At 47.9% G+C, this 144,179-nt stretch overlaps 1 protein-coding gene across 1 annotated transcript; it reads right to left on the reverse strand.

Moving 5' to 3' along the window:
- Positions 1-26,756: 26,756 nt before the first annotated feature.
- Positions 26,757-72,410, reverse strand: LOC144100586 (uncharacterized). The gene is made up of 7 exons (XM_077633487.1): positions 71,934-72,410; positions 71,253-71,371; positions 70,361-70,618; positions 37,578-37,818; positions 34,041-34,276; positions 32,395-32,621; positions 26,757-27,099 (listed from the first exon to the last, which is right to left on the reverse strand). The coding sequence occupies exons 4-7, from the start codon at positions 37,781-37,783 to the stop codon at positions 26,992-26,994; spliced, it is 777 nt and encodes a 258-aa protein (XP_077489613.1). The 5' UTR covers positions 37,784-37,818; positions 70,361-70,618; positions 71,253-71,371; positions 71,934-72,410; the 3' UTR covers positions 26,757-26,991.
- Between the last annotated feature and the right edge of the window lie 71,769 nt (positions 72,411-144,179).

Genomic DNA, 144,179 nt, shown 5'->3' on the forward strand with positions numbered 1-144,179 from the left:
ATTTCTGCTTCGGAAGACGTAGATGTTTTCGCCCATCAGTATACGTGTTGCATAGCTGTTTTGTAAAATAGCGTTGACCCCCCCCCCTTTTTTTTTTGTCACCCCTTGCCGGTCTGCGCTCTGGCGTTTAGGGTCCCGCGTCTAAAATTTCTTGTTAATATTGCTGGCGTCCTGTGCTGTGCATCAAATTGTATTGCATTGCGTCATGTGGTATTTAACTGTGCGTCTTCCGTATGTTTACTGCGCCAGTCTTCCAGCGATTTTATTGTTTTCTCTGGAAAGCAGAAGCCAGCGCCACTTTCGAGCACCAACCTCTTCCTCATATGTTCATGTCATTAAAACATTGGGAGCTTTATGAAATCAACATTTCTAACGCAGATCATTAAACTGAACTTAATTTCAGCGCAGGCCGCCACATATACCTTCGTGGCATCCTCGGTTTCTACACTGAGCGGCGTGTGGTTCGGCAGTGGTATGTGCATGAGGCGAGGGACGGTTCACTCAGTCATCCGTTGCCGCTCTCTGCATTTTGCCACACACAGGAAAAAGTGGAGCGTTTGCCGGCCCCTTACAAGTCGAACTGCATAGACTACATCTCCAGAGGAAATCAGAAGAAATATTTCGGATACTACACTCAGGACGTAAGACCACTCGTGTAGTTTCCTTTTTTTTTCTTAAGGGGGGTGAGGTGAGCAGCCGTGTTCAACACACATGTTGAATACCACTGCTTACGTTGGCCACAAAAATTCTGACTTCTCGCCGGCGAACTGGTATTCTGCAAGTCGCTCAGTTTGACAGACTGTCCCCGAGTACTATTCGAAACGCTGTAAAATGGTTAGATACTCTCTTGGCATTCTCATGTACAAACTTGTCAACAATATAATTTCTCTTCCTCTCATACCACAGTGTTAACTTGTAAACGACAACATAACCCGGTTTGCACTCAATAACAAGATTGTCCTGCCTAAAGTGCGCACTAATTACAAGAAACAGGCAATTAATTTCTCGTCAGTTGCTGTCTGGAACACTATACCATTAGAACTAAAGAATGCACATTCAATCTTCAGCTTTAAAGCCCACTTTAAACGAGCAGTTCTTGGCTAAGAGCCCTCATTGCGATGAATTCGATTCCTTTTCTTCTTACATGTATTTTGCACTGCCTCCTAACCCTCGTTATAATTCAGTATGATATATAATTCAGTATGTTTCGCTGGTTTTATTTAATAGCTTTTTAATAGTGTTTATTTATCTCCTATGTATCTCCTTTATGTTGTACCCCATATGTATATATTAAATTTCTCATATTCGTCTGATCTGTCGCAGCAGTTAAATGTTTTACACGGTGTATTTGATTAGGAGGTCCCATTACAGTCTTTGACTTCGGGACCTCCTTCTGTATGATATACTGTACGTATGTAAAATATTATCAAAGACTGATTCTGATTATTACTATCTTCTGAGTGTCTTACGTTGGTGCAGCAGTTACCGTCGCATTATGTTCTTGCTCAAAAAAAATGTGTAAAAGGGAACAATCAAAGATGCATATCGAAGTTTTCCTTATTGTGCAATTGGGGGTCTCTGTTGTACATGAGCACGCAAATGTGTTCGTATACCCATGTGGCAGCATTGCAGCACAAGCAAGTGCTGCAATTATGCCATATCTGAGCGGCAGTAGCGAGAGCTGTGACCAACAGAGCGCATTTAGCTCTCTGACGACACTATATATTCTGTCTTACGTAAATTGTGCAGCGCTTTTAGCTGTATGCAGCACTGCAGGATAAAAGCGCTTGCTTTAGCTTTCACCACGCTACACGTTCGTAGTTCCACAGCAAAGGGGTCGCTTCGAAGACATTCAGTTGAGTGTCCCTGCTTATTCTCCCGCAGGGAGATGAGTTGTGCGACTGTTTTCCCCGATACTCTCGTAACGTTATTCACCGAGCGGCTATCACATGATCCCGATGGCGTGAGATATTGCACTGCGTTGCGGCGCAGCTGACATCACCGGTGCAGAGCTGATTCTTCGCTAGCTCCAGCGTCATACCGGCTATAAAAAAACCTTTAGTATAGCAACCCTTACCGTTAACAGAAAACCGCGGCCACAACTGCGCGTTTTCGATATTCACCAGAGGCGACGACGGTGTACCGAGGCGCACTTTTTACCATGATACCGTAACAACGGACGCCTTACGCATTTGACCGAGTAGACATTCGCAGTTACTGCCCGATCATGAACTTGACCAGCCATGAAACTTAGCGGTTGCAGTAAAGTGACCAAATGCGGGCCGAAACTGCTACACGTCTGTATAGGGTTGTGCAGTGCTGAACAAGTAAGCTATCGGTGTTTCATTAGACATGAGAAAGGCCATGAGACAAGCCACGCTTATGAGTTCGTTTTGGCCGGTGTCTGACCCGCATTCGTTTCCCGGCGTGCATATTTCGGACAGCCCGATTGCGCATCTCATCATGCATGTCGCATGCGCGCGCTGCTTCTGAATTTTTATGCATTCTTCACATCGTCTCAGTGGTTGTGACCTTTATCAATGTTTTATGCATTTTTCCGTCCAGATATGTGTCCAAAACTGCGAGATGTCGCTGGAGATGAAGCACTGTCAGTGCGTTCGCACGCACCACGAGTTTGCTGCAACATTTGGAGGCCAGGTGTGCGACATCATCAGGGACGGTATGGAGTGCTCTACATTTCGGCCGGATTTGCATGTTGAGCCAAAATAACATATGAGGATTGCATTCGATGTATTTGCATTCCTTTCGCTAATCGTCATTGGCTGCAAGGAACACCTCCCTCTTATGGTTGGTTGATATCGTCCACCGAAGCCGTCAGCTCATTGGGTAATAAAAATGTATTAATTTGGGCTGAACAAAGAGAGTCGCCGTATTATAAGGGCCATTGTGATTCACATTTTTTGGGGGCGATCCCAGGGTGCGAATCCACTTGACGGGGCGTCGTTACCAGAATCGCAGAGCGGTGTCGCCCGTCTTTCGGTTTTATGTAGTTTTTTGGCTTATGCAAGCGCTGCTCGCGATAAAAATGACATACTTGGAATCTAGTGACCCTAATTGCTCAATTTAGCTTGACTTCTGGTGTACGTTTAAAGGGATAGAGGCACCAACATTTTTGTTGTGCATTTTTGCTCTGGAATCATGCGTAATACAATCGTAAACATGAATCACGGCGTGAAATCTGCCTACGCTCAGAATGTTTTTTTTTTGTTTCAGTTTCAGCAGTTGGAAGACAATTGCGATGCCACAAGTGAGTACCAGACCACATGAGGCATACAAAAGCTGCAGTATAATAGCTATTTAATCACTTGCTGTCATTCCGGCTTCTGGAGCAGTTTGGCATAAGAGTTTTTAAGCCACAAAGCAGCGTTAATATCGCAGTTTTTTACGCCTCACGTGATCTCATACTCACTTGTGGCGTCGCAACCATTATCTGACAACTGAAACCGAAACTGAAACTACAGAGGAAAAAAAATCATATTAAGAATTATTTGTTAAGCCCTGACGAATTCCACGTGGTGATGCATGTTTACTAATGTAGTACGCATCATTCCAGAGCAAAAAACATTCCTCAAAATTTGGTGTCTCCACTCCTTTAAAGGGGAACTGCACAGGTTTTAAATTCATCGAGCTTAAAGGGGTCGAATGTGTGAAACTTGCAGGTTAAGCATGCAAAGTTCTTTTGGGCTAGCATTTGATGTGGTGACTTAAAATCCGCTTGAAATCGCTATGGCCTTGAAGATTCATCGCAGCGCCAAGTGGGAGGTACATGATGACGCGGTCTACGGTATCGGTACATTTCCAACGCATCAACGCTTGCTTTGAATGACGAAAATCAACGCCACCGAAGGCAGAGCCCACCGATCGTTGTTTCGTAGTAACCAACGACGCATTGCAAGGTGCGGTTGCCGACAGCTAAAAATTGAAATCTTACCGTCCGTGAAGTCAGAACGAATTTCTATGCACTCCTCCGGTGCAGTGAGGAGAAACCCGAAATTTAATTGTCGATTACGTCATTATCTTAAAGGCTAGAGCAAAAAAAAGCTTAGCATTATTTTCCTGCAGCCTATATAGATACGAATCCATGAAAATTGCAGAATTTTTATAAATTAGTGCAGTTGCCCTTTAACAGACAGCTTAACGAGTAAAGCTGGTTTTTCTGCATTTTTAGTCTTTGTGGGGCAAAGCACTTGTTCCAGGATGAGAAAACATGGAATCAGCCCGTAGATTCAAAGGGCACCGTGGCTCCTGGTGATGGAGGCACGTACCCGGTAGTTTTAGAGTATTTGTCGCAAGGGCGAAAAAAAAGAGACACAGGACGGAGAAGCAGAGCAAAAACAAGAAAAATATTACGTCCAAGGTGTTTAGGGGACTAACACCGTTCCCACTTTGCGTTGTTGATCTATTCGGCCTTATCGTGCTATCTGCTAGCCCTCCTAGTTAGCTCAGTTGATAAAGTGACTACCCCGGGAGGAAGTGTGAACCCGGGTTCGAACTCCAGATAAGCACAAATTTTTATTCAACTGCAATGCTTCTGTAAAAGCTGTATAGCTTTACTTTGCAGCCGTACCGCTGCCCTTGGGTGGATTCTAATGAGTACTTGCGCTCTTAATACAACATGATTGCGCATGTTCACATCTCTGGCTCTGTGATATGTTTGCCTCACCATTTGGAAAGAGTCCGGTTGAAACATGTACTTTGTTTGCACTTGTCACGTTGCGCAATATACGTTCAGTGTTCTGCGCTAGACCTGATATGCAGCGGTACGCCGCTGTTGAGGGGGAAAAGAGGAAAAGGGAAGGACTACTATACCAGGTGTTTCAGGGAAGACTTTCTGAATTCTTCTGTGTCCTCACGATCCGTCTGTCACCCTCTCGCCCTTTCTCTGAAAGACAGACGTACTGTGAGGATTGTCCTGCACGTCGACGACTACATGGTACTATGCGCAGTGAAGAAGGAAAATGAAACGGAAACGCTAAAAGACATCGCACTGACCATCTTTCAAGGTAGCTACCCGGGGCTCAAATTCACAAGGGAGCTTCCAAAGCACGGCTCCTTGCGCTTCCTTGACCTACGGCTTGTATTCTCCCCGGGGCACCTATGCTCGAGCCTCGAGCAAATAAGCTGTTTCTCCCTTTCAAGTCAAGTCACTCCAAAACGTTGAAAAGAGGAAACGCGACGGCGGCGTTGCAGTCTGCTCTAAACAAGTGATGTCCACATCAGGTGGGCCAGCGCCTTCAGCGTCAAATCACGGCTTCAGGAAGCGGGGTTCCCTATGACAATGCTGTGCAGCATAGCAGAAAGCCTCGTGCTGCTGAACAAGCGTGGCAGAGAGGGGGAGAGCGCACCAGAGGAAACCACGCAAAGAAGTTTTCCGTGGTTCCCTATGCCCATGGGCTGACCCATAACCTCAAGAATATCGGGAAGAGGCATGGCATCAAGATCATTTCTACAGCACCCAGCAAGGCGAAAAACATGTGTGCGCAGCTTAATGGACCGGATAACAAATCCCTGTGTCAAATCGGACACCGTACGAAGTACTCTGAGTGCATTCAAGGCATTGTTTATCGGATCTCTTTATTCCATGGAAAGCATTACTTAAGGCAGACGGGGAGATGTTTAAACGACAGAACCAGAGAGCACGCAACGGCTATGGCCGGAAGTCCGGCATCAACCTTGCGATGCCTTCAGGGAATGTGGGATATGCGAAAAGCAATCAAGTTCTGCCTACCTTCACCACGTACTGGAACTGAAAAGAACACAGACAAGCTGACTCGAAAAATCTTGGAAGCCGGGGCCATTCGTAATTCTGGAGAGCAATGCGTCAGTTCTCCATCGGTTGGCCAACGAAGAAAGAAAGGAATTTCCTGCGTGGCGACGCATGCCGATGCTGATCATAAATCATTCAAAATGCTGGCAGTTCCTCAGTATGAATATGCGGCTTTTCTCATTAGTCTTCAGTTGTCCGTGCAGAATCGTGCTCGTCATGTGTGTGCTACTTTTTGGTCTTCGTTTCTCTCTGCTGCTGTTTTTAATTGAAGTGACCTGGTCATAAGAGTTGGCGTGCTAGACGTTTGAACTATCTGTCATGCATAGCAGTGAAGGTGTGTGTTGCGAGGGGCGGTTGTCCCCTGCGTCAAAGAAGAGAAAAACTGCAGTGTGCCCTTCATAACTGACGAGCTCTTAGGTTTTCGTTCTAAAAAAGGCACATTTTATCTTTATGCTAGCCTCGGCAGCGCACGCTGGCAACGCGGCCTCTGTTGGATAACCGCCTATCCGCTGGATAACGGCTCCATTTTTGAATGTCATGGACAACCCCGCGAAGAATGAGGAACCTGTGTAGAAAGCTGTCGAAAGAGTGTTGACGTCTCGCACCGTCTAAGCACACGGCTTAAAATGTGCCAAAACTTCTTTTTGTACACAGTAGACGATGCATGACAGCTCATGCGCTACATCTGCAATGCTAGAGGACATTTGAACTCATTGCCAGGTTGTCTTATATCTATGTCAATGTGAATGGTGCGGTGGAAGTGGTCGGCGACCAGGAGCCTTGTGCGTCGATGAAAGAAAAAAAAATAGGGGCGATCAATTAGATTGACGCGGAGGAAATGCGATACCATTCTTCTTTCACTCCCCTATTTTTTCCAGTTCTGATTCTATTTCGATTCTGAGTCTATTGTCTTTCACTCCCCAATCTATTCCAATTCTGCTTCTATTTAAATTCCGACTGCGTAATGAAAAATGCACCACATTCTTAGGTCACGGCAAGTCCTCATATCACTACCGACGCAGTGTCGCAGCGGTTAAGGGATGCGCTACTGCACTGGCAGGTGGATGTTTCAAACATAGCCACCGTTCGGGATTGTGAGGCTGAGGTGGCTCTTCCCGAGCAATGCGACAAGGACTGTAGCTTCTGCAAGCCTCACGCTTGCTTTATTCTGCGTGTAAGCTTGCTTTTGCCCGAGTCATTTTATCCTTAGCTATTTTCATCTTTGCTGAGTCATTCTTTGTTCGATGTCTTCTTCCTCTCCCTGACAATTGGAGAGGGGCAGGGGAGAAGGAAATGGTTGACAGGTGGCAGATAGATAGGGGCAAATTCCCCTAAACACCACGTGGTAGGTGGAAGCTTCACACAGACGCCGCCGGACAGTTTTCGCCCTCATGGCTCCCTAATGCTATCGGATCAAAACAGTTCCACAAGCACTGATGAGCGTCGAGTGCCCTTTGAAGATGCGGCAAATTCAGTACAAAGCCAGAAAATATTTTCTTCCAAGCTCTGACCAGCCAATTCACAATGTGTTGGGGCTGGAATTTCGAGAGCTTGGTTCCCCGTGCCAGCTTCACTTTCTTAGAAAACATAGCGCAAAAGGGACACGGACGACACAGAAGTGGACAGGACAGGACATAGCGCCTGTCCTGTCCACTTCTGTGTCGTCCGTGTCCCTTTTGCGCTATGTTTTCTAAGAACTGTTACCAACTAGCCCAAACCAAGCTACTGTTACAGCTTCACTTGCTGACTAATTTCCATAGGTGGCCAGAAATTATGCAGTGGAGCACACGATACATTTTAATTCTTTTTTTCTTTATCTTGACAGACGCGAGGATCGACCGCTAGTTGTAGCATTTACGTCGGCAGTGCAATTTCGTTGCTCTTTGTTTCAGCGATGTGCAGGGCCTGCATCTCGCAGAGAACGCCATGTCGCTACGAAAACGTTTCCCGAAAACATTGTGAGCAGTGGTGTCGTTGGCTGCGGTAGCCGCTCTCCAACAAAAAGGAAGAAAATCGAAAACGTCCAGACAGTCTCTCTGCAACCCAAAATCCCCGAGAGAGCGCTTCAATGACAGCGAGAATGCGCTGCGAGAGGCTATGGCGTGCTTGCTGTGTGCCCAGACACTACTGCTGCGCGCATGTATACAGACTGGCTCTCCAGTGGTTGTTAGAACAACGGCGCCTGCACCGTGTCGCCTTTTGAACAAAAATATGCGCTAGACGTTACGTGATACGCCCTATGCTTTCGCGCGTCAAGCAGACGGGTGAGGCGTCTCTTTCGGAAGAACTTACTAGCCTGGGGTTCTTGCCGCTGTTTGCGCCTTTTGCGCTGTTAGACTAGATGCGATTTAGGTGCGCTAGCGCTTCGGTTTTCGCTTTGGTTCCGATGTTCGGTGTGCGTGTGTGTGCGTGTGTGTGCGTGCGTGTGTGTGTGTGTGTGTGTGTGTGTGTGTGTGTGTGTGTGTGTGTGTGTGTGTGTGTGTGTGTGTGTGTGTGTGTGTGTGTGTGTGTGTGCGTGCGTGCGCGTGCGTGCGCGTGCGCGTGTGCGTGTGTGTGTGAACTGTTTACAAATCGTTAATTTAAACCCTGCGAGATGTACGTCGGTGTGGTCTGTGCAGCTGGATAGCTGGATTGCACAGCAAGGCGGACATGTACGTGATAGAGCTTAGTGATTAAACGATTAATTAAAATTAAGTACTCAACTTTATTACTTTTTATTTTAGAGGCCAACATTATATTACGAAATTGAAGGCCTTGGACATAAAAGCTATGTCCTTTTCCTAAATAGTCTTTATCGGCCATACAGTTCGAAGTATTTAACGCGGAAAATATGCATTTTTTAGATCGTAAAGTTGGCTTTTCGCAACGAAATTTTTAATATGGCGTCTGTCGCGTTTTTAGTACAGCAAATACGGAAGATGTTTGTCTATTTTATGCCGTGGAAGCAGTTAACTGGATTCCGCAACAATACTACGCCCAGCGACGCCATTTTTAAAATGTGCATTGCGGGAAGCCAACTTTACGAGCTAAAAATTGTGCATTTTTGTCGTAAAATATTTCGAAATGCATTGCCTATAAAGAAATTTAAAAACTGGACGCAGCTTCGATGTTGACAGCCTTCAATTTCTTAGTATAATGTTGGTCCCTGAAATCAAAAGTAAAAAAAGCTGATTAGTTAATTTTAGTTAACTACTCGTTTAATCACTGAACTCTATCACGTACATAATATCCGCCTTGCTGTACAATTCACCTGCAAAGACCACACCGACGTATCTCTCGCAAGGTTTAAAAAATGATCTGTAAACAGCTAAAAAAAACACCCGTTATATATACGCACATACCTCTAGGCAAGTTGCCCACAAACCGGTGGGCAAGTGGCCAGCCTGCCACAAAGAAAGATTCACACAAACACACAACGGCTAAATGCGGGGAACGGCCACTCTGAGTGGTATCGCACTAACAGTAGCAATAATAATAATAATCACTGCACCATTTGAGAAGCGAAGCTCGCACAAGTGAGGATGTCTGCCTTCTTCGTGTTTCAGACATATGCACGAGAAAAGTTGAAAGCTTGGGGACCTACCAGTTTTGCCTGAGCCAATGCCGCGTAGCCTGCCAGTGAGTACGAAGCACTCTCAGCACGCACGCCTTCAGCACACGAGCAAAAATGTTAGAGGAGGATGTGCGCTGAGGGCTCGCATGTTTTCTTTTTTCTATGCGCAAAACTTGTGGTTTGGTGGTAATTCTTATGTTCGCGTGTTATCCTTTGCTTTGTTTCGGCGCAATCTTTTCAGTAAAAGTGGCTCTTGATGAAAATTCTGATGTTGTGCTTGTGAAGCCTAGTGAGTGAAGCCTCCACCCTCAAGAAGCACCTAACCCCCACCGCCACCCTCGGCCACATCCCCACCTCACCTGCATCCTCCGTATAAAAATATAATTAGAGTAAAAGTATCACAGCAACCATCGAGAGTCAAACGAACCGCATCGCAGATTTCTTGCATCAGGCTTCATTATCGTCCCGTCAGGTTTTTCTCTATCTTTATTTCCTTCGACATAAATCAGTCGAGAAGAAGGACATATTCTCTGTTGAATGCATCAGATTTGCTCAATAATACGCTTCTTTTCTTTTTCACGCTTAATGTCTGGCTACGGACTTTGCGGTCGTCATTTTAATTGAAGAGAAACGAAGTACGACGTGAGGTTGAGCAGCCTCGCGGTAGACAAGGTAGGTACAAATACGGCGCCAATGCTTGCAAACCCAACCCTTAGGGGTTTGTTGTTTACACTAACGCGCCTACAGTGTTTTTTGTGAAGCTACGAATCGGTCCCTGACAAGTAGGTTACTTTGTTTTATGAGTGAGAAGCCACTGCACCCTTTGCCTGGTTTCTACAGCGGCACTTGCTGAAGGGACACCCGAAGTTTGCCTTGCGCGGCGACCCACGAGGCCACTTTTTTTGTGGCTTCGCTGCTTCACTCGTCGCACACACGACTTCTCCCCCGTGCCCGTGCTCGCACAGTATCGCCGGCGCTGGAACAGCAATATTAAAATACTCTCACATTGCGCAAGGTTCCCTTAGCCTCCACTTTCAATTCACGTATATACGTCTCGTTGTCTCCCCGGAGGCTGTTCCCGATTGGAAGTTTAAATGGTTGGTGTCGCCCTTTAAACTTTATATGTGGAAACATTTACTCTATCAATATGGAGTAAAATGTTTAAAGTGACCTATTTTACTTCCTGCACTGAATAATGCAGCATAAAGAAGGATTCTCCTCCTTGTAACTTCCATTTTTGAAATGTAGTTTCTTGGTCTCAATGCTCCACAAGTCCCCAATGGAGTAAAAAAAAAGCCACTTTGCGCCGTCCGCACTGCCACATAGCGTCTCGTCTGCTTCTGGTCAGTCGTGCGATAATGGCGGTGAGTGCCGACCCCTTGGCTGCCATCGTCGCTGGATCTCTGCTCACTTCTGCTCCTTTACGGGTGCCTGCCGCGGTACACAATATCGGTTTGTCGCCGTTTTCCGCTGCATAAGTGAACTGCTCCTGTGAAGTCTCCAGCGCTCCGAGCATACCTGACCTTCCTTTGTTAATGTCGCCACCCCGTTAGAGCCCCCGCTTAGGCCTCGTTCCCACAGCTTTTTTCGGTGTGGTTCTCGCGGGTGCGTTGCAGCAGGCTATAGTGTGTTGCATCAGCAAGGAACAGTGGTAGAACATAGTTTCAACTCCGAGCTCTTGGTTGATCTGATGAGGCTACATTTTTCGTCAGTCATATTAAGAAACCAAGGTTTAAAGAAGTGAAGATGAAAGAGAACACTGCCATACCATAATACTTTCAGGGGTGTTCTGATTTTAAACTTTTTCTGCTCTGGTTTTTAGTCGACTATATCGTGGTGAATCGTCGTGAAAACTACTCTAAGACGCCTTTTCAGCGTTGAAACAGTGATTCTAATGTTACATCGCTTAATTTACGATCATAGGCAACCAAACGAGCTCGTAAAGCAAAAGTGGACGACAAGCAGACGACTCCTGGTGCCTCCGCCTACGCCGCCGCTGGGCTTGCAGAAGGCGAAAAGAACGCGTGACGCGGGGTCACATTAGGGCAGAACAGTTTCCCAAGCTGGGTTACCGGTGGCCCCCGCAGTTACCTGTCAGTTTGTGGCGCTGGCAATGCTGTAAGAATGAGTTTGAATGAGGAAAAATGAACATGATGCCATTTTGGGTTCCGTTTCTGTGGGTAGTAAAATTTTACTCCCTTGTACTCCTAAATACTTCCCTTGTTTAGGTGAGTATAAAAAATACTCCTTTTATATAGAGTAAATACAACCTCCTTTTAATGTGCTCTAGAGGAGAAGCCATTTACTCTCATTTGGGCGTTTCTTTTTTTTTGTTAGCAGCGTAGGGGGCATTGGCACAATACAGGGGCGCCTAAAACCACATTTAAAAACACACAAAAAAATGAAGAGGACTGAGTACGATACGTTAAAGTGTGCTAAGCAAATTAGCTCAACTTGGCTAAAAAAGGAGGCCCTCCAATGAATTTATAGCTTATATGGGCAACGTGCAGTGGTCGCTCTTGAGAAAGTGTCCTCTGTGGTCGCTTGATACTGGTCGTCCTGGATGAAGACGCACTCATCGGAGCGACGGGGGGGATGTGGTGCAAATGTTCGTGCCAGCTGTATGCCCCGAGGAAAAGAGAAAACGAGATGATTCTTTTTTTTTTTTTGCACAGTTAGAAAATTGAAAACTGCAATAAGGAATGCGCCAAATCAAGGTGCGCATATTGCTATTCTGATTTGAATATAAGAAAGATAAAAAAGAAACTCGAAAACAGTCCATACGCTTTGCCTCATTTGAATAAAACAATGATTAGTACGAGCTCGGCACAAATATAATCGTGTGTTACTTCACACTTTCACTCCCAGTCTGACTTTGGAAAAGACATGTAAGTATGAGTCAATTCCTATTATTTATTTTCTGTGATAATTAATTCTCTGTGGCTGTGAGCTATTGCTCTGACTTGCAACGTTAAGCAGCAAGTTAGACTTTCGACGGGCGTTAACCCTTTCCAACTTTCTTCTCTGACGGCATCTGCAGGGCATCCCAGAGCGCTTGGAAGTATCCGTGATTTCAGGTGCTTTCTATACGCCTGGCGCGGTCACAAAATCTAAAAAGTGCGCCGGTTACAGCGAATAATTTGTCTTTCAGTGCTCAACTACTCATACCCACTTTTTTCACAAGGTAACCTCCAGTTAATGTGAGCCAAGCGTTCTAAGAAATGTCATGCTCATCGTCGTGCACGTGAAACACTCTCTGTGTGCATGATTACCACTGACTTCACCAGTCAAGAGCGAAGGCAGACCGTCTGGCTAATATATTTGTTATTTTAGACTGCAGTGTCTTATAAGAAAATCGCAACAAAGCGGGAGTTAATGTGACATGCGCCATTCGCTTATGCATGCACGTGATCGGGGCTCTCCGCAAAAGTAGCTATGCACGCAGCGCCGACACGGCTCTGTTTAAGCAAAGTTCCAAGGACTCCGGAACTTTTTTTTTGAGTGGGGAAGGCGGTAAAGAGGTGGGGCCAAGACTTCATACTTTTTTTGTTATTTATTTAAGGCTCATTTACGTAATAATTTTCATTATCTATATATTTTTTATTTTTTCAATGTTCAATGGTTGGTCTAAACTGTCACGTTCGGGTGACGACACTCTAGCATTCAGGAAGACAACGAAAAGGCTTCCAAAAGACACTGTTTAAGGGGCTGACTCGCGCCGCCCACTAAGAATTGAATGGCCCGGTGGCAGCGTTGGCCATAAGTGTGTTCAGCGGTCATCGAACTGAATGCATGCAGTTCTTGGCCGCGCTCAATTTAAAGCTGACAAGGAACATTCGAGATAAAGAACCAAAAGCAACTACTACAATCTGGAACAATGTGGAAGCCTTTGCACGCGGCCACGATCAATGGAGATAAGTCTGGTCGCACCTCGCATTACAAAACAAAATAATAAAGATGCGTGCCGGCGGTTTTGAGTGCAAACGAACAAACGGCACGAAGATTCGCGGAAATATAAAACGAATTTAAAAGGGAAGCTTTATGCACGAGGAGTGATCAATTGCATTTAAAAAGTTTGGCATGGTTTGTTTAAATTCTGCTAATCATGATCATGTGTACGGGTCAGTCTAGTTCTGTTGGGACATGACTGGTTTAGGTTACTCATATACGAAATGCTTTACAACTGGCTACGAAGATAAGTAGCTCAGCCTCACTGTACTTTGCATTAAAAGAGTACTAGAACTGAACTAGAACGTGTTTCAATTGTCAGAAATCTGATCCAAGTGCAAGCAATTGGAGACGGGGGGGGGGATCGTCTCCCCCTCCCCCTGTTCCGGGGTCCTTGCAAAGTCCTAAGCACGAAATATGCGGACGATCTGACCTTGCGCAAGTTCATGTCCCTCTGCTAGCGTGCCTTGAGATGGAGGCGGCAAAACTTCACCTTACTTTCAGAGGGGGCCGGAACTATGTTCAGTTCTCCGAAAGCCATTTTGCAATACGGATGCGAATGAAAGGACATGCAACGGTGAATCCTGTGCGGCCCTTTTAGAGAAACTGCAAGCTGCATTCATCGTATAGGCGAGAACTTGAACAATGCCTTCGGAGACTCCGTTGATTCCCACCTTTTACCGATTTGTGGTATCTGTCATGCCCTTTACAGTCTTGCGGTTAGCTTAAATAGACTTTTACTCCTCTCATCGCAGGAACAAGTTCTCATTCATAATAAAGTTTTCGTCCGACACGCAACGTGTTCTGCAGTATCAACCTAATCTTTCGGTAAGAACAAGTTAAAATGCCTTAAGTATACGGCCGAAGTAAGCCTCCTCCGAAGCTCGCTGCATGCGAGTCTATGCACTGAGCGCATTTGCCTCTTTACCTGCTTTGCTTCGTCGCAGTCTGTGCTTTTCGTCTCGGTATAACTCTGGTTTCTTATTGGGAGGAGGAAACTCGCCTGTTCATTTTTTGGCCATCAGAAAGAACAGGTGGAAATACAGCACTAATGCCGAAACCAGCGATCGATCAAGATTTAGACGACGCTGTTCCCAGGTGTGCACCTTAATTTTCACCAGCAGCCGCCCACCCCCTCCCCTCGCCCCTACAGAGAGAGAGAGGAAACAAAAGTTGGAGGACACCTCATTGCAATTAGCTGTGACAGCTTTGCGCGGTACTCCGAGCTTTGCGTGCGCATCAACGAAAGCACGCTGGAGGTTATCGCGCTGCAGGAAGCATATGTGCGGGTCCACGATGGGGAGCCGCAACGGCGGCTACCAGGTTATGTTGGTTATCATTCGGCAACTACATGTGAGGAGAAGTCCTGTGCTGCAGTGCCCTGTGTGGACCGCTCCCATCGGCCTGGGAAATTGCGATGTGCAGTGTATGTGCGGCGGGATGTACAACATACTCTCGTTGGCTCGGCGGCGGCGACAACTGATGCCCAGGATTGTGTGGTGGTGACAATGCGCGTTGGTGCTGTTGACACGTCGGTGGCCTGTGTTTACGTGCGCTCAGCTGTCGCGTGGAACGCGCTGTATTTTCGTGCAGTGAGTTCGTGTTGTGCCCCACGCCGAATCATCGGTGGGGACTTCTACGCTCGCCACAGTGCGTGGGGCAGTGCGCACCACTCCGCGCGAGGAGACGACCTGCACGACACAGCAATGCAGCTGGGAATCACACCAATGAACACCGGCGAGCCCAGCTTCCGACGACGCGGAACACCCGGCTCCTGCATCGACGTTGCCTTCGCATCCAGAGCCATAGAGGCGATATGGCACCGATCACCATCTCTCTCGGGCCCGGAACACTACTCCATCCTGATTGAACCCACTGCGACGGAGTCGCGCGCCACACGCACATATTCCATTGTCAACTGGCGTGCGTTCAGGCAGGCTGTAGACGAGGCGGCCACCTCAGGCGCCCCATTTTTCACCAGTCTGGTACGGAGCGCCCTCGCATACACCCGAAGAGCAGAGGTGAGGGTGGGGCAGCCCACACCTGGCAACAAACTGCTCGAGCTGCGCGAAAAAAGGGACTACGCAGAGCGAAGGGCGTGACGGACAGACAGGGGCGCCAACTGGACGGTCTAAAACCGTCTGGACGCGGCAGCGCGCCGCCACGTCCACAAACTGTACCGCCGGCAGTGGGCTTCGTTATGCCATAGGATGGAGGAAGACGCCAGCTCGCGGAGGCTGTTCGACACCTTGCGGCGCATCACGGAACCACAGGCATACCCGCAGCCGCTTTCCGCCCTGGCGATATCCAGCGGGCTCAGGGACGAAGAGCTCGCTGAGCGGTTTGCCGACCAGTTCGTGCCGCTAAGCCCCGCAGGTGCAGCTAGCATAGCTGCACTCGAGAGCCCCAGAAGCGGTGCCACTCCCTCTCTCGTCACCTCGGAAGGTCCCTGCGACGCGCCTTTCACCGCGGCGGAACTGAACAACGCGCTGCAGCGCTGCCGCCGCCGATCGGCGCCAGGACCGGACGGGTTGACCTACCAGATGCTGGGAAACCTGGATGCGGAGCAACGACAGATCCTCCTGCAGCAGATCAACCTTGTTTGGGAACACGGGGAGCTACCGGAGGACTGGCGCACCGCGGTCGTCTGTCCTGTCCGAAAGCCAGGGCGCCCACCTACGGAGCTAAGCGGATACCGACCAGTGGAACTAATATCGGCGGCGGGTAAGCTCATGGAGCATATGGCGTTGCAGCGTTTGAACGAGCGAGCCGCGGATGCTGATTTGTTTCCGTGGGATGCGGTGCACGGTAAATTCGATTTCGGACGTTGTCACGGCTCTGGAACGCGCCAGGGCGGCAAGACAGGTTGCGCTGCTGCTGCTGGACGTCTCGAGCGCTTTTGACAACGTCCATCGCGCACCAATTCTCGCGGTGCTCGAGGGAGCCGGTGTGAGCGGGCGCCTGTTGCATATGTTCGCGGCTTCCTGAACGGGCGCACCATGCGCGTACGAGTAGGGGGCAATTTCTCCGAGCCTCGCCCGGTGGAACTGGGCGTGCCGCAGGGCTCTGTCATATCCCCGTTTTTGTTTAACGTGGCCATGTCGGTGGTGCCGGCCTGCCTCCCTAAGAGCGGCCGACACCATGTGTACATGTCCATATATGCGGACGACATTGCTCTGTGGTGCCGGGGGCCACCGGGCGAGACGCTACGCGTGCGGCAGTGCCTTCAGGAAGCGCTGACAGCAATTGACGCCTGCGTGCGCGGCCTAGGTCTGTCGCTGAGCGCGGACAAATCGGTAGCCATGGCTTGCGTTTCCCTCTCGCGCGCGCGCCTTGCGCCACTGTTACTGGACGAGAGTCCGATTGTTTGGCGTAAATCACTGCGGTACCTTGGCCTGGACATTGACTGGCGCCTTTCCTTTCGCCCCGCGGCGACCAAGGCCTGTTTGCAGATGAGGAGGATCACCGCCGCCGTTCACAAGCTCACCGTTCGAGGCCAGGGCATCTCACAGCAAGCCGCGCTGCGACTGTACAACGCCGCAGCATTGGGGGCGGCACACTACGCGTTGCCGCTCGTCTCGGTGCGCAAGCCGTGCTGGAGGAAACTGGAGCTCCAGCACCGCAAGTCCCTGAGCGTATGCCTCGGCCTGCCTAAGAACTCCCAGTGCGCAGCAACACTGGCCGAGGCAGGAGCGTGGCCTCTCCAGCTACAAACTGCGCGCAGGGCATTGCATCATATCGACCGTCTCCATCGCGCACCGGACGGCGGCTCGCTTCTGCAACGAATACGCACGCACCCACGCTCACGAATGGGTGCGGCGCTACAGGAATATGAGCGCCTCACAGAAGCCCCCCCCCCCTCCCCCCCCCCCCCCTACGGCCACTGCCCGCCCTGACCTGCTGCCTCCGAGATACAGCGAGAAATCGTCGGCATCGCGGGAAAGCGGAGCACCCCCTGTGCGCTGTGCAGCTGCTGACCATAGCCGTCCTACACGAGGAGCTTCAGGACCATCTCGTGTACGCCGACGGCTCAGTCTTCCGCGAAAGCCACTCCCTCGCAGCGGCGGCTACTATACCCGCCCTGCAGCTGCACAGCCAGACACACACCACCTTCCTGGGATCCTCCACCACGGCGGAGCTGATGGGGATCCAGCTGGGATTGGACCTGCTGCTCTCCATCGTCCCTTCGCCACCCAGAACTGCTCTGCTGTGCGACAGTAGTGCAACGGCCGTGGTACTCCATTAGTGCGGCGCGACATCCTCGCAAGCGTCTTGTGCTTAGCGCAGCAAGGATGCGTCGTGCGCTTACAGTGGGTGCCCGGCCACTGCGGCATCACCAGCAAAGAGGAGGCCGCCGAACTCACGACCGCCGCACACCAGCTACCGCCACGAGATCTCCCCCTCGCGCTGGAGGACGTGCGAGCGGTCGTTCACGAACATCTCCGACGGCAGCACCCCGACCCACGCATCGCCGGAGGTGAGCGCATTGCCAGCATCAACGGCTGCCGCGCTCTATCGCGGTCGCAACGCGCAATGATCCTCCGTGCGCGCATCGGCTGCGTGTGGCCCGGGGACCGACGGATGCGTCACGGAATCGCGACGAGTGAAGTGTGTGATTTATGCGGTGCAGTGGAGACACTGGAGCACCAGCTCCTTCGCTGTACCGCGTTCGCTGATGCTCGTCGCAATATGCTCGCGGCCTACAGAGAGCTGGGCCTGCTCCCGGACTCGCTCAAGACACTACTGTGGCCGCAGGGCAGTGCGCGCACCCGTGAGCGAACAATGTGCGCGTGGTTTTTATTTTCCTTCTCTGACTGTACGCGCGCACGACCTGGACAACTTTATTTGGACTCTGTAAATAGTGTAAATATGACTACTCCCTATGTCCTTTCTTGCTATCCCCTCACCTCTTTCGTTTCTCTTCTTCATACTGCCTTCTAACCTTAATTTCCGCTGCCCCAGCTCAGGTGCCGCCGATACAGTGATGGCAGATGCCGGGGTGAGCAAAAATCTTTTAACTTCCTTTTTTATTATATTTTTTTTATTAAACACTTATACTACTACTACTACTACTATGCAACTTTCACGTATGACTGCTGGCCGACGTTCTATTTACAGCATCTCACATGCACGTTCTTATACTTCTTTCAGGGACCTGTCAAACAGTTCATTCAAATTCGCCGCTTGGTTATAGTCAAATTTAAATCAGGCCGTTGCAGAGGCTTGCGCCTCTACTATTTCTATCTCACCTTCCTGCAGTTATGTGATACAGATAATGTATCGGACGCACGCGCTAATGGAAGATCCCCCCCGGTACAGCCCCCGTCAAAAATAAACAGTCCAAGGAGTACGCTTCAAAGCTGTTTAGCGGGACTCCCTCCTCATACACGAAATATTTCAGGGAGGCTTTCAAAAATTTTCAAAAAAAGGCTTATTGGTTGGTAAAGACATGGCTTCTGCGGCCTAGTATTGTGGTGCTGCGCAGGACGACATCTCGATGAAGACTCGTGCCTCGCCTCCCCCCCCCCCCCCCCCCCAGGCGAACTCCAAAAAGTATATATATATATAATTATATATCCAGACACTGTGTACGTCACACGCACGCGACGAGTATCACAAGAGTACAGTACTCCAAAACCATTATAAACAATCGTGGCCGCTTTGCACTCTGAAGAACCACGCCTTTTCGCCTGCAGTCCTTGACCCGAACAGAATCACCTGGCACAAAAAGGTGACGGGTAGCATGCTTGCGATCATAATTTTGCCGCTGATTCTCCCTGAAAGCTGCGTCTATGTCCCGCGCTTCTTTCAGATTGGGCGTCTTAGCTGGCTACTCCTTTGGTTGGAGAGGCAAGGTAGTGCGGAGCCGCCGCCTCTTGAGTAGCTCTGCTGTCGTTTTGTGTAGGGGTCCCGGCGTATCCCTGTACTCTAAGAAAGCCAGATTTAGTTCACCAGAATTTAGAAACTGTTCTTTCACGGTTTTAACCATTCTTTGTACCTCCCCGTTTGCCTCCTGTACCTAGGGCCACACGTCACACTTTTGAATCCATCAACATGCGCGAACTGTTTGAACTCTTGGCCGACAAATAGACCACCGTTATCTGATACCAGCGTTTCCGGTATGCCGTGCGTAGAAAGCACTATTTTTATATGATAAATACCTTCAGTGCTGCTAAGAGAGGTCAGCGGACACAATACCGGAAATCAAGAAAAGTAATCTACCATGAGCAAGTAGTCACAGCATTTCACGTGGCAGATATCCGCCGCAACCCTTTGGCATTGCCGAAAAGCCGTCTCGGTCGGAATCATCGGCTCGCACGGCTGGAGGCGAAATTGGGAACACGCGCGGCAGACGGCATTGAATACCGCAAGATGAGAGCTTAAGTCTGGCCACCACACGGACTCCCATCCCCCTGTTCTACATCTCACAACACCCTGGTGGCCATCATTAACCAGCTTTAACATACTGCTCCTAAAGCTGTGTGGCATAACAAGGCGACGGCCGTGCATGAAGACACCTTTACATACGCTCAAAACGGCATGATCCTTCCTACAGGGCCTCCAAACGGCCGATAACGAAGGTAGACTAGGCCAGCCCTCACGGACATAGCGACGCAATTAACGTACGACAAGTCTAGTCCGTTTGTTCTTCGGCTAGTAGCCTGAAGTGCTCCGACTCAATTAACTCCAATACGGCAATGTTACAGTTGACTTCATCGACCGAAAGGAAGTTCGTCTTTTGGCCTCGCATTGGTGCTCTGGAGAGTGCATCAGCTATTTACAGAATTATGCCCGGGACATATTGCACCTCGAAATTAAACTCCATTAGCGGCATTCTGAACCTTTGAATGAGAGGCGGATCCAGATAAAGTGGAGTCTTTCCTAGCAAAGAAACCAACGGTTTGTGATCCGCTTCAAGAATAATGTGCAGTCCACGCCCATAGCTTTCGAGACGTTTTGCGGATCATGTTATAGCTAACGTCTCCTTTTCAGTTAGCGCATAGCGCATCTCAGTTACTCTCATTGACCTTGAGACAAAAACATCCGACCGATTTTTTATATTCGGCTGAAGCGCAGCGCAGACCCACTCAGTGTCCTCTTGCTGCAGTTGACCCAAAGGTGTCGTTTGTTCAGCCAACTCTGAAACCCTGATATGAATAGTGAGTAATGGTTAGCAAGATCTAAAATATGCGCATTTCTGCCACGTTCGATGGCGACTTTAAATTTTTAGTTGCGCAGAAACTTCGTTGTATCCGGGCGTATGCAATATTGGCTCACGCGGCACACCAGAAGACAAAGCTCCTTTACACTAAACTTTCTATTTTTTTTTCGTTTAGGGTCATGCCGCTTAAGGCCAAGCGTTCCAAGGCGCGAAACAACCGTTCGTCGTGTTCCTTCTGAGTAGGGCCAAAGATTCCCATTTGAAAATTTGTGTATGGGAACCGACTAGTTTGTACTGGTTCTGCTGGAACCAGCAGGAAACCTCCTGGTTTCCTGCTTGTTGTGCCGGTTTCAGCCCGGTGCTTATTCTAGTTTTCTGCTAGTCGTTCTGGTTCCAGCATAAGGATTTTTTGTTGTTCTGTTCGGAGAGCTTTTTTGTGAATAATATATCCTTCAGCTAACAGAAATTTGCAGCTATAGCAGAATACAACTTAAAAAAAACAGCAGTTGCGAACACTCGGCCATGATCCGCGGCGTACTGTATTACTCCGCTGGCCCATCGCTATAGTAAACAAAATAAACATTTTAATGTTTGACTACATTAAACAAGCAGGGCATTAAAATTGTAGATCCAATATTTTTTCTTGCAATTAGTTTGCTGCTTAGGGAACAAGAAAAGTTTTAACAACGGTCTACTTTTTTGTCGTGGAGGAAATCTGTGCGGCGGTCGTGAATTTGCGCGGTGCTTCACTGCAGACTCAAGTAGTATCAGGCTATTAACCTATCCGACTAGGAGCGCAAGATTTGAATTAAAAGTCAGAAATTTAATGAGATAACTTTTCATAATAAATATTCACCACTAACACCAGTGGGACACCCATCTTGGGGGTATATATCAGCAAGAACCCATGTGGTATTAGAATGTGAGCACAAGTCACACATGGAAGTTGTATGTATATTTTAGGGCTTTAGTGTTGCTAGTTGCTGCTTTTCAAGACGGGGTTTGAAGCTGTACTTGAGTTTCTACTACGGGCAGGTTTGCATGGTCCTGCAGGATGAGTTTACCAATTTACCGCAGGTTTCAAGTGTTTTTTTGCATGCTTAATGTTTAGGAAGTTTAAATTTGTTTTTATGCTTCAGAAATGTTCAAAAATTAAAGGATATATCCTACGAATTATTTATCTAAACTGAATTAAATGTAATGTTTCGATGCTATATGGACGCTAATGTCTCCAACACCTACTGATTCCATAGGCTACTGGTTCCATCAGCTGCTTGTTCCAGTAGCTGCTGGGAATGTGCTAATAAACCAGTACTACTGGAACCAGTAGGATTCCAGCAGCAAACCAGCAGCAAATTTTCACCTGGGTAAGGACATCGTTTGTTAAAGGGAAGATAAAATGGTTTTCTGAGAATTGGCGGCTATTGAAGAATTCGAATTAGGAAGCTTCTAGGTAAAGCATACGAAGTAGTTTTGCGCTAGCATTTAAAATTGTGACGTACTGACCAATTAAAGCCTCAACTACGGTGAACTATTATTTAGTTCATTCTAACCTCGACGGTGCTCAGGTTTCTCCTTTGTGCGATGAAGGTGCGCGGGGAAACTCATGGTGACGTCATTGCTGGTGAAACTTCATATGTGCGCTGCATTTGTCTGCATGATGCCCTTCGTCTTCCTTTGCACAATGCTTCGTGAGCTTCACATTCGCCGGCATTCGTTTTCTTCCTTGAAACAACCGTTTCATCGTGGGGAACATATTGCCGCTATGCGTTACGTGACCACTGCGGCCTCTGCCTGTCGCTGGGCACGGCAGAGAAGTCTGAACACTGACGCCACTTTAGTCGGCGGTTACGTCACCGTTTCAAATGCTGGCGGAAAAAGATTTCGCATGCTTTACCTACAAGTTCCAAACATTCGGCTGGTTAAAACTCATCGAATTCTTAAACCTGTTCACTTGCCCTTTAAGTTCATGACCCCCGGAATTCCATCAAGAATATCCCATATTTGTCTTTGAAAATACTCCGGAGCCGAAGTTACGTCAAATGGTGGCCGCTCACAGCAATAACGGCCAAACAGAGTATTGAATGTTGTGAGCAGTTCACCGTTCCTTGCTAACCTCACTTGTTTGAAACCAGAGTTCGCGTCGAGTTCGTAAAAATTAACTGACTGCACCAGTGAGCAACCAGCCTGTCCCAGCGTCGCAACCATTCGATAAGCTTCGGAACCTTTGCGTCTTGTAGTCCAAATACAAAGCGGTCGAAAAAGAATCACCCGCTTTTTTATCTCCCGTAGTCACATCTATCGGCCAGCGTATGTAACATGCTCGACTGGTTCTTGGTGGCGGCGATGGAAGCACCCGCTTTCGTAGGCCAAGTTTCGTGTGGCAACCAAATCGGTATCGAACTGCTTCTTCACAACATCGTATTTCTTCGAGTCTTCCTCGCACAAGATGAAAGTCTTGAAAATGCTGCGTGCCTGTCGTCCCATCGTGTACAGCAACGTACGCACCTGAGCCTCTTGAGGTCGCTCATAAAGTCCTGAGGCGAATCGGTAGTAATCGAATTCTTGTATCCACGCCGGCCATTCGGACGTCTTGTCAAAGATGAAGCTCGCTGGTGGCTGCACTAAAAAAGGCTGGGAAGAAACATTCGTTTCTTGTGACATTTTCCATTGCTGCTATCCGGATGGTATACAATGATGCTGGCGGCTGGCAACAGGCAGCGATATCTGCAGTGGGTACACTATATTTTGGACAGCGACTTCCGACAAAATGTGGTTTCTTGCTGGACGACACCTCGATAATGACTCCTGCGTCCCCCCTCCCCCCTGGCGAACGCCAAAGAATAAAGGACCCCGGTTTATTTCCACATGACAAATATATATGCAGACACTGAGTACGTCACGATTTTGTAGCTGCTCGTTAGTATAGCCATGCCTGTTTTAGAATTTCGAAAAACGCGATTATTCTCTGCGCTGTGGCTCAACAAAACTTGGCTACATCTTGCCAAAATACATGCGCTTTCGGAAAGCATGCAGGCAAACCACCCACCTTTCCATTCCACGTAATAGGTTAAAAAAGCCAAATTTTTTCCTGCAACATCTAGCGCCAAGGATAATTGCGTTTTCGAAATTCTAAAAGCCGGCATGGCTATACTAAGGAACAGCTACAAATCTCTAATCGAAACTAGGCGCGTAACTCTATAACTTAAAAAGATAATTATTAAAAATTATTTAGACACCTTACCACTTAAGATGATTTACCGGTTTTCTGATATCCTCCAACATTGGGAATAGTACGCCGGAAAACCCAATTTTTACTCCAAAATGCCTATTTTTGAAACTTTTTCCTGGTAGAAGTCTAAAGTTTGGGAGGATTGAGGACGCAAAGCCATTCCTCTTTAGAGAGGTTATGGTCGCTGAGGATGCATAACGAAGCATAATGTAGGCCTCAAAAGCAAACCCCTTGCGAGTGTAGCTCAAAGCGCGATTGAGTGTTCACTAACCCAAGAACCGAGTGCGGTTTTAGAGGGAAAATAGCATAGTTATTTAAGAGTTATCTCACCAAATGCGAACAGCATGTTGTAATGAATAACTTGATCTCTAAACCACAGGCCGTGCTGACTTGGGTGCCACAGGGCTCAGTACTGGTACCGAACTTTTTTTGCTTTACGTAAATGACTTTCCGTCAACCTTAAAATATTCCCAATCATTAATGTACGCTGATGACACAGTGTTAGTATTTATAGGAGACCCAATAGGAAAACTAAACAGCAAAGTAAACGAAGAAGTAGTTTGGGTCTTAAAGTGGTTTACTACCAACCAGCTAACTGTTAATACCCAGAAAACAAAATAAACTGTGCTCAGCTCAAGGCGAAAAAAATTTAAACTACAACGAAATCCGCTTGCATGTAAACAATGAGCCGATACAAAATGTAACAAGCTTTAAATACCTAGGTGTGCATTTCGATTCTGACATGCACTGGAGAAATCACATAAAACAACTTTGTTGAAAACTTGCATATGGATGTCACATTCTCTTGAAAGCACGAGGATGTTTTGATTACTCGATTCTATGCATACTATAATTTGCTTTTATACATAGTCAGTTAAGTTACTGCAGAGAATCTTGGAGCAACACATACCCCACATATCTCGAACGCATAGTCCGACTACAAAAGAGAGCCCTAAGAATCATCACATATTCCAAACACAGTTGCCCTAGCAAGCCACGTTTTCAGACAGCCCGTATATTACCTTTACATTAAATTTATACGTTAAAAACTGCCCAGACAATACATAAAATACTGGAATCCAATAAGCCGTTTCACCAAAGTATTTTTATAACCACTAAAAAGGACACGAGCTGCAAGTTCAAATCATTTAAACTTATGCCGCAATACATACGGGAAAAGGATGACTGAGTACAACGGTGCACTAATACAGAATGGCTTTCCTAATGATGTTAAAATTAAAAGTAATTTTTCACAATCCCTCAAAATGTTCTTGCTGAGTCTAATTTTCAGGATGGTTGGAAGGGTGAATTTTGGACGGAATAATTTTGTTAAGGTTATGTGCAAAGAAAGTCCGCATGAACAGCAATTGTATATACTGACATTTTTTAATAAAATTGATGCGCAAAGTGTGTGTTGGGATTTTATTATTTTGAATTTATTTACGTGAGTATTCTCTCCACTTGCTGTATTTGCAAGGTATCTTTGTGATGGACCAGACACTAGCCTTGGCTATGGGTTCAGTACCATTGTACATAGTTTTCTTGAACTTATTTCAGTTTTGAAATAGAAAGAAAACAATTTATGCGCCTTTCATTTTCTCAAAATAAAGTCTAAACCTTCCGCTGGTATTCCGAAAATGAAAGGCGCAAAATTTCTCCACTTTGTACGTGCACGCCACTGCCTATTAACAGCGCGACTGATGTCTTCAGTGACACAGTGAGCCAGTTACACTTTCTCTGGCATTTACACATGATAAATGCATAGGTGCCCCTATTAATTTCCACATCGCTACGTAGCTGCTGAGGACTACACAGGAAGACGACTTATGTGTCCAGTGCTTGCCTCTGAACGGTGAACAGATACTCGCCTAAATTTAAATGTTAGTCAGTTCCATTGCGAGGAATGCCAATATTACTGTTATCCGTGCATTCCGAAATAGCGATTACCTTCGGCGAGAGATGATCGAGCAGGGTATTTAAAATCAAGCTTATAAACAGTTACGTTTCAGCACCTCTTTGTAACTTGAGGTTCGCAAATGAACGGCAGTAATACCACGTTTCGTTTTTGGAATAATGTAAATTTTAATTCTCATCAGCGGTCAAGGTGGGTTGAACAAAAACCACACCGCCAAAAAATGCACGCAACCACACCGAAGAGCACGCGTCACTGGCCGGCGAACTTGTCACTCCGTGATTTACTTTACACCTGAGCAGAAACGGAGAGCTGCTCAGCTATTACGACGCAGCCTATATCCAGTGCCAATTTCCAAGCAGCCAACAACATGATAAACATTGTGTCGCAGGGGAATCCTTGTGTCACAGGGATAGCGCGTGAAGGGTATATGTAAACATAGTGCACATCGCCCAGTGGCCTGTCCAATGGGGTGCGGCTGCTTGCGCTCCGCGGTGATAAAGTTTCGGATTAGCCGCCATACTTTATCAGTACTCTCACCTGAAAGCGGGGCTTCAGGAAAGCCACATCTTACCGTTTCAAGTGGTGGGCATGTGTTGTTCGACACATCAGTTGATTTCATACTCTTCCATTGTAGAGCCAGTCTTTTTTTCTCTGCTGACAAAATTTCATGCTCCGCCTGGTTTTATTGACATGGCCGTGTTCTTTTCGAAAATTCCGTGGATGTGGGATCAATGTATTGATTTGTACAAGCTTAAAGCACGTCGCAAAAAAGAAAACACACACAGAATCGAGTTTTTTATAACACCTGTTTTGAGTTAGTGATAACATGTTAAACATCACACATGTACGTATATGACACAGCCATGAACTTTTCGTTGCCAGGGCAGCATGCGAGATGCAAAAATGCAAAACTGTTTATGCAATGTAGTTTATAGCTTCCGACCTGATGCTCGGTGAAGTTTGACGAAAGTAAGGGACTGCAGATATCGGTAGTTTTCATTTCGAAGTGAGGCTACAGATGACGGAAAGAATGGAATTAACTGGAGCGACAGGTCAACAATACAAAGATCCAATTGAGACTACGGTATTAAATGAAGTGCGACAGCGGGACCATGACAACTTCGCCTGGTCATACAAAAATTTCATGACGACAGGAGTGACGAATCAAATCTTTGTTATTTTATTCTTTGGATTCCTAAGGCGAATCCACACCCTACACCAATCATACATCGAATTATACGTGTTTTTTCAAGAAACACCTAAAACAATTAATCTACGTTAAATTTAACACAGCTGTGCTGGCCATGCACACCAGCATGGCGCTGAATGGTCCTGCACCTTTACAGCACCATGCAACACCAGAAGAGCTACGCTCCGACTGCTGCCTGGCACGTCATGAAGAGCCGAAAGACTGCGGCTGGAAGTTCAGGTGTAGCTCGGGAGGTGCTTTTGCGGATCCCAGCGTCGGCGTCGCAGGTCCGGATGACGAGGGCACGACGAGCTGCGCAAACGAAGAGAGCTCTTGAACATCAGCTGGCTAACGCGGACTAAACGACGCGTTAGACAGGGGTCTCTTCATTTTGCGTATACGACAGTATATATGCGTCAACATGCCATATTGGAGCTGAAATACTCGGCGACTTGGTGACTGCTGATAGTGGTTTTATTCGTTCCCTCTGTTGTTTATGCTGAGGTTATATGTATCGCATTCCTGCAATCAATCCAGGGCATGTTTTAGAGAAATTACAAGTGAACGCGGTGTATGCGAATAGTACTTTCAAAATCTAATCGAATATGGATCATGTATGTAATAATCAAATAGAATACGAATGAAATCTTTCACAAAAATCAGGTACTAGCATGAAAACTCGCGCGAAACCAATTATCGTGTGTCACAGCGAAGCGCTAGCGGTGGCGCTGCCGTACTGCGCCATAACTTAAGAGCTTTATAACTATACCTTTCAAAGTACGCAACACTCATCTCTACAAAGGAGTACGTGTCATGAAGGCAGCGTAATAGATATGTGACCATCACCGTCCTGTGTATGCAAAAAATTCAATTTGCTACTGTTTACGACAGGGAATAAACTAATGCCACATCTCACTGCATGAGAATGGCGAGAACTACGTGTTAGTCATGGATTCCCAAACCTAAGGCAGGGCTTACAAACTCTGCCCGTGTCATGCCATATCGCCCAACTTTCAAGGCCATGTATGAATTGTAACGAACGAAGGCCACCTGAAGAGACCGCCTGGTCCCGCCGAAACTTCCCATCCCGAGCATATCGACTGCGGCAGCATGCTGTGCAGCACCGGAGTGCACCCTGTTGTGGAAACAATCCACGTCCAGCCTTCATCAAAGTTAGCGCCAGTTATTCGACAAGTATTCAAAGACTTGAAAACATACTTGATTCATTTCGAATATTTTTCTGAATGCACTATTTGATTCGTTCAGCGGATCGAGCAGGAACATGTGCAAACGGCGGATTCAAACATTCTACCAGATGCTTACTTCTTTTTCTTTTGAGTGTAGCAGAAATTACAGCCCAATCCAAACCCGAAACCAAGCCACGACAGTCAGACGATACCTAATGTCAAGAAGTATCGCATCACCATGTGGCGGCACACTCTCCAGCCTCGCGATGCCTTTATATACCTCTCCTTCTTTCCTAGATTAGTGATGCAGGAATCCCACTGCTCACATCGATAGATCACGCATACTCACGCATCAAACTGTTCAAGTACAATAAAGCATCTCAAAAATCGAATTAATGTGGTTGAATTATTTAATAGATAATTAGCCTACTCATAATTACCTATACATACATGAGCACTTGTCCTTAGGAACCACATCAAGTCAAAGACCACAACGCATTCATCAGGTCCACCTCTATCCCGCTTAAACCCTCGAGCGTTTGCGGCCTGGTAGGAGTAGCCTGCTCGTCTCGCATTCCAAGCTAGGTCGTGGCTTGAATCCCACCCTATTCATACCGATTCATTTTTCCCCGAAGTTACTTTACTTTAACAGTACCTCTTGCTGGGCTAGTTGGTGTAACATTGTGTAACAAAAGATAAAAAACAACGCTAATTTTGACACAAACCACACAGAAAGACCAGACAGGACGGGCGGTTGCATACATAAACGTGCTTCAGACGTTTGCGACCAATAAGATCACGCTAGCAACAATTGAACTCCTTCACAGCCTGCAGGTTCCGCGCGTAGACGGAGCAGCGTATATTTTATATGGGAAGAAAGAGTGTGATTGCACTGCCGTGTTTGAATTACCCACGGGAGGAAATATTGCTGCAACGTCACAACTCCATCCATTAGGAATTGCTCGAGGACGGCAACGACGGCACCGCTTCTTGTGTGACATGGGACCTTCAATGCTGGCGCATTAATAAAGAGGCCCCAGCCAACCCGTGCCGATGCATTCCAAAATGAATGCTAGCGCAGCCTAATGAAGCAATCCTGGTGTCGAGGATGGTGCACCAGCTGGCGACGATCACGAGCACAGAGATGCAGCGAGCGGGCTGCGTGAGTCTCGACAACAGGAGTGCTTCGTCAGGTCACGCCCGCATGCAGTTTGGCGTCGATTGGCACACGTTGGACAGGGGTCTCTTCATTTTGCGTATACGACAATAATATATGCGTAAACATGCCATCTTGCGAGCTGAAACACTCGGCGACTTGGTGACTGCTGATAGTGGTTTAATTCGTTCCCTCTGTTGTTTATGTTGAGGCATATGTATGGTATTCCTGCAATCAATCCAGGTGTTGATAGTCAGTACCCGTGTCATGCCCCTTCTCTCCTTCATCGTATTTCTGCGCTGCTTCTTCATTATGCATCAGAATCCACTCGACCAGCTGAACAATCTGGTGTAATTAATTCTTTGTGTTTTATTTCTGGAGCTTTAAACATTGTAAATGGTTAGGTTGAGAAGTGCTCATTCAATACACCTGTCGTTCATGTGCCGGGCCTTGTTTTGGGACACTATGAAGTTTTTTTACACCATTGGATCACCCCTCATTTTACGAAGTACATCATCATTTTTCAAACCGCAGGTATTGCTTCTGCCAAAACGTACAGGGTTTATTTTTGTCTACATATCTGGTTATAAAGCAGTGTTAGGTGACTTTTCTTGCAAACGATGCCGTTATTTCTGGTCCCTCACCTTTTGTATGTGTAACCTTTCTGTGAGTGTTTTTTTTTGGAAGCTAGAGCTAAAGCTTCGAGAAAGACACCGGCGAGATGCAACGCAGCAGCTGTTGGCAGTTCTCGTTTGCTGTGTGGGGATCTGCCCTGCAGTCCCCTGTGTAGACTTTCCGGCGATGCACCGTGAAGCAGCAGCCTCGCCTCGAGTAGGAGCACACTCCCTTGTTAGTTACCTTAACTAACGAGTGACTGCGCCAGCGCCTGCATGCACGCGGGAGAGGGCAGAAGGCGGTTCGGCTAGGATCGTCGGCGCGAGCGGACGTGTCGCTCGCGGCTCCGCTCTTCGCCAGCGGGGCGAGGAAGCGGGGGAAGACTGGCTCCCGTATCTCGTCCCGTCCGGCCTCGGAGAATATCCCTTGCCCTAGCGCTGGGCGAACATTCGCTCGGAACCTTGCTGGTGAGTCGGACGAGCTCGATTCGTTATCGTATCTTGTTGCTAGCTGGCGTTATTGTTGCTGTAGCAATAAATGCCTCTTTTTGTCATCCGCAGTGTGGTTTCTTTGTTCCCTCGGAGCAAGGTCCGCCGTGGTCGGCGTGCGTTCGGTAGCGTACGCGACCACCACGTGGGGTCCGGGCGGCTTTGAACTGTGTACGCCACGATTAAGTGCGAAGAACGTATTTATCTCTCCCCTATCAACCCCACATCTGGCGCCCAATGTGGGACCTGCTCTTTGAACTTTGCACGACTGTCGGTTCGATTCGATGAACGCTCTTTGTCCCGACTTGACAACTGCTAAACCTAGAGTGAATTTTGAGCGCTACGCCCTGCGGCATGCTTTCTTGAGAGCGAGGTGTATTGCGCTGCAGTATGTTTGAAGTTTTCGACATGCTCAGCACGTTTTTCATCGTTTCCCTGGAGTTTCTTCGGGAGAACCACTTGGTCCGCATCGAGGGAGCGCGAGGGCTTGTGCCCGCGGAGTTGCCGAGTCCGAAGCGAGTGAGTGTGGAAGCCGCGCGGGTGGCCCGAGTTTCTGTATATATTTTCTCTGCTGTTTCTTTTTTCGACTCTGGGAGTAGCGGCTCTGGGAACCGGGTGGCCTGGGTCCGCGGGTGCCGCTACGAGTTCGTTGGTATTAAAGCTCGGCACCGGGCGCCCCGACACAGTCTGATAGGGTGGGCGCCGACCCCTCATAAGCTGCTTTGTGCAGTGAGCCGGGTAGGACCACCCCACAAGCTGATGTCTCCTCGCGGCTGCGCGCTCGTAATCCGTTTCGGGTCTTAGTTGTGGTCACGGTCGTTGTCAGTGGTAGTCACGCCTATTGCTTTTCGGAGCTGCTTGCACCACGTCAGAAGAGGCACGACCACCAGACCGTGGTGTTGAGAGGGTGCGCACTTTCCTGCCCGCCCATTTTTTTTGTAACCTTGCACGAACTGAGCAGTCTCGTTCAACTCAAGAAAGGGCTTATTTCACTCGAACTTTGCGTTAGCACAGCCGCCCGACACGTTTTGCTAGCGAGTTAGGCATTGTGCCACGAGGCCCTTGCGGATATCGTTTCCCCTCCCGTGACCTATGTTAAAGGCACGCTGAGAGCGTTTCGGTAATTTTGCAGACCCGGTGGAGCAACCCAGGCATGCTGTCCGGTGCACATCGTCTCGTTGCAACATACTGCGACGGAGCGGCCTGTATCCTGTTCGCCGCATCCACCCGGGACAGCTGCGGCGAGACCAGTCAGCAGTAACCTCCGGCTGCTGCTGCCCTGGCGACTGCTGCAGAATCCTGGCCTGCAGTTTTCCCACCGGCCTTCTATTCGCGGGCCTGCGGACACGGTAATCCGCGGGCCATACCACTCGTCCCAGCGGAGACCTTCACGCCGCCTTCGGAACACCGCGGAAGTCTGCGTGGACGCTGACAGCGTGGCCTCCGCAGCAAGACCTGCCTCAAATGCATGAAAACCAGGAGACTCCTCCATATCATGTACTTTCAGGCGCGTGGGTGTTTTAGGTTGGGGGGGATGTGGGGATCTGCCCGGCAGTCCCCTGTGTAGACTTTCCCGCGATGCAGCAGCAGCCTCGCCTCGAGGAGGAGCACATTCTCTTGTTACCATAATTAACGAGAGAGGGCGCCTGCGTCGCAGCGCGAGAGCCTGCTCGCACGCGGGAGAGGGCAGATGACGGTTCGGCAGGGTTCGTTGGCGCGAGCGGACGTGTCGCCCGCGGCTCCGCTCTTCGCCAACGGGGCGAGGAAGCGGTGGGAACACTGGCTCCCGTATCTCGTCCCGTCCGGCCGTGGAGCATATCCCTTGCCCTAGCGCGGGAGAACATTCGCTCGGAACCTTGCTGGTGAGTCGGACGAGCTCGATTCGTTATCGTATCTTGTTGATAGCTGGCGTTATTGTTGCTGTAGCAATAAATACCTGTTTGTGTCAGGCAGAGTGTCGTTCCTTTGTTCCCTCAGAGCAAGACTCGCCGTGGTCGGCGTGCTTTCGGTTGCGTACGCGACCACCGGGTGGGGTCCAGGCGGCTTTGAACTAGGTCAGTCGCGATTAAGTGCGAAGAACGTATTTATCTCTCCCCAATCAACCCCACAGCTGTCACAATTAATACGAGGGAAGATCCCACAGAATGCCCAGAGCACTAACCAAGTCTCGGACAGTGGCCGGTGTCGGGAGTCGGATTGCACGCACGCGGGCACTTTGGCCCACGCCCGAGCTTGTTCCCGGTCCCGTTGCGACGCTAATGCCAGGTCGCGAGTGCGGCTGCGTGCCAGCGCCACGAGTGGCCGAGCCCGCGCTGTAGCTCTCCTCTGCCGAAGCACAGCTCGGAGTTCGGCCGACCGGTCTACGACGGCTTGCTCCGAGGACACGCCCTATAAAGTAGGTTGGAATGTTGAAGGTGAAATTTTAGTGAAAAATTAAGAACAATTAGTTACACAAGAAATACATTTCAAAAAGGCCCCATGGTGCAAGACCGCAGGTGGGACCTCGCATTCTGTTATATGCCCCCTTGCCCCTCACGTTGATCAGACCCTACACACCACTCTCCAGTTGCCTGCACGAAGCGCCGTCAACAACGACCAGTCCTAAAATTAAATAAATAAAAAATAACCCAATACATAAGCGTTGTCTGTTTCATTACCTCCAGTTTGTTAAATTGATTTCATTTTTGTAACCACTCCCCTCTGTAATGCCGTAGTGGCCCTGAGGGTATAATAAATTTTCTTTATTTCGGCAAAACTAAATACAACGTTTTGTATTGGACCCCAGTGGCTGTGCCCAAGGTGTTTTGCTAACTTAATGAAACCTTGCTAACTTAATGAAACTAAAATAAAAACAGCATCAAGAAACTCAAAAGTAATTTATGTAGCCGTCGAAGGAGAATACCCCATAAATCCAATGAACAGAAGCGTGGCCTTTTGGTTGGGTATCCGCGTCGAGTTCGGGAGGTGCTGGGTTCGATACCTTGTGCTGCCGGATAGCCACCGGTTTTCTAATGGTTATAAGATTTCCCCCATCTTGGTGCTTGGCTCTCCTGGGGTGAGATGCTTGGGAAAAGGGCCTCTTCGACCAAACCGTTGAGTTGACAGGCCAGTGGTTCGGTCCGCCGTCAAGTAACCCTACATACGCCTCGTGCCGAAAAAATTCGTCTGTGGCCCCTAATGTAAGTTATTATAAGGGTATTAATGTACATTACATTAATGGACGTTACATAACTATGTACATTAATGTCTCAACAATCACTTCACAGAAGAAAACACGCAAGCAGAAATACTCTTTTAATTAAGCGTACAATGCGGGTACAAAAAGCGGTTGTAGCTGTCAACGCAAACCCACTGATGCACCCAAAGACGATTCCCAATGAGCCAACAAAACAGTGAATGATAACCTACAATAGAAGACAGACAGCAGATCCTCAATAATTCTGATGAATAATAATGTTACAGTCCAGCCTACTGATCAACATTGTTACCATCTTAAGGTGAATTTGTCTTCATTAAACAGTATATATCCAACATTCCGCGTTTCATTGGGTTCAGTTTCCTAGTGCACACAGAAAAAAGCGTAAAAAAGCAGAATAACAATCATCACAAAGCGCTGGCATAGTGTATCAGAAAAAAACATCGTCTTTTGTGTGAAGCCTCATTGTAACGCTCAGCAGTCGCGTTTAAATATGCTATGAACCAGCCATAAAAGTTACGGTAAATATAAATTGTCCATGTATGATCCATTTAGAGAATCGAAAGCAAGCAGCCTGAGGTGTGCAACCCATTTCGAGAATGTCCACTTACCGGGAGAAGGAGCGCAGGAACGTCTACGCAAATCAGCGGCCCTAGACGCGACCCAGTTGGAGCCAGGTGCCGCCACGTCACGTCCGTCCGTTGTACCCACTGGAGCCGCAGCCGCAGAGCAGGGTGTCGTGTGCCGCGCTAGCAGCGGCAATGCACGGTTCAGCTTCCTTGTCGAACGGGTGTACCAGCAGCAAGCAGTGTGTGTTGCTGCAGACGCCGCAGCCCTTTGGCCCCGTCTGTAAGGTGCCAGAAAGCGTTCTGCTTTCGAAACGGACGATGCTTTGCTCCTTAATTATATCTGGCTGAAAAAGGGCCTGCAAGCCGTGAGTCTAGAACCTTTCAGCAGCTGCCAGATGTTGGGGCTCTGCCGATTGCCCGAAGTCGGCAGCGCGTGTACTGTACGTCCTCACTTGAGATCCATTAAGAAACTCAATGTGAATGAGCGGCCAAAAATGCCTGTTCAAGGTGCACCGTAGAATATATTCAATGCGATCCTGAGGATTCTGCTCCCTCTGGAAAAATGTTGGGGGGGGGGGGGGCAGAGGGCTGCCCCCCCCTGATCCGGGGTCCCTGAACACACCTTAAAGTGCGTTAGCCGCGCTCCAAGGGAGAACTACAGACTGAACAAGAGCTATTCGTTGCTGCGCCGTTATGTGTGTTTGCAATAATGGGCACTTTGAACAGGTTCAGGACTTCTTCCTTGCCTATAGTTCACTCTGCAAACTTTTTGTGCATATTTGGTTCTTTTATTACTGGTTTCCAAGGACGAGAATTCACACTTACTATGCAATCTGGCAGTGATTGGCAGCTACCTATTTTGCGCAACTAGACCTTATGTATGGACAGCATTTTTCTTTGTGGAAAATTTTTGAAATAAGTTGTGAGAAGCCACCCATTATTTACGAATTGCAAGCAGCCTGGATACCTTGGTGAACGGGCTCTAAGCCAGTTGAAATCGAGTTCTAACGCGATCAATTCATGTACAATGCTCCCAGAACAACGCGAAGTAAAAGGGGCACGCGAACCCCGGTATATATATCCAGTGTTGTAGGCGTTACCGAAAAAAAAAGTAACTAAATACGTTACTCGCTACTCTAAAATAAAAGGAACGCGCTACCGTTACCGAAAAAAAGTACCGCACGTTACTCTGCCGTTACTTCATGGCCACTAACTTTAATTAGTCTTCGTCTTATGAACCGATAACGATTTTATAAAGCTCACATTTCACATAAAGCGTCTAGCTCAAACAACGATTTCACGCGAAGTCCTGATTTAACGATTATTTTGCACAAATCTGCAGGAGCTTAGCAATGTTATAGTGGCACATGGTGAAACCATTTTCTGCATGTGACATTAAGCACAAAATGACACATCGATATTTCTAGCTTCACAAAGAAAACCTCGTCGCACTATCAACCAATTTAAGGTAATTCTGAAAAATGTTATATTCCAAATGCTCCGCATGCTTCCACTCTTTAGAGAGTTGTGTGTGTGTGTGAGTGGTTTGGGAAGCGGAGGCTGTTGAAGGCAATTGTGTGAATGAGTGTTCATGCACGTGTTTCGTGCTTGATGCGTATTCTGTCCTTTTAAAGCGAAAACTTTACTGGTGGCGAACTTCCGATTTCGCCGTGGCGGTGCTCCCAGGAAGCACATGACATCACAACGCGCGCCTCGCCGCGGAGCCGAACCGGGGTTGCGGCGGCTGGCGCACTCGGCGCGAAATAGAGACGCTCCAAGTCTCCGCCATTGCGGTCAAAATGCGCCAAAGCCGCCGAACGCGTCGGCAGTCAAGCGCAGTTGGATATAGAGGGTTTCGCTTTTGCCCACGTGACGTCGCCGTGCAGCGTGCGCGCGCGTTACGCCGGAGTATAAACGCAACAGAGCCTGCGCTTAACCGCTAACCAACGTATCCAGGTGGCGGGATCTATGGGTGCCACTGAAAACCCCGCACACTCACTGATTAAAAAAAATCAAACCTGTGCCGAGGCTCCGACTCGAACCAGGGCATTTGGCGTTTGAGAGGGAGACGCCCTTTTTTTTAGTTGCTGCGTCGTCAACGGCAGGTGTTTTCTGGCATGCATTCGAGCCGCAACATGGGTCGTCGAGAGCACCTATACGTGTTGTTTATTTACAACATTACTTTTCGTGCTCTGCGCTTTTTGAGAAAAAGAAGGGGGGGGGGGTGGAGTGGATGATAATTGGAACAAACAGTAACTGGTAACGTGACTCCTCCCGTTACCAAAAATGTTAACGGAGGGACATTACCCGTTACAGTTACGAAGTGGTAACGAGTACGTTACTAAGTTCCCGGAAAAAGGAACACGTTACCGGTAACGCCGTTACTTGTAACGCGTTACCGGCAACACTGTATATATCCAGCACCGCATAGAGATGCTTTGCACTATAGCAAATGCCGAAATCACAGTGACGCACTTTCCAAGTGAAACCAGCGCTAAGCTAAATAGTTAACAGCACGCCATCCCAAAGCATCAAATTCGCAAATAGCCGCTCACTCTTAGACCGGCGTTTCTTCAGCTGTCAACAGGAGAGAACCATGGCTGGCTATACTGCGTTATTTACGAGATGGGACAAAATCCGGCAGTCGGGTTCCACAGCGCGCTCTCGTCGAGAATGTCAAGGCGCTTAAATTCAGCCTGCATTTAAAAGATCGATAGGCAATACCTGATTCGTCAACGTTTTTGCGTCTGAACTTCCTGGTAAGTCGTTAAGGAATGCAGTGCACGCTGGGCTCCCCGAGCCATGTCGCCTCCGCCGACTCACAACGGGTAGAGCCTATGAGCTGCAGGCGACCATGCACCTCCAGACTATGTACACTGTGGTTGGCTCATGAGCGCGTGAGAATAGCTCACTTGTGGTAGCCGTCGCGTGCGCTGGCTACTGCAGGAAATAGTCAGATGAAGTGTGGATTCCAGTAAGCTATTCTTCCTGTGCGCTGTGCTCTGGCCGCCGACGTGTCTCAAATCAAGGAAGCCCACGCTGTCCTTACGTTATCAAAATAGCTTGGCGGTTGGACCCTGCAGGCACACCGTGCTTAAAGGGGTGCAAAAAGGGGTACAGAGTTGCGGAGGCATCCGCATTTTCCCTTTGAAAAAAGTCTTTGGGCCCAATTATCATGAAATTTAGCTCAAAACATAAGCGCGCAGCATTAATAATTACGAACAATTTTGCTCCGGCAGTTTCGGACTTGGTCGGCGCCAGCGCTGAAATGAACATTGACGTGACGGTCGACCGGCCAACACCGTCGACGGCAAGCGCTGCTCATTCCAGCGAACAACCACTGGGTTCGGTTACGTCACAATAATTGGGGGCAAGTGAACCATGACTTCACTTCATTCAGGTCCATATGCCGAGCGGCTCCTCAGACAACATTTAATATCGTAATTATGTTCGACTCAATGCTTTCGACAGGAACTTGTTAGAAGGTATCGCCCATGAAACAAAAATATCGTTTGTGTGCGTTCTAAATTTTGTGTCTGTACCCCTTCAAGCGTTCCAAGAGTAGACCGAGATTCTTGCCTCTGAATGGATCCCGAAGACAGCTTCCTGCCTGGTCTGCTGGCATTCGCCAAGGACACCGTGGCTGCCGCGTGGGACAAAAGTGGCTGTGCCAGCTGACTACTCTGCATCTTGCTGGTGATGACTCGATGACTGGTGATAGAGCGGGTGGTCCCGCGTGTGGCTTCTTTCTTCGGAATGTCTCGCCAGAGGTGACGGCGGCTCATGAGCACCAAGCCTTCCGGAAACGAACAAAAACGACCTGGAAATTTGAAGAAGCCGACATGAGTGCACTGTAACAATTGGGCTGATCTGCTGGCAGATATAAGTATATCTTTCTTTAATTGAAAGGACAGTTGCAGGCAAACATGAGTTACAGGTAGTCTGGGGGAATAGCGTTGCAAAATTTACGAGTATATCACAACAAAAAACAAGGATTTGGTAAGCTAGGAGTGACGTCGAAGTCAAGAGCGAACAGTGACATACATGTTTATGTTGCACATGTTCGTGTGAGCGCTGTTCCGAGTACAAAAACAAAGAATGAAGTGCGCTCTGTGGTGCGGTGGAAGACACGTAAAGAATGCTATGCTATATCAGTATGAATGTGTATTGTACAATGTAAATGGAGCAAAAACGGACACGAGCGGATTGAGGCACACTGCGTGCGCGGCGGGCTGCATGCACATGAGTGCGAGGTCGAGGGATTTGCTTGGTGCTTCGAGTGGTCAGAACGGAAACAACGCAAGGATGACGGAGCAAAGAAAAACGTCTCCGGCTCACTGCCAGAACTGCAGAGCGCATTGCCAAATGTGAAACGTGCAGTGCGCGACGGGCCGTGCGGTGAGAACAGCGACAGGTAGACTTAGCGAGTATAATGGCACGTGTGGCAAACGCCAAAGGCGCAAGGACTGCAGCAGCGAGGAGGCGACATGTACAACGCCTGACAAAAGTCTATCGGCTACAGTGTTTGCTTCCAGCCATTTAGTGGAGGAGTTTAGGCACCCGTAGAGCTTTAACATTAATTTAGGCGAGATCTTTTTAATCCGGAACACATTTTTGTTTTTCATTGTATAAGCCACGATTCACGCCACCAGACAGACCTGGACACGAGGCACGTGAGTTCCCGCCGCGGCCGCCTAGGTATGACGCGTGGAGGGCTGCCGCGCGTGCGATACGGGCGGCCATGTATCGCGCTCTGCCCAAGGCACAGTGAGCCTAAACGTCAGCGTGACCAGATCAAGTCGAGCGCACGCAGGTTGGTTAGGAAAAACCTTTTCAGGCGCACCAGAACGAGACAGTCAATCAGGCTAGCGGGTGTATATTGTCTCGCTTTTGACACGTCAGAAATGGTTTTGACGATATATTTTCGGTTTCATTCTGCCGTGGAATAACCACAGCACCACCCAGACAGGGCAGGCGTTTTAGCATAGAGTTTCAGCGTAGTGCTATTTAGTTGAGCAAAGGAAACCGTCAAGAAAACCAAAGTTGTTGAAAATTTTACCAAGCGCCATCGCCTCCAATGTCGCATTGCATGCCTAGCGGCTTCTGCACACCAACGCATGTCAGAAGCCATGCGTGCAATCTGCCCGCACTCTCCTCATCGCTTCCCCCTTTTTTTTTACTGCGGTAGCAGTAACGTAACTGGGAAAATTACGGCGTCTGTATGAAGCCTCTATGCTCCAGAAGCACAACCTACCAGCAACCTCCCCGCCACACCACTCCACACTCGTAAACAACTTCGTGTGCCTATGCAATGGAGAAGGAGGAAAGAACATTTATTGAGCTCTCAAATTCGTTTTTGAAGGCTTCAGACGGTGTCTTCCTTCTTCGGTTGACATTCCATCTTGTTACAGGATTGGGGCCCTAGTCTAAGGCTCCACTGAGTATGGCTGCGCCTCGCAATCTGTTTATCCGACCCTTTTGAGTCTCCAGGTGTGTGCTGGTCAGCATACCCTCCCACTGTTCCATATTCGGGTTATTGACTATCGTAATGATCGGGGGCTCTCTTTTTACAGGCCCATGACGTATGATAGAGTGTTGGTTTATCACCTCACCATGGGCATCTTGCCTCGTACTGTGTAGGAAACATTTTCCTTAAGATATTTAGGTTGGGGAAGGTGTCTGGATTATTCTCCATCCAGCTGCATCTTCAGTGTTTAGTCTTGCGTTGGGTGGTGGATATCTTCTAACACCTTTGTAGTAATTCAGTATATATATCTCTGAATATTTTAGAGTTACTGGTTCGGGTTCCTCGTAGCTCTATGCATACGGTGCTCGGCTTGTAGGCCCTCGAGCCACTCTATCAGCCACTTGGTTTCCCTTTACCGCTGTATGCCCTGGTATCCAGACAATCGTGTGTTTAATGTTTTTTTTTGTCGGCTGGGTGGGTGTGTATAATGCGTGGCGCTCTGCTCCCTATTCTGCCATTCATGTAATTTCGACTTGCCGTTTGCGAGTCTGTTACGATTGTCAGGGATCTGAACGGTACGGTTGCCTTCCGAGATTGCTAGAGCTATAGCCGCCTCTTCCGCCTCCACAACCGTGCAGTCGTTTAGTGACGCGCTTGTAACTTCTTGTAGGTTTTCGTTTACAACTGTGGCCAGTGCGCCGTTGTGGTGGTCGTATCTCGCAGCTTCAGTGTATGCAACGTTGCTTTTCTAATCTAACCTTTTTTTGCATGTGTTCGGCCCTAGCTTCTCTTCTTGCCTTATATAGATTTGTATCCACATTTTTTGTATGGGCGCGACATGTATTGTGCTCCAATAATTTTCAGGTATCTCTTTTGTGGCCTCGAGTTCCTTTACTAATCCTTCGCTGCAGTATCTTCTTAAGAGTACCTTTCCTGCTTTGGTTTGGTTTAAGCTTCGGATTTGGTTGCTCATTGTTGCCTCCTTTAGCTCGAGAAAGGTATTATGTATCCCTAGCGCTAATAGTTTTTCGGTTGATGTGCGTTGCGGCAGGTGTAATGCTCTTTTGTATGCCTGCCTTATTATAGCGTCAATTCTTTTCTCTTCCTGCTTGGTGTAGTTATGGTAGGGGAGGCTGTATGTTACTCTGCTGATAACGAGGCTTGTGACCAGCTGGAGCGTGTCTTCCTCCCTCATCCCGTCTTCTGTTTATCACGCGTGCTACTTGCGCCGTGGTGTTCTTGAGTAGCGCCAGAGTGTGGTTGCATCTTTGATTGGACTGGAGCCACATTCCTAGTATTTTTACGGTTGTCTTCTCTGGTATCGGCTGCCCTTCCAGATAAACCCTTAGCTTATACGCTTCTTCTTGCGGCACCGTCTGGTTCATCTAGCCTCTCCAGACTCTTAGCAGTTCTAATTTCTCTGTAGAGCAAGTTAGGCCTCTTGCTTTTACGTATTCCTCTATGCATGTGGCCGCTTCTTGCAGCTTCTCTTTTTCTCCGAGCGCGCCTCGGTTTATCCACACCGTGATGTCGTCGGCGTACATCGCGTGTCTGATTCCTTCTATCTTTTCTAGTTGCTTGGCCAGTCCGATCATTGCTATAATGAAGAGTAGTGGTGAAATTACTGATCCGCAGTTTGCAATGGCAACTACGAGCACGAGGCGCAAGGCTTGCACAAGGGCGCTCTTCGCACGCGCTCAGGAGCGAAAGGGTTGGCAACCTGGGGCCGAGGAGCGCGGATATGATTCACGTCGGCTCCGGAAATTCTGTCTCGTTGTACCAGAAACGTTTATCGGATGTTGGATTCAATGATACCTTGTGCGTGGGAACACGTCAGGACCACGTGGATACCAAATTTGTGACTGTGAGTGCAACCGTTTGTCTGTTGCTATCGATTTTGTGCGAAATGCAGCGATGGCGTAGAGGTAGAACATCCGCCTCGCGTGCAAGAGGACCGGGGTTCAAATCCTGGTGCCGCGCAATTCTCCGCCGGGTTTTAAAAAAATCCGCGTGTCGATGGAATTGCATAACCAGGCCTGGAGTGCGGCCTGATCTCGGTGACCAGAACCGACAACGCACTTTCTCACCAGAGCAGGATTTGGCCACCCTGGTGTAGTACTTGGCCACAACCTTCTATGATCAAACCAATTAACCCTCGGCCCTCAGTCCCCAGCGGCTGCAGAGCAACTGACCACGGCGGCGGTCAGACCTGTGACGCAGCGGAGGGTGCTAAGAATCTCTGGCTCCGGACAGGCCGCCATTGGAGTCTGAACCTGGCAACGTTTAACGCTAGAACTTTAGCTAGTGAGGCTAGCCTAGCAGTGCTGTTTGAGGAACTAGCGGGAATTAAATGGGATGTGATAGGGCGTAGCGAAGTTAGGAGGACAGGTGAGGCGTATACAGTACTAAAGGACGGACACGTACTGTGCTATCGCGGGTTAGAGGATAGACGAGAACTAGGTGCGGGATTCCTCATTAATAAGGATATAGCTGGCAACGTAGAGGAGTTCTACACTATTACCGAGAGGGTAGCAGCTATAGTAATTAGGCTGAATAGAAGGTACAAGCTGAAAGTGGCGGAGGCCTACGCACCCACATCCAGCCAAGATGACCAGACCGTTGAAAGTTTCTATGAGGACGTACAATCGGCAATGAATAAAGTAAAATCGCAGTACACTGTACTGATGGGCGACTTCAATGCGAAGGTGGGCAAGAAGCAGGCTGACGACCACGCGGTAGGTGACTATGGGATAGGCTCTAGAAATAGCAGGGGAGAGTTATTAGTCGAATTCGCGGACAGAAATAATTTACGGATCATGAATACCTTCTTCGGTAAACGAGAAAACAGGAAGTGGACCTGGAAGAGCCCCAATGGTGAGATTAAAAATGAAATCGACTTCATACTATGCGCTAAACCTGGCATCATTCAGGATGTGGCCGTCCTCGGAAAGATGCGTTGTAGCGACCACAGAATGGTAAGGTCTAGAATTAGCTTAGACCTGAAGAGGGAACGGAAGAAGCTAGTGAAGAAGAAGACCATTAACGAGTTAGCCGTAAGAGGGAAAGCACAGGAGTTTAGGATAGCGCTGCAAAACAGATATTCGGCTTTAACTGAGGAAGATGATCTTGATGTTCATTCAATGCACGATAATCTGACATCAATAATTACAGAGTGCGCAGAAGAAGTAGGCGGTAGGACAGTTCGAAAAGATACCGGGAAGCTATCTCAGGTGACGAAAGATCTAATTAAGAAGCGCCAAAACATGCGGGCATGTAACCCTACAGATAGAATAGAACTAACGGAGCTATCAAAGTTAATAAACAAGCGCAAGGTAGCCGACATAAGGATGTTTAATATGGAGAAAATCGAGCATGCTATAAAGAACGGAGGTAGGCTAACAACAGTGAAGAGGAAACTAGGCATAGGTAAAAACCAGATGTATGCATTAAGAGACAAGCAGGGCAATGTCATTAGCAATATGGATAAGATAGTTAACGTAGCCGAAGAGTTCTATACAGACCTGTACAGTAGCCAATGTAATCAGAGCGTTAATGAGACAGACAGCAGTGCACAGCAATGCGTCATCCCGCCAGTAACGAAAGATGAACTAAAGAAAGCCTTAGAAGCAATGAAAAGGGGAAAAGCAGCTGGGGAGGATCAGGTAACAGCAGATCTGTTGAAGGATGGAGGGGACATCGTGCTAGAAAAACTAGCCACCCTGTATACGCAATGCCTTATGACCTCGACTGTACCAGAAGCTTGGAAGAATGCAAACATTATCTTAATTCATAAGAAGGGAGACGCCAAGGACTTGAAAAATTACAGGCCGATCAGCTTACTATCCGTTGCCTACAAAGTATTTACTAAGGTAATCGCTAATACAGTGAGAGCAACGTTAGACTTTAATCAACCAAATGATCAGGCAGGCTTTCGTAAAGGATATTCCACAATAGATCATATTCACACTATCAATCAGGTGATAGAGAAATGCGCAGAATATAACCAACCTCTATATATAGCTTTCATTGATTACGAGAAAGCATTCGACTCAGTGGAAACCTCAGCAGTCATACAGGCATTGCGTATTCAGGGGGTAGAAGAGCCTTATGTCAAAATACTGGATGATATATATAGCAACTGCACACCTACTATAGTCCTCCATAAAGTTAGCAATAAAATTCCAATAAGGAAGGGCGTCAGGCAAGGAGACACGATCTCGCCAATGCTGTTCACCGCATGTTTACAGGAGGTATTTCGAGGCCTGAATTGGGAACAGTTGGGAATAAGAATAAATGGAGAATACCTAAATAATCTGCGATTTGCTGATGACATTGCCTTGCTGAGTCACTCAGAAGGTGAACTGCAAATCATGATCAATCAGTTAGACAGGCAGAGCAGATCGATGGGTCTAAAAATTAACATGCAGAAAACCAAGGTAATGGTTTGGTTTGGTTTATGGGAATTTAACGTCCCAAAGCAACTCAGGCTGTGAGAGACGCCGTAGTGAAGGGCTCCGGGAATTTCGACCAACTGGGGTTCTTTAACGTGCACTGACATCGCACAGTACACGGGCCCTCTAGAATTTCGCCTCCATCGAAATTCGACCGCCGCGGCCGGGATCGAACCCACGACTTTCGGGCCAGCAGCCGAGTGCCATAACCACTCAGCCACCGCGGCGGCTAAAACCAAGGTAATGTTCAACAGCCTAGCAAGGGAACAACAGTTCACAATCGGCAGCGAGAGCCTAGAAATTGTGACGGAATACGTCTACTTAGGGCAGGTAGTGACAGCTGATCCGGATCATGAGAGGGAGATAACTAGAAGGATAAGAATGGGGTGGAGCGCATATGGCAAATTCTCGCAGATCATGAGTGGCAGTTTACCAATTTCCCTCAAGAGGAAAGTGTACAACAGCATAATCTTACCGGTACCCACCTACGGGGCAGAAACGTGGAGGCTAACGAAAAGAGTTCAGCTTAAGTTAAGGACAACGCAGCGAGCCATGGAAAGAAAAATGATAGGTGTAACGTTAAGAGATCGGAAGCGGGCAAGTGGGTGAGGGAACAAACACGAGTTAATGACATCCTAGTCGAAATCAAGAGAAAGAAATGGGCTTGGGCAGGGCATGTAATGCGAAGGCAAGATAACCGCTGGTCCTTAAGGGTAACGGAGTGGATTCCAAGAGAAAGTAAGCGGAGCAGGGGGCGGCAGAAGGTTAGGTGGGCGGATGAGATTAAGAAGTTTGCAGGCAAAGGGTGGATGCAGCTGGCAAAGGATAGGGATAATTGGAGAGACATGGGAGAGGCCTTTGCCCTGCAGTGGGTGTAGTAAGGCTGAAGATGATGATGATGATGATGATGATGATCGATTTTGTGCGGGCCGCTTGGGACGCGCTAGGCGTCCGTTAGGCCTAGCCCATCTTCGGCCGGAGACGCCGGCCGGGAGGCCCCTACGCCGCCGGTCAACCGCCGATTATGTGGACCCACCATGTCGATGGAGGTGACCGTCGAAGGTACGGACCCCGATCCGGAACATTATGACAGTAGCTGGGTCAAAGTGCTCCAACGAAAGGTTGAAGCGAAACACGAACGGAAGCTTCTCGAAGGTTCCATGGAGAACGCCAAGATGGAGACGCACCGTGTCGGACGCGGGGAAGCCGGAGACAAATTTGCAGGTGGGGCCGTTTTAGGTCCTACCAAAGCGGTCCGGAGGAAAGCGGCTGAACGATCGATCGCTATGAATCTTCCGAGATTCCCGGATGAAGGCATCAAGGTGATTATTAGACCTCGTGAAGGTCTGGGCGTGATTAAACGCACGTCGGGCCCGCTGATCAGTCAGGCCCTCGCCAAGGCTGTCGGACTCGGCTGGTCGGAGCAGGTTCGATGCAGCTTCGATGCAGCTGCAGCTTCGATGCAGCTTCGATGAGCTCTTCCCGAAAGCGCGCGTGATCTCGAAGGGAGGGCCCCTTTTGATAGTCGGGGACTTTAACGCGCATCACCCGGCATGGGGGTATAAGTACACGCAAGTAAAAGGACGCGAACTATGGACTAGTATTCAGCAGAATGGCCTAGTGCTTCTGACGGATCCCCTAAGACCTACCAGGCAGGGCAACAGTGTTTCGACAGACACGTCCCTGGACTTAACTGTAACCGGAGGCCGCATCTCTGCCACCTGGTGCAACACGGACGAAAACTTGGGTAGCGATCATAAAATTATCGAAATTGCAGTCGACAACGGACCACCGGTTTCCCGCACCAAGAAGGTGGCTTCGGTGAACTGGGAAGGTTTCCGAAATGGCCGCACGGGTCAGGAGGAAGGCGTAAGCAACATTGATGAGTGGAGTAAAAATGTCCTTCAGTCGGTCCGCGAGGCAACAGAGGAGGTAGAGGTTGACGAAGAAGTCGAGGGAGTAGATCGTCACATGGTCCGTCTCTGGCGCAAGAAGAAAGATCTTGAAACGCGAATCGCGCACAAGAGGGGGAACAGGAACTTGCGAAGACAATTGGCCGTGCTTAACAAGGAAATCGAAGAGTACGCGCTCGTTTTAACAAGGCAAAACTGGAACAACATTTGCGACAAACTGGACCGGAACATCGGGAAAGCAGGCACGTGGCACTTGCTTCGGCATCTTCTAGATCCGGACAAATCCATACTGGAGGCCAGGCAACAACTTCACCGGCTAGTACATACACTTGACGGGACCACCGATACGCTCATATCCCAAGTCCGGGACCGGTACTTGAGCTGCGCGACGGGTACAGCTGAACCATTACCAGATTACGGGGGGCAGGAACACCCGGACTTCGATAAACCGATAACGGTTGCCGAAGTCCGGGCAGAAATAAACAGATTGAGAACCAGGACTGCCGCGGGTCCGGACAAGGTCAGCAACCGAATTCTAAGAAATTTGGAGGACACGTCGATCCGACATCTCGCTACCTTTATGCAGGAGTGTTGGGAAGCCGATCGACTACCGACAGCATGGAAGGACGCGAACCTTGTGTTCCTCCCGAAGCAGGGAAAACAGCCGGGTTTCGAGCACCTGCGTCCCATTTCGCTCACGGCCTGCGTGGGCAAACTGATGGAACATGCGACTCAGACCTGGCTGAAACGATTTTTTGAGGACAAGTGTTTCTATACAAATACCATGACTGGATTTAGACCGCATTTGTCGGCATGTGATGTCATGCTGCAGCTAAAAGAAGAGATAATAGAAAATTCAACGCTAGACACCAGGGTGATCGTTGGTCTAGACGTGTCGAAAGCTTTCGACAACGTAAAGCACTCGGCCTTTCTGGAGGGTATGGCTGCGTTAGACGTGGGTGTTCCATTCTGGAGGGTATGGCTGCGTTAGACGTGGGTGTTCGTACCTACAACCACATACGCGATTTCCTTACAAACAGAACGGCATCTATAAGCGTGAGGGGTAACACACTGACGGGTATTCGACTGGGCAAGAAGGGCACACCGCAGGGATCGGTGTTGTCCTCGACCCTCTTTAATATCGCAATGCTTGGCCTCCCCGCACAACTGGACAAAATTCCGGGGCTGAACCATACGTTGAACGCAGATGACCTGACTCTCTGGATGTGCAGGGGCAGTGATAGCCAAATTGAACTGACGCTTCAAAGAGCTCTAGATGTAACAGAAAAATACTTAGAACCAATCGGTCTCAGCTGCTCGGCCAAGAAATCGGAAGCGCTATTTCTCGCGCCCATGCGGTCGCCACAGCGTCGGCGCATAGAGCAGGACGGACCGTATAACGCGGGAATCACACTCAGGGTCAACGGTAACGTAATACCAGCGGTGGAAAGCATTAGGGTTCTAGGATTACGAATTCAGGCGAACGGCAGGAACTCGGAAACGATTCAGAGACTAGAGACTAGCACCAAACTTGCCGACTCCTAAAACGAATCGCTAACAAACATGCGGGTATGAAAGAAGCTAACCTCCTTAGGCTAGTGCAATCTTTTATAATCAGCAGGATAGTCTACGTGGCACCTTATTTGCGGCTTTACCAGGCGGAAAAGAACAAGCTGGATGTTTTAATCCGTAAAGGGATAAAAACAGCACTAGGTTTACCACCCTGTGCGCCAACAAACAAGATTTTGAGTCTAGGGGTTTCGAATACCCTCGAAGAGCTCATTGAGGCTGCAAGGACCTCGCAGTATCAGAGACATTTACGCAGTCGTACTGGTCGCAGCATTCTGCAGAAGCTGGGGCACGAGCCTCGAGCGTGCTCGAGAAATACGGACCCGGTTCCTAGACAGGTTAGGGACAAATTAAAGATACCCCCACTCAACAAAAACATGCATCCCATCTACCATGAGACCCCGCTTCCAGGGCCGGCAGGATGTCTTGTATACGGATGCCGCAGAATGCACAAACAGTTCAGGGCACATTTCGGTAGCCACTAGGGAAAACGGAGGCCCGGTAGCGTGCTGCAGCACCAGACACTCGACAGTAATGGAGGCGGAAGAGTTGGCCATTGCGCTGGCTCTAACTCAACAACAGGTTAAAATTATCGTGAGTGACTCAAAATCAGCGATTAGAAACTTTGACGCGGGCTGCATTTCAGCTACAGCAGCACGAGTGTTGGCCGGCAGTCCACCACCGGCAGAACTGGTAGCGCTCATTTGGACACCCGCGCACCAAGGGTTGAGGGGAAACGAGAAAGAGCACGCACTGGCCCGAGGATTAGCTACTTTCCGGGATCCCAGTGGCGTCTTGTGCACAACCCCGTCCCCCTCGCGCGATGAGGAGCTCCTACAGTTCGATGACGACCTTAACACGTATCAGGAAATCCTAAACCATTACAAATTAGGCCGAGCGGTACTTCCAAAAGCAAGTAAGCAGCTAAACAAAAACGAAGAGGTTGTATGGCGCAAGCTCCAAACCGGAGTATTCCCTAACACTCAGCTTTATAGCAAGTGGCACCCTGAGATTTTCAGCCCCGGGTGCAAACGTTGCGACGGCATAGCGGACATGATCCATATGGCATGGACATGTCCGAGCTTTGGACAACTTGACCTGAACCAGAGCGCACAGATCGTGTAGGAAACCAATTCAGACTTGCTTGCGAGTGCCACATGCTGTGCCACCGTTCTGGTAGAAAAGTCACAGTCGCAAAGCGTACACGCACAGATCGTGTACGAACTCTGAATCTCTGTCGGAGCATGCGCCGCCAGGCCGAATATTCCAGGCGCTTGCAGAGCGGTTACGTGAAGGAAACGGAACCTGAAAGCCTTCTGGCTTCCATCGACCGTTGCAAATGGTAATTGTATTTTATTTATTTCACATCATACATACGCAACAGTACATGCACATTACATCCTCAGGCCATTCGCGAGATAACAGCTGCTTGATCGGCACCGAAACACGCCTTTAAAGCTTGACCAGTGTAGTTCCCAGCCAGTAAGTCTCCAGATGACACTGTCAATACGATCCACGAAAACATTTCACTATCGCCGTGCACACCCAGTTTTTCTTTCATTGCTTCCACTGATTAACACCAACGCTGCATTTGCAGAGCACAAAACCAGACCACCGCGGCAATGATCAATCGTCAAAAATTTGCAAATCCTAGTGCAGTCACCGCCGCGAACATATCAGTGCTCAGTGCTGCTTACGCATCAGTGCTACGTGGTCAGCGCTGCTTACGTACCGCGAAGGAAAGGTCCGAGACTCCTATTCATACTCCTTAACTTCGTCGGCTTGAACCTTTTGCAGAACTCGTGCGCACGAAGCTCATAGCACTGCCACTTCGCTACTTCATCGTCGGGAATCGGGCGACTGCGACCGGCGGCGCAGCGCTGAGATGGGTAAGCTTTTGGCGACGTGCTTCTAACGGCAGCAAAAAGGATCATGTAAAAAATTATCTGCTAGCTACTTCTTGCCTGTCCAATGCGCCCTACGGCCTGTTTCATCGCAGTCGCCGTGCATAATGGCTTTGTCTATTCAATATTTTTTTTTTCGTGCGTCGTCGTCGATGCTTGTATACTGCCCCATCGCAGGACGAGAGCATGCTGCGTATGTGCATGACTTGAGCGCAAACAGTGATAGTCGCCAAAGGTTAGCCTGTGCTGGTATGGTTAATACGTCGCCGTAGTCTGGCTACTGCGCGTAATCGCTGCAGCTACTTTCACGTGCGTTTGAACGATTTTAACGGACCATGGTTTCTTTTGCCGCAGCGACCGTGAAGCGCTGAAACCTGTCACTTGAGTAGACGGTGTGTGTACTTTTCCTCACACCGTGCAGATGCTGTCAGTGGGCTAGCACACGACCGTTATGTGCCAGTGCGCGCCTCAATACATCGCATATGTCGTGCTCATAGAAAGCCTTGTCCTAATTTTATTATTTTGGTTGCACTGCAGCTGACATTTGGTGCGAGAACACACCACGAAGCAAAGTCGAATCGAGGTTCTGTCGGTTTTGGTATGGTGCATGCATAATCAGCGATATTTCTAAAAAAAATAATTAGTATAGAGAACGATATCGACATAGCGACTGCAATGATACAGGCGAGCAGGGGGAGAAAGTAGTAACCGCAAATACAAATAGCGACAGCAGACAATTTTCTCAGGAATATTTGCTTCAACATTGGTAACGCACTTCTCCCATTGGTGGCATGTACCCCATGTGATCCGGAGAACCCGAACAAGAGCTCTTCTTGGCCCGACCACTCTGACTTACTTTAGGCATTAAATTCTTTTAGCTCTAATCTCGGCAAACTCCGGCGAACATCGTAAAAAGCTGAAGAATACGAAGCCGAACCAGAAGAATGTTAGCCCAGACCTGAAGAGCATGAACTCGAACGTATCCGAAACACGTATCTTGTCTGTCCGAATGGGATTGGGCAGAAAAATAATTATTAGGGTTTGAACTAGGTTAAACCTATTATATTGCGAAAGCATTCCCAAATCACCAAGGAGCCGCCGCGGTGGCTCCGTGGTTATGGCGCTCGGCTGCTGACCCGAAAGACGAGGGTTCGATCCCCCCGGCCGCGGCAGTTGAATTTTGATGAAGGCGAAATTCTAGAGGCCCGTGCACTGTGCGATCTCAGTGCACGTTAAATAACCCCAGGTCGAAATTTCCGGAGCCCTTCACTACGGCGTCTCTCATAGCCTGAGTCGCTTTGGGACGTTAAAACCCCATAAACCAAAAAAAAATCACCAAGGTCCAATTTTGGCAATTGTCCGGGACTATTTCGGGGACTGCCAAATCTGCCAAGGTCAAAACTCGAAGGTGGGTGGACCAAATTTCGGGACTAGCCCGGGCCAAATTTCTATGTGATCACCTTCGTGTTGGGCGTGGTCAATTATGGCTAGACATTTATTTTGGCCCAAATCTGCCAAGATGAAATTTTTGGGCGTGGGTGGGCCATGCTTTGGGGCTGGCCCGGGGTGGTCAAGGTTCACCATGTCCAGCGGACCGATTCTCGATATTCGCCGATCCCCCCAGAGCGGGGCGTACCCGTGACTTATACATCGGGGCGGCGCCAGACGAAATTGCAAAATAAAGAAGTATGAAATAATAAATACTGTCGTCTGCTGCCTGGTGCCAAGTACAAAAAACACCGATGCTCTAAAGTCATGCCTGAAGCCGAGCAGCTGCGGCGTGTACGTACATGCGTACGCGTCGCTCAGTATTGCCGAAGAGAGGGAAGTGAAACGCGTTGCGGCGGCGGTCCTCGCGTAACCGCCACACACTTTCGCTGGGTGATGGTGCTGAACGCGACGTGCTGATGGTGATGGGTGATGGTGCTGAACGCATGCGAAGACCTTACAAGCCGGTCGTCACGGAAAAAAAAAATGAGCTTCGGTTCAACTACTGCTAAACCTGGTTAGAGAGCGAAAGCTGAGGTGTATCGGGATACTATAGACGCGGCTTGGCGTCTGCAACGTTGTGTTCCGCACACTGGATAGGGAGTGCGTCCATCCTGCTACCCTAACAGGTGGCAGTTAAATTAATCGCTGATCGCGAGAGGTTGCTAACCCAATGAACGCTGCGGCCTATTGCTGCAGTGCCGCGTGTCTGCCGAAAAAGTTGCCTGCCCACATCTCTCTCTCTCACCACCGCCACGTACCTCAAAGCGCGATTGAGGCGTCCGTACTGTCCCAGAGAGCCAGTCACGCGCCTTCCTTTCCTAAAAAATCATCGGAGTCTAGAACGATGTCAATGCTAACGGTAATGAACACAATGAACGGCGACGGTCTGTAGCTTCAGTGCCGCGCTTCTGCTACAACGTTGTGAATGCCAACGCATGCAGCGCACATGTGTCGCTACCGCCATGTAGGTTAAAGCGGCCGTGAAGTCACTCCATTCCCCGTTTATCGCTCTCCCAGTCAGTCCGTGGTGTGTTGGTGTTGTTATGTTTTATGTTTTTGGAAGAGAACAGACTTTCTTCTTTTTAATGCCTTTACTTTTTATGACTAGGCTTCAAGGCTATCGCCGGACACTCCGTATTCAGTTTTTTTTCCCTCCATGACCGAAAGGGAAAGCCGGAGCCACCGTATAAGCGTTTCTGAAAGAGCAATGAAAAAGCACTTCATCTACGATGAGAATGCCGGCAAGACAGCGAGGCGCAATTGGCTTGGCCCTAAAACGTAACTACGACTCAAAAATACAATTTTTGGAAAATTATACGTTGCAAGGAAGTGTTGTTTTGCAGTGAGTATGCCCTGTAAAAAAATATGGTAACTGCACATCGCAGTAAACTAGAAGAAAAGAAGACAAAAAATGAATTTGCCCATAGCGAGAGAGGTCCAGCTTTCTCTTCATTCCGCGAAACGTAGCGAACCGTGGAAAATAATTGTTTTTTTTTTGCGTTTAACAGCCATGCTTATTAGCCAATATTCCTACAAAAAAAAATTTAATTCTAAAAATACTACACTTTAGAAGTCTTTTTCTCTTTATGAAAAATATAAACGTTTTATTAGTGTAGTCTGATAGTACAGGACGCGCCCTATGTCCGTGCACAGGATATGTTCGTGCCGCGAGAAACTTACCCTATCCCCGCACTAAAAGCCAGCTCTTCGCATGGCCTGGCGCTGCGTTTACAAATTTTGCCAAGAAAAACAGGAATTAGGAAGCGCAACTTCTATTACCACATCTCCATGCTGACAAGTGCAACACCTGGGTATTTGTATGAATTAATTCATGAAGTGGAAGTCGTTCCTCCACGCAATGCACAGTCACCGTCAGTCTTCGAAATGAATCTAACATAAGTTAAGCATGTAGAAGTACTTTGCACTTTTAAAGTGTCTCCGAGACTCCTACAAGAAACGTGCAGAGTGGTCACTGCAGCGGACTGTTGCGTTCTTAGTTCACAAAAAGAAACTTGTTCCCTTCTTTCACATTTAAATGCACAGGTACCACAGGTCCCCGCTGAGCAAAACCCTGCTTGCTGCGTAAATGGCTCCCAGTTAGGGGCAAGCGAAATTTATGCCTAGCAGGCACCAGACACTGTGCACAGCGGTGCACAGCTCACTTCGAGTCAAGCGCCTTTGGATGCTTCGGATCTAAAATGAACTGCGTGCGTAGCTGCACTAGACAAGCACAAAGTGCGCAAAATATCACCAAACCTACTGCAATGAAATCGAAACTCAAACAAAAAAAATCCAGTCCGTAGCACAGTCAACAAGCCACTAGATGTTTATCCGGTTTCGACGTCATCCCAGCATGCTTCGGGCGTCCATGGTGAATGTAGTGAAAAGCAAGACCTACTGAACTAGAGACCTGAACATTTGGTGGGGTCCTATAGGACTGCTTGCGCCAACTTTCGTTAACTTTTTCGCCGTTGAGGGCGCTCGGTTGACCTGTTCGTTAAGTATCTCAATGACGATATAAAGCAGTTTGGAGAAGGCGCCGATATTATTCTGCTGGGGGGCATGAATAACCACATCGAGGATCTGGATGGATATGCAGATTGGAACGGGAAGTTGATGCTAGACTTCTGTGAGCGACACAACCTAGTTATTGTAAATAGAGAAACTAAGTGTGAGGGACAAATCACTTGCGAATCCCGTAACAGGCACGCGACCATTGACTACTGCTTAATGTCGCAGGGGATGTATAGCAAGCTCGCAATAATGGAAATAGACGAAGAGGGGAAGTACAGCCTCGGACGTGATCATAAGCGTATTAGTCTACAGTTGGGAGCCTTGCTCAAAAGAGAAATGAAGGGCAGTCAAAAAGAGTACGAAAAATTAAACGACGAAAAAATGGCGCAAACAGCGGCCGGCATAGAGGAAGCAATAGAGACACATCCCATGGAAAAGTGGGATTATAATGAGTCAGAACTACTCATTAGTACAAAAATTAAAGAGGTAAAAGGAGTAAACCGCTGAAGAGAAAAGGGGAAGCCACGAAATTGGTGGAATAAGTAAATTAGAGAGGCCATCGAAAAACGACGGTTGACATCACGGGAACACAGATAAGCAAAGAGGGTGCAGTTATCTGAAGAGGAAATAGGCCGAAAATGGGTATCTTATCGACAAATGAAACAGCAAGTGCAGGTCCTCGTCCAGGCTGAAATAAAGCAGTCCTCTGATCGCTGGCTGGCTGAAGTTCGCAATGAATTTAAAGGGGGGCCAAGAAAATTCTGGGACCATATAAGCTGGCTGGGCAAAGCGAATCACAGAAAGCAGAAACAGATTCATCATGCCGAGGGAAAATGTTTAGAGGGAGATGACTACATCTGTTATAGCTGAGTCATTTAAGAAACACGATAGGATAATCACCCCAAATGAGGGAGCAACACATGATAGCACAATAGAAAACAGCGTAGAACTGACCAATCTTAACTGGAAAAAGGCGGAAGCAAACATTCCAAGATGTACGTCCGCAGGGATAGACGAAATTCCAATCCAGCTAATTAATGAACTTGGACCAACAAGCAAGGAAACTCTGATAAAAGCATTGGAGGCCGTTATAACAAATAAGCAAAATCCGCACAGCTGGAAACAGTAAAATGTATTTGATTTATAAAGGAAAAGGCGATAAGACGAACATTAAATCCTTCCGACCGATTACGATAACATCATTTATATACAGGCTGGCGATGCAGGCGGTGAAAATAAAAATGCAGTCATGGCTAGAAAGTAATAGAATACTCGGAGAACTCCAGAACGGGTTCAGAACTGGTAGGCGCTTAGATGATAGCCTGTTTGTGCTTATCCAGTGCATAGAAATAGCTAAGGCGGAAAACAGACCTCTGTATTTAGCCTTCCTGGACATAAGCGGTGCATACGACAACGTGAACAGGGAACTTCTGTGGAGCATATTAAAAGATGAAGGTGTCGGTCATGAGATAATTGATTTTATACAGGAAATATATCGAGAAAATGAAGCAGAAATAACAGGGAAGGAATTAAGAGTAAAACAACTGTCGAGGTACACAAAGGATTAAGGCAAGATTGTCCTCTATCACCACTGCTGTTCATGCTTTATATGATAAGTATGGAAAGAAGGCTACAAGGAAGTATCTAGATTATGATCTGTCGTACAGGTTAGACAGAAAGGTTGTTGAGCAACGACTACCGGGTTTAAAGTATGCGGACGATATTGAACTGTTAGCAGATAGCCAGGAAAATTTGATAACTTTGTTTAATTGCTGTGGAGACGAAGGAGACAGTCTAGGTTTCAGTTTTAGCGCGACTAAGTCAGGTGTGATGGTTTTCAACGGTGCAACTGATTAGGAGCTTACAATACAAGGCCATGAAATACCCTGAGTGGCCGAATACAAGTATCTCGGGGTATGGGTAAACGAAGGGCATATGTCCACGGAAAATCACGAATAGTCTCTCATAGCAAAAGGGCGAAGAGATTCCGGAATAATGAAACATAGGGCATTGCGGCGGTACAACAGGTATGAAGTACTGAGAGGTATTTGAATAATGGTGCCGGGGCTTACTTTCGGGAATGCGGGTCTATGCTTAAAGGCTGAAGTACAGTCGCGATTAGAAGTAAATCAGAGAGCCGTTGGAAGATTATCACTAAGTGGCCACGGGAAAACAACAAACGAGGTAACAGGGGGATATGGGCTGGGCAACGTTCGAAGCAGGGGAAGCTCAGAGTAAAATAGTATACGAAGAACGCCTGAGGAAATTGGACGATAACAGGTGGACAGCTAAGGTATTTAAATACCTATACAGAAAGAGCGTTAACTCACAGTGGCGGAAAAGAACTACAGATCTGCCCAGTAAGTTTGCCAGACACGAGGAAGGAGAAAGAGCATTAAACGACAGGTTAGAAACGTCGAAGGTAAAAATTGGATATATTCAATAGAAAAGAAGCATAGTGAAGAAGTATATCGATACTGGAAAAGGCAGATCAGGAAGGAAACGCTTTATGATAATTCAAGAGGCAGTGCCCTCCTCTTTGAAGCTAGGTCAGGGTGTTTTAGAACGCGCAGCTACAAAAAGAAATTTAACGAAGGAGATAGCACATTTGCTGTGTGTGGTAAATCTGTAGAAACAATAGAACACCTCATTCTAAAATGTGATGGTATCCATCCCAATGTCGATGCAGGCACAGTAACTCTCCCTGAGGCCCTAGGGTTTAGAGATAACAACAGTCATGTAAATAAATCTGCGGTGGAATTTAGCAATAAGCGATTGGAGGATTGGTGGCTCAAAAGCAGAGAGGTGACATAAGTATAAAACTGTAGGAAGACGTATTTTAAAAAAAAAGGCGAATTTTATTGACAACTTGCTGCAGTGTTAAACAAAAAAAGGAAAAAACTGAGCATGGTGGCAACTACCACCACCCCGTTTCAAAGCGGACGACCCGTCCGTCCGTCCGTCCAACCATCCATCCATCCATCCATCCATCTGTCATGATCATCATCATCGACTGCTTTCGACAAATAATTTCTCTTCTCACTGCCTCCCTGTGCATTTGTACTGTATTATTATTTTGAAACGTATTAATGAACAATGCAAATATGACATTTCTCAAAATCCTAGCGGTGAATATTGTTTTCGCGCATGCATGCGTGAGACTTTTCGGCATCCATGCTGGGCAATGGATGAATGACGAATACTCAAAACGTAGGCAAGTGACAAAACTATCACATCCTTGAAGTAAAATAACCGACGCCATCTTGCTCAACAGGTTAATTGTAGCGCCACGCCGCCCGTAGCTGCCCTTCCCTAGCGGCAAAAGGCATGAACTATAACATGCGCGCTGGAGCAGTGCCAAATGTGCAGGCCTCTAGTTCAATAGGTCGTGATGAAAACCCGCCAGCTTTCCCTCTAGTGTACACTAAGACACTATGGTCAAAAGCATCAAATCCGAAAGCGATATAGGGAATATTCACTATATGAAGACATAGCCTCATTAGCATGCTGTTACGTACTCATGCTTTGCTTTGTGATCATTAAATATGAAGTGTGCCTGCATGCAGACTTCACAAAAACTTTACATTAAAGGAAGTCACATATAACTGTGTAGAGTGGCAGGTACATTACATAATTTTAAAAAAAGGCTCTCAGTAGTGCTACTTGCTTTTTAATGTTTGGAAAAGCCCACAATCTCGTTTTGACTGAAATGAGCACATAGCACTTACCAAAAGCATATAGGAAGCTACACCGCTCGTGTAATGCCAGTACACAGCAAAATGTGAGAGGTGAAACAAAATTTGTCATGCACAGCTCTAAAATTCCTTTGCTGTAAGACAACACTATGCATAAGCCGATTATCGTGTATTTTCAGGACTACAAGGAAAAACCTCAGTCCTGCAGAGCGCCCACGAGCAAAAAGGAAGAGATTTTTCACTCCAGAATGATTAATGCGCAGAAACGCGGCACAAACACAAACTGCTTTGGACTAGTGCGAAGGCAGAAATAGATAACGTACAGAAGGTCCAGCTGATACACGACAGGCTGCGAATTTATGACTAGTATTTTTCTTCGGATTGTGTCTCGAATTGGCGCAAACAGATTTCCGAAACTGATAGCTCGCCGAGCCGCAAACAAAATTTTAGAACGAACAGCTTTGCGGCCGATAGCTAGCTCTTACAGTCGCATCAGCTCCGGCTTCTTTTCACGCAATGCCAGAAGTATAGTTCCACCGAACTATCATCTGTGCAGAAAAGATATGGGTTTTCGCGTCGGCGGTATTGCAGTCGTAACTAAATCCGGTGTTCGTGTAACAATTGCAGATCGAAAAATGAAACACGAAAATCTGTTCTTGAAGGGTATCTATCTGGGGAATGTGTTTTTGTGCTCTGCCAAGGAATCGTTTAAATTATGGTTTGTCGGTTTCTATGTTGACTTGGCGGTAGATATAATGTTCACTCTTGGCCTCCAGCAGGTTGTTAAAGGGTCCCCGAAACACATTTTCAGTGCATTCCTTTGCATGTATCTTGCATAGAATGAGTTATAGTGATGCTATTAGCATCGTTCGTACGGCGTATACTGCGGTTTTTAATATTTTAATTAGCTCGCAAAAACAAATTCGTGGCGTTGACGGTGTCACCATACAGTGGCGGTTTTTAGCAGCGGATATGACATCACTTAGTGGGAGCTCGATGATTGGACAAGGAGTAAATATACTGCAAATTGTGTTAATAACTAGGGATACGTTTTGTAAATTTTTTGCTTTATATTACATTAACTAAACCAACTTGTTTGCCATAGATAAAAGCACTGTAGAGCAAGTAAAACAAAAATACACCCACGAGAGGCTCTGAGTACTTTTTAATCGAAGGAATTTGCGCACTACGACCTAGCACTCAACACTTATGGCTACTCTCTACTTATCTGAGAGCGGCTTTGCGGATCAGCAGCGCTCGGCTGCTAACCCGAAAGACGCGGTTTCGTTGAATTTCGATGAAGGCGAAATTCTAGAGGCCCGTGTACTGTGCGATGTTAGTGCACGTTAAAGAACCCCAGGCCGAAGTTTTCGGAGCCCTTCACTACGGCGTCCCTCATAGCCTGAGTCTCTTTGGGACGTTAAAACCCCATAAACCAAACCAAAATACCAAGGGTCAAATTTTGGCAATTGTCCGGGACTTATTCGGGGGTTTCCAAATCTGCCAAGGTCAAAACTCGAAGTGGGTGGACAAAATTTCGGGACTAGCCCGGACCGAATTTCTAAGTGATCACCATCGTGTTGAGCGTGGTCAATTATGGCTAGACATTGATTTTGGCCCAAATCTGCCAAGGTGAAATTTTTGGACGTGGGTGGGCCATGCTTTTTGGCTGGATCAGGGTGGTCAAGGTTCACCATGTCTAGCGGCCCGTTTCTCGATATTCGCCGATCCCCCCAGAGCGGGCGTACCCGTGACTTGTACATCGAGGCGGTGCCAGACGAAATTGCAAAATAAAGAAGTATGAAATAATAAATACTGTCGTCTGCTACCTGGTGCCAAGTACAAAACACACCGATGCTCTAAAGTCATGCCTGAAGCCGAGCAGCTGCGGCGCGTACGTACATGCGTACGCGTCGCTCAGTATTGCCGAAGAGAGGGAAGTGAAACGCGTCGCGGCGGCGGTCCTCGCGTAACCGCCCCGCACTTTCGCCGGGTGATGGTGCTGAACGCGACGTGCTAATGGTGATCGGTGATGGTGCTGAACGCATGCGAAGACATTACAAGACGGTCGTCACGGAAAAAAATGAGCTGCGGTTCAACTACTGCTAAACCTGGTTAGAGAGCGAAAGACGAGGTGGATCGGGCAACTAGACGCGGCTTGGCGTCTGTAACGTTGTGTTCCGCACACTGGATAGGGAGTGCGCCCACCCTGCCACCCGGGCAGGTGGCAGTTAAATTAACCGCTGATCGCGAGAGGTTGCTCACCCAATGAACGCTGCGGCCTATTGCTGCAGTGCCGCGTGTCTGCCGCAAAAGTTGTCCGCCCACATCTCTCTCTCTCACCACCATCACGTACCTCAAAGCGCGATTGAGGCGTCCGTACTGTCCCAGAGAGCCAGTCACGCGCCTTCCTTTCCTAAAAAATCATCGGAGTCTAGAACGTTGTCAACGCTAACGGTAATGAACACAATGATAGGGCCATTGCAATCTAAGCGTTCGTTTCGGTCCCAAAAGATGCGTTCATTTCACATTTAGCAGGCAGTGCGCATCGTCAGCTTGTGGAGGATAACCGGGCGGCGGCGCCAGATGGCGCCACGTTCCCGTCGCGACCAACCAGCGCGCTAGGAGCGACGGGCGATGTTAGGCGGTAAGCAGTAGCGGCACGTGCTATGCTGAATGTGTCTGATATATTGCGCAGGCGGTCACATCGTCGCAGTATCTCGCGCTCGAGTTCGGATCCATAAGTAAGGGAACGTCACTGATCAGTGTTCCCATATGCGCCGTCGCCGTGACGATGACGCATCGCTGGGTCAGCTGGGTGTTCACATGTTGTAACCATGCAAACGGCGCTGCCAGCCTTGGCATGAACGAGTTACAGAGAACAGGCAACCATGGAGTGCAGACTTCCGCCACCTGCTCAGATAGGCTGTTTTTATTGGTCGCACTAAGTGTCGTCATTCGGAGAGTGAAATGGGAATGGGAAGCTGCGCGAAAATCGAGTTGAGGGCAGCATTTTGTGCGCTTCTATTTTAAAATTTCTTCAATGAATAACTCCTGTTCCTATGCATCGATTCTCGTAATTCTTTTTGAGTCAGCATCTATGTGACAAAGAATCCAGCTGAAGTGTAACCGGCATCCGTTCAAGCAGTGTTTTGCAGCCCCTTTAATGACACCCGGGGAAATATTTTTCATCTATTCCTGAGCGAAGTATTTTATGGCCGAACGACAATGGTCGATGGTGGTATATCGGACCACAAGCTTATACCTTTTCCGGGAAAGTGCCTGCGGAGAACCAGCAAAATCGTAGAGCCGAAAAAAAATTACAGATTTCACTAAGGTAGATGATGTTGCGATCACAGATTATTTAAATACACACCTTCAAATAATTCAAAATAATGTTGTACTTTCATGGCAACGTTTTCAGGAGACTGTAAGGTACGGCACAGAGCACTATGTCCCTATAAAAGCAGTTCGAAAACAAGACTTGAGTCCTTGCATAAATCAAGATATTATTTAGGCCCAGCGCAAAATAAAAACTGAGGAAGACGGACAAGACGACGAACCCACAAATTGCGGAGCTGAAGCAAGTATTACTGACAAAAGATAAATTTGGCCAGAGATAAGTTCTATAGTTCGAATCTTAAAAATTTATTTCTAGCGATCCTAAAAAGTTTTCGCTACACCTATACGCCCAAGAAACCAACAGATAGAAAGCATTAAAATCAATGGCAATTGAAACACAGGATGCGCACAACATTGCAGACTACTTCAATGTTTATTTTCGAAGTGTGTTTGCAGAGCTTGATCAGACTGAACTTCCCAGTACAAGTAGCCCGTCGGTAGATCGTATTTTAATTGCTCGCGAAGGTGTTCTGGAATTGCTTCGAAATATAAATATTAAAAAGCCTGCTGGGCCACATAACAGTCCCAATGCTTTCTTGCGGCGATATTCTGAACAAATATCTCAATTCATTTCTATTTTTTTAGTTATGTTTAAAGTTAAGAGCAATACCATCGCACTGGCGAAAAGCGCGTGCTGTGCCGGTACACAAGAAAGGAGACCGCCAAACTGTCTCAAATTGCCATACAGTATATATTACTAGCACTTGTTGCAAGCTATTGCAACACATTGTCACTGGTTTCAAACAAGAGTTCATGAAAGGTCATAGCATACTGTCACCTTTTCAGCACAGTTTCAGGAAAGAACTCTCCACTGTGAATCAACTCGTAACAATCATACAAGAGCTATTCCAGATACTTTATTTATCTGGACAAATAGATGTGCTTTTTCTGGACATTAGCAAAGCTTTTGATTAGGTTCCCCATGCAAAGCAACTATATAAATTAGAAAGAATTGAACCTCCTTTTCGTAGCATACAGTGGATACCAGCTTCTCAAAAACACAGGACAGTTTGTTGAAGTTTGATATTGTACTTCCAGTACTCATCAGGTCACCACAGGAGTCCCTCAAGGCAGTGTGCTAGAGCTATTGTTACTTTTAATTTATGTTAATGACTTGATTGATCTTATTCCTGGTAAAGTGCCCATTTGGTCATATGCTGATGATTTTGTCATCTTAAGGAAATTGTGTCCTTTGATGATCACAATGTGTTGCAGAGATACCTTGCAGAAATTACTGACTGGTGTTCCAAATGGAGAATGGAGCTCAATGCGAAAAAACGTTTTTTACACAAAACAAGAAAAATCTCCTAGATTTTCATATCAGCTTGGAAACAGAGCTGCCCTCAAGTCGAAAATATAACTACCTTGGTGTTACTCTTAACAATAAGCTTACATGGCCAACACATATATAAGTAGTTTGCTCAGCTGCGCTAAAGAAATTGTGGTTCATAAAGAGGAAGCTTAAGCACGAACCTGTAAAAACCTAAATGTTAGCCCAGAATGCAATGGTGCTATCAAAGTTAAAATATGATAGTGAACTCTAAGACCCACATACTTTTTTAAAAAGGACCCCATGAAACTCGAGCGAGTCCAGAGAAAAACCGCGATATTCATATACGGAAAATATTCCACGAAGGATGAGCCGTTCCCATTAATGTTACAAAACAGAATATAGACACTAGAAACACAGAAAAATTAATAGTGCTGTACTACTACACAATACTCTTTTTGTAGAAAGTATCAGGCTAACAGCTTCCGTATGTTGGCCTACTACCAGGAGAACATGACACAGTCATGAGAATTTGCTTGTGCCAATATTCGCAAAAACGAACACCCACAAGTACAGTTTACTCCCTCATATGTTAAACGAGTGGAATTCAGTTCCCAGTGGTGTATTTCAGTCGAACGATTTCATGGCTACATTGAAAAATCATCCTTACGAAATTTAGCGATGTTGACGCAAGATTCGTGCTCCTTTTTGTGCATTATGTTCATTTCATGTCACAGGATATATGCTTGTCCATGCTTTCTTCTTGTTTGTGAAATGCCTCCTGATTGGGCCAACGTATTGGCCTGCCTGCAGTATTACTAAATAAATAAAATCTACAGCAGCGCCAGGCAGCTTTTTCCAATGAAGCAAGAATCCTCGTAAAATAGAAAGGTTCAATGTCCGGAAGGGTGAAGTCGGCTAGAAAAAATGTATTCACATTAGCTACTCAACATTGCGGAAGGGAAGGAACGTAGAGGCAGAGAGTGAAGATGGAAGGTGAAGACATATTATAATGGCTTGAACTTTTTCCTGCTCAAAGAAACTTTTCATGTCTGCCAGAAGCGTTCAAGAAGAGTTGTGTTTTTGTGACCATGGTTTTGGTGAGCAAAATAAAAACAGTCCAGGAATTAACAATACAAAATAAAGTGCTAAGGGCATCTGTGAAAGGCCAGAAAGAAGTGTCCACCAGATCATCTAAATGACAAGCGAGACAAAATGCAGTTGCGAATAAGTGTAGTGCATACAAAAGATTACAATGTATAAAATATGTCCAGCTGCATTTCAGATGAAAACAAGTATTTATAAAATACAGCAGGGCTCATATGTACAGTCAAGCTAGAATGAAATACGAACCGCACCTACGAACAAAAATATTTTATCTGCATGCTTTCACCTGTAGTATTAAACAAGCCTGACTCATGTTTCCGAGTAAAGGATCAACCGAAGTACACATTTATAAACTCCTTCTTAATGGATAGCTCATTGCAAAGTAGAAAAGTATGCCATATGCATGTTCCTGAGTCATTCCGCCCAGACTATACACAGCTGTATGACAAAATGCACAGCATGCGGCCCTTCATAAATAACATAGACACCTGCAACCACAGAACACTTCAAGCAGATCGACAATACATATCATGAATGCTTGGTAACCTCTTCAGAGAAATTTATCAAGAAACAAATTGAAGGCGTTCTTCAAAAGCCAAATAATTTACAATGTCAGCAGAGTGCATGAGACAAGAACCCATCACAACTTTGTATTAGAGCCCTCAAATAACACTGAGCATCGGAGCGTGAAAAGCATAAAAATCGTAAAAATTGTTTCCTTGTGTAGTCTACACCTGTCGCTTTTAAAGAGCGGCAGCTTTGGGCATGTGGTGTCCCTCCGATTTGTGTGCGCATGGTTGTGTGCAACCATGGTAATGCGGCACATGTATATACATTATCACCGTACACCAGTATATAAGTAAGGCAGAAATGAACACATGGAATTTTTGCCTCTTGGCTGTTAGCCAACATGTCCAAGTGCTCCCTTTGAGACATACCATGCCCTAGACATGACAGTGTATTGCATGTTTATCTTTTCCTTTGTTTCCAGCAGGTAAAAGATATTACTGTGTCTACTGAGGTACCGATGATGGCATAAAGCTTTTACTACCATTTACTCAAGCTTACATGCATCCATAATGCTTTCCTTGATTCCAAAGCCCAACCAACAAAAAGGAATCTCTCCATGTTCATCCATAATTGCAGTCACTCAGGCCATTTCAATTCATTTATTTATTGATTCGTTTAATGATGCCTCAAATTGTCCTTGCTGGGGTACTTAAGTACTGGAAACTGGACAAGAGGAAAATAACATCAACAGAATGCAAAAAGCACAGACAGCAGACAGAGAATTTTAGACAACATAAGCATAGCAGTATTACGGAAAGGGTGGGTATTTGTGCTATGCGGCTTATTGGCCGTGGCTACGGTAGCTGGTAGACGTCCAATGAATTTAACCAATAGCCATCTCTCAACTTATATACGCAGGTGCAAGCGACACAGGAGGGTGCAAGCACGAATACTGCGCCATAGATTTTTTCAGTCAATGTTTTAAGTGCACATGATTATAAAGGTTGAACTGCATCGGCAAAAAGGCAATTGCAGTCCCTGGCTGTAGGAACAAAAAAAAAATAAGATGCATAGTGGTGTGTGCACATGAAAGGTAAAGTGCCTTTAAAGCATCATTCAGGCAGTGCGAAACACAGGAACCAAGTATGACGCTGAATTTCCAAGTGTTAAAGTTTATAAATCAAACAAACAATTAATCTCTAATATAATGGTAGAAAAGGTTGCAAAATATATTTGCAAAATATATAAATTTAAGGCCCTTTGAAAAATTAGCTTTTTCTACTCCTGTGTTGGCAATTTTATTTTTGGCCTAAACCCGAGCATCAAAGCAAAGCAGGACAGGGTTCTTTCGTTGTACTGTCAGAATAAATTTTTATTGTCATACTACCAGATAATATCAGCAGCGCTGTATGGCATGTGGCATCGGCAATACCCTAAAGGGGCTTTGAAAGTGGCTATAATAACCTTACCTGGGATGTTAAAGCACGCCGCTTTGCGAATATTGTCCAAGAAAATTTTTTTTGTGAGCTTTGTAGATGCTGAACGATCTGCAGTCAAAATTTCAATTTCCGCATCTACGCGTTTCCCTCTCCTCTAGTCACTTTCTGCACGCTGGAAGCCTGGTGCTCCTCTGCCGGCCCCACCTCCAAGGGCAGAGCTTCCTGACCCGCCGGATCTACACGGCTTAATGGTCGTGGCTATTGTAGCTGGTAGATGTCCAAAAAATTTAACTAATAGCCATCTCTCAACTTATATACCCAGGTGCAAGCGACGGAGGCGGGTGCAAGCACCCAATGCAGTGATGTATTTCAGAGCACCTTCTAAGAATCAACTTGGCCAGATGTGCAACTGTAGAAAAACGGTATAGAAAGCCTGCGCACATCACAGTAACGGAAAGTTTTTTGGGGGGGAGCAAGACAAGTTGCTATGCCTGAGATTAGTGAGATGTGCTTTTCGCCCGCAGTCTACACTTTGTGGAGTGAAATATTTTTGTAATGATTTAATTTCACCACTGTCCTTCATGCATGCTGGAATACATTATGCAGCCACACTGCAGTTCATTACCTACTGGAACATCAAATATTTACCAGTATGGCTCACACACAAGGACAAATTTTTTCAAGAGAGCTGCCTCCAATCAATGTCAAAGTTGAGAAGCCAACAGTCACATTTGTTAAACTGGAAAATGGCAACATGTTCATCATTGTTGGCGCAGTCACATTAAGAGTGCACAGGGTAAGCAGGTTGTCCGCAATTCTCCTTAAAATCACCGAACAGCATTGCCAACTTCCACGGAGCAAATTTCAAATGCTGACTCAGTGAAACTGGGATCAAACACAGTGCCACTTAGCACATAGGCGGGCAGTGATCTTGTGTTGCATGCGTACAAGGTTGACAGCCCAGATGAAAAAAAAAAATATCCCATTTCAAGGGATTGCTGAGGTGGGAATCACACCCTTCCAGCTAGAAACCACACATTTCCAACTGCAAAATATCTATTGCTTCTTAATTATTGACACAGGAAATATATCTAGCCCGATAATTTATACTCCCAGTTAGCTCCAGCTGAATTAATGCAGAACTTGTCGGTTTTTTGACAGGCTTATCCACTTCAACTAGAAAAGCTGGAATGGGTAGCCTGTCAAAACTGTGCCCAAGCCTTGCATTTTTATCTGGAAATTATTAACCATGAAACAACTGTTTGGCTTTTCCCACAAGAAAATATTTCTTCAGAGTAATAGTTCTTAAGTAAAACAGTCCTTTGGTGTAGTACATGTAGTGTAACTACATGCAGCATGTGAAAGAATCAGCCGAAAGCAAGCACAGAGGCAACCAAAGGCCATGAGGCAAAGAACAATGAGATTTTATCACACAAACAGTGCCACACACGGTGTGTTCCACAATCAAGAAGAGATGTTGTACATGACTATAGGCATAGCGACCATGCCGTACGTTGAGCGTATTGTAGGCTGCTGGCTCTGCACAAGCACTTGTGAAAGATGTCCTAGTCAACACTCTGGTGCCAGAAAGAAAACATTTTGGTACCTTCCTCTCTTTGACTGAACTTGAACACCAAATAAAACATTCGTTGTGTACATTCGCGAGTAAAAAAGATTAGCACACGTGACGGAACACCGGAGCGCCGGAATGACAACGCGTGGCGCTGCGGGTGACGAAGGGGCTGATAACTAGAGTGCTGGGACGTCCCCATTCTACAGGGGTCAGATCCCACTGCGGTTCCGTCCGGGAACCAGTTCCTTTCGCCTCCTCTCATTGGCCGTCCGTCGTCACGTCCGGCGTGACGAAAAACTTCCGGAGGCGGCTCCGCGTTTTTCGTCTACGTCACGGGGCGTGGCCACGGCACCGAAAGGAACCGTTTCGCCGGCCGGCACAAGAACCGCGGCGAGTAGGTCCGTTTCGCGGGAACCGCTGCTGCACGCTTGTAAACAAACATGGCGGCGCCCATTACAAGGCGGATTTAAAGTGGTGGCGAAGGCTGGGCCGAAAAGTGGTTTAGCGCGACTGCAGCACAACCAGAGGATGGGGGGCAAAACACTCATATAAAGAAATGATAAAGCTACAAAATTGGAATGTAATCTGCCAATAGAAAAGAAAAAATATATTAGCACCTTGTTTTATGAAAGAGGTAAGTCATTTTATTAAAACCTGGCAAATTTTGTATTTTTGCAACACTCTTGACCTGCCCCCTATTCATGAGTGTGCGGTGCATTACAGCGCGTCTTTGCAGGCCTTGTTTCGATACCCGGCTAACCCGGCCACGCCAGTGTCTGGAAGTGTTGCTGCCTTTCTATGCTGCCCCTCCTTTACCAGTCACTTTCATTGCGTTCCCAATTGCACATTAACAAGGCCATAACTAGCAGGAACTCGAGCACACAAGGCGAGCACATTTGTCTGGCAAAGGTTGGGGCGCGCTGAAAGGCAGCAACCTTCGTGAGGTACGGGCTCGAAAACGCGGATTCTACAGAAAGACCGCTTTATAATTCGCGCCAAAGCATACGTATGCGTGACGTCATTCTACGTCACGTTTGCGTAGTTTGCTCCCCAAAATCCAGGAGGCGCTGGAGTGCCCACGAGCCGCCATTTTTTGGACCAATGGGCGTCTATGGAGCCTTCGCTACCACTGTACATCTACCTTGCCCATTACCCCGTATCTTTTCGCGGCTCTTTGCGGCCGCACTGGGCAGAGAAGACCCAGAAACAAGGAAGATGCCTTCGACCTGCCGGAGTAAGATTTCCGCCGCCATTTTAGGATGAGTAAGGCGCTGGTGCGTAGGCTGTGTGCTGATCTTGAGGGCGAAATCGGGGCAAAGGGGCCGAGCGGACTGCCGACAGAAGCGAAAGTTCTCTGCCCGCTTCGGTTTTTTTTTGCAACCGGGAGCTTTCAGACTTCTGTCGGCAGTTAGGTGACCATCCAACTCTCGCAATCCTCAATGAGCCGCTGCATCAGCGCAGTAGCGCTAGCTGTAACTCGCGACGTAGGCAAGCGAAAAGGGTGGGTAACCTTTACGTCCACGCCAGCGGAAAAACAACAGGCAGTGGCAGAATTTTTGCACCGCGGCCGAATTTCTGTTGGTGTTGTTGGCTGCATCGATGGAACCCTCGTTGCCATCAGTCAGCCCAAAGGCCTCAGCCCTGGTGAAACGCAGGCATTCATGACCAGAAAGGGCTACTACGCCCTAAATTAGCACGATGTTGGTAAGTATTACAAGTCTGTCCACTCGTTAAAACAAAATCATAATTCGCGAATTTCAGCCGCCTGCGTGGGTTTCGTGCTTTTGCATGCTTAAATTTTAATGCACTCAAAATCGGAGTGAGGAAACGTCATTTACATTGTCGGGTAGCATGTTAACGATACTTATGACAAACAAATTCTGCCGAGGTTTCCACATTACTTTCTCAATATATTGCATTCTGCGTCGCAATACAGTTATTGAGGCCCTACATGAAAACAGTTAAAATTGATATATATATATATATATATATATATATATATATATATATATATATATATATATATAACAGCGATACTCGGCAAGGCAACATATAAATGGCGTCATTTATTATTATAATAATTTCTGGCGTCAGAACATACGACCCTTTCACGAGCCACAGGGGTTCATTCATGAACTCTACAAGCAGAGTACGCTGTCGCGGCGAAATATGGGGCCCAAGAGGCCGGCGAGTAGCTGCTTGTGCCATTGCGAGTCTTCTTGTCAGAAACGGGACCAAAGGCAGACGAAACTTCAACGCGCGCCAAAAAGCACATGTTTTCCCAGACGGCAACGCGCGCGCGCGTATGCGACACCATCTACCGACAGAAAAGAGAAACATGTACCAAAAGAAACGTCAAAAAAGTTTTTTACTGCACTCTCTTGCACGTGCTGCGACTTCTTATTAAATAATATGTACTACCATTTATTTGTAATATTTGATTTCTTTTTAAAACAACCTATTTTTTAGTGTACGGCCCCCGAAAAAGCCAGGCAGTCGTGGGCCGGGCTCCCGCGAGGTCGCGCGCTCACCGATTGGCCGTTGGCTTCGCCTTCTTTCTCCTCCCGTACTTCGCTGTCGTCATTTTGACGTCACTCCGAAAAGGAACGGTTCGGAAACGGAACCGAAGTGGAATCTGGCCCCAGCATTAGGGGGGTTCAGAGGACTGTCACAGCCAAGCAAAATTTATTTTTTCTGTCTCGCCCTCTCTCTTTCTTTAACGCAGCCTTGCTCCCGCAGGCAACTGATGAAGAATAGGATAGGTGTTTTTTTTTGCTTGTTTGGCAGTTATTTTTGTGAGCAGCTTCAGCCGCGCTGCACTTGGCAACTGCTTGAACAGCTCTGCATCCAGGAGCTGCCATGGCCTCCCAAGGGAGCACATTTTAATATAATTGAAAATATACGGGGGTTAATGAATTACTAGCTAAAAGGCAGCTGCTCGAGTCATCGCCAGATATCTTTTGGGCGGCAGTTCAAGAGGAATCGAGCAGGCTCCAGGCTCTTCCTGACCTTGCAAGCAGCCTGTTTGACTCCTTCCCTGAGCGCCTTCAAAGCATTGTGAGGGTCAATGGGGCATATGCACACCATTAGTGCAATGACGTGTTTGCTCTCGCATCACGACAGCGAGCTGGCTATCCTCCTTACTTCTTTTCCTAAATTGAGGGTATAGTGCTCCTGTTAATATTGTTACTACACTTTCCCAATAAAGTGATTTGTGCGAATTAGTTGCATCAGAAAAATAAACTATCGGTTTTTCGAGCTTGTAGAATACTGGCTAAAAGCAGTGGCATCATCTATTGTTCCCGCAAGTTCCTTTTGATAAACCATCACGGACATAAAAAAACAGTAATAAAAAAGAAGCCATCTTTGCTCATGATAACCGATCCAAAATAAATGCCGCACATACTGCCACATAGGTTCGGCACTTCGACGCTCGGACGATGGCACACTTGACAAAGCTTACTTCCTGCCGTCCCCCCTATGCTGCAAAAATGGAAACTGCCCGATAGGCAGGTCTGCAAACCTCAGAACCGCGTGGTGAGATATAAAAACTCTGATCGGCAGTGATTTCTGATAATATTTTTTACTCGCGACTATACAAGCAGAACGCATAAGGAGGCACTACAACAAAGAACGGCATTTCTTCACAATCAGCAAAGCCTGTGATGAAGCATACACTCAGAAAGTTGGTGCACAGTAGGCAGAAAGCACTTGGGACACTTCCTGACTCACGAAAAATTCCAACACCAGAGAAAGCTAATCTCTATTGTCATGCATACCACCAATAAATTGAAAGCCAAAAATATGGTCCTGTTTAAAGAAGAGCACCAAAATGATGAAGACTTCACCAGCTTCCTAGCAGTATGCTATCAAACTTGAAGCAGAGAAAATGTACACTGACTGCTTCGGGCATAGCTACACATGAAAACCACGGCAGTGAGTGTAATTCCCATAAGCAGCTGACCATATACTTCTGGTATGTTAGGTAGAATCCAAACGGTGCTGTGCCCTCCTCCATGTTGTACATGCTGGTGCAACTGTTATTATCACCACTCGCCTGTGATGTCATGGTCCTGCAGCTGAGCGTGGATGAATACTTCGTGTTGCACAATCCAAGGTCTGCTGCTCTTCGAAGAAAGCTCTTGACCAAGTAGTACAGCACTCGACACCTTTGCAGGCACCTCATGTAATCGTTCAGGAGCCTGGCATGACCATCCACCTAGGTAACCAGTCCAGCCAAGAGGTGAGCGAAGATGAATCTAGCATCATGGCTCCCGAGCACATGAAACCCAATAGTGAGAGTGGTCCGAGACGTCTGCACAAGATGCACGCCATCACCTGCATGTTAATCCTGTCCACTGAATCCTTCGAACAAGCTAGACATTGGGTTTCCACATATGTGAGATTGTTGAAGCTGCAAGTTACACTACAGTCCAGTTTTACATACGAATGTAGAATATGCTCACTGCAAAACCAATCATTAGTAAAAAAACCCAGCTGTTTCATAATACCTACACGTACTAGAAGGTAGATTTCCCTAACTAATGGGCACAAATAATTATTCTTATACTCAAGTAAAGGAAACCACTACAAAAAACATTGCAGGGAAGGGCACAAGTTTCATTATTTACGACTACCTTGAGTTTATTAGTATATGCATGCTTCTGCATTTTGCAGCAATAAAAATGAGGCCGCCATGACATTGTGGTCAGTAAGAAAAATGCAAAGCCACAGAACATCACTGTGTCACCCACACCTATCTCTGCGGTTATCTGAAAACTATATAGCTGATTAATTTACACTATTTTCATATGCAGGTTCTATTTACGCTGTCCTTCCTGCCTCATTAAACTATATATAAATGCAATATCACTAACCGTATGCCATCTTCCTCCAGGTAAACACGTTATCCCTTCATGCCTGCTACAACACCCTAAGCACGTGCTCACCAGCTTGACGATTTCCATGCGGGCAGTACTGGAGAATGGACATATTCCTTGCAAACTCGTCATGGATCGATCGTACACAGACTTATGAGCTGGAACCTTCGCCGGCAGGAACAACACACCTGTAGAAAGAAATGTACAAGACTCATATCTTTGTTTTCCGTGTGCCCTTACAGAAATTTTTCTCTCCATCCTGCAGTCATTTCCACGTCACCGCTGTGTAACTGATGCTGCAACACTGCTATGAAAATTTCAGCTTGAGTAGCGAAATCACCTTAATGTGCTTCATTAATAATGCCTAAGATCGGCTAAAGTATTCTTTTAAGCTTTCAGGCAATTTTTTTTCTCCACACTTAAGGAAATCACTCCTCTCAGCTGATTTCAAACCTATGCTTCCTTTCACGTTCATCGACCTCAAAAACCAAGATATTGACGAACGTACTGGCTTGCTAGGCTTTAGTTTTCTCAACTTGGCGCTGTGTGCATAAACTGAAACAGGGTATGGTGCACAGAGCAGATCGAAATCCGAAAAGAAATTTTGTATTCGCAGCATGCGCCCTGCAGATATTCATTTGCTTGATTCCTTGACGGGTGCAAATAAAGTTATTTCATCATTGCTTTAAAGTCATTTTCAGCCTGCAAGCAAAAGGAACGAGGATGACGCTATACAAACTGTTTCCTTACCTGAATGATGCTGGAGGCGTTGTCTCGTTGCGCCTTTCCCGGCAGACGTTTACGCTGTTTTGCTGGCAACACTGTCATCAGATAGTGCGCGAATGCACACGGATGTCTCGTCGAGAAGAACGACACATTCCTTGAGTTTGTTGGTCGGCCGCGCGAACACCTATCGTGTCATCCACTGGTCAAGCGCGCAAAGCCACCATTCGATCAGCGACGTTCACTGCTGGCGATCGCACCTCACAGTTCGACAGTTCGCTACTGCCTTTTACGGCAATGCATTCTTGCATAGGTTCCATACCATACGCCTCGTCAGGTCACAGACGAGCTGTCTAGTCAGAGAACACGAAAGCATCGGGGTGCCCTCGAAAGTCGCTCACCTCTCGCAGTTCTACGGTTTGACAGACGACGAATAAATCTAACGAGCAGCAAAACTGACAAAACGCACCACCAGCGCAGCCATTGCCACGCTACATTAACCGCACGGACTGATGATATCTCACAGCGAGCGAAGGGTTTGAACGGGAGAGCAGTTAGCGCCCCTATGCGGAAGCACATTTAAGCTCTCCCTAAACCCTATTAACGCTCTCAAGCGTTGCTTAGTTCACATGTGCCCTTATGACGGCGTTTCAATGCATTGTGCAAACAAAAGAAGACTTTTACAAGCCTAGTTTTGGTTTCAAATAAATGCCTTTTAATCTGCCGCGACCTAACGACGTATAAATCAGCGTTTAATTCACATATTTGCATGATACGGTTACCTTGCGACCCGGGAAGCTATTTTTGGGAATGGCGGCACATTGTATGGACCTCCTTCACCCCGCGACGTCACGAAGATGCGGTGGCGCTGATGTTAGCAGCGACTTTCGCATGGTAGGCAAAACAGGTTCCGCTTGCCCGTGCCTACCGCAGCTGCCGCAGCTACCGGCGGCTGCTTCAAGCCTGTGCACTGCAGAAGCAGCATGTATTGACCAGCTGCGTCACTGCTGGATCCGCGTAGTAGCATAAAAAAATATTAAATTAGCCTCGATAGGTTTCTCGCGCATAAATGTCGCATTCGGAAACTGGCTAACAGGCATTGGGCCACGGTAGTAAAGCGCGAAGTCTGGGAGTCGATAGGCACTGCCACTCAATGCACTTAATAGCATGCAAGTTACTGCGTTCATTCACCTGAACTTCAGGATAGTAGGCTGATAATTGCTCAAGGAAAAAAAAAGACATATGTAGCTGCACACGTACTTATCACCTTGAGCCGGAGTGCACGGGGCGCCGACAGTTCACTCGCCCCCAAGGAATGCGTTTTTTTTTTGTTAATAGCACACCATAGTTAAATGGTGCGTTTTGTGACATTTAATAGTTACTTGAAACTGTTTCTTGATATGACGACGTAATAATTTCATTCGAGTAGAAAGAAGTCTGGTAAGTTGTGTCAATCTTGCGCGGTCGCGTTGGTGTGCTTAGAATTGCGTACCTTAAGTGTGCTAAACGCCATATGCTTTTTTTATTGCATCATGCATGTGTCATGTTTCATGAGGTAATACATGATCAGAAGCTTGTTTGGAAAGAAGCAGCCGCAGGCGTGCTACTAACAGACACGTGGCGAGATTGAGAGGGGACGCGGCATGAAAAGTGTTTTCGTTATTCATGCATGCGATATGTAACTAAACTTTGTGCAAATATGAAATTCCTACGCTAGTTTCAGTCATTCCTTTTATTTATAGCTATACCTGGTGCAGTTCTGGGTAATTATAATTAACACCGTCGTCAAGTCCCCCCAAGCTAGGTCTCAAATAATTGAGTAGATAGTGCGCAGTTTTTTTATGCCAGCATGTGCATAAAGCCCTGTTCTGTATGATGAAGCGATTAGTTCTTTTTCTATATGATCAGTACTTATGCATGCATAGTTACATGAAAACGTTTCTTACAAAAAATAACTAACACAATACTGCACGTGTAGGGAAAAAAATCGAGAGATTTATTACGCTCCTCAACGTCTAAGGAATAGTTTGCGACAAATGGAATCATTTGATTTTCATGCGAATTACGAAGGTGCACTGTGATCCAGTCGCAGAAAATGTGAGAGGTCAGAAGAGAGAGAGAGAATGAAAAGGAAACGCAGGGAGGTTAAAAGAAAACGAACCTTAAAGTATATTCTCTCGTTTATGGCATCTTCGCTTTCGCTTTGGTCAAAATGCGGCACTGAAATCAAAGAAATTACCTCACAATTTTTGACGACCACACTTCTAAAAAGCGTAATTTATAAATTTGTACTCAATATTTTGCTATAATTTTTCGTCACGAAACTAGACTTCAGGGCTAGGAAAGAAAATAATTCTAGAAATCAAAAATTTTCACCAAATTGACCAGCTTAACAAGAGGACAAGTCAGCCTGGCTGGTGCGTGGTCATGCGGCTAAAAACAGCGCTAAGCGAGACAGGAGGTCGGGGACACGACGCTGTCCCCACTTTTCGCGCAGCGCGACACGTACGTATGTCAGCAGACGATAAGCGCATGTCTGCTCCGACGAAACAACGCCAGCACTTCCTCTCACTACTGTCCCGAAGTAAAATCATTCCGGCTAGTGCAGAGTGTCAAAACTTGTTTTATTCGATGCCTAGCGCATAAATAAACGGCAGGAACGCTTTCTACATGCTTACTACTAACCATATATACAATACACAGTGGCAAACTATTTCTCTTTATAGGCCGCAAGTGGACAACGCGAGCTCGTGTACTTCGACAAATTACTAAGTTGGAAGCATCGACCATTGCTATGATTCGCAGAAACTGGAAACGCGCCTACAAGCCTTGAAAACCTGCGCACAACACCTATCCGCGACGCCACTCCCCGACCTTTTGCCTACCACGAGCTCGCTAGCGACTGCAGCGCCACCTCGTTTGTTTACAAACATGCAGGAGGTCTATACATGGTGAAAAGCCAATTTGGCATCACTCCATAATTCATGTGTATCACTTGTTTCACGTGACATTGCTCTAGCCCATCAGATTTCAGGAATTGCCCATTCCATGTATGTAGCTATTTTCTCTAAATTGGCAAGTCATGCGCATGTGTAATTATACGTACTACCTGTAGCTTCTTTTGCCCTTCACAAGCGTATATACTTACCAGAAGGGCACCATGAATAACACTTCTAAAAAGCAATTTTCGACGCCACGTCAACTTGACGTCAACGCGAAATGTGCGCCTGTATCTGACGGTGATTGGCACTTCTCAGAGTGAATCAGGGAGGCAGCATGTCGCCGACAGGCGAATAATAATAATAATTATTATTATTAGTTTTTGGTGAAAGGAAATGGCGCAGTATCTGTCTCAGATCGTTGGCCCCCTGAACCGCGCCGTGAGGGCAGGGATAATGGAGGGAGTGAAAGAAGAAAGGAAGAAAGGGATGCCGTAATGGAGGGCTCCGGAATAATTTCGACCACCTGGGGATCTTTAACGTGTACTGACATCGCACAGCACACGGGCGCCTTGGCGACAGGCGAATGTGAATATCGAGAATCTGGCCCCAGGGTGGTCATGGTGAACCTTGTGCACATGGCATGGCGTTTATAGCCTGTAATAACACTGTTGCTATGTCAGGCATCACAAGGTTATTTAAAGGCCATCCGGGGACACGTAATCAGAAATCGTTTTGCGTCGAATAGAGCTATTGCTCTAAATACCTGCCATTCTAACCGCCCGCTTCGGGAATAGAGCAGCAACTCCGTTTCCCGCTGCATTACATCACACTGCCATGACTGCAGCCTTTCAACGCGGTTCATTGCATATCGCCGTCTTCATCCTGAAGCGACGTACGGTCAGTGAGAGACGCCGTATAGTGGAGGTGTCTGGAATCTACCTGAGGTTCATTAACAAGCGCTGACATTGCGCAGCACACAGGCGCCCTTCGCGCTTCGCCTCCCTCGAAACGTTTACCACCACCACCTCCATTGAAACGCTGCTACGTCGGCCGAAAATATGACCCGCCGTGGTGGCTCAGTGGTTAGGGCACTCGGCTACTGATCCAGAGTTCCCGGGTTCGAACCCGACCGCGTCGGCAGCGTTTCGATTGAGGCGGAACGCCAAGGCGCCCGTGTGCTGTGCGATGTCGGTGAACGTTAAAGATCCCCACGTGGTCTAAATTATTCCGAAGCCCTCCACTCCGGCATCTCTTTCTTCATCTCTTATTTCAGACCCTCATTTATCCCTTCCCTTACGGCGCTGTTCAGATGTCAGCCGATATGTGAGGCAGATACTGCGCCATTTCCTTTCCCCCCAAACCAATTTTCATTTTCATTTCATTCTGCGCCCAGAATTTTTTCGAAGACAGCTGAGCGAAACCGTGGTTTTGAGGAAAGGAAAGGAAAGACGCGGCTTCTGTCTCACTGCTCAGTGTACGCCTCAATCGCGGCGTGGGGAATGGATCAAGAAAGGAGTGAAAGAAGAAAAAGATGAGAAATTAAGTGCCGTAATGCAGGATTCATGTTTAATTTGAATTAGTTTGAGGTTTACTGCATAACCGCGACCACTGTTCCGTTCACGGGTTCATCGACGAAGCGATGGCGGCGTCCAACCGAGGCGAACGTCCCGGCGTTCTGCGTAGCACGTGCTGGCGCCACCGCCACTTCTACGGCCCGTGGCGAGCGCTGGTCACGCGCGTCGCCATACACAAAAAGTGGCGGAGGAAGGCGGCGAGCACGATTGGGCTCGCAAAAGTAGTGCTAGGAATACAAAGGTTGTTAATGACAGAAGCTCTTCAAGAACTCCGTTTCGGCTACCACCGTCTATGAGCAGTTTTACCAAGTGATATGTCTTTACTCCAGCGCATTTCGTGCTTACATCTATTCTAGGCGACGAAATAGACTGGATTTCTTTCAGTGAATCTCGCTGCATGCTAGAGGGCGACGCTGCATGCGAACGTATCTGACGCATGTAAAAAGAGCGCCCGGTATCGACCAGCGGAAACCGAGGTCCCTTTTCAAAGCGCTCTGTAGTGCTCGGAGTTCTTTTCCTTCGCGCTTCTGAAAAAAAACTTTCAGCTTTTGAAACTGAGGCACAACGCGCTCAATGCTAAAGGCTCAAGCATACTTTCATGCGTAGTGAAACGTGGCACTACGTCACAATGAGATGGTGAGGGTTGTGATCGAACTCACTGTGCGAGAAAGCAAAGACGGTACTAAACTATGCCTACGGGGAATTGTGCTAACCCGCCCCGGTGGCTCAGTAGTTAGCGCGTTCGACTACTAATCCGGGGGACCCGGGTACGAACCCGACCGCGACGGCAGCGTTTCGATGGAGGCGAAACGCGAAGGTGCCCGTGTGCTGTGCCACGTCAGTGCACGTTAAAGATCTCCCAGGTGGTCGAAATGATTCCGGAGACCGCCACTACATCCCTTCATCTCTTATTTCAGTCCCTCCTTTATCCCTTACTGCGCCACGTCCTTTCCGCAATAACTAATTTTCAATTTTCATTGTGCTAAGTCGGCACGAACGCTCAGGACAGCGGAGAATTGAGAAACGGTGCTCACCTTTTACAGCTGTCTCGTCGCACTCACTGGAGCCACTAACGAAGAGGAATGCTGCTCAGGTACGGAAAAAGTCTTTTCTCAGTCAATGTTGTTTCCAGAATGACGGCCTCAGCGCTCGAGTCGCAAGGAACATGCACCGACACACAGTCAGCTCAGGGAGAGTGAGTGAGTGAGTAAGAACTTTATTTTCCACCGATGTAGGAGACCCCCTACTCCCCATCCCCGGCACGCAGGCCTGGAGAACGGGGGCCGGGGTCTCCGCGACTAAAGACAGGCGAAGCGACAGTGTTTCTTCGCGGCTTTAGCCGCCAGGCGGATGGCTTGCTGCTGGTGGGCGACGGACTCGCTTCGCAGCATCAGTTCCCAGGCTTCTCTACTTCTTATGTTCTCCTTGGCGCCCGGGGAACCAGGGCATTGCCAGATTATGTGGTCTAAAGTACCCCTCTCTCCACATGTCGCGCATTTATCGTCGGCTCTTTCCTCCACTTGCGCCACACCATTCCTAAACATCAGATCGGACGAAAAGCAGAAAATAGACGCACTCATCAGACGATGCGTGAAGAGGGCTCTGGGACTCCCCATCTCGACCTCTACTGAACGCCTCCTCGAAATGGGTGTGCACAATAATTGGACGGAGCTAGCGGAGGCTGTGCGCATGGCACAACTGGAAAGATTAAGCAAATCTACCACGGGCAGAACCATCCTTGGCTGGGTGGGGCTGCAGTCAGACAGGGGGACATGCCAACACGCGGACATTCCACGAGGATGCCGCGAACACATAACAGTGCCCCCGCTACCTAAAAACATGCACCCCACATACAACGGGGAGAGGAGACGGAAGAGGGCCGAGACTCTCGCAAAAAACGCGGACAAAATAGGGCCGAAAGGAGTCGCCTACGTGGACGCGGCTAGCGGAAAGTTGGGGGCGGCGGTGGCTGCGGTCGTTGACGGCCGCGGCGTACCCGTCGCCGCCGCTTCCGTTAGAAGTCGAAACATAGACACGGCCGAAGAAGTTGCAATAGCGCTCGCTTGCGTTGGCACGGAAGCCAGTACGATCATTAGCGACAGCAAAACAGCAGTCTGGAACTTTGGAAAAGGGAGGGTCTCGAAGGAGGCAGTCAAAATCTTGGAAAAGGGAAAACTCGATAGACGAGTTCGAATAATTTGGACCCCCGCGCACGAATCCGTCCCCGGCAACGAGGCGGCGCACGAGCTAGCCCGAGCACTCTACTTCCGGGCAGCCGCAGAGCCGCCTGGTTGCGAAGGGATGGACGAGAGGCTGCAGACATACAAAGAGATCATAGAGCACTATAGACTTGGTAGACGGTCCCTGCCACCACCGGACCGAGCGCTAACAAACAGGGAGGCAGTCGCATGGCGGCGCCTGCAAGCTGGGAACTTCCCGAACCCCGTCTGGCTCTACCACACGCAAGTGGAGGAAAGAGCTCAGGGAGAGCACGCGCTGCGTGGCCTCGCGCCACTCTGCTCGTGCAACTCTACGCTCGACTGGGGCTCCCTCTATCTATTCCGATCCTACTCTCCATAGAGGCAAGCGCCAAGGGACATGCCTTGAAACCTCTGTGCGATTTTATTCACGGGTATATAAATGCATCAGGTCGATTCTTATGCTAAAATTTGAATTCACGGCTTTTTCATTTCCTTCTTTTTCACCTTTTTTCTCCACATTTGCATCTTCTTCACAAAATTATTTAATTACTCCACTCCTTACACATGTGTGCTTTTGTATCAACAATGTACCCCGGCCAATCCCCCATCGTGGGTACGTGCCATTCATCCAGAGGCCATCATCATCATCATCATCATAAACTCTGCTTCTTATCATCGTTCATTAGATTTCCGTGCTGTGAATGCGTGCAAGCACGTTTTTTTTATTACCTTCATTCTCCGTGCAAAATAATTTTATTTTACGCGTTTTTTTTATTTTAAATTTTTTTATTGTACCAAGACTTCCAGAATGTTAGTGTGGTATAACCTGCATTATCTTTGATTTGGTACAAAATAAAAGTGAGAGAAAGAGAAATAAACAAAAACGTTTCTTATGATTTATGATATGCACCAGACTACTACTTTTCTTGTAGAGCTGGCGAAAAAAAAACGAATTCTTTCGTGCTTAGCCCCGCCGCGGTGGCTCAGTGGTTAGGGCGCTCGACTACTGATCCGGAGTTCCCGGGTTCGAACCCGACCGCGGCGGCTGCGTTTTTATGGAGGAAAAACGCTAAGGCGCCCGTGTGCTGTGCGATGTCAGTGCACGTTAAAGATCCCCAGGTGGTCGAAATCATTCCGGAGCCCTCCACTACGGCACCTCTTCCTTCCTTTCTTCTTTCGCTCCCTCCTTTATCCCTTCCCTTACGGCGCGGTTCAGGTGTCCAACGATATATGAGACAGATACTGCGCCATTTCCTTTCCCCAAAAACCAATTATTATTATTATTATTATTATTCGTGCTTAGCGTGAATGTTTATCCTGTCTAGCTACGACACCCATAGTGGCTCCATCTTTTGAAGCTATTTTGAACCCCATGTACGTTCGACAACACCAGGAGCACTGTACCAGGAGTTAGCGTCGTGCGTTCCACGCAGAAATTCGGTAAGTAAATGCTGTATTGCCTTTAAAACAATGACTAGTGTATAGATTAGCTCGTTATATTCCTCTTGAGGGATTTTGAGGATGCAGAATCTTTGCAATGCGCCGTTAGGACCACTTTTACACCATACAGTTAGGGACAAGTTTTGTGGTTCGGAAACGCGTCGGCGGCTTCGTGACAGAAACAAGAATGCGTTGTGGCGCAATAATTCTGATTGCTTTGTCAGTGCTGAAACATGAAGTATCCTTTTTTTTTTCAGGCAATGGATGTCGCACCTTCTGTGGAATCCGGCCAATTCCAGGCGATGGTGACCGAAGCAGCGACAGGGAGCTGTCAGACGATGAGAAAGACAAAACCACACGAGAGGAAGCGCGCAGGGCGCCTAGTTCTGAAATAGAGTCACTCAACCAAGCAAAGAAGAGGGCACCGCTGGCGCCGCTGCCAACTAATGTTCGCCTGGACAAAATGAACCACTTGCCTTATTGGCTTGGCAAGCGTGGGCACTGGAGACAGCGCTCTTGCAACCGCCTCAGAAATCTATCTTGAGAAAAGTACACTGCTGCCTGCTACGAGCATTTTCAGGCTTTGCTGAGAAGCGTACCGGCTAGGAGGTCGCCGTCGACGGCTATACTCTGAAGAAGATGCATGAAGAAGAGGCAGGAAGTATACCGCGTTCCACTTAGCAAAACAACACATTCACTGTTCGATCCGTGATTTTTATTCACATAAGATATATGGCACTACCTCTGGATGGCGCCACGTGAAACGGCTGAGTGAAAACGAGACTGTGACACTGCCCTTTGTTTCAACAGAGACCGAAACTTCTTTGGATTGTTTCACTAGGAGGGCTGCAAGTCCTTGTCAAGCTAATGAGAGACGTCATCACATTGCAAGAGCCCCAGGGATCAATTTCTGGAAGCTACCTCATATTTGTGCATTAAATTGTGTTATCGCAGTTCCTTCCTGTTCATTTTTCCAGCCTGCGTCTTGTTTTTCTCCATATCCAATGTTTTTATTCCTGTCAACAAAGATGGGCTAGCTGTAACTGCATTGTGTATCACATATGACACGCGAAGAAAATGCTGTCGCAAGTCGAAACCGCGTGGTTTCACTGAAAACTAAATTTGGTTTGGCTGTTTCTGTTACATCACTAGGCCACTGAAATTTTTGCGCGTGAAAATAAATATTGATGCATGCAATAAGGGGTAAATGCATATAATAGTTGGGTGGGCCCTCATTCCTGGAGCCTATAATAGGATTTTGCCACCGCTCTTGCCCGGTTGTCCAGCAAAATCTGGTTCCGAATGTGAGCTGGACAGGGTCGCCCTCCTCCCAGTCCGGAGTTATTTGGTTATTGATTCTCGTATAGGTGGGTTTTTCTGGCATGGCTATACCTTATGGCATAATTTAGCCGCTTCGGCGCGGAAGGCGCAATACGGATCGTATTAGTTTAGAATCATATCGCGGTGTTTGACAAGCTTTATTTGAGTGTTCGACTTCAATTTCGTTAGAATGGCCCCTTGCTTCCTGTTTACATTTCTGTGCGGTTCGGCGTATACTTTCCTCGTTAATCTTAAATGTTGGATTAAAACACTATAGCTTAATAGCGGTTATGAATAGTTATGTTCCTGCGAATTTTGGGGGACCCGGAGTAATAGCGCGTGGTCAGTGGCGTGAGCACCCTCGTTTCCAACATCCGTAGTGTACTGGAGTCCAAATGACTATGGTTTTAAAGTTTGTGTCTTCTTTAGTTCTGAGTATTCTACTTGCGTATTTACCAATCCTTCCTCTGGTATAGTTGCGACATGTAATCTAGGAGTCCGCAACTACACACGACACCTTCCGGGAAACCATCGCCAAAGCAGTTGCCGCCGCTGCCACCTGGGCGATTCCCTGGCACCGAATTGATGCCCCATTAACTAATTTCCGTTGCGCGCCTGTGCATGCTGTGGTTGATATCCTGTTGGCCGGTACTTTTACATCCATTTAAATTGTCTCTTCCATCCCCCCTCATGTTCTCCTGGGGGCGTTCACGCTAACGTTTCTTCTTATGAATTTCGGAGTGCATATTTCTCAGAATGGGCTGCACATCCATCTTGCTTCTAAGCTGGTCTTCCAACAGACGGCAGGAAAAATAGGGGCGGAAGTACCTGATGAATGTGGCGATATAGGCATGCTCTCGAAAGCAGCATCTTTCATTTTATTTAAAGTGCCGCGGGACTGCGGCTAAGAACCAGTCGGTAGCTGCCTGAGTGTGTTCGTTTTAGAGGGTGACCGAAATAGGCAACCCTGGCTGATGTGCGAAGACTACTGTAAGTTGTCACTGGCCGGTCGTGCCGAAGGCGGTGCGGGCCTGGCAATATTGTTTTTATTTCTTCTTATTTGCGGGCATTGTTTCTGTCCCTATATGTCTACTTTATGTAAGCTGGCACTTGTGGCGCCTTTGGGGCGGTGACGTAAAGTTACTCGTATCAGACCATGCTTAACGTGTTGCTGCTGCATCCAACCTGTTTGGAAGCAGCTGTAAAAGGGGAAGGCGGACCGACTGAGCAAAATAATTAAATAGGCATATATAGTTTCTTACTGAAATCTGCTTTAATTAAGCAGAACCTTTCGGATCCATACCAGCTATTTCCACAGTGCGTCTGACAATGGGCAGAAGGGTTTGAAGATAAGATCGGTGTGGCAGATAGGAAATGGGAATGGGGTGGCAGAAGGAATTTTCTTGAACGCCCAATCTCCACTGGTTTTCAGCCTTTTTGCTTGCCGGTAATCCTAATTTTTATGCTTACAAAGAATGACATCACGCCCTCGACTCTGCGTCACACCCCAGCTACGAAGATGGGTGGCCGCAGTGAGGCGTTGGTGTAACGGCGGTTCTTTGGGGGCGTTGCTGAGTGCGCTTATCGCTCGTTGCGGTTTCTCTCTTCAGCAGATGGGGAGTTAGAATTACTAGCACTGCAGCCCCAACGAGAATCACGTTAGTGAAAATTTAAAGCTGAATGCAGATATTTATTGCTCCTGCAGCGTCAAATCAAAAACTAGAACAAGAACTGTGATATTAAACTGTCTAATATTTTAATCTGACAACTGAATCCAGTTGTGGTTCTCAGTCAGTGGAAGTTGAAATATATCTGGATCTTTGTGGCTGCGTTGACGCTTGTCCGTCAGCAAAATGCGCGCGTAAGGCGAAAAAATTGCATTTAAAAATTCTCGCGTCAATCGATTAAAAATCGTGACGAACTTACCGAAAAGGTCGGGAGGCCACCGTTTTGAAGTGAACGGCAGTGTAGCGTAGCCTCTGAGATCAGCTAGGGGTTCTGAGGAACGCATTTCATTTGCGGAATCGTCCGGTGGTGGCGACACCTGTATATCCTTCCTTGGTCGTTCGTAGCTTGAAAAAGCTGCGTTTTCGGTGACATTGGTCTATTTATGATTAGAACGTCGTACCCAGTCGATACAGGCCACAGGCCAACTACATCCGCTACTGCTGCACTCTATCTCAAAGAGACCGTATTTTTTACTCGCAAAAATAACTTTAAGCATTACTAAAGATCTTTACTGTATGGTTTTTTTTTTCACCGTGTTGTTTTGTCAACGCGCTGGTCTTTTCAACGTACTGTTGTGGCGGGCGTTTCATGCAGTATTTTCTCGGCGTGCAATTTCCCCCTCGTCGTGTGGAGCCGAACGTCGCTGCGCAGTTAGCCTCCATGCTATTTGGACGCATGTTCTTTATTTGCGTGCTGTCACCTCAGATGCTAGAAAATTTCGAGCGAGCTTACGAGGGAGTTAGTGTGGCAAGCCGAAAAAATTAAGGCCTCCGTTGTACGTCAGTTCTATTGATTGATTGATTGATTGATTCAATTTTATTTCTCAACATTCATACAAGGCATGCTTGTATGAATGTTGTATATACCTGCATTTCATGAGGTATAAAATATTACGAGTTGTTGACCTCCGCCAATCGCCATCACAGATACAGCGTCTGCCTCTTCGCCGGAAGTATCCAATGCCAGGTGGTACACACCGCACCGAATCGTCCCGAAGTGAGCTTCTGCTGCGGTCGTGCAGTGAATGCGATCGCAGCGCTACCTTCCCGTGAAATACCTGGCGCCTGGCGCACGCGTGTGTAGCTCGCATCCACGCATGCACTCTGCAGGGGTATCGAACCGAAGCGAGCGCTTTGATTGACCGCTCGGCAGACATTTGTGTTTGGCCAATTGCAACAGCGAATCTCTAAGGTAGCTTCCCTGTTCGTTATTTTAGCACGAATCACCCACTGCAAGTGCTTGTTCTGGTGGGCATACATTGCGGTCGCATTTTTAGGAACAATGCGGGGATGCGAGGAGCGCTTGCGTGCACGCACGTGTGCCGGTTAAACGCCACACGTTGGTCATGAAGCCATTATATTTTCTCATTTGCATCTAATATCGAATCAGCATGTCGGCGGAGGCCCGACGAAATTTCACGTTCGGGGCAATTGACAAATCTCTGTTTCTGTCAAACATTGCTACGCTATCGTGGCCAAGTGTTGCTCGAACGCCAGTATCGACCAACACAGTCCCGCGATTCGAGAGTGGCACTGCTCGCTCTCCACATGGCTGAGGCGCTATGCTAACGAGATCTCGTCCTTGGACAGCACAGACCCCATGTTCATTTTGGGAGGACCGTTCAACGGATGTTTTCGTCTCCTGGAAATCGGCGCAGAAGCGTCGCCAATCAATAGCTCCCGAGCATGCATATAAGCAGCGCGGGATGCGCCCTTCCTAGCTTTAGTTTCGATGCGATGATGTCGGCGTCCATCTGCCTGCGCGTGTTCATATGGACCGGCTGCCTGGTCGGCTTCCTCTATCAGACCAGCTCCATGCTGTCTCTCTTCTTCGAGTATCCATTCTCAGTGACACTGGTCGAAGACGTCCGCAAGAATCTACTCTTCCCGGCTGCCACTGTGTGTCTGCATCGATGGTCTGTGCGTACGATGTACCCGGCTTGGCAACTTCCCCAAAGGGACACTATAACGTCATTAGGATGTTTTTGCGTAGCTTTCCTAGCCGGTTCTAGATGTGCACGTACTATCGGAGACAAAAGTCTCCAATTCGCGCCAGAGACAACCAGTTAGTATAAACTTTGTTATTGGCAGGTGTGCTTGGAAACTCTGCTTGAGGAGGCGAACGCTGGACTTGGCTTCTTTTACTTGCACTGGAGTAAACCCAGGCGATCGTTCGCACGCATCGCTGCAGCATTCCCAGATTGCTATTCGATCGCCCAGGATACTTTTCTCCCGATGGTACACATGTGGAAAGCTCCAGACACGGGCGGTAACAGAGTGCTAAAACATTCGGCTTTTCTCTATCCTTCTGGAGGCTTCCCCAGGAGGACACCCATGCGCGCCAAGGTGCGCATGCGTGCCTGACCCCACGGAGCTGTCCTTTGCGAAAAGATGCGCTCAGGGTTGGATGGATACATTTGAGCCGCGATTTAGAATGCGCGATAGTGAATGGCCCTAGGGCGGAATGTTCGGAGTACCATTGCCGTGATTCTTGGGATCTCTGCAGATCCATTGAGCGGTCGTGCGTTCAATTGGCCTTTCCCTAGGAACTTCCATTTTTGTTGTTCTTGGCATGTCTAATCCGCAAGCAAGTGCGTCACAAAAAGGCACTGTGAGCATAAGCGGACGGAGGCTTTACATTTTTCGGTAGACAAGAATGGAGTCGGAGGGATAGAAGTGTGTTAGCAGCCTTACACTGCATTACACGACTTTCTCTGTGCAACGCATTGTCTGAGCTTGGCAAGGAAATAAATGGCGCATTCTGTTCCAAATATAGCGCGAAAAGGTTACTAGACTTTCGAGTCGGATCTTTATCCTTGGAACGAGAGCGCCTTGACCTTTTGTAATCGAGCGTAAATGAAAACACACAACAGCTGTTGCATTTCTGCTAAGTCGGGTGACAACTGGCGCTACAGATAAAAAGAGCGTGAGGTTTTTTAGCATGCGAAATTTTCATGATGCGACTGAGTAACTGTATACTTATTTGCAGGATCGACATTTCCAAGCTCTGTCGCCATTACGTCAGTCAGTGTGCTGGCGAAGAAGAGGTGAGTGTGACTGAAGTCATGCGCATTACTAAACGCGAGCGCTAGCACAGCTAACCGAATTTTCGCCATGTACATGCGTCAAAGTGTTAGCTGAAAATGAAACTTCACCTGGTAAAGGTAGCATATCCTAATATCAATGTAACATTCCACAAGGATTAGTGTCGTCACGGCGCTGCCGCTGTTGTCGGAAGCAATTTTTGTAGATTAACGCGGACTGTACGCAGGGTTTTGGAAGGAAGGGCTGTGAAATGAAAATACTTGCTATAAAGAGATAGGTGTCGAGGAAGAAACGGTGCGCAGTCTTGAACACATGACTGAGAAAATTCCGAGACTCACTATATATACCACCTAAATAGTGTGGATGCTGCATTGTGGAGCCTTGCATATATATCGCCCTCTCATATATGTGCGTTGTTTCTGGCCACAAGTCAACGGAGCGGTAAAATAGTGTGTAACTGAGGTAGGTAATTCATACATCATGGTAGTTGCAGCAGAAAGGGTAAGAAGAGAACACAGAAAGGAGCAAGCAAACCGACGTGGACGAAGCTGTGGATGAAGGAGCGTGATTGGGCTTGTGGCCCGCAGGCCTGGGAAAGCTATACCCGGCTTCATCATTTGTTGGTACACAACTGAATACTGAAAGCTGTTGGCGCGTTGCAACGCTGTGTAATTGGCTTAGCTTACGCTATGTTATACCACGATGATAACGCGAGATATCTCACGCTTAATTATGATTTGAGGTGGTTTTACATTTGGCCCCTGATTTGCTGGCGCACCAGCAAATCAGGCGATGACGTGGCCGGTATACTCGCCGCGATCGCACACTTTTCCAGTAACTGAATTCACCTATACCAGGTAGTCCCCTGCAAAGCAACTCGGCAAATCTAAATACGAAGCTTATAGTTGAGCGTCCAATGCGCGCTCTCCAATCGCGTGAATGCTGACGGATACATGCGCAACACAAGTCCGCACGATTTTCCCCCTGCATAAATGAACTTCGAAGCAGATAGTAGCTGCAGGTAGAACGTCATCTAATCTGACAGTAAAATAACGCCTCTGTGTTGTAAATGATGTTGTGCGATGGCGGCACCGTCGGCAGTAATGGCTCAAACCCACAACAAAGCAAGACCTTGCTCCGTGTTTACCCATCGGAACAGTGCTTTCGCACCGATATGAATGCCGCAGACGCTGCTGGATCCCGAGCGGTGGCACTTCCTGCGAAAGGAGGTGGAGGCTCGACTGAAGGTGGCCCACCTGCCGGATGAGCTGTTCCTGTGCCACATGCGGTCAAAGGTCACCGAATGCGCTTCTTTCGCGTGCGACGCCGCGTGAGTATACGCTCCTCCGAGTGACACCGTTGGGAAACGCTGCGATGCACCAACTTGCCCAACTGTCGATTCTTATGAACTGGAATGCGAACAGAAGAGTACGTCTATCTTTGCACACGCGCTGCGCAACCCGCGGGCGACAATTACACACAGGGCGACAGTCAAAACTAGATCAATTCATAGAACAGGGATCCTCGTTTTGGGCCTGGCTTTTTACCGGGTCACGCAGAATGTCTGTGCGCTCATTGTTCGCATTTCAGCATGCCATGAACACATGATATGCACTGGTAAGCCTGTCATTACCTCCCCTATTTTCTGCGCCTCCCTCCTGGAGTGCTTTGGTCTCGGCAGGTCAGCAACGAGCCGTAGCGAAGGAAGCATTTTTTTTTCACGGGACTCTTGTACTCTTTCCTCCCCTCCTCCTCCTCCTGATCCCGCACCTGCCCAGGGACTCTACTTGAACATACAAGGTATGCACCTATAGTAGCCTGGTAGACAATTGACAAAGGCGATAGGAGGCAAATAGGAGTTTCATTTTTCCGCTTTTCTCGCTTTTCCCCCTCACAGCACTTCGCTCCGCCCTCCACCCACACAACCCTGGACGGAATTTTAGTGAACGAGGACCATACATGTTAACGCAGTAAAATGCGTGCCAAGAACAGGGAACGCGAGTTGTACAGCATACTTTGTGGAAAATTAATTGAGCGCGAGGGCTTCTTTTCTTGCTTGTTAACGCACCATCAGCGCGCTATCCCGTATCTTAGCGTCACCGGTTCACTGAAACTTGAGAACCGTCTAGAGTTCTCGTTAAGTGAGTGTTAAGAGCTTGTGATTGATGGTGCATGAGCTAAAGAGCTGTGTATTCACGTTCCAAGGTGTCTCCTTTCTTCTTGGAACAGCGCACGGCCACATAGTTCGCTCGAGCTAAAGGGAAATGTCAGCCTCTGCTCTCGCGAAGCAGCTCCGGGCGGGAACGAATGAAAGATCTGGACCATATTTAATTTTTTTTCTCTCTCCCTTCAAACCTCCGGGGCCGCCAGCATTCGGCTGACTTACTACAGGCACCCGAATGAAATGTGCTACACCATCGACGCCTACCAGTGGACCAACTCTCAGCACCCGGTGCAGCGGTGTGAATCTCCATGGAACTACGGTCAGCACCTTGCTTTACGCCTTTCGAAGCGTCTGCATGCCTGCTCGCAGGAAAGCACCGTTTTGTGTGGCACAGTCGGGTAACGACTTTTCTTACTATCTCGTTTCTACCATCTATGTTGCTCTAGTGTCTAAACTACTCCTCACCCCTTCGCTACGCTGCAGTATCCATGCCTACTTCGGAAGCCTCATTAAGAGCTAGGGCAGGAAGGCTGTATAAAGCGGGCAAGCACTGCTTGTCGAATGCCGCATGATCCGACGGTCGTTCCGCTGTGCGCCTTGACGTCGCAGAGCTGGTGCTGCGCGCCTTCTGGAAGCGCAACGCGACGGTGGCGCTGCACGAGCCCGACGCACTGCCGCTGGTGGTGCACAGCCCGTACTCGTGCCCGCCCGACAAGCTCTCCTCGGTCATGATACAGCCGGGCATGACGTACACCATAGCCGTCTCGCAGGTACAGTACTGAATGAGGCATGGGAGGACAACGCCATCTCCCTCTGCGATGTTTTAACGGCAGCAAAAGACGCGTCTGTTGCTGAGAAAACTGCATATGAAAATTTGCCCGCCACTCAATTCAAACTCATCACGTGTACACCGGAAATGACTCCGTTTTGAAAAGAATGTCGGTGTTAGAGGCGTGGTCTAGTCTCTTGGATCCACGCCCCCCCCCCCCCCCCCCCCTCAAAAAAAAAATTGCGTCGACGCATGGCAGTTAACTTGCGAAATCGGCCGATTATGGCGACACCTGAATTTAGTTTTTTGGTCTATTCTGGCTTACAAAAGCTCCGTTTTCTGTGAACAGGTCCTCGTTTCTCATTAGGATGCGGTAATTCATTGTTTCAGGCCACCTTCAGTTTCTCCACAGAGTTCTATTTAAGTTGTTTCGTCACAGATTAGTTTAAAAGTACCAACGCGAAAGGCCGTGTTGTTCGTCGCAAATTTCCACCCCGATAGCTGTCGACCTAAACGAGATGCAGTGATGCGGGAACGCTATTTCAGGCCGTTGTGGTGTTGGTGAGCTTTCCTGAAACAGTTGCAGGTATAGCTAGCTCTTTATAGTCCCTTCAGCTGAGCGGCCTTCGAGCGTGGCATGAGAGACAACTTTCTTCACCATCCGAACAGAAGCCGAACGAACTTTTGCAACTTGTGCGTGCGCGCATGCTGCTGTTTTATTACACACGCCGGTTCAGACAAGCTGTACGCGTGAGGTGCCTTTTGTCATTTCGCGTAAGACTTACAATGGACGAAAAGCGGGCAACTTAAGCTAATCAGGGTTCAAATGTGTTTGCCCTCAGCACGAATGGAGCGGTTTCGGCGCTTCTGACTGTCGTGCGTTGCGAGAGGCGCCAAGCGTACGTGCTCATTTTTCATTCATCTCACCGTTTTTATTCGTCAATTTCTGCTTCGGAAGAGGTAGATGTTTTCGCCCATCAGTATACGTGTTGCATAGCTGTTTTGTAAAATAGCGTTGACCCCCCCCCCCCTCTTTTTTTTTTGTCACCCCTTGCCGGTCTGCGCTCTGGCGTTTAGGGTCCCGCGTCTAAAATTTCTTGTTAATATTGCTGGCGTCCTGTGCTGTGCATCAAATTGTATTGCATTGCGTCATGTGGTATTTAACTGTGCGTCTTCCGTATGTTTACTGCGCCAGTCTTCCAGCGATTTTATTGTTTTCTCTGGAAAGCAGAAGCCAGCGCCACTTTCGAGCACCAACCTCTTCCTCATATGTTCATGTCATTAAAACATTCGGAGCTATATGAAATCAACATTTCTAACGCAGATCATTAAACTGAACTTAATTTCAGCGCAGGCCGCCACATATACCTTCGTGGCATCCTCGGTTTCTACACTGAGCGGCGTGTGGTTCGGCAGTGATATGTGCATGAGGCGAGGGACGGTTCACTCAGTCATCCGTTGCCGCTCTCTGCATTTTTCCACACACAGGAAAAAGTGGAGCGTTTGCCGGCCCCTTACAAGTCGATCTGCATAGACTACATCTCCAGAGGAAATCAGAAGAAATATTTCGGATACTACACTCAGGACGTAAGACCACTCGTGTAGTTTCCTTTTTTTTTCTCGTAAGGGGGGTGAGGTGAGCAGCGGTGTTCAACACACATGTTGAATACCACTGCTTACGTTGGCCACAAAAATTCTGACTTCTCGCCGGCGAACTGGTATTCTGCAAGTCGCTCAGTTTGACAGACTGTCCCCGAGTACTATTCGAAACGCTGTAAAATGGTTAGATACTCTCTTGGCATTCTCATGTACAAACTTGTCAACAATATAATTTCTCTTCCTCTCATACCACAGTGTTAACTTGTAAACGACAACATAACCCGGTTTGCACTCAATAACAATATTGTCCTGCCTAAAGTACGCACCAATTACGGGAAACAGGCAATTCATTTCTCGTTAGTTGCTGTCGGGAACACTATACCATTAGAACTAAAGAATGGTAATTCAATCTTCAACTTTAAAGCACACTTTAAGCGAGCAATTCTTGGCTAAGAGCCCTCATTGCGATGAATTCGATTCCTTTTCTTCTTACATGTATTTTCCACTGCTTCCTAACCCTTGTTATAATTCAGTATGATATATAATTCAGTATGTTTCGCTGGTCTTTCTTAATAGCTTTTTAATAGTGTTTATTTATCTCCTATGTATCTCCTTTATGTTGTACCCCATATGTATATATTCAATTTCTCATATTCGTCTGATCTGTCGCAGCAGTTAAATGTTTTACACGGTGTATTTGATTAGGAGGTCCCATTACAGTCTTTGACTTCGGGACCTCCTTCTGTATGATATACTGTACGTATGTAAAATATTATCAAACAAAGACTGATTCTGATTATTACTATCTTCTGAGTGTCTTACGTTGGTGCAGCAGTTACCGTCGCATTATGTTCTTGGTCAAAAAAATGTGTAAAAGGGAACAATCAAAGATGCATATCGAAGTTTTCCATATTGTGCAATTGGGGGTCCCTGTTGTACATGAGCACGCAAATGATTTCGTATACCCATGTGGCAGCATTGCAGCACAAGCAAGTGCTGCAATTATGCCATATCTGAGCGGAAGTAGCGAGAGCTGTGACCAACAGAGCGCATTTAGCTCTCTGACGACACTATATATTCTGTCTTACGTAAATTGTGCAGCGCTTTTAGCTGTATGCAGCACTGCAGGATAGAAGCGCTTGCTTTAGCTTTCACCACGCTACACGTTCGTAGTTCCACAGCAAAGGGGTCGCTTCGAAGACATTCAGTTGAGTGTCCCTGCTTATTCTCCCGCAGGGAGATGAGTTGTGCGACTGTTTTCCCCGATACTTTCGTAACGTTATTCACCGAGCGGCTACCACATGATCCCGATGGCGTGAGATAATCCACTGCGTTGCGGCGCAGCTGACATCACCGGTGCAGAGCTGATTCTTCGCTAGCTCCAGCGTCATACCGGCTATAAAAAAACCTTTAGTATAGCAACCCTTACCGTTAACAGAAAACCGAGGCCACAACTGCGCGTTTTCGATATTCACCAGAGGCGACGACGGTGTACCGAGGCGCACTTTTTACCATGATACCGTAACAGCGGACGCCTTACGCATTTGGCCGAGTAGACATTCGCAGTTACTGCCCGATCATGAACTTGACCAGCCATGAAACTTAGCGGTTGCAGTAAAGTGACCAAATGCGGGCCGAAACTGCTACACGTCTGTATAGGGTTGTGCAGTGCTGAACAAGTAAGCTATCGGCGTTTCATTAGACATGAGAAAGGCCATGAGACAAGCCACGCTTATGAGTTCGTTTTGGCCGGTGTCTGACCCGCATTCGTTTCCCGGCGTGCATATTTCGGACAGCCCGATTGCGCATCTCATCATGCATGTCGCATGCGCGTGCTGCTTCTGAATTTTTATGCATTCTTCACATCGTATCAGTGGTTGTGACCTTTATCAATGTTTTATGCATTTTTCCGTCCAGATATGTGTCCAAAACTGCGAGATGTCTCTGGAGATGAAGCACTGTCAGTGCGTTCGCACGCACCACGAGTTTGCTGCAACATTTGGAGGCCAGGTCTGCGACATCATCAGGGACGGTATGGAGTGCTCTACATTTCGGCCGGATTTGCATGTTGGGCCGAAATAACATATGAGGATTGCATTCCAAATTGCATTCGATGTATTTGCATTCCTTTCGCTAATCGTCATTGGCTGCAAGGAACACCTCCCTCTTATGGTTGGTTGATATCGTACACCGAACCCGTCAGCTCATTGGGTAATAAAAATGTATTAATTTGGGCTGAACAAAGAGAGTCGCCGTAATATAAGGGCCATTGTGATTCACATTGTTTGGGGGCGATCCCAGGGTGCGAATCCACTTGACGGGGCGTCGTTACCAGAATCGCAGGGCGGTGTCGCTCGTCTTTCGGTTTTATGTAGTTTTCTTGGAATCTTGGATACTTGGAATCTAGTGACCCTAATTGCTCAATTTAGCTTGACTTCTGGTGTACGTTTAAAGGGATAGAGGCACCAACATTTTTGTTGTGCATTTTTGCTCTGGAATCATGCGTAATACAATCGTAAACATGAATCACGGCGTGAAATCCGCCTACGCTCAGAATGTTTTTTTTTTGTTTCAGTTTCAGCAGTTGGAAGACAATTGCGATGCCACAAGTGAGTACCAGATCACGTGAGGCATACAAAAGCTGCAGTATAATAGCTATTTAATCACTTGCTGTCATTCCGGCTTCTGGAGCAGTTTTGAAGCCACAAAGCAGCGTTAATATTGCAGTTTTTTACGCCTCACGTGATCTCATACTCACTTGTGGCGTCGCAACCATTATCTGACAACTGAAACCGAAACTGAAACTACCGAGGAAAAAAAATCATATTAAGAATTATTTGTTAAGCCCTGACGAATTCCACGTGGTGATGCATGTTTACTAATGTCGTACGCATCATTCCAGAGCAAAAAACATTCCTCAAAATTTGGTGTCCCCACTCCTTTAAAGGGCAACTGCACAGGTTTTAAATTCATCGAGCTTAAAGGCGTCGAATGTGTGAAACTTGCAGGTTAAGCATACGAAGTTCTTTTGGGCTAGCATTTGATGTGGTGACTTAAAATCCGTTTGAAATCGCTATGGCCTTGAAGATTCATCGCAGCGCCAAGTGGGAGGTACATGATGACGCGGTCTACGGTATCGGTACATTTCCAACGCATCAACGCTTGCTTTGAATGACGAAAATCAAAGCCACCGAAGGCAAAGCCCAGCGAGCGTTGTTTAGTAGTAACCAACGACGCATTGCAAGGTGCGGTTGCCGACAGCTAAAAATTGAAATCTTACCGTCCGTGAAGTCAGAACGAATTTCTATGCACTCCTCCGGTGCAGTGAGGAGAAACCCGAAAGTTAATTGTCGATTACGTGATTATCTTAAAGGCTAGAGCAAAAAAAGCTTAGCATGATTTGCCTGCAGCCTATATAGATTCGAATCCATGAATGTTGCAGAATTTTTATACAGTAGTGCAGTTGCCCTTTAACAGACAGCTTAACGAGTAAAGCTGGTTTTTCTGCATTTTTAGTCTTTGTGGGGCAAAGCACTTGTTCCAGGATGAGATAACATGGAATCAGCCCGTAGATTCAAAGGGCACCGTGGCTCCTGGTGATGGAGGCACGTACCCGGTAGTTTTAGAGTATTTGTCGCAAGGGCGAAAAAAAAGAGACACAGGACGGAGAAGGAGAGCAAAAACAAGAAAAATATTACGTCCAAGGTGTTTAGGGGACTAACACCGTTCCCACTTTGCGTTGATCTATTCGGCCTTATCGTGCTATCGGCTAGCCCTCCTAGTTAGCTCAGTTGATAAAGTGACTACCCCGGGAGGAAGTGTGAACCCGGGTTCGAACTCCAGATAAGCACAAATTTTTATTCAACTGCGAAGCTTCTGTGAAAGCTGTATAGCTTTACTTTGCAGCCGTACCGCTGCCCTTGGGTGGATTCTAATGAGTACTTGCGCTCTTAATACAACATGATTGCGCATGTTCACATCTCTGGCTCTGTGATATGTTTGCCTCACCATTTGGAAAGAGTCCGATTGAAACATGTACTTTGTTTGCACTTGTCACGTTGCGCAATATACGTTCAGTGTTCTGCGCTAGACCTGATATGCAGCGGTATGCCGCTGTTGAGGGGGAAAAGAGGAAAATGGAAGGACTGCTATACCAGGTGTTTCAGGGAAGACTTTCTGAATTCTTCTGTGTCCTCACGATGCGTCTGTCACCCTCTCCCCCTTTCTCTGAAAGACAGACGTACCGTGAGGATTGTCCTGCACGTCGACAACTACATGGTACTATGCGCAGTGAAGAAGGAAAATGAAACGGAAACGCTAAAAGACATCGCACTGACCATCTTTCAACGTAGCTACCCGGGGCTCAAATTCACATGGGAGCTTCCAAAGCACGGCTCCTTGCGCTTCCTTGACCTTCGCCTTGTATTCTCCCCGGGGCACCTATGCTCGAGCCTCGAGCAAATAAGCAGTTTCTCCCTTTCAAGTCAAGTCACTCCAAAACGTTGAAAAGAGGAAACGCGACGGCGGCGTTGCAGTCTGCTCTAAACAAGTGATGTCCACATCAGGTGGGCCAGCGCCTTCAGCGGCAAATCACGGCTTCAGGAAGCGGGGTTCCCTATGACAATGCTGTGCAGCATAGCAGAAAGCCTCGTGCTGCTGAACAAGCGTGGCAGAGAGGGAGAGAGAGCACCAGAGGAAACCACGCAAAGAAGTTTTCTGTGGTTCCCTATGCCCATGGGCTGACCCATAACCTCAAGAATATCGGGAAGAGGCATGACATCCAGATCATTTCTACGGCACCCAGCAAGGCGAAAAGCATGTGTGCGCAGCTTAATGGACCGGAGAACAAATCCCTGTATCAAATCGGACACCGTACGAAGTACTCTGAGTGCATTCAAGGCATTGTTTATCGGATCTCTTTATTCCGTGGAAAGCATTACTTAAGGCAGACGGGGAGATGTTTAAACGACAGAACCAGAGAGCACGCAACGGCTATGGCCGAAAGTCCGGCATCAACCTTGCGATGCCTTCAGGGAATGTGGGATATGCGAAAAGCAATCAAGTTCTGCCTACCTTCACCACGTGCAGGAACTGAAAAGAACACAGACAAGCTGACTCGAAAAATCTTGGAAGCCGGGGCCATCCGTAATTCTGGAGAGCAATGCGTCAGTTCTCCATCGGTTGGCCAACGATGAAAGGAATTTCCTGCGTGGCGACGCATGCCGATGCTGATAATAAATCATTCAAAATGCTGGCAGTTCCTCAGTATGAATATGCGGCTTTTCTCATTAGTCTTCAGTTGTCAGTGCAGAATCGTGCTCGTCGTGTGTGTGCTACTTTTTGGTCTTCGTTTCTCTCTGCTGCTGTTTTTAATTGAAGTGACCTAGTCACAGGAGTTGGCGTGCTAGACGTTTGAACTATCTGTCATGCATAGCAGTGAAGGTGTGTGTTGCGAGGGGCGGTTGTCCCCTGCGTCAAAGAAGAGAAAAACTGCAGTGTGCCCTTCAGAACTGACGAGCTCTTAAGTTTTCGTTCTAAAAAAGGCACATTTTATCTTTTTGTTAGCCTCGGCAGCGCACGCTGGCAACACGGCCTCTGTTGGATAACCGGCTATCCGCTGGATAACGGCTCCATTTTTGAATGTCATGGACAACCCCGCGAAGAATGAGGAACCTGTGTAGAAAGCAGTCGAAAGAGTGTTGACTTCTCGCACCGTCTAAGCACACGGCTTAAAATGTGCCAAAACTTCCTTTTGTACACAGTAGACGATGCATGACAGCTCATGCGCTACATCTGCAATGCTAGAGGCCATTTGAACTCATTGCCAGGTTGTCTTATACCTATGTCAATGTGAATGGTGCGGTGGAAGTGGTCGGCGACCAGGAGCCTTGTGCGTCGATGAAAGAAAAAAAAAATAGGGGCGATCAATTGGATTGACGCGGAGGAAATGCGATACCATTCTTCTTTCACTCCCCTATTTATTTCAGTTCTGATTCTATTTCGATTCTGAGTCTATTGTCTTTCGCTCCCCAATCTATTCCAATTCTGCTTCTATTTCAATTCCGCCTGCGTAATGAAAAATGCACCACATTCTTAGGTCACGGCGAGTCCTCATATCACTACCGACGCAGTGGCGCAGCGGTTAAGGGATGCGCTACTGCACTGGCAGGTGGATGTTTCAAACATAGCCACCGTTGGGGATTGTGAGGCTGAGGTGGCTCTTCCCGAGCAATGCGACAAGGACTGTAGCTTCTGCAAGCCTCACGCTTGCTTTATTCTGCGTGTAAGCTTGCTTTTACCCGAGTCATTTTATCCTTAGCTATTTGCATCTTTGCTGAGTCGTTCTTTATTCGATGTCTTCTTCCTCTCCCTGACAATTGGAGAGGGGCAGGGGAGAGGAAAATGGTTGACAGGTGGCAGGTAGAGAGGGGCAAATTTCCCTAAACACCACCTGGTAGGTGGAAGCTTCACACAGACGCCGCCGGACAGTTTTCGCCCTCATGGCTCCCTAATGCTATCGGATCAAAACAGTTCCACAAGCACTGATGAGCGTCGAGTGCCCTTTGAAGATGCGGCAAATTCAGTACAAAGCCAGGAAATATTTTCTTCCAAGCTCTGACCAGCCAATTCACAATGTGTTGGAGCTGGAATTTCGAGAGCTTGGTTCCCCGTGCCATCTTCACTTGCTGACTAATTTCCATAGGTGGCCAGAAATTATGCAGTGGAGCACACGATACATTTTAATTCTTTTTTTCTTTATCTTGACAGACGCGAGGATCGACCGCTAGTTGTAGCATTTACGTCGGCAGTGCAATTTCGTTGCTCTTTGTTTCAGCGATGTGCAGGGCCTGCCTCTCGCAGAGAACGCCATGTCGCTACGAAAACGTTTCCCGAAAACATTGTGAGCAGTGGTGTCGTTGGCTGCGGTAGCCGCTCTCCAACAAAAAGGAAGAAAATCGAAAACGTCCAGACAGTCTCTCTACAACCCAAAATCCCCGAGAGAGCGCTTCAATGACAGCGAGAATGCGCTGCGAGAGGCTATGGCGTGCTTGCTGTGTGCCCAGACACTACTGCTGCGCGCATGTATACAGACGGGCTCTCCAGTGGTTGTTAGGACAACGGCGCCTGCACCGTGTCGCCTTTTGAACAAAAATATGCGCTAGACGTTACGTGATACGCCCTATGCTTTCGCGCGTCAAGCAGACGGGTGAGGCGTCTCTTTCGGAAGAACTTACTAGCCTGGGGTTCTTGCCGCTGTTTGCGCCTTTTGCGCTTTTAAACAATAAATCAGTGCTTATTTAGCGCAATAATAAAAACAAAAAACGACGGTCGAGTTTCGTAGTTAGACTAGATGCGATTTAGGTGCGCTAGCGCTTCGGTTTTCGCTTTGGTTCCGATGTTCGGCGTGCGCGCGCGCGCGCGCGCGCGTGTGTGTGCGTGTGCGTGTGCGTGTGCGTGTGCGTGTGTGTGTGTGTGTGTGTGTGTGTGTGTGTGTGTGTGTGTGTGTGTGTGTGTGTGTGTGCGTGTGCGTGTGCGTGTGCGTGTGCGTGTGCGTGTGTGTGTGTGTGTGTGTGTGTGTGTGTGTGTGTGTGTGTGTGTGTGTGTGTGTGTGTGTGTGTGTGTGTGTGTGTGTGTGTGTGTGTGTGTGTGTGTGTGTGTGTGTGTGTGTGTGTGTGTGAGAACTGTTTACAAATCGTTAATTTAAACCCTGCGAGATGTACGTCGGTGTGGTCTGTGCAGCTGGATAGCTGGATTGCACAGCAAGGCGGACATGTACGTGATAGAGCTTAGTGATTAAACGATTAATTAAAATTAAGTACTCAACTTTATTACTTTTTACTTTCGAGGCCAACATTATATTACGAAATTGAAGGCCTTGGACATAAAAGCTATGTCCTGTTCCTAAATATTCTTTATCGGCCATACAGTTCGAAGTATTTAACGCGGAAAATATGCATTTTTTAGATCGTAAAGTTGGCTTTTCGCAACGAAATTTTTATTATGGCGTCTGTCGCGTTTTTAGTACAGCAAATACGGAAGATTTTTGTCTATTTTATGCCGTGGAAGCAGTTAACTGGATTTCCGCAGCAATACTACGCCCAGCGACGCCATTTTAAAAATGTGCATTGCGGGAAGCCAACTTTACGAGCTAAAACTTGTGCATTTTTGTCGTAAAATATTTCGAAATGCATTGCCTATAAAGAAATTTAAAAACTGAACGCAGCTTCGATGTTGACAGCCTTCAATTTCTTAGTATAATGTTGGTTCCTGAAATCAAAAGTAAAAAAAGCTGATTAGTTAATTTTAGTTAACTACTCGTTTAATCACTGAACTCTATCACGTACATAATATCCGCCTTGCTGTACAATTCACCTGCAAAGACCACACCGACGTATCTCTCGCAAGGTTTAAAAAAATGATCTGTAAACAGCTAAAAAAAACACCCGGTATATATACGCACATACCTCTAGGCAAGTTGCCCACAAACCGGTGGGCAAGTGGCCAGCCTGCCACAAAGAAAGATTCACACAAACACACAACGGCTAAATGCGGGGAACGGCCACTCTGAGTGGTATCGCACTAACAGTAGCAATAATAATAATCACTGCACCATTTGAGAAGCGAAGCTCGCACAAGTGAGGATGTCTGCCTTCTTCGTGTTTCAGACATATGCACGAGAAAAGTTGAAAGCTTGGGGACCTACCAGTTTTGCCTGAGCCAATGCCGCGTAGCCTGCCAGTGAGTACGAAGCACTCTCAGCACGCACGCCTTCAGCACACGAGCAAAAAAGTTAGAGGAGGATGTGCGCTGAGGGCTCGCATGTTTTCTTTTTTCTATGCGCAAAACTTGTGGTTTGGTGGTAATTCTTATGTTCGCGTGTTATCCTTTGCTTTGTTTCGGCGCAATCTTTTCAGTAAAAGTGGCTCTTGATGAAAATTTTGATGTTGTGCGTGTGAAGCCTAGTGAGTGAAGCCTCCACCCTCAAGAAGCACCTAACACCCACCGCCACCCTCGGCCACATCCCCACCTCACCTGCACCCTCCGTATAAAAATATAATTAGAGTAAAAGTATCACAGCAACCATCGAGAGTCAAACGAACTGCATCGCAGATTTCTTGCATCAGGCTTCATTATCGTCCCGTCAGGTTTTTCTCTATCTTTATTTCCTTCGACATAAATCAGTCGAGAAGAAGGACATATTCTCTGTTGAATGCATCAGATTTCTCAATAATACGCTTCTTTTCTTTTTCACGCTTAATGTCTGGCTACGGACTCTGCGGTCGTCATTTTAATTGAAGAGAAACGAAGTACGACGTGAGGTTGAGCAGCCTCGCGGTAGACAAGGTAGGTACAAATACGGCACCAATGCTTGCAAACCCAACCCTTAGGGGTTTGTTGTTTACACTAACGCGCCTACAGTGTTTTTCGTGAAGCTACGAATCGGTCCCTGACAAGTAGGTTACTTTGTTTTATGAGTGAGAAGCCACTGCATCCTTTGCCTGGTTTCTACAGCGGCACTTGCTGAAGGGACACCCGAAGTTTGCCTTGCGCGGCGACCCACGAGGCCACTTTTTTTGTGGCTTCGCTGCTTCACTCGTCGCACACACGACTTCTCCCCCATGCCCGTGCTCGCACAGTATCGCCGGCGCTGGAACAGCAATATTAAAATACTCTCACATTGCGCAAGGTTCCCTTAGCCTCCACTTTCAATTCACGCATATACGTCTCGTTGTCTCCCCGGAGGCTGTTCCCAATTGGAAGTTTAAATGGTTGGTGTCGCCCTTTAAACTTTATATGTGGAAACATTTACTCTATCAATATGGAGTAAAATGTGTAAAGTGACCTATTTTACTTCCTGCACTGAATAATGCAGCATAAAGAAGGATTCTCCTCTTTGTAACTTCCATTTTGAAATGTAGTTTCTTGGTCTCAATGCTCCACAAGTCCCCAATGGAGTAAAAAAAAAGCCACTTTGCGCCGTCCGCACTGCCACATAGCGTCTCGTCTGCTTCTGGTCAGTCGTGCGATAATGGCGGTGAGTGCCGACCCTTTGGCTGCCATCGTCGCTGGATCTCTGCTCACTTCTGCTCCTTCACGGGTGCCTGCCGCGGTACACAATATCGGCTTGTCGCCGTTTTGCGCTACATAAGTGAACTGCTCCTGTGAAGTCTCCAGCGCTCCGAGCATACCTGACCTTCCTTTGTTAATGTCGCCACCCCGTTAGAGCCCCCGCTTAGGCCTCGTTCCCAGAGCTTTTTTCGGTGTGGTTCTCGCGGGTGCGTTGCAGCAGGCTATATTGTGTTGCATCAGCAAGGAACTGTGCTAGAACATAGTTTCAACTCCGAGCTCTTGGTTGAGCTGATGAGGCTACATTTTTCGTCAGTCATATTAAGAAACCAAGGTTTAAAGAAGTGAAGATGAAAGAGAACACTGCCATACCATAATACCTTCGGCGGTGTTCTGATTTTAAACTTTTTCTGCTCTGGTTTTTAGTCAACTATATCGTGGTGCATCGTCGTGAAAACTACTCTAAGACTCCTTTTCAGCGTTTAAACAGTGATTCTAATGTTACATCGCTTAATCTACGATCATAGGCAACCAAACGAGCTCGTAAAGCAAAAGTGGACGACAAGCAGACGACCCCTGCCGCCTCCGCCTACGCCGCCGCTGGGCTTGCAGAAGGCGAAAAGAACGCGTGACACGGGGTCACATTAGGGCAGAACAGTTTCCCAAGCTGGGTTGCCGGTGGCCGCCGCAGTTACCTGTCCGTTTGTGGCGCTGGCAATGCTGTAAGAATGAGTTTGAATGAGGAAAAATGAACATGATGCCATTTTTGGGTTCCGTTTCTGTGGGTAGTAAAATTTTACTCCCTTGTACTCCTAAATACCTCCCTTGTTTAGGTGAGTATAAAAAATACTCCTTTTATATAGAGTAAATAAAACCTCCTTTTAATGTGCTCTAGAGGAGAAACCATTTACTCTCATTTGGGCGTTTCTTTTTTTTTTTTGTTAGCAGCGTAGGGGGCATTGGCACAATACAGGGGCGCCTAAAACCGCATTTAAAAACACACAAAAAATGAAGAGGACTGAGTACGATACGGTAAAGTGTGCTAAGCAAATTAGCTCAACTTGGCTAAAAAAAGGAGGCCCTCCAATGAATTTATAGCTTATACGCGCAACGTGCAGTGGTCGCTCTTGAGAAAGTGTCCTCTGTGGTCGCTTGATACTGGTCGTCCTGGATGAAGACGCACTCATCGGAGCGACGGGGGGGATGTGGTGTAAATGTTCGTGCCAGCTGTATGCCCCGAGGAAAAGAGAAAACGAGATAAAATTGAAAACTGCAATAAGGAATGCGCCAAATCAAGGTCCGCATATTGTTATTCTGATTTGAATATAAGAAAGATAAAAAAGAAACTCGAAAACAGTCCATACGCTTTGCCTCATTTGAATAAAACAATGATTAGTACGAGCTCGGCACAAATATAATCGTGTGTTACTTCCCACTTTCGCTCCCAGTCTGACTTTGGAAAAGACATGTAAGTATGAGTCAATTTCTATTATTTATTTTCTGTGATAATTAATTCTCTGTGGCTGTGAGCTATTGCTCTGACTTGCAACGTTAAGCAGCAAGTTAGACTTTCGACGGGCGTTAACCCTTTCCAACTTTCTTCTCTGACGGCATCTGCAGGGCATCCCAGAGCGCTTGGAAGTATCCGTGATTTCAGGTGCTTCCTATACGCCTGGCGTGGTCACAAAATCTAAAAAGTGCACCGGTTACAGCGAATAATTTGTCTTTCAGTGCTCAACTACTCATACCCACTTTTTTCACAAGGTGACCTCCAGGTAATGTGAGCCAAGCGTTCTAAGAAATGTCATGCTCATCGTCGTGCACGTGAAACACTCTCTGTGTGCATGACTCCCACTGACTTCACCAGTCAAGAGCGAAGGCAGACGGTCTGGCTAATATATTTGTTATTTTAGACTGCAGTGTCTTATAAGAAAATCGCAACAAAGCGGGAGTTAATGTGACATGCGCCATTCGCTTATGCATGCACGTGATCGGGGCTCTCCGCAAAAATAGCTATGCACGCAGCGCCGACACGGCTCTGTTTAAGCAAAGTTCCAAGGACTCCGGAACTTTTTTTTTGAGTGGGGAATGCGGTAAAGAGGTGGGGCCAAGACTTCATACTTTTTTTGTTATTCATTTTAAGGCTCATTTACGTAATAATTTTCATTATCTATATATTTTTTATTTTTTCAATGTTCAAAGGTTGGTCTAAACTGTCACGTTCGGGTGACGACACTCTAGCATTCAGGAAGACAACGAAAAGGCTTCCAAAAGAAACTGTTTAGGGGCTGACTCGCGCCGCCCACTAAGAATTGAATGGCCCGGTGGCAGCGTTGGCCACAAGTGTGTTCAGCGGTCATCGAACTGAATGCATGCAGTTCTTGGCCGCGCTCAATTTAAAGCTGACAAGGAACATTCGAGATAAAGAACCAAAAGCAACTACTACAATCTGGAACAATGTGGAAGCCTTTGCACGCGGCCACGATCAATGGAGATAAGTCTGGTCGCACCTCGCATTACAAAACAAAATAATAAAGATGCGTGCCGGCGGTTTTGAGTGCAAACGAACAAACGGCACGAAGATTCGCGGAAATATAAAACGAATTTAAAAGGGAAGCTTTATGCACGAGGAGTGATCAATTGCATTTAAAAAGTTTGGCATGGTTTGTTTAAATTCTGCTAATCATGATCATGTGTACGGGTCAGTCTAGTTCTGTTGGGACATGACTGGTTTAGGTTACTCATATACGAAATGCTTTACAACTGGCTACGAAGCCAAGTAGCTCAGCCTCACTGTACTTTGCATTAAAAGAGTACTAGAACTGAACTAGAACGTGTTTCAATTGTCAGAAATCTGATCCAAGTGCAAGCAATTGGAGACGGGGGGGGGGGGGATCGTCTCCCCCTCCCCCTGTTCCGGGGTCCTTGCAAAGTCCTAAGCACGAAATATGCGGACGATCTGACCTTGCTCAAGTTCATGTCCCTCTGCTAGCGTGCCTTGAGATGGAGGCGGCAAAACTTCACCTTACTTTCAGAGGGGGCCGGAACTATGTTCAGTTCTCCGAAAGTCATTTTGCAATACGGATGCGAATGAAAGGACATGCAACGGTGAATCCTGTGCGGCCCTTTTAGAGAAACTGCAAGCTGCATTCATCGTATAGGCGAGAACTTGAACAATGCCTTCGGAGACTCCGTTGATTCCGACCTTTTACCGATTTGTGGTATCTGTCATGCCCTTTACAGTCTTGCGGTTAGCTTACATAGACTTTTACTCCTCTCATCGCAGGAACAAGTTCTCATTCATAATAAAGTTTTCGTCCGACACGCAACGTGTTCTGCAGTATCAACCTAATCTTTCGGTAAGAACAACTTAAAATGCCTTAAGTATACGGCCGAAGTAAGCCTCCTCCGAAGCTCGCTGCATGCGAGTCTATGCACTGAGCGCATTTGCCTCTTTACCTGCTTTGCTTCGTCGCAGTCTGTGCTTTTCGTCTCGGTATAACTCTGGTTTCTTATTGGGAGGAGGAAACTCGCCTGTTCATTTTTTGGCCATCAGAAAGAACAGGTGGAAATACAGCACTAATGCCGAAACCAGCGATCGATCAAGATTTCGACGACGCTGTTCCCAGGTGTGCACCTTAATTTTCACCAGCAGCCGCCCACCCCCTCCCCTCGTCCCTACAGAGAGAGAGAGGAAACAAAAGTTGGAGGACACCTCATTGCAATTAGCTGTGACAGCTTTGCGCGGTACTCCGAGCTTTGCGTGCGCATCAACGAAAGCACGCTGGAGGTTATCGCGCTGCAGGAAGCATATGTGCGGGTCCACGATGGGGAGCCGCAACGGCGGCTACCAAGTTATGTTGGTTATCATTCGGCAACTACATGTGAGGAGAAGTCCTGTGCTGCAGTGCCCTGTGTGGACCGCTCCCATCGGCCTGGGAAATTGCGATGTGCAGTGTATGTGCGGCGGGATTTACAACATACTCTCGTTGGCTCGGCGGCGGCGACAACCGATGCCCAGGATTGTGTGGTGGTGACAATGCGCGTTGGGGCTGTTGACACGTCGGTGGCCTGTGTTTACGTGCGCTCAGCTGTCGCGTGGAACGCGCTGTATTTTCGTGCAGTGAGTTCGTGTTGTGCCCCACGCCGAATCATCGGTGGGGACTTCTACGCTCGCCACAGTGCGTGGGGCAGTTCGCACCACTCCGCGCGAGGAGACGACCTGCACGACACAGCAATGCAGCTGGGAATCACACCAATGAACACCGGCGAGCCCAGCTTCCGACGACGCGGAACACCCGGCTCCTGCATCGACGTTGCCTTCGCATCCAGAGCCATCGAGGCGATATGGCACCGATCACCATCTCTCTCGGGCTCGGAACACTACTCCATCCTGATTGAACCCACTGCGACGGAGGCGCGCGCCACACGCACATATTCCATTGTCAACTGGCGTGCGTTCAGGCAGGCTGTAGACGAGGCGGCCGCCTCAGGCGCCCCATTTTTCACCAGTCTGGTACGGAGCGCCCTCGCATACACCCGAAGAGCAGAGGTGAGGGTGGGGCAGCCCACACCTGGTAACAAACTGCTCGAGCTGCGCGAAAAAAGGGACTACGCAGAGCGAAGGGCGTGACGGACAGACAGGGGCGCCAACTGGACGGTCTAAAACCGTCTGGACGCGGCAGCGCGCCGCCACGTCCACAAACTGTACCGCCGGCAGTGGGCTTCGTTATGCCATAGGATGGAGGAAGACGCCAGCTCGCGGAGGCTGTTCGACACCTTGCGGCGCATCACGGAACCACAGGCAAACCCGCAGCCGCTTTCCTCCCTGGCGATATCCAGCGGGCTCAGGGACGAAGAGCTCGCTGAGCGGTTTGCCGACCAGTTCGTGCCGCTAAGCCCCGCAGGTGCAGCTAGCATAGCTGCACTCGAGAGCCCCAGAAGCGGTGCCACTCCCTCTCTCGTCACCTCGGAAGGTCCCTGCGACGCGCCTTTCACCGCGGCGGAACTGAACAACGCGCTGCAGCGCTGCCGCCGCCGATCGGCGCCAGGACCGGACGGGTTGACCTACCAGATGCTGGGAAACCTGGATGCGGAGCAACGACAGATCCTCCTGCAGCAGATCAACCTTGTTTGGGAACACGGGGAGCTACCGGAGGACTGGCGCACCGCGGTCGTCTGTCCTGTCCGAAATCCAGGGCGCCCACCTACGGAGCTGAGCGGATACTTACCAGTGGAACTAACATCGGGGGCGGGTAAGCTCATGGAGCATATGGCGTTGCAGCGTTTGAACGAGCGAGCCGCGGATGCTGATTTGTTTCCGTGAGATGCGGTGCACGGTAAATTCGATTTCGGACGTTGTCCCGGCTCTGGAACGCGCCAGGGCGGCAAGACAGGTTGCGCTGCTGCTGCTGGACGTCTCGAGCGCTTTTGACAACGTCCATCGCGCACCAATTCTCGCGGTGCTCGAGGGAGCCGGTGTGAGCGGGCGCCTGTTGCATATGTTCGCGGCTTCCTGAACGGGCGCACCATGCGCGTACGAGTAGGGGGCAATTTCTCCGAGCCTCGCCCGGTGGAACTGGGCGTGCCGCAGGGCTCTGTCATATCCCCGTTTTTGTTTAACGTGGCCATGTCGGTGGTGCCGGCCTGCCTCCCTAAGAGCGGCCGACACCATGTGTACATGTCCATATATGCGGACGACATTGCTCTGTGGTGCCGGGGGCCACCGGGCGAGACGCTACGCGTGCGGCAGTGCCTTCAGGAAGCGCTGACAGCAATTGACGCCTGCGTGCGCGGCCTAGGTCTGTCGCTGAGCGCGGACAAATCGGTAGCCATGGCTTGCGTTTCCCTCTCGCGCGCGCGCCTTGCGCCACTGTTACTGGACGAGAGTCCGATTGTTTGGCGTAAATCACTGCGGTACCTTGGCCTGGACATTGACTGGCGCCTTTCCTTCCGCCCCGCGGCGACCAAGGCCTGTTTGCAGATGAGGAGGATCACCGCCGCCGTTCACAAGCTCACCGTTCGAGGCCAGGGCATCTCACAGCAAGCCGCGCTGCGACTGTACAACGCCGCAGCATTGGGGGCGGCACACTACGCGTTGCCGCTCGTCTCGGTGCGCAAGCCGTGCTGGAGGAAACTGGAGCTCCAGCACCGCAAGTCCCTGCGCGTATGCCTCGGCCTGCCTAAGAACTCCCAGTGCGCAGCAACACTGGCCGAGGCAGGAGCGTGGCCTCTCCAGCTACAAACTGCGCGCAGGGCATTGCATCATATCGACCGTCTCCATCGCGCACCGGACGGCGGCTCGCTTCTGCAACGAATACGCACGCACCCACGCTCACGAATGGGTGCGGCGCTACAGGAATATGAGCGCCTCACAGAAGCCGCCCCCCCCCCCCCCTACGGCCACTGCCCGCCCTGGCCTGCTGCCTCCGAGATACAGCGAGAAATCGTCGGCATCGCGGGAAAGCGGAGCACCCCCTGTGCGCTGTGCAGCTGCTGACCATAGCCGTCCTACACGAGGAGCTTCAGGACCATCTCGTGTACGCCGACGGCTCAGTTGTCCGCGAAAGCCACTCCCTCGCAGCGGCGGCTACTATACCCGCCCTGCAGCTGCACAGCCAGACACACACCACCTTCCTGGGATCCTCCACCACGGCGGAGCTGATGGGGATCCAGCTGGGATTGGACCTGCTGCTCTCCATCGTCCCTTCGCCACCCAGAACTGCTCTGCTGTGCGACAGTAGTGCAACGGCCGTGGTACTCCATTAGTGCGGCGCGACATCCTCGCAAGCTCTCGGGCTTAGCGCAGCAAGGATGCGTCGTGCGCTTACAGTGGGTGCCCGGCCACTGCGGCATCACCAGCAAAGAGGAGGCCGCCGAACTCACGACCGCCGCACACCAGCTACCGCCACGAGATCTCCCCCTCGCGCTGGAGGACGTGCGAGCGGTCATTCACGAACATCTCCGACGGCAGCACCCCGACCCACGCATCGCCGGAGGTGAGCGCATTGCCAGCATCAACGGCTGCCGCGCTCTATCGCGGTCGCAACGCGCAATGATCCTCCGTGCGCGCATCGGCTGCGTGTGGCCCGGGGACCGACGGATGCGTCACGGAATCGCGACTAGTGAAGTGTGTGATTTATGCGGTGCAGTGGAGACACTGGAGCACCAGCTCCTTCGCTGTACCGCGTTCGCTGATGCTCGTCGCAATATGCTCGCGGCCTACAGAGAGCTGAGCCTGCTCCCGGACTCGCTCAAGACACTACTGTGGCCGCAGGGCAGTGCGCGCACCCGTGAGCGAACAATGTGCGCGTGTTTTTTATTTTCCTTCTCTGACTGTACGCGCGCACGACCTGGACAACTTTATTTGGACTCTGTAAATAGTGTAAATATGACTACTCCCTATGTCCTTTCTTGCTATCCCCTCACCTCTTTCGTTTCTCTTCTTCATACTGCCTTCTAACCTTAATTTCCGCTGCCCCAGCTCAGGTGCCGCCGATACAGTGATGGCAGATGCCGGGGTGAGCAAAAATCTTTTAACTTCCTTTTTTATTATATTTTTTTATTAAACACTTATACTACTACTACTACTATGCAACTTTCACGTATGACTGCTGGCCGACGTTCTATTTACAGCATCTCACATGCACGTTCTTATACTTCTTTCAGGGACCTGTCAAACAGTTCATTCAAATTCGCCGCTTGGTTATAGTCAAATTTAAATCAGGCCGTTGCAGAGGCTTGCGCCTCTACTATTTCTATCTCACCTTCCTGCAGTTATGTGATACAGATAATGTATCGGACGCACGCGCTAATGGAAGATCCCCCCCGGTACAGCCCCCGTCAAAAATAAACAGTCCAAGGAGTACGCTTCAAAGCTGTTTAGCGGGACTCCCTCCTCATACACGAAATATTTCAGGGAGGCTTTCAAAAATTTTCAAAAAAAGGCTTTTTGGTTGGTAAAGACATGGCTTCTGCGGCCTAGTATTGTGGTGCTGCGCAGGACGACATCTCGATGAAGACTCGTGCCTCGCCTCCCCCCCCCCCCCGGCGAACTCCAAAAAGTATATATATATAATTATATATCCAGACACTGTGTACGTCACACGCACGCGACGAGTATCACAAGAGTACAGTACTCCAAAACCATTATAAACAATCGTGGCCGCTTTGCACTCTGAAGAACCACGCCTTTTCGCCTGCAGTCCTTGACCCGAACAGAATCACCTGGCACAAAAAGGTGACGGGTAGCATGCTTGTGATCATAATTTTGCCGCTGATTCTCCCTGAAAGCTGCGTCTATGTCCCGCGCTTCTTTCAGATTGGGCGTCTTAGCTGGCTACTCCTTTGGTTGGAGAGGCAAGGTAGTGCGGAGCCGCCGCCTCTTGAGTAGCTCTGCTGTCGTTTTGTGTAGGGGTCCCGGCGTATCCCTGTACTCTAAAAGCCAGATTTAGTTCACCAGAATTTAGAAACTGTTCTTTCACGGTTTTAACCATTCTTTGTACCTCCCCGTTTGCCTCCTGTACCTAGGGCCACACGTCACACTTTTGAATCCATCAACATGCGCGAACTGTTTGAACTCTTGGCCGACAAATAGACCACCGTTATCTGATACCAGCGTTTCCGGTATGCCGTGCGTAGAAAGCACTATTTTTATATGATAAATACCTTCAGTGCTGCTAAGAGAGGTCAGCGGACACAATACCGGAAATCAAGAAAAGTAATCTACCATGAGCAAGTAGTCACAGCATTTCACGTGGCAGATATCCGCCGCAACCCTTTGGCATTGCCGAAAAGCCGTCTCGGTCGGAATCATCGGCTCGCACGGCTGGAGGCGAAATTGGGAACACGCGCGGCAGACGGCATTGAATACCGCAAGATGAGAGCTTAAGTCTGGCCACCACACGGACTCCCATCCCCCTGTTCTACATCTCACAACACCCTGGTGGCCATCATTAACCAGCTTTAACATACTGCTCCTAAAGCTGTGTGGCATAATAAGGCGACAGCCGTGCATGAAGACACCTTTACATACGCTCAAAACGGCACGATCCTTCCTACAGGGCCTCCAAACGGCCGATAACGAAGGTAGACTAGGCCAGCCCTCACGGACATAGCGACGCAATTAACGTACGACAAGTCTAGTCCGTTTGTTCTTCGGCTAGTAGCCTGAAGTGCTCCGACTCAATTAACTCCAATACGGCAATGTTACAGTTGACTTCATCGACCGAAAGGAAGTTCGTCTTTTGGCCTCGGATTGGTGCTCTGGAGAGTGCATCAGCTATTTACAGAATTTTGCCCGGGACATATTGCACCTCGAAATTAAACTCCATTAGCCGCATTCTGAACCTTTGAATGAGAGGCGGATCCAGATAAAGTGGAGTCTTTCCTAGCAAAGAAACCAACGGTTTGTGATCCGCTTCAAGAATAATGTGCAGTCCACGCCCATAGCTTTCGAGACGTTTTGCGGATCACGTTATAGCTAACGTCTCCTTTTCAGTTAGCGCATAGCGCATCTCAGTTACTCTCATTGACCTTGAGACAAAAACATCCGACCGATTTTTTATATTCGGCTGAAGCGCAGCGCAGACCCTCTCAGTGTCCTCTTGCTGCAGTTGACCCAAAGGTGTCGTTTGTTCAGCCAACTCTGAAACCTTGATATGAATAGTGAGTAATGGTTAGCAAGATCTAAAATATGCGCATTTCTGCCACTTTCGATGGCGACTTTAAATTTTTAGTTGCGCAGAAACTTCGTTGTATCCGGGCGTATGCAATATTGGCTCACGCGGCACACCAGAAGACAAAGCTCCTTTACACTAAACTTTCTATTTTTTTTTTCGTTTAGGGTCATGCCGCTTAAGGCCAAGCGTTCCAAGGCGCGAAACAACCGTTCGTCGTGTTCCTTCTGAGTAGGGCCAAAGATTCCCATTTGAAAATTTGTGTATGGGAACCGACTAGTTTGTACTGGTTCTGCTGGAACCAGCAGGAAACCTCCTGGTTTCCTGCTTGTTGTGCCGGTTTCAGCCCGGTGCTTATTCTAGTTTTCTGCTAGTCGTTCTGGTTCCAGCATAAGGATTTTTTGTTGTTCTGTTCGGAGAGCTTTTTTGTGAATAATATATCCTTCAGCTAACAGAAATTTGCAGCTATAGCAGAATACAACTTAAAAAAAACAGCAGTTGCGAACACTCGGCCATGATCCGCGGCGTACTGTATTACTCCGCTGGCCCATCGCTATAGTAAACAAAATAAACATTTTAATGTTTCACTACATTAAACAAGCAGGGCATTAAAATTGTAGATCCAATATTTTTTCTTGCAATTAGTTTGTTGCTTAGGGAACAAGAAAAGTTTTAACAACGGTCTACTTTTTTGTCGTGGAGGAAATCTGTGCGGCGGTCGTGAATTTGCGCGGTGCTTCACTGCAGACTCAAGTAGTATCAGGCTATTAACCTATCCGACTAGGAGCGCAAGATTTGAATAAAAAGTCAGAAATTTAATGAGATAACTTTTCATATTAAATATTCACCACTAACACCAGTGGGGCACCCATCTTGGGGGTATATATCAGCAAGAACCCATGTGGTATTAGAATGTGAGCACAAGTCACACATGGAAGTTGTATGTATATTTTAGGGCTTTAGTGTTGCTAGTTGCTGCTTTTCAAGACGGGGTTTGAAGCTGTACTTGAGTTTCTACTACGGGCAGGTTTGCATGGTCCTGCAGGATGAGTTTACCAATTTACCGCAGGTTTCAAGTGTTTTTTTGCATGCTTAATGTTTAGGAAGTTTAAATTTGTTTTTATGCTTCAGAAATGTTCAAAAATTAAAGGATATATCCTACGAATCATTTATCTAAACTGAATTAAATGTAATGTTTCGATGCTATATGGACGCTAATGTCTCCAACACCTACTGATTCCATAGGCTACTGGTTCCATCAGCTGCTTGTTCCAGTAGCTGCTGGGAATGTGCTAATAAACCAGTACTACTGGAACCAGTAGGATTCCAGCAGCAAACCAGCAGCAAATTTTCACCTGGGTAAGGACATCGTTTGTTAAGGGAAGATAAAATGGTTTTCTGAGAATTGGCGGCTATTGAAGAATTCGAATTAGGAAGCTTCTAGGTAAAGCATACGAAGTAGTTTTGCGCTAGCATTTAAAATTGTGACGTACTGACCAATTAAAGCCTCAACTACGGTGAACTATTATTTAGTTCATTCTAACCTCGACGGTGCTCAGGTTTCTCCTTTGTGCGATGAAGGTGCGCGGGGAAACTCATGGTGACGTCATTGCTGGAGAAACTTCATATGTGCGCTGCATTTGTCTGCATGATGCCCTTCGTCTTCCTATGCACAGTGCTTCGTGAGCTTCACCTTCGCCGGCATTCGTTTTCTTCCTTGAAACAACCGTTTCATCGTGGGGAACATTGCCGCTATGCGTTACGTGACCACTGCGGCCTCTGCCTGTCGCTGGGCACGGCAGAGAAGTCTGAACACTGACGCCACTTTAGTCGGCGGTTACGTCACCGTTTCAAATGCTGGCGGAAAAAGATTTCGCATGCTTTACCTACAAGTTCCAAACATTCGGCTGGTTAAAACTCATCGAATTCTTAAACCTGTTCACTTGCCCTTTAAGTTCATGACCCCCGGAATTCCACCAAGAATATCCCATATTTGTCTTTGAAAATACTCCGGAGCCGAAGTTACGTCAAATGGTGGCCGCTCACAGCAATAACGGCCAAACAGAGTATTGAATGTCGTGAGCAGTTCACCGTTCCTTGCTAACCTCACTTGTTTGAAACCAGAGTTCGCGTCGAGTTCGTAAAAATTAACTGACTGCACCAGTGAGCAACCAGCCTGTCCCAGCGTCGCATCCATTCGATAAGCTTCGGAACCTTTGCGTCTTGTAGTCCAAATACAAAGCGGTCGAAAAAGAATCACCCGCTTTTTTATCTCCCGTAGTCACATCTATCGGCCAGCGTATGTAACAACATGCTCGACTGGTTCTTGGTGGCGGCGATGGAAGCACCCGATTTCGTAGGCCAAGTTTCGTGTGGCGACAAAATCGGTATCGAACTGTTTCTTCGCAACGTCGTATTTCTTCGAGTCTTCCTCGCACAAGATGAAAGTCTTGAAAATGCTGCGTGCCTGTCGTCCCATCGTGTACAGCAACGTACGCACCTGAGCCTCTTGAGGTCGCTCATAAAGTCCTGAGGCGAATCGGTAGTCATCGAATTCTTGTATCCACCCAGGCCATTCGGACGTCTTGTCAAAGATGAAGCTCGCTGGTGGCTGCACTAAAAAAGGCTGGGAAGAAACATTCGTTTCTTGTGACATTTTCCATTGCTGCTATCCGGATGGTATACAATGATGCTGGCGGCTGGCAACAGGCAGCGATATCTGCAGTGGGTACACTATATTTTGGACAGCGACTTCCGACAAAATGTGGTTTCTTGCTGGACGACACCTCGATAATGACTCCTGCGTCCCCCCTCCCCCCTGGCGAACGCCAAAGAATAAAGAACCCCGGTTTATTTCCACATGACAAATATATATGCAGACACTGAGTACGTCACGATTTTGTAGCTGCTCGTTAGTCTAGCCATGCCTGTTTTAGAATTTCGAAAAACGCGATTATTCTCTGCGCTGTGGCTCAACAAAACTTGGCTACATCTTGCCAAAATACATGCGCTTTCGGAAAGCATGCAGGCAAACCCACCTTTCCATTCCACGTAATAGGTTAAAAAAGCCAAATTTTTCCTGCAACATCTAGCGCCAAGGATAATTGCGTTTTCGAAATTCTAAAAGCCGGCATGGCTATACTAAGGAACAGCTACAAATCTCTAATCGAAACTAGGCGCGTAACTCTATAACTTAAAAAGATAATTATAAAAAATTATTTAGACACCTTACCACTTAAGATGATTTACCGGTTTTCTGATATCCTCCAACATTGGGAATAGTACGCCGGAAAACCCAATTTTTACTCCAAAATGCCTATTTTTGAAACTTTTTCCTGGTAGAAGTCTAAAGTTTGGGAGGATTGAGGACGCAAAGCCATTCCTCTTTAGAGAGGTTACGATCGCTGAGGATGCATAACGAAGCATAATGTAGGCCTCAAAAGCAAACCCCTTGCGAGTGTAGCTCAAAGCGCGATTGAGTGTTCACTAACCCAAGAACCGAGTGCGGTTTTAGAGGGAAAATAGCATAGTTATTTAAGAGTTATCTCACCAAATGCGAACAGCATGTTGTAATGAATAACTTGATCTCTAAACCACAGGCCGTGCTGACTTGGGTGCCACAGGGCTCAGTACTGGTACCGAACTTTTTTCGCTTTACGTAAATGACTTTCCGTCAACCTTAAAATATTCCCAATCATTAATGTACGCTGATGACACAGTGTTAGTATTTATAGGAGACCCAATAGGAGAACTAAACAGCAAAGTAAACGAAGAAGTAGTTAGGGTCTTAAAGTGGTTTACTACCAACCAGCTAACTGTTAATACCCAGAAAACAAAATAAACTGTGCTCAGCTCAAGGCGAAAAAAATTTAAACTACAACGAAATCCGCTTGCATGTAAACAATGAGCCGATACAAAATGTAACAAGCTTTAAATACCTAGGTGTGCATTTCGATTCTGACATGCACTGGAGAAATCACATAAAACAACTTTGTTGAAAACTTGCATATGGATATCACATTCTCTTGAAAGCGCGAGGATGTTTTGATTACTCGATTCTATGCATACTATAATTTGCTTTTATACATAGTCAGTTAAGTTACTGCAGAGAATCTTGGAGCAACACATACCCCACATATCTCGAACGCATAGTCCGACTACAAAAGAGAGCCCTAAGAATCATCACATATTCCAAACACAGTTGCCCTAGCAAGCCACTTTTTCAGACAGCCCGTATATTACCTTTACATTAAATTTATACGTTAAAAACTGCCCAGACAATACATAAAATACTGGAATCCAATAAGCCGTTTCACCAAAGTATTTTTATAACCACTAAAAAGGACACGAGCTGCAAGTTCAAATCATTTAAACTTATGCCGCAATACATACAGGAAAAGGATGACTGAGTACAACGGTGCACTAATACAGAATGGCTTTCCTAATGATGTTAAAATTAAAAGTAATTTTTCACAATCCCTCAAAATGTTCTTGCTGAGTCTAATTTTCAGGATGGTTGGAAGGGTGAATTTTGGACGGAATAATTTTGTTAAGGTTATGTGCAAAGAAAGTCCGCATGAACAGCAATTGTATATACTGACATTTTTTAATAAAATTGATGCGCAAAGTGTGTGTTGGGATTTTATTATTTTGAATTTATTTACGTGAGTATTCTCTCCACTTGCTGTATTTGCAAGGTATCTTTGTGATGGACCAGACACTAGCCTTGGCTATGGGTTCAGTACCATTGTACATAGTTTTCTTGAACTTATTTCAGTTTTGAAATAGAAAGAAAACAATTTATGCGCCTTTCATTTTCTCAAAATAAAGTCTAAACCTTCCGCTGGTATTCCGAAAATGAAAGGCGCAAAATTTCTCCACTTTGTACGTGCACGCCACTGCCTATTAACAGCGCGACTGATGTCTTCAGTGACACAGTGAGCCAGTTACACTTTCTCTGGCATTTACACATGATAAATGCATAGGTGCCCCTATTAATTTCCACATCGCTACGTAGCTGCTGAGGACTACACAGGAAGACGACTTATGTGTCCAGAGCTTGCCTCTGAACGGTGAACAGATACTCGCCTAAATTTAAATGTTACTCAGTTCCATTGCGAGGAATGCCAATATTACTGTTATCCGTGCATTCCGAAAAGGCGATTACCTTCGGCGAGAGATGATCGAGCAGGGTATTTAAAATCAAGCTTATAAACAGTTACGTTTCAGCACCTCTTTGTAACTTGAGGTTCGCAAATGAACGGCAGTAATACCACGTTTCGTTTTTGGAATAATGTAAATTTTAATTCTCATCAGCGGTCAAGGTGGGTTGAACAAAAACCACACCGCCAAAAAACGCACGCAACCACACCGAAGAGCACGCGTCACTGGCCGGCGAACTTGTCACTCCGTGATTTACTTTACACCTGAGCAGAAACGGAGAGCTGCTCAGCTATTACGACGCAGCCTATTTCCAGTGCCAATTTCCAAGCAGCCAACAACATGATAAACATTGTGTCGCAGGGGAATCCTTGTGTCACAGGGAATGCGCGTAAAGGGTATATGTACACATAGTGCACATCGCCCAGTGGCCTGTCCAATGGGGTGCGGCTGCTTGCGCTCCGCGGTGATAAAGTTTCGGATTAGCCGCCATACTTTATCAGTACTCTCACCTGAAAGCGGGGCTTCAGGAAAGCCACATCTTACCGTTTCAAGTGGTGGGCATGTGTTGTTCGACACATCAGTTGATTTCATACTCTTCCATTGTAGAGCCAGTCTTTTTTTCTCTTCTGACAAAATTTCATGCTCCGCCTGGTTTTATTGACATGGCCGTGTTCTTTTCGAAAATTCCGTGGATGTGGGATCAATGTATTGATTTGTACAAGCTTAAAGCACGTCGCAAAAAAGAAAACACACACAGAATAGAGTTTCTTATAACACCTGTTTTGAGTTAGTGATAACATGTTAAACATCACACATGTACGTATATGACACAGCCATGAACTTTTCGTTGCCAGGGCAGCATGCGAGATGCAAAAATGCAAAACTGTTTATGCAATGTAGTTTATAGCTTCCGACCTGATGCTCGGTGAAGTTTGACGGAAGTAAGGGACTGCAGATATCGGTAGTTTTCATTTCGAAGTGAGGCTACAGATGACGGAAAGAATGGAATTAACTGGAGCGACAGGTCAACAATACAAAGATCCAATTGAGACTACGGTATTAAATGAAGTGCGACAGCGGGACCACGACAACTTCGCCTGGTCATAAAAAAATTTCATGACGACAGGAGTGACGAATCAAATCTTTGTTATTTTATTCTTTGGATTGCTAAGGCGAATCCACACCCTACACCAATCATACATCGAATTATACGTGTTTTTTTCAAGAAACACCTAAAACAATTAATCTACGTTAAATTTAACACAGCTGTGCTGGCCATGCACACCAGCATGGCGCTGAATGGTCCTGCACCTTTACAGCACCATGCAACACCAGAAGAGCTACGCTCCGACTGCTGCCTGGCACGTCATGAAGAGCCGAAAGACTGCGGCTGGAAGTTCAGGTGTAGCTCGGGAGGTGCTTTTGCGGATCCCAGCGTCGGCGTCGCAGGTCCGGATGACGAGGGCACGACGAGCTGCGCAAACGAAGAGAGCTCTTGAACATCGGCTGGCTAACGCGGACTAAACGACGCGTTAGACAGGGGTCTCTTCATTTTGCGTATACGACAGTATATATGCGTCAACATGCCATATTGGAGCTGAAATACTCGGCGACTTGGTGACTGCTGATAGTGGTTTTATTCGTTCCCTCTGTTGTTTATGCTGAGGTTATATGTATCGCATTCCTGCAATCAATCCAGGGCATGTTTTAGAGAAATTACAAGTGAACGCGGTGTATGCGAATAGTACTTTCAAAATCTAATCGAATATGGATCATGTATGTAATAATCACATAGAATACGAATGATATCTTTCACAAAAATCAGGTACTAGCATGAAAACTCGCGCGAAACCAATTATCGTGTGTCACAGCGAAGCGCTAGCGGTGGCGCTGCCGTACCGCGCCATAACTTAAGAGCTTTATAACTATACCTTTCAAAGTACGCAACACTCATCTCTACAAAGGAGTACGTGTCATGAAGGCAGCGTAATAGATATGTGACACTCACCGTCCTGTGTATGCAAAAAATTCAATTTGCTACTGTTTACGACAGGGAATAAACTAATGCCACATCTCACTGCATGAGAATGGCGAGAACTACGTGTTAGTCATGGATTCCCAAACCTAAGGCAGGGCTTACAAACTCTGCCCGTGTCATGCCATATCGCCCAACTTTCAAGGCCACGTATGAATTGTAACGAGCGAAGGCCACCTGAAGAGACCGCCTGGTCCCGCCGAAACTTCCCATCCCGAGCATATCGACTGCGGCAGCATGCTGTGCAGCACCGGAGTGCACCCTGTTGTGGAAACAATACACGTCCAGCCTTCATCAAAGTTAGCGCCAGTTATTCGACAAGTATTCAAAAACTTGAAAACATACTTGATTCATTTCGAATATTTTTCTGAATGCACTATTTGATTCGTTCAGCGGATCGAGCAGGAACATGTGCAATGTCAAGAAGTATCGCATCACCATGTGGCGGCACACTCTCCAGCCTCGCGATGCCTTTATATACCTCTCCTTCTTTCCTAGATTAGTGATGCACGAATCCCACTGCTCACATCGATACATCACGCATACTCACGCATCAAACTGTTCAAGTACAATAAAGCATCTCAAAAATCGAATTAATGTGGTTGAATTATTTAATAGATAATTAGCCTACTCATAATTACCTATACATACATGAGCACTTGTCCTTAGGAACCACATCAAGTCAAAGACCACAACGCATTCATCAGGTCCACCTCTATCCCGCTTAAACCCTCTAGCGTTTGCGGCCTGGTAGGAGTAGCCTGCTCGTCTCGCATTCCAAGCTAGGTCGTGGCTTGAATCCCACCCTATTCATACCGATTCATTTTTCCCCGAAGTTACTTTACTTTAACAGTACCTCTTGCTGGGCTAGTTGGTGTAACATTGTGTAACAAAAGATAAAAAACAACGCTAATTTTGACACAAACCACACAGAAAGACCAGACAGGACGGGCGGTTGCATACATAAACGTGCTTCAGACGTTTGCGACCAATAAGATCACTCTAGCAACAATTGAACTCCTTCACAGCCTGCAGGTTCCGCGCGTAGACGGAGCAGCGTATATTTTATATGGGAAGAAAGAGTGTGATTGCACTGCCGTGTTTGAATTACCCACGGGAGGAAATATTGCTGCAACGTCACAACTCCATCCATTAGGAATTGCTCGAGGACGGCAACGACGGCACCGCTTCTTGTGTGACATGGGACCTTCAATGCTGGCGCATTAATAAAGAGGCCCCAGCCAACCCGTGCCGATGCATTCCAAAATGAATGCTAGCGCAGCCTAATGAAGCAATCCTGGTGTCGAGGATGGTGTACCAGCTGGCGACGATCACGAGCACAGAGATGCAGCGAGCGGGCTGCGTGAGTCTCGACAACAGGAGTGCTTCGTCAGGTCACGCCCGCATGCAGTTTGGCGTCGATTGGCACACGTTGGACAGGGGTCTCTTCATTTTGCGTATACGACAATAATATATGCGTAAACATGCCATCTTGCGAGCTGAAACACTCGGCGACTTGGTGACTGCTGATAGTGGTTTAATTCGTTCCCTCTGTTGTTTATGTTGAGGCATATGTATGGTATTCCTGCAATCAATCCAGGTGTTGATAGTCAGTACCCGTGTCATGCCCCTTCTCTCCTTCATCGTATTTCTGCGCTGCTTCTTCATTATGCATCAGAATCCACTCGACCAGCTGAACAATCTGGTGTAATTAATTCTTTGTGTTTTATTTCTGGAGCTTTAAACATTGTAAATGGTTAGGTTGAGAAGTGCTCATTCAATACACCTGTCGTTCATGTGCCGGGCCTTGTTTTGGGACACTATGAAGTTTTTTTACACCATTGGATCCCCCCTCAATTTACGAAGTACATCATCATTTTTCAAACCGCAGGTATTGCTTCTGCCAAAACGTACAGGGTTTATTTTTGTCTACATATCTGGTTATAAAGCAGTGTTAGGTGACTTTTCTTGCAAACGATGCCGTTATTTCTGGTCCCTCACCTTTTGTATGTGTAACCTTTCTGTGAGTGTTTTTTTTTGGAAGCTAGAGCTAAAGCTTCGAGAAAGACACCGGCGAGATGCAACGCAGCAGCTGTTTGCAGTTCTCGTTTGCTGTGTGGGGATCTGCCCTGCAATCCCCTGTGTAGACTTTCCGGCGATGCACCGTGAAGCAGCAGCCTCGCCTCGAGTAGGAGCACACTCCCTTGTTAGTTACCTTAACTAACGAGTGACTGCGCCAGCGCCTGCATGCACGCGGGAGAGGGCAGAAGGCGGTTCGGCTAGGATCGTCGGCGCGAGCGGACGTGTCGCTCGCGGCTCCGCTCTTCGCCAGCGGGGCGAGGAAGCGGGGGAAGACTGGCTCCCGTATCTCGTCCCGTCCGGCCTCGGAGAATATCCCTTGCCCTAGCGCTGGGCGAACATTCGCTCGGAACCTTGCTGGTGAGTCGGACGAGCTCGATTCGTTATCGTATCTTGTTGCTAGCTGGCGTTATTGTTGCTGTAGCAATAAATGCCTCTTTTTGTCATCCGCAGTGTGGCTTCTTTGTTCCCTCGGAGCAAGGTCCGCCGTGGTCGGCGTGCGTTCGGTAGCGTACGCGACCACCACGTGGGGTCCGGGCGGCTTTGAACTGTGTACGCCACGATTAAGTGCGAAGAACGTATTTATCTCTCCCCTATCAACCCCACATCTGGCGCCCAACGTGGGACCTGCTCTTTGAACTTTGCACGACTGTCGGTTCGATTCGATGAACGCTCTTTGTCCCGACTTGACAACTGCTAAACCTAGAGTGAATTTTGAGCGCTACGCCCTGCGGCATGCTTTCTTGAGTGCGAGGTGTATTGCGCTGCAGTATGTTTGAAGTTTTCGACATGCTCAGCACGTTTTTCATCGTTTCCCTGGAGTTTCTTCGGGAGAACCACTTGGTCCGCATCGAGGGAGCGCGAGGGCTTGTGCCCGCGGAGTTGCCGAGTCCGAAGCGAGTGAGTGTGGAAGCCGCGCGGGTGGTCCGAGTTTCTGTATATATTTTCTCTGCTGTTTCTTTTTTCGACTCTGGGAGTAGCGGCTCTGGGAACCGGGTGGCCTGGGTCCGCGGGTGCCGCTACGAGTTCGTTGGTATTAAAGCTCGGCACCGGGCGCCCCGACACAGTCTGATAGGGTGGGCGCCGACCCCTCATAAGCTGCTTTGTGCAGTGAGCCGGGTAGGACCACCCCACAAGCTGATGTCTCCTCGCGGCTGCGCGCTCGTAATCCGTTTCGGGTCTTAGTTGTGGTCACGGTCGTTGTCAGTGGTAGTCACGCCTATTGCTTTTCGGAGCTGCTTGCACCACGTCAGAAGAGGCACGACCACCAGACCGTGGTGTTGAGAGGGTGCGCACTTTCCTGCCCGCCCATTTTTTTTGTAACCTTGCACGAACTGAGCAGTCTCGTTCAACTCAAGAAAGGGCTTATTCCACTCGAACTTTGCGTTAGCACAGCCGCCCGACACGTTTTGCTAGCGAGTTAGGCATTGTGCCACGAGGCCCTTGCGGATATCGTTTCCCCTCCCGTGACCTATGTTAAAGGCACGCTGAGAGCGTTTCGGTAATTTTGCAGACCCGGTGGAGCAACCCAGGCATGCTGTCCGGTGCACATCGCCTCGTTGCGACATACTGCGACGGAGCGGCCTGTATCCTGTTCGCCGCATCCACCCGGGACAGCTGCGGCGAGACCAGTCAGCAGTAACCTCCGGCTGCTGCTGCCCTGGCGACTGCTGCAGAATCCTGGCCTGCAGTTTTCCCACCGGCCTTCTATTCGCGGGCCTGCGGACACGGTAATCCGCGGGCCATACCACTCGTCCCAGCGGAGACCTTCACACCGCCTTCGGAACACCGCGGAAGTCTGCGTGGACGCTGACAGCGTGACCTCCGCAGCAAGACCTGCCTCAAATGCATGAAAACCAGGAGACTCCTCCACATCATGTACTTTCAGGCGCGTGGGTGTTTTAGGTTGGGGGGGATGTGGGGATCTGCCCGGCAGTCCCCTGTGTAGACTTTCCCGCGATGCAGCAGCAGCCTCGCCTCGAGGAGGAGCACATTCTCTTGTTACCATAATTAACGAGAGAGGGCGCCTCCGTCGCAGCGCGAGAGCCTGTTCGCACGCGGGAGAGGGCAGATGACGGTTCGGCAGGGTTCGTTGGCGCGAGCGGACGTGTCGCCCGCGGCTCCGCTCTTCGCCAACGGGGCGAGGAAGCGGTGGGAACACTGGCTCCCGTATCTCGTCCCGTCCGGCCGTGGAGCATATCCCTTGCCCTAGCGCGGGAGAACATTCGCTCGGAACCTTGCTGGTGAGTCGGACGAGCTCAATTCGTTATCGTATCTTGTTGATAGCTGGCGTTATTGTTGCTGTAGCAATAAATACCTGTTTGTGTCAGGCAGAGTGTCGTTCCTTTGTTCCCTCAGAGCAAGACTCGCCGTGGTCGGCGTGCTTTCGGTTGCGTACGCGACCACCGGGTGGGGTCCAGGCGGCTTTGAACTAGGTCAGTCGCGATTAAGTGCGAAGAACGTATTTATCTCTCCCCAATCAACCCCACAGCTGTCACAATTAATACGAGGGAAGATCCCACAGAATGCCCAGAGCACTAACCAAGTCTCGGACAGTGGCCGGTGTCGGGAGTCGGATTGCACGCACGCGGGCACTTTGGCCCACGCCCGAGCTTGTTCCCGGTCCCGTTGCGACGCTAATGCCAGGTCGCGAGTGCGGCTGCGTGCCAGCGCCACGAGTGGCCGAGCCCGCGCTGTAGCTCTCCTCTGCCGAAGCACAGCTCGGAGTTCGGCCGACCGGTCTACGACGGCTTGCTCCGAGGACACGCCCTATAAAGTAGGTTGGAATGTTGAAGGTGAAATTTTAGTGAAAAATTAAGAACAATTAAGTTACACAAGAAATACATTTCAAAAAGGCCCCATGGTGCAAGACCGCAGGTGGGACCTCGCATTCTGTTATATGCCCCCTTGCCCCTCACGTTGATCAGACCCTACACACCACTCTCCAGTTGCCTGCACGAAGCGCCGTCAACAACGACCAGTCCTAAAATTAAATAAATAAAAAATAACCCAATACATAAGCGTTGTCTGTTTCATTACCTCCAGTTTGTTAAATTGATTTCATTTTTGTAACCACTCCCCTCTGTAATGCCGTAGTGGCCCTGAGGGTATAATAAATTTTCTTTATTTCGGCAAAACTAAATACAACGTTTTGTATTGGAAGCCAGTGGCTGTGCCCAAGGTGTTTTGCTAACTTAATGAAACCTTGCTAACTTAATGAAACTAAAATAAAAACAGCATCAAAAGCTCAAAAGTAATTTATGTAGCCATCGAAGGAGAATACCCCATAAATCCAATGAACAGAAGCGTGGCCTTTTGGTTGGGTATCCGCGTCGAGTTCGGGAGGTGCTGGGTTCGATACCTTGTGCTGCCGGATAGCCACCGGTTTTCTAATGGGTATAAGATTTCCCCCATCTTGGTGCTTGGCTCTCCTGGGGTGAGATGCTTGGGAAAAGGGCCTCTTCGACCAAACCGTTGAGTTGACGGGCCAGTGGTTCGGTCCGCCGTCAAGTAACCCTACATACGCCTCGTGCCGAAAAATTTCGTCTGTGGCCCCTAATGTAAGTTATTATAAGGGTATTAATGTACATTACATTAATGTACGTTACATAACTATGTACATTAATGTCTCAACAATCACTTCACAGAAGAAAACACGCAAGCAGAAATACTCTTTTAATTAAGCGTACAATGCGGGTACAAAAAGCGGTTGTAGGTGTCAACGCAAACCCACTGATGCACCCAAAGACGATTCCCAATGAGCCAACAAAACAGTGAATGATAACCTACAATAGAAGACAGACAGCAGATCCTCAATAATTCTGATGAATAATAATGTTACAGTCCAGCCTACTGATCAACATTGTTACCATCTTATGGTGAATTTGTCTTCATTAAACAGTATATATCCAACATTCCGCGTTTCATTGGGTTCAGTTTCCTAGTGCACACAGAAAAAAGCATAACAACGCAGAATAACAATCATCACAAAGTGCTGGCATAGTGTATAAGAAAAAAACATCGTCTTTTGTGTGAAGCCTCATTGTAACGCTCAGCAGTCGCGTTTAAATATGCTATGAACCAGCCATAAAAGTTACGGTAAATATAAATTGTCCATGTATGATCCATTTAGAGAATCGAAAGCAAGCAGCCTGAGGTGTGCAACCCATTTCGAGAATGTCCACTTACCGGGAGAAGGAGCGCAGGAACGTCTACGCAAATCAGCGGCCCTAGACGCGACCCAGTTGGAGCCAGGTGCCGCCACGTCACGTCCGTCCGTTGTACCCACTGGAGCCGCAGCCGCAGAGCAGGGTGTCGTGTGCCGCGCTAGCAGCGGCAATGCACGGTTCAGCTTCCTTGTCGAACGGGTGTACCAGCAGCAAGCAGTGTGTGTTGCTGCAGACGCCGCAGCCCTTTGGCCCCGTCTGTAAGGTGCCAGAAAGCGTTCTGCTTTCGAAACGGACGATGCTTTGCTCCTTAATTATATCTGGCTGAAAAAGGGCCTGCAAGCCGTGAGTCTAGAACCTTTCAGCAGCTGCCAGATGTTGGGGCTCTGCCGATTGCCCGAAGTCGGCAGCGCGTGTACTGTACGTCCTCACTTGAGATCCATTAAGAAACTCAATGTGAATGAGCGGCCAAAAATGCCTGTTCAAGGTGCACCGTAGAATATATTCAATGCGATCCTGAGGATTCTGCTCCCTCTGGAAAAATGTTGGGGGGGGGGGCAGAGGGCTGCCCCCCCTGATCCGGGGTCCCTGAACACACCTTAAAGTGCGTTAGCCGCGCTCCAAGGGAGAACTACAGACTGAACAAGAGCTATTCGTTGCTGCGCCGTTATGTGTGTTTGCAATAATGGGCACTTTGAACATGTTCAGGACTTCTTCCTTGCCTATAGTTCACTCTGCAAACTTTTTGTGCATATTTGGTTCTTTTATTACTGGTTTCCAAGGACGAGAATTCACACTTACTATGCAATCTGGCAGTGATTGGCAGCTACCTATTTTGCGTAACTAGACCTTATGTATGGACAGCATTTTTCTTTGTGGAAAATTTTTGAAATAAGTTGTGAGAAGCCACCCATCATTTACGAATTGCAAGCAGCCTGGATACCTTGGTGAACGGGCTCTAAGCCAGTTGAAATCGAGTTCTAACGCGATCAATTTATGTACAATGCTCCCAGAACAACGCGAAGTAAAAGGGGCACGCGAACCCCGGTATATATATCCAGTGTTGTAGGCGTTACCGAAAAAAAAAGTAACTAAATACGTTACTCGCTACTCTAAAATAAAAGGAACGCGCTACCGTTACCGAAAAAAAGTACCGCACGTTACTCTGCCGTTACTTCATGGCCACTAACTTTAATTAGTCTTCGTCTTATGAACCGATAACAATTTTATAAAGCTCACATTTCACATAAAGCGTCTAGCTCAAACAACGATTTCACGCGAAGTCCTGATTTAACGATTATTTTGCACAAATCTGCAGGAGCTTAGCAATGTTATAGTGGCACATGGTGAAACCATTTTCTGCATGTGACATTAAGCACAAAATGACACATCGATATTTCTAGCTTCACAAAGAAAACCTCGCCGCACTATCAACCAATTTAAGGTAATTCTGAAAAATGTTATATTCCAAATGCTCCGCATGCTTCCACTCTTTAGAGAGTTGTGTGTGTGTGAGTGGTTTGGGAAGCGGAGGCTGTTGAAGGCAATTGTGTGAATGAGTGTTCATGCACGTGTGTCGTGCTTGATGCGTATTCTGTCCTTTTAAAGCGAAAACTTTACTGGTGGCGAACTTCCGATTTCGCCGTGGCGGTGCTCCCAGGAAGCACATGACATCACAACGCGCGCCTCGCCGCGGAGCCGAACCGGGGTTGCGGCGGCTGGCGCACTCGGCGCGAAATAGAGACGCTCCAAGTCTCCGCCATTGCGGTCAAAATGCGCCAAAGCCGCCGAACGCGTCGGCAGTCAATCGCAGTTGGATATAGAGGGTTTCGCTTTTGCCCACGTGACGTCGCCGTGCAGCGTGCGCGCGCGTTACGCCGGAGTATAAACGCAACAGAGCCTGCGCTTAACCGTTAACCAACGCATCCAGGTGGCGGGATCAATGGGTACCACTGAAAACCCCGCACACTCACTGATTAAAAAAAATCAAACCTGTGCCGAGGCTCCGACTCGAACCAGGGCATTTGGCGTTTGAGAGGGAGACGCCCTTTTTTTTAGTTGCTGCGTCGTCAACGGCAGGTGTTTTCTGGCATGCATTCGAGCCGCAACAAGGGTCGTCGAGAGCACCTATACGTGTTGTTTATTTACAACATTACTTTTCGTGCTCTGCGCTTTTTGAGAAAAAGAAGGGGGGGGGGTGGAGTGGATGATAATTGGAACAAACAGTAACTGGTAACGTGACTCCTCCCGTTACCAAAAATGTTAACGGAGGGACATTACCCGTTACAGTTACGAAGTGGTAACGAGTACGTTACTAAGTTCCCGGAAAAAGGAACACGTTACCGGTAACGCCGTTACTTGTAACGCGTTACCGGCAACACTGTATATATCCAGCACCGCATAGAGATGCTTTGCACTATAGCAAATGCCGAAATCACAGTGACGCACTTTCCAAGTGAAACCAGCGCTAAGCTAAATAGTTAACAGCACGCCATCCCAAAGCATCAAATTCGCAAATAGCCGCTCACTCTTAGACCGGCGTTTCTTCAGCTGTCAACAGGAAAGAACCATGGCTGGCTATACTGCGTTATTTACGAGATGGGACAAAATCCGGCAGTCGGGTTCCACAGCGCGCTCTCGTCGAGAATGTCAAGGCGCTTAAATTCAGCCTGCATTTAAAAGATCGATAGGCAATACCTGATTCGTCAACGTTTTTGCGTCTGAACTTCCTGGCAAGTCGTTAAGGAATGCAGTGCACGCTGGGCTCCCCGAGCCATGTCGCCTCCGCCGACTCACAACGGGTAGAGCCTATGAGCTGCAGGCGACCATGCACCTCCAGACTATGTACACTGTGGTTGGCTCATGAGCGCGTGAGAATAGCTCACTTGTGGTAGCCGTCGCGTGCGCTGGCTACTGCAAGAAATAGTCAGATGAAGTGTGGATTCCAGTAAGCTATTCTTCCTGTGCGCTGTGCTCTGGCCGCCGACGTGTCTCAAATCAAGGAAGCCCACGTTGTCCTTACGTTATCAAAATAGCTTGGCGGTTGGACCCTGCAGGCACACCGAGCTTAAAGGGGTGCAAAAAGGGGTACAGAGTTGCGGAGGCATCCGCATTTTCCCTTTGAAAAAAGTCTTTGGGCCCAGTTATCATGAAATTTAGCGCAAAACATAAGCGCGCAGCATTAATAATTACGAACGATTTTGCTCCGGCAGTTTCGGACTTGGTCGGCGCCAGCGCTGAAATGAACATTGACGTGACGGTCGACCGGCCAACACCGTCCACGGCAAGCGCTGCTCATTCCAGCGAACAACCACTGGGTTCGGTTACGTCACAATAATTGGGGGCAAGTGAACCATGACTTCACTTCATTCAGGTCCATATGCCGAGCGGCTCCTCAGACAACATTTAATATCGTAATTATGTTCGACTCAATGCTTTCGACAGGAACTTGTTAGAAGGTATCGCCCATGAAACAAAAATATCGTTTGTGTGCGTTCTAAATTTTGTGTCTGTACCCCTTAAAGCGTCTCAAGAGTAGACCGAGATTCTTGCCTCTGAATGGATCCCGAAGACAGCTTCCTGCCTGGTTTGCTGGCATTCGCCAAGGACACCGTGGCTGCCGCGTGGGACAAAAGTGGCTGTGCCAGCTGACTACTCTGCATCTTGCTGGTGATGACTCGATGACTGGTGATAGAGCGGGTGGTCCCGCGTGTGGCTTCTTTCTTCGGAATGTCTCGCCGGAGGTGACGGCGGCTCATGAGCACCAAGCCTTCCGGAAACGAACAAAAACGACCTGGAAATTTGAAGAAGCCGACATGAGTGCACTGTAACAATTGGGCTGATCTGCTGGCAGATATAAGTATATCTTTCTTTAATTTAAAGGACAGTTGCAGGCAAACATGAGTTACAGGTAGTCTGGGGGAATAGCGTTGCAAAATTTACGAGTATATCACAACAAAAAACAAGGATTTGGTAAGCTAGGAGTGACGTCGAAGTCAAGAGCGAACAGTGACATACATGTTTATGTTGCACATGTTCGTGTGAGCGCTGTTCCGAGTACAAAAACAAAGAATGAAGTGCGCTCTGTGGTGCGGTGGAAGACACGTAAAGAATGCTATGCTATATCAGTATGAATGTGTATTGTACGATGTAAATGGAGCAAAAACGGACACGAGCGGATTGAGGCACACTGCGTGCGCGGCGGGCTGCATGCACATGAGTGCGAGGTCGAGGGATTTGCTTGGTGCTTCGAGTGGTCAGAACGGAAAGAACGCAAGGATGACGGAGCAAAGAAAACGTCTCCGGCTCACTGCCAGAACTGCAGAGCGCATTGCCAAATGTGAAACGTGCAGTGTGCGACGGGCCGTGCGGTGAGAACAGCGACAGGTAGACTTAGCGAGTATAATGGCACGTGTGGCAAACGCCAAAGGCGCAAGGACTGCAGCAGCGAGGAGGCGACATGTACAACGCCTGACAAAAGTCTATCGGCTACAGTGTTTGCTTCCAGCCATTTAGTGGAGGAGTTTAGGCACCCGTAGAGCTTTAACATTCATTTAGGCGAGAAGATCTTTTTAATCCAGCACATATTTTTATTTTTCATTGTATAAGCCACGATTCACGCCACCAGACAGACCTGGACAAGAGGCACGTGAATTCACGCCGCGGCCGCCTAGGTATGACGCGTGGAGGGCTGCCGCGCGTGCGATACGGGCGGCCATGTATCGCGCTCTGCCCAAGGCACAGTGAGCCTAAACGTCAGCGTGACCAGATCAAGTCGAGCGCACGCAGGTTGGTTAGGAAAAACCTTTTCAGGCGCACCAGAACGAGACAGTCAATCAGGCTAGCGGGTGTATATTGTCTCGCTTTTGACACGTCAGAAATGGTTTTGACGATATATTTTCGGTTTCATTCTGCCGTGGAATAACCACAGCACCACCCAGACAGGGCAGGCGTTTTAGCATAGAGTTTCAGCGTAGTGCTATTTAGTTGAGCAAAGGAAACCGTCAAGAAAACCAAAGTTGTTGAAAATTTTACCAAGCGCCATCGCCTCCAATGTCGCATTGCATGCCTAGCGGCTTCTGCACACCAACGCATGTCAGAAGCCATGCGTGCAATCTGCCCGCACTCTCCTCATCGCTTCCCCCTTTTTCTTTACTGCGGTAGCAGTAACGTAACTGGGAAAATTACGGTGTCTGTATGAAGCCTCCATGCTCCAGAAGCACAACCTACCAGCAACCTCCCCGCCACACCACTCCACACTCGTAAACAACTTCGTGTGCCTATGCAATGGAGAAGGAGGAAAGAACATTTATTGAGCTCTCAAATTCGTTTTTGAAGGCTTCAGACGGTGTCTTCCTTCTTCGGTTGACATTCCATCTTGTTACAGGATTGGGGCCCTAGTCTAAGGCTCCACTGAGTATGGCTGCGCCTCGCACTCTGTTTATCCGACCCTTTTGAGTCTCCAGGTGTGTGCTGGTCAGCATACCCTCCCACTGTTCCATATTCGGGTTATTGACTATCGTAATGATCGGGGGCTCTCTTTTTACAGGCCCATGACGTATGATAGAGTGTTGGTTTATCACCTCACCATGGGCATCTTGCCTCGTACTGTGTAGGAAATATTTTCCTTAAAATATTTAGGTTGGGGTAGGTGTCTGGATTATTCTCCATCCAGCTGCATCTTCAGTGCTTAGTCTTGCGTTGGGTGGTGGATATCTTCTAACACCTTTGTAGTAATTCACTATATATATCTCTGAATATTTTAGAGTTACTGGTTCGGGTTCCTCGTAGCTCTATGCATACGGTGCTCGGCTTGTAGGCCCTCGAGCCACTCTATCAGCCACTTGGTTTCCCTTTACCGCTGTATGCCCTGGTATCCAGACAATCGTGTGTTTAATGTTTTTTTTTGTCGGCTGGGTGGGTGTCTATAATGCGTGGCGCTCTGCTCCCTATTCTGCCATTCATGTAATTTCGACTTGCCGTTTGCGAGTCTGTTACGATTGTCAGGGATCTGAACGGTACGGTTGCCTTCCGAGATTGCTAGAGCTATCGCCGCCTCTTCCGCCTCCACAACCGTGCAGTCGTTTAGTGACGCGCTTGTAACTTCTTGTAGGTTTTCGTTTACAACTGTGGCCAGTGCGCCGTTGTGGTGGTCGTATCTCGCAGCGTCAGTGTATGCAACGTTGCTTTTCTAATCTAACCTTTTTTGCATGTGTTCGGCCCTAGCTTCTCTTCTTGCCTTATGTAGATTTGTATCCACATTTTTTGTATGGGCGCGACATGTATTGTGCTCCAATAATTTTCAGGTATCTCTTTTGTGGCCTCGAGTTCCTTTACTAATCCTTCGCTGCAGTATCTTCTTAAGAGTACCTTTCCTGCTTTGGTTTGGTTTAAGCTTCGGATTTGGTTGCTCATTGTTGCCTCCTTTAGCTCGAGAAAGGTATTATGTATCCCTAGCGCTGATAGTTTTTCGGTTGATGTGCGTTGCGGCAGGTGTAATGCTTTTGTATGCCTGCCCTATTATAGCGTCAATTCTTTTCTCTTCCTGCTTGGTGTAGTTATGGTAGGGGAGGCTGTATGTTACTCTGCTGATAACGAGGCTTGTGACCAGCTGGAGCGTGTCTTCCTCCCTCATCCCGTCTTCTGTTTATCACGCGTGCTACTTGCGCCGTGGTGTTCTTGAGTAGCGCCAGAGTGTGGTTGCATCTTTGATTGGACTGGAGCCACATTCCTAGTATTTTTACGGTTGTCTTCTCTGGTATCGGCTGCCCTTCCAGATAAACCCTTAGCTTATACGCTTCTTCTTGCGGCACCGTCTGGTTCATCTAGCCTCTCCAGACTCTTAGCAGTTCTAATTTCTCTGTAGAGCAAGTTAGGCCTCTTGCTTTTACGTATTCCTCTATGCATGTGGCCGCTTCTTGCAGCTTCTCTTTTTCTCCGAGCGCGCCTCGGTTTATCCAGACCGTGATGTCGTCGGCGTACATCGCGTGTCTGATTCCTTCTATCTTTTCTAGTTGCTTGGCCAGTCCGATCATTGCTATATTGAAGAGTAGTGGTGAAATTACTGATCCGCAGTTTGCAATGGCAACTACGAGCACGAGGCGCAAGGCTTGCACAAGGGCGCTCTTCGCACGCGCTCAGGAGCGAAAGGGTTGGCAACCTGGGGCCGAGGAGCGCGGATATGATTCACGTCGGCTCCGGAAATTCTGTCTCGTTGTACCAGAAACGTTTATCGGATGTTGGATTCAATGATACCTTGTGCGTGGGAACACGTCAGGACTACGTGGATACCAAATTTGTGACTGTGAGTGCAACCGTTTGTCTGTTGCTATCGATTTTGTGCGAAATGCAGCGATGGCGTAGAGGTAGAACATCCGCCTCGCGTGCAAGAGGACCGGGGTTCAAATCCTGGTGCCGCGCAATTCTCCACCGGGTTTAAAAAAATCCGCGTGTCGATGGAATTGCATAACCAGGCCTGGAGTGCGGCCTGATCTCGGTGACCAGAACCGACAACGCACTTTCTCACCAGAGCAGGACTTGTCCACCCTGGTGTAGTACTTGGCCACAACCTTCTATGATCAAACCAATTAACCCTCGGCCCTCAGTCCCCAGCGGCTGCAGAGCAACTGACCACGGCGGCGGTCAGACCTGTGACGCAGCGGAGGGTGCTAAGAATCTCTGGCTCCGGACAGGCCGCCATTGGAATCTGAACCTGGCAACGTTTAACGCTAGAACTTTAGCTAGTGAGGCTAGCCTAGCAGTGCTGTTTGAGGAACTAGCGGGAATTAAATGGGATGTGATAGGGCTTAGCGAAGTTAGGAGGACAGGTGAGGCGCATACAGTACTAAAGGACGGACACGTACTGTGCTATCGCGGGTTAGAGGATAGACGAGAACTAGGTGTGGGATTCCTCATTAATAAGGATATAGCTGGCAACGTAGAGGAGTTCTACACTATTACCGAGAGGGTAGCAGCTATAGTAATTAGGCCGAATAGGAGGTACAAGCTGAAAGTGGCGGAGGCCTACGCACCCACATCCAGCCAAGATGACCAGACCGTTGAAAGTTTCTATGAGGACGTAGAATCGGCAATGAATAAAGTAAAATCGCAGTACACTGTACTGATGGGCGACTTCAATGCGAAGGTGGGCAAGAAGCAGGCTGACGACCACGCGGTAGGTGACTATGGGATAGGCTCTAGAAATAGCAGGGGAGAGTTATTAGTCGAATTCGCGGACAGAAATAATTTACGGATCATGAATACCTTCTTCGGTAAACGAGAAAACAGGAAGTGGACCTGGAAGAGCCCCAATGGTGAGATTAAAAATGAAATCGACTTCATACTATGCGCTAAACCTGGCATCATTCAGGATGTGGCCGTCCTCGGAAAGATGCGTTGTAGCGACCACAGAATGGTAAGGTCTAGAATTAGCTTAGACCTGAAGAGGGAACGGAAGAAGCTAGTGAAGAAGAAGACCATTAACGAGTTAGCCGTAAGAGGGAAAGCACAGGAGTTTAGGATAGCGCTGCAAAACAGATATTCGGCTTTAACTGAGGAAGATGATCTTGATGTTCATTCAATGCACGATAATCTGACATCAATAATTACAGAGTGCGCAGTAGAAGTAGGCGGTAGGACAGTTCGAAAAGATACCGGGAAGCTATCTCAGGTGACGAAAGATCTAATTAAGAAGCGCCAAAACATGCGGGCATGTAACCCTACAGATAGAATAGAACTAACGGAGCTATCAAAGTTAATAAATAAGCGCAAGGTAGCCGACATAAGGATGTTTAATATGGAGAAAATCGAGCATGCTATAAAGAACGGAGGTAGGCTAAAAACAGTGAAGAGGAAACTAGGCATAGGTAAAAACCAGACGTATGCATTAAGAGACAAGCAGGGCAATGTCATTAGCAATATGGATAAGATAGTTAACGTAGCCGAAGAGTTCTATACAGACCTGTACAGTAGCCAATGTAATCAGAGCGTTAATGAGACAGACAGCAGTGCACAGCAATGCGTCATTCCGCCAGTAACGAAAGATGAAGTAAAGAAAGCCTTAGAAGCAATGAAAAGGGGAAAAGCAGCTGGGGAGGATCAGGTAACAGCAGATCTGTTGAAGGATGGAGGGGACATCGTGCTAGAAAAACTAGCCACCCTGTATACGCAATGCCTTATGACCTCGACTGTACCAGAAGCTTGGAAGAATGCAAACATTATCTTAATTCATAAGAAGGGAGACGCCAAGGACTTGAAAAATTACAGGCCGATCAGCTTACTATCCGTTGCCTACAAAGTATTTACTAAGGTAATCGCTAATACAGTGAGAGCAACGTTAGACTTTAATCAACCAAATGATCAGGCAGGCTTTCGTAAAGGATATTCCACAATAGATCATATTCACACTATCAATCAGGTGATAGAGAAATGCGCAGAATATAACCAACCTCTATATATAGCTTTCATTGATTACGAGAAAGCATTCGACTCAGTGGAAACCTCAGCAGTCATACAGGCATTGCGTATTCAGGGGGTAGAAGAGCCTTATGTCAAAATACTGGAAGATATATATAGCAACTGCACAGCTACTATAGTCCTCCATAAAGTTAGCAATAAAATTCCAATAAGGAAGGGCGTCAGGCAAGGAGACACGATCTCGCCAATGCTGTTCACCGCATGTTTACAGGAGGTATTTCGAGGCCTGAATTGGGAACAGTTGGGAATAAGAATAAATGGAGAATACCTAAATAATCTGCGATTTGCTGATGACATTGCCTTGCTGAGTCACTCAGAAGGTGAACTGCAAATCATGATCAATCAGTTAGACAGGCAGAGCAGATCGATGGGTCTAAAAATTAACATGCAGAAAACCAAGGTAATGGTTTGGTTTGGTTTATGGGAATTTAACGTCCCAAAGCAACTCAGGCTGTGAGAGACGCCGTAGTGAAGGGCTCCGGGAATTTCGACCACCTGGGGTTCTTTAACGTGCACTGACATCGCACAGTACACGGGCCCTCTAGAATTTCGCCTCCATCGAAATTCGACCGCCGCGGCCGGGATCGAACCCACGACTTTCGGGCCAGCAGCCGAGTGCCATAACCACTCAGCCACCGCGGCGGCTAAAACCAAGGTAATGTTCAACAGCCTAGCAAGGGAACAACAGTTCACAATCGGCAGCGAGAGCCTAGAAATTGTGACGGAATACGTCTACTTAGGGCAGGTAGTGACAGCTGATCCGGATCATGAGAGGGAGATAACTAGAAGGATAAGAATGGGGTGGAGCGCATATGGCAAATTCTCGCAGATCATGAGTGGCAGTTTACCAATTTCCCTCAAGAGGAAAGTGTACAACAGCATAATCTTACCGGTACCCACCTACGGGGCAGAAACGTGGAGGCTAACGAAAAGAGTTCAGCTTAAGTTAAGGACAACGCACCGAGCCATGGAAAGAAAAATGATAGGTGTAACGTTAAGAGATCGGAAGCGGGCAAGTGGGTGAGGGAACAAACACGAGTTAATGATATCCTAGTCGAAATCAAGAGAAAGAAATGGGCTTGGGCAGGGCATGTAATGCGAAGGCAAGATAACCGCTGGTCCTTAAGGGTAACGGAGTGGATTCCAAGAGAAAGTAAGCGGAGCAGGGGGTGGCAGAACGTTAGGTGCGCGGATGAGATTAAGAAGTTTGCAGGCAAAGGGTGGATGCAGCTGGCAAAGGATAGGGATAATTGGAGAGACATGGGAGAGGCCTTTGCCCTGCAGTGGGTGTAGTAAGGCTGAAGATGATGATGATGATGATGATCGATTTTGTGCGGGCCGCTTGGGACGCGCTAGGCGTCCGTTAGGCCTAGCCCATCTTCGGCCGGAGACGCCGGCCGGGAGGCCCCTACGCCGCCGGTCAACCGCCGATTATGTGGAGCCACCATGTCGATGGAGGTGACCGTCGAAGGTACGGACCTGGATCCGGAACATTATGACAGTAGCTGGGTCAAAGTGCTCCAACGAAAGGTTGAAGCGAAACACGAACGGAAGCTTCTCGAAGGTTCCATGGAGAACGCCAAGATGGAGACGCACCGTGTCGGACGCGGGGAAGCCGGAGACAAATTTGCAGGTGGGGCCGTTTTAGGTGCTACCAAAGCGGTCCGGAGGAAAGCGGCTGAACGATCGATCGCTATGAATCTTCCGAGATTCCCGGATGAAGGCATCAAGGTGATTATTAGACCTCGTGAAGGTCTGGGCGTGATTAAACGCACGTCGGGCCCGCTGATCAGTCAGGCCCTCGCCAAGGCTGTCGGACTCGGCTGGTCGGAGCAGGTTCGATGCAGCTTCGATGCAGCTGCAGCTTCGATGCAGCTTCGATGAGCTCTTCCCGAAAGCGCGCGTGATCTCGAAGGGAGGGCCCCTTTTGATAGTCGGGGACTTTAACGCGCATCACCCGGCATGGGGGTATAAGTACACGCAAGTAAAAGGACGCGAACTATGGACTAGTATTCAGCAGAATGGCCTAGTGCTTCTGACGGATCCCCTAAGACCTACCAGGCAGGGCAACAGTGTTTCGACAGACACGTCCCTGGACTTAACTGTAACCGGAGGCCGCATCTCTGCCACCTGGTGCAACACGGACGAAAACTTGGGTAGCGATCATAAAATTATCGAAATTGCAGTCGACAACGGACCACCGGTTTCCCGCACCAAGAAGGTGGCTTCGGTGAACTGGGAAGGTTTCCGAAATGGCCGCACGGGTCAGGAGGAAGGCGTAAGCAACATTGATGAGTGGAGTAAAAATGTCCTTCAGTCGGTCCGCGAGGCAGCAGAGGAGGTAGAGGTTGACGAAGAAGTCGAGGGAGTAGATCGTCACATGGTCCGTCTCTGGCGCAAGAAGAAAGATCTTGAAACGCGAATCGCGCACAAGAGGGGGAACAGGAACTTGCGAAGACAATTGGCCGTGCTTAACAAGGAAATCAAAGAGTACGCGCTCGTTTTAACAAGGCAAAACTGGAACAACATTTGCGACAAACTGGACCGGAACATCGGGAAAGCAGGCACGTGGCACTTGCTTCGGCATCTTCTAGATCCGGACAAATCCATACTGGAGGCCAGGCAACAACTTCACCGGCTAGTACATACACTTGACGGGACCACGGATACGCTCATATCCCAAGTCCGGGACAGGTACTTGAGCTGCGCGACGGGTACAGCTGAACCATTACCAGATTACGGGGGGCAGGAACACCCGGACTTCGATAAACCGATAACGGTTGCCGAAGTCCGAGCAGAAATAAACAGATTGAGAACCAGGACTGCCGCGGGTCCGGACAAGGTCAGCAACCGAATTCTAAGAAATTTGGAGGACACGTCGATCCGACATCTCGCTACCTTTATGCAGGAGTGTTGGGAAGCCGATCGACTACCGACAGCATGGAAGGACGCGAACCTTGTGTTCCTCCCGAAGCCGGGAAAACAGCCGGGTTTCGAGCACCTGCGTCCCATTTCGCTCACGGCCTGCGTGGGCAAACTGACGGAACATTCGACTCAGACCTGGCTGAAACGATTTTTTGAGGACAAGTGTTTATATACAAATACCATGACTGGATTTAGACCGCATTTGTCGGCATGTGATGTCATGCTGCAGCTAAAAGAACAGATAATAGAAAATTCAACGCTAGACACCAGGGTGATCGTTGGTATAGACGTGTCGAAAGCTTTCGACAACGTAAAGCACTCGGCCATTCTGGAGGGTATGGCTGCGTTAGACGTGGGTGTTCCATTCTGGAGGGTATGGCTGCGTTAGACGTGGGTGTTCGTACCTACAACCACATACGCGATTTCCTTACAAACAGAACGGCATCTATAAGCATGAGGGGTAACACACTGACGGGTATTCGACTGGGCAAGAAGGGCACACCGCAGGGATCGGTGTTGTCCCCGACCCTCTTTAATATCGCAATGCTTGGCCTCCCCGCACAACTGGACAAAATTCCGGGGCTGAACCATACGTTGAACGCAGATGACCTGACTCTCTGGATGTGCAGGGGCAGTGATAGCCAAATTGAACTGACGCTTCAAAGAGCTATAGATGTAACAGAAAAATACTTAGAACCAATCGGTCTCAGCTGCTCGGCCAAGAAATCGGAAGCGCTATTTCTCGCGCCCATGCGGTCGCCACAGCGTCGGCGCATAGAGCAGGACGGACCGTATAACGCGGGAATCACACTCAGGGTCAACGGTAACGTAATACCAGCGGTGGAAAGCTTTAGGGTTCTAGGATTACGAATTCAGGCGAACGGCAGGAACTCAGAAACGATTCAGAGACTAGAGACTAGCACCAAACTTGCCGACTCCTAAAACGAATCGCTAACAAACATGCGGGTATGAAAGAAGCTAACCTCCTTAGGCTAGTGCAATCTTTTATATTCAGCAGGATAGTCTACGTGGCACCTTATTTGCGGCTATACCAGGCGGAAAAGAACAAGCTGGATGTTTTAATCCGTAAAGGGATAAAAACAGCACTAGGTTTACCACCCTGTGCGCCAACAAACAAGATTTTGAGTCTAGGGGTTTCGAATACCCTCGAAGATCTCATTGAGGCTGCAAGGACCTCGCAGTATCAGAGACATTTACGCAGTCGTACTGGTCGCAGCATTCTGCAGAAGCTGGGGCACGAGCCTCGAGCGTGCTCGAGAAATACGGACCCGGTTCCTAGACAGGTTAGGGACAAATTAAAGATACCCCCACTCAACAAAAACATGCATCCCATCTACCATGAGACCCCGCTTTTAGGGCCGGCAGGATGTCTTGTATACGGATGCCGCAGAATGCACAAACAGTTCAGGGCACATTTCGGTAGCCACTAGGGAAAACGGAGGCCCGGTAGCGTGCTGCAGCACCAGACACTCGACAGTAATGGAGGCGGAAGAGTTGGCCATTGCGCTGGCTCTAACTCAACAACAGGTTAAAATTATCGTGACTCAAAATCAGCGATTAGAAACTTTGACGCGGGCTGCATTTCAGCTACAGCAGCACGAGTGTTGGCCGGCAGTCCACCACCGGCAGAACTGGTAGCGCTCATTTGGACACCCGCGCACCAAGGGTTGAGGGGAAACGAGAAAGAGCACGCACTGGCCCGAGGATTAGCTACTTTCCGGGATCCCAGTGGCGTCTTGTGCACAACCCCGTCCCCCTCGCGCGATGAGGAGCTCCTACAGTTCGATGACGACCTTAACACGTATCAGGAAATCCTAAACCATTACAAATTAGGCCGAGCGGTACTTCCAAAAGCAAGTAAGCAGCTAAACAAAAACGAAGAGGTTGTATGGCGCAAGCTCCAAACCGGAGTATTCCCTAACACTCAGCTTTATAGCAAGTGGCACCCTGAGATTTTCAGCCCCGGGTGCAAACGTTGCGACGGCATAGCGGACATGATCCATATGGCATGGACATGTCCGAGCTTTGGACAACTTGACCTGAACCAGAGCGCACAGATCGTGTAGGAAACCAATTCAGACTTGCTTGCGAGTGCCACATGCTGTGCCACCGTTCTGGTAGAAAAGTCACAGTCGCAAAGCGTACACGCACAGATCGTGTACGAACTCTGAATCTCTGTCGGAGCATGCGCCGCCAGGCCGAATATTCCAGGCGCTTGCAGAGCGGTTACGTGAAGGAAACGGAACCTGAAAGCCTTCTGGCTTCCATCGACCGTTGCAAATGGTAATTGTATTTTATTTATTTCACATCATACATACGCAAAAGTACATGCACATTACATCCTCAGGCCATTCGCGAGATAACAGCTGCTTGATCGGCACCGAAACACGCCTTTAAAGCTTGACCAGTGTAGTTCCCAGCCAGTAAGTCTCCAGATGACACTGTCAATACGATCCACGAAAACATTTCACTATCGCCGTGCACACCCAGTTTTTCTTTCATTGTTTCCACTGATTAACACCAACGCTGCATTTGCAGAGCACAAAACCAGACCACCGCGGCAATGATCAATCGTCAAAAATTTGCAAATCCTAGTGCAGTCACCGCCGCGAACATATCAGTGCTCAGTGCTGCTTACGCATCAGTGCTACGTGGTCAGCGCTGCTTACGTACCGCGAAGGAAAGGTCCGAAACTCCTATTCATACTCCTTAACTTCGTCGGCTTGAACCTTTTGCAGAACTCGTGCGCACGAAGCTCATAGCACTGCCACTTCGCTACTTCATCGTCGGGAATCGGGCGACTGCGACCGGCGGCGCAGCGCTGAGATGGGTAAGCTTTTGGCGACGTGCTTCTAACGGCAGCAAAACGGATCATGTAAAAAATTATCTGCTAGCTACTTCTTGCCTGTCCAATGCGCCCTACGGCCTGTTTCATCGCAGTCGCCGTGCATAATGGCTTTGTCTATTCAATATTTTTTTTTTTCGTGCGTCGTCGTCGATGCTTGTATACTGCCCCATCGCAGGACCAGAGCATGCTGCGTATGTGCATGACTTGAGCGCAAACAGTGATAGTCGCCAAAGGTTAGCCTGTGCTGGTATGGTTAATACGTCGCCGTAGTCTGGCTACTGCGCGTAATCGCTGCAGCTACTTTCACGTGCGTTTGAACGATTTTAACGGACCATGGTTTCTTTTGCCGCAGCGACCGTGAAGCGCTGAAACCTGTCACTTGAGTAGACGGTGTGTGCACTTTTCCTCACACCGTGCAGATGCTGTCAGTGGGCTAGCACACGACCGTTATGTGCCAGTGCGCGCCTCAATACATCGCATATGTCGTGCTCATAGAAAGCCTTGTCCTAATTTTATTATTTTGGTTGCACTGCAGCTGACATTTGGTGCGAGAACACACCACGAAGCAAAGTCGAATCGAGGTTCTGTCGGTTTTGGTATGGTGCATGCATAATCAGCGATATTTCTAAAAAAAATAATTAGTATAGAGAACGATATCGACATAGCGACTGCAATGATACAGGCGAGCAGGGGGAGAAAGTAGTAACCGCAAATACAAATAGCGACAGCAGACAATTTTCTCAGGAATATTTGCTTCAACATTGGTAACGCACTTCTCCCATTGGTGGCATGTACCCCATGTGATCCGGAGAACCCGAACAAGAGCTCTTCTTGGCCCGACCACTCTGACTTACTTTAGGCATTAAATTCTTTTAGCTCTAATCTCGGCAAACTCCGGCGAACATCGTAAAAAGCTGAAGAACACGAAGCCGAACCAGAAGAATGTTAGCCCAGACCTGAAGAGCATGAACTCGAACGTATCCGAAACACGTATCTTCTCTGTCCGAATGGGATTGGGCAGAAAAATAATTATTAGGGTTTGAACTAGGTTAAACCTATTATATTGCGAAAGCATTCCCAAATCACCAAGGAGCCGCCGCGGTGGCTCCGTGGTTATGGCGCTCGGCTGCTGACCCGAAAGACGAGGGTTCGATCCCCCCGGCCGCGGCAGTTGAGTTTCGATGAAGGCGAAATTCTAGAGGCCCGCGCACTGTGCGATCTCAGTGCACGTTAAAGAACCCCAGGTCGAAATTTCCGGAGCCCTTCACTACGGCGTCTCTCATAGCCTGAGTCGCTTTGGGACGTTAAAACCCCATAAACCAAAAAAAAATCACCAAGGTCCAATTTTGGCAATTGTCCGGGACTATTTCGGGGACTGCCAAATCTGGCAAGGTCAAAACTCGAAGGTGGGTGGACCAAATTTCGGGAGTAGCCCGGGCCAAATTTCTATGTGATCACCTTCGTGTTGGGCGTGGTCAATTATGGCTAGACATTTATTTTGGCCCAAATCTGCCAAGATGAAATTTTTGGGCGTGGGTGGGTCATGCTTTGGGGCTGGCCCGGGGTGGTCAAGGTTCACCATGTCCAGCGGACCGATTCTCGATATTCGCCGATCCCCCCAGAGCGGGGCGTACCCGTGACTTATACATCGGGGCGGCGCCAGACGAAATTGCAAAATAAAGAAGTATGAAATAATAAATACTGTCGTCTGCTGCCTGGTGCCAAGTACAAAAAACACCGATGCTCTAAAGTCATGCCTGAAGCCGAGCAGCTGCGGCGTGTACGTACATGCGTACGCGTCGCTCAGTATTGCCGAAGAGATGGAAGTGAAACGCGTTGCGGCGGCGGTCCTCGCGTAACCGCCACACACTTTCGCTGGGTGATGGTGCTGAACGCGACGTGCTGATGGTGATGGGTGATGGTGCTGAACGCATGCGAAGACCTTACAAGCCGGTCGTCACGGAAAAAAAAATGAGCTTCGGTTCAACTACTGCTAAACCTGGCTAGAAAGCGAAAGCTGAGGTGTATCGGGATACTATAGACGCGGCTTGGCGTCTGCAACGTTGTGTTCCGCACACTGGATAGGGAGTGCGTCCACCCTGCTACCCTAACAGGTGGCAGTTAAATTAATCGCTGATTGCGAGAGGTTGCTCACCCAATGAACGCTGCGGCCTATTGCTGCAGTGCCGCGTGTCTGCCGAAAAAGTTGCCTGCCCACATCTCTCTCTCTCTCTCACCACCGCCACGTACCTCAAAGCGCGATTGAGGCGTCCGTACTGTCCCAGAGAGCCAGTCACGCGCCTTCCTTTCCTAAAAAATCATCGGAGTCTAGAACGATGTCAATGCTAACGGTAATGAACACAATGAACGGCGACGGTCTGTAGCTTCAGTGCCGCGCTTCTGCTACAACGTTGTGAATGCCAACGCATGCAGCGCACATCTGTCGCTACCGCCATGTAGGTTAAAGCGGCCGTGAAGTCACTCCATTCCCCGTTTATCGCTCTCCCAGTCAGTCCGTGGTGTGTTGGTGTTGTTATGTTTTATGTTTTTGGAAGAGAACAGACTTTCTTCTTTTTAATGCCTTTACTTTTTATGACTAGGCTTCAAGGCTATCGCCGGACACTCCGTATTCAGTTTTTTTTCCCTCCATGACCGAAAGGGAAAGCCGGAGCCACCGCATAAGCGTTTCTGAAAGAGCAATGAAAAAGCACTTCATCTACGATGAGAATGCCGGCAAGACAGCGAGGCGCAATTGGCTTGGCCCTAAAACGTAACTACGACTCAAAAATACAATTTTTGGAAAATTATACGTTGCAAGGAAGTGTTGTTTTGCAATGAGTATGCCCTGTAAAAAAATATGGTAACTGCACATCGCAGTAAACTAGAAGAAAAGAAGACAAAAAATGAATTTGCCCATAGCGAGAGAGGTCCAGCTTTCTCTTCATTCCGCGAAACGTAGCGAACCGTGGAAAATAATTGTTTTTTTTTTGCGTTTAACAGCCATGCTTATTAGCCAATATTCCTACAAAAAAAAATTTAATTCTAAAAATACTACACTTTAGAAGTCTTTTTCTCTTTATGAAAAATATAAACGTTTCATTAGTGTAGTCTGATATTACAGGACGCGCCCTATGTCCGTGCACAGGATATGTTCGTGCCGCGAGAAACTTACCCTATCCCCGCACTAAGAGCCAGCTCTTGGCATGGCCTGGCGCTGCGTTTACAAATTTTGCCAAGAAAAACAGGAATTAGGAAGCGCAACTTCTATTACCACATCTCCATGCTGACAAGTGCAACACCTGGGTATTTGTATGAATTAATTCATGAAGTGGAAGTCGTTCCTCCACGCAATGCACAGTCACCGTCAGTCTTCGAAATGAATCAAACGCGATCCTCGATGAGTACGGTTAACATAAGTTAAGCGTGTAGAAGTACTTTGCGCTTTTAAAGTGTCTCCGAGACTCCTACAAGAAACGTGCAGAGTGGTCACTGCAGCGGACTGTTGCGTTCTTAGTTCACAAAAAGAAACTTGTTCCCTTCTTTCACATTTAAATGCACAGGTACCACAGGTCCCCGCTGAGCAAAACCCTGCTTGCTGCGTAAATGGCTCCCAGTTAGGGGCAAGCGAAATTTATGCCTAGCAGGCACCAGACACTGTGCACAGCGGTGCACAGCTCACTTCGAGTCAAGCGCCTTTGGATGCTTCGGATCTAAAATGAACTGCGTGCGTAGCTGCACTAGACAAGCACAAAGTGCGCAAAATATCACCAAACCTACTGCAATGAAAACGAAACTCAAACAAAAAAAAATCCAGTCCGTAGCACAGTCAACGAGCCACTAGATATTTATCCGGTTTTGACGTCATCCCAGCATGTTCGGGCGTCCATGGTGAATGTAGTGAAAAGCAAGACCTACTGAACTAGAGACCTGGACATTTGGTGGGGTCCTATAGGACTGCTTGCGCCAACTTTCGTTAACTTTTTGGCCGTTGAGGGCGCTCGGTTGACCTGTTCGTTAAGTATCTCAATGACGATATAAAGCAGTTTGGAGAAGGCGCCGATATTATTCTGCTGGGGGGCATGAATAACCACATCGAGGATCTGGATGGATATGCAGATTGGAACGGGAAGTTGATGCTAGACTTCTGTGAGCGACACAAAATAGTTATTGTAAATAGAGAAACTAAGTGTGAGGGACAAATCACTTGCGAATCCCGTAACAGGCACGCGACCATTGACTACTGCTTAATGTCGCAGGGGATGTATAGCAAGCTCGCAATAATGAAAATAGACGAAGAGGGGAAGTACAGCCTCGGACGTGATCATAAGCGTATTAGTCTACAGTTGGGAGCCTTGCTCAAAAGAGAAATGAAGGGCAGTCAAAAAGAGTACGAAAAATTAAATGACGAACAAATGGCGCAAACAGCGGCCGGCATAGAGGAAGCAATAGAGACACATCCCATGGAAAAGTGGGATTATAATGAGTCAGAACTACTCATTAGTACAAAAATTAAAGAGGTAAAAGGAGTAAACCGCTGAAGAGAAAAGGGGAAGCCACGAAGTTGGTGGAATAAGTAAATTAGGGAGGCCATCGAAAAACGACGGTTGGCATCACGGGAACACAGATAAGCAAAAGAGGGTGCAGTTATCTGAAGAGGAAATAGGCCGAAAATGGGTATCTTATCGACAAATGAAACGGCAAGTGCAGGTTCTCGTCCAGGCTGAAATAAAGCAGTCCTCTGATCGCTGGCTGGCTGAAGTTCGCGACGCAACTAAAGGGAGGCCAAGAAAATTCTGGTACCATATAAGCTGGCTGGGCAAAGCGAATCACAGAAAGCAGGAACAGATTCATCATGCCGAGGGAAAATGTTTAGAGGGAGATGACTACATCTGTTATAGCTGAGTCATTTAAGAAAGACGATAGGATAATCACCCCAAATGAGGGAGCAACACATGACAGCACAATAGAAAACAGCGTAGAACTGACCAATCTTAACTGGAAAAAGGCGGAAGCAAACATTCCAAGATGTACGTCCG

Source organism: Amblyomma americanum, chromosome 1 (genome assembly GCF_052857255.1).
Source record: "Amblyomma americanum isolate KBUSLIRL-KWMA chromosome 1, ASM5285725v1, whole genome shotgun sequence".
In the NCBI taxonomy this organism is placed as follows: domain Eukaryota; kingdom Metazoa; phylum Arthropoda; class Arachnida; order Ixodida; family Ixodidae; genus Amblyomma; species Amblyomma americanum.

Coding starts and splice junctions, on each gene's coding strand:
- LOC144100586 (XM_077633487.1), bottom strand. CDS start 37,783: ATGAGCCGCCGTCACCTCTGGCGAGACATTCCGAAGAAAGAAGCCACA. Junction 32,622..34,040: donor TTCCTGCGCTCCTTCTCCCG/GTAAGTGGACAT, acceptor CCTACTTTATAG/GGCGTGTCCTCGGAGCAAGC. Junction 27,100..32,394: donor CGGCCACTGTCCGAGACTTG/GTTAGTGCTCTG, acceptor TCGTTTGCGCAG/CTCGTCGTGCCCTCGTCATC.